The sequence below is a fragment of the Salmo trutta genome, chromosome 22, assembly GCF_901001165.1.
Source record: "Salmo trutta chromosome 22, fSalTru1.1, whole genome shotgun sequence".
Taxonomy (NCBI): Eukaryota; Metazoa; Chordata; class Actinopteri; order Salmoniformes; family Salmonidae; genus Salmo; species Salmo trutta.
Genome location: NC_042978.1, coordinates 22983260 through 23126111, shown reverse-complemented (window position 1 = coordinate 23126111; position 142852 = coordinate 22983260). Strand labels below are relative to the sequence as shown.

Sequence of the window (142852 nt, the reverse complement as noted above, 5' to 3'; positions counted from 1 at the left end):
CAAGCTCACAGAACGGGACCACTGAGTGCTGAAGTTCGTAGCGTATAAAAATTGTCTGTCCTCGGTTGCAACACTCACTACCGAGTTCCAAACTGCCTCTGAAAGCAACGTCAACACAAGAACTGTTCGCTGGAGCTTCATGAAATGGGTTTCCATGGCCGTGCAGCCGCACACAAGCCTAAGATCACCATGCGCAATGCCAAGCATCGGCTGGATTGGTGTAAAGCTCGCCACCATTGGCCTCTAGAGCAGTGGAAACGCGTTCTCTGAAGTGACGCCACCTGCCCAAATGCATAGTACCAACTATAAAAGTTTGGTGGAGGAGGAATAATGGTCTGGGTCTGATTTTCATGGTTCAGGCTAGGCCCCTTAGTTCCAGTGAAGGAAAATCTTAATGCTACAGCATACAATGATATTCTAGATGATTCTGTGCTTTCAACATTTTTGGGAAGGCACCTTTCCTGTTAAAGCATGACAATGCCCCCGTGCACAAAGCGAGGTCCATACAGAAATGTTTTGTTGAGATCGTGGGGAAGAACTTGACTGGCCTGCACAGAGCCCTGACCTCAACCCCATCAAACACCTTTGGGATGAATTGGCACGCCGACAGCGAGCCAGGCCTAATCGGCCATAATCAGTGTCCAACCTCACTAATGCGCTTGTGGCTGAATGGAAGCAAGTCCCCGCAGCAATGTTCCAACATCTAGTGGAAAGCTTTCACAGAAGAGTGGAGGCTGATATAGCAGCAAAGGGGGGACCAACTCCATAATAATGCCCATGATTTTGGAATGAGATATTCGACGAGCAGGGGTCCACATACTTTTGGTCATGTAGTGTATATTTATATATGATTTCATAGGGAATGGTGGGGAAGACTGGGGCACCAGGGATTCAAGGTCCAGTTGGGAAGAGTGTGAGTATTGTACTGTTCTTAGCTATACACACTAATTTACAACAGGCGATGATAAAATGATCATACTGACCAAGCATGGTGATATTATTTGTCAACAGGGGGATTCTAGTGGTAGAGGGATCACTGGTAAGCCAGGAAAGCCAGGAGTCAGGGTAAGCCCACGTTACCCCATAAACATTCTCTAACTCTTTTACTTAGCTATGTCTGACAAAGCAGTTGTGTTTGTCAGTGTATCAGCACAATTTCTTTTGTCAGTTTGTTTTACCATCCTTTACATAGGGTGCCAAAGGTAAAGAGGGTCCGAACGGCCTTCTGGGAAATCCTGGCCTGAAGGTACTGAAATGGACCTCCTAAAATACAAAACATTGAAAATTGTTTCCCATAAAGCAATAAAGGAGTTATAAACTGTTTAGTAATACTGTAGTGTGGACATAGCTTACTGATATGTTGATTTCTGAAGGGAAACAGAGGTCAAGAAGGTTCGAAGGGGAAACGCGGAAGTCCAGTAAGTGTCAAATTAGTTCTATTCTCAGAGCTTTGTAAAGTGTGTCTGACTGAATCTACATGGAGACTCATGGACATCTTCTCACATTGTTTTTCAGGGCGTGCAGGGATTGACAGGGATACAGGGATACAGAGGAGCTCCTGTAAGACTACACCACATTTTAGTCATTGTAACAGGGGACATTTTTTTTTATATACACGACCGTTCAAAAGTTTGGGTCACTTAGAAATATCCTTGTTTTTGAAAGAAAAACACATTTTTTGTCCATTAAAATAACATCAAATTGATCAGAAATACAGTGTCGACATTGTTAATGACTATTGTAGCTGGAAATGGCAGATTTCTTTATGGAATACCTACATAGGCGTACAGAGGCCCATTTTCAGCAACCATCACTCCTGTGTTCCAATGGCACATTGTGTTAGCTAATCCAAGTTTATCATTTTAAAAAGCTAATTGATCATTAGAAAACCGTTTTGCAATTATGTTAGCACAGCTGAAAACTGTTGTTCTGATTAAAGAAGCAATAAAACTGGCCTTCTTTAGACTAGTTGAGTATCTGGCGCATCAGCATTTGTGGGTTCAATTACAGGTTCAAATGGTCAGAAACAAAGAACTTTCTTCTGAAACTCATCAGTCTATACTTGTTCTGAGAAATGAAGGCTATTCCATGCGAGAAATTGCCAAGAAACTGAAGATCTTGTGCGCTGTGTACTACTCCCTTAACAGAACAGCGCAAACTGGCTCTAACCAGAATAGAAAGAGGAGTGGGAGGCCCCGGTGCACAACTGAGCAAGAGGACAAGTACATTAGAGTGTCTAGTTTGAGAAACAGATGCCTCACAAGTCCTCAACTGGCAGCTTCATTAAATAGTACCTGCAAAACACCAGTCTCAACGTCCACAGTGAAGAGGCGACTCCTGGATGCTGGCCTTCTAGGCAGATTTGAAAAGAAAAAGCCATATCTCAGACTGGCCAATAAAAAGAAAAGATTAAGATGGTCAAAGGAACACAGACACTGGAAAGAGGAAGATTGGAAAAAAGTGTTAAGGACAGACGAATCGAAGTTTGAGGTGTTCGGATCACAAAGAAGAACATTTGTAAGACGCAGAAAAAAATAAAATATGCTGGATGAGTGCTTGATGCCATCTGTCAAGCATGTTGGAGGCAATGTGATGGTCTGGGGGTGTTTTGTGGTGGTAAAGTGGGAGATTTGTAAAGGATAGAAGGAATCTTGAAGATGGAAGGCTATCACTCCATTTTGTAAAGCCATGCCATACCCTGTGGACGGCGCTTAATTGGAGCCAATTTCCTCCAACAACAGGACAATGACCCAAAGCACAGCTCCAAACTATGCAATAACTATTTAGGGAAGAAGCAGTCAGCTGGTGTTCTGTCTATAATGGAGTGGCCAGCACAGTCACTGGATCTCAACCCTATTGAGCTGTTGTGGGAGCAACTTGACCAACTTGCGGGAGGTGTTTCAGGAAGCATGGGGTGAAATCTCTTCAGATTACCTCAACAAATTGACAACTACAATGCCAAAGGTCTGCAAGGCTGTAATTGCTGCAAATTGAGGATTCTTTGATGAAAGCAAAGTTTGTGTCCTTCAATTATTATTTCAATTAAAAATCATTATTTATAACCTTGTCAACATGTTGACTATATTTCCTATTCATTTTGCAACTAATTTCATGTATGTTTTTATGAAAAACAAGGACATTTCAAAGTGACCCCAAACTTTTGAACGGTTGTGTATATACAGTTGAAGTCGGAAGTTTACATACACTTAGGTCGGAGTCATTAAAACTAATTTTTCAACCACTCCACAAATTTCTTCTTAACAAACTATAGTTTTGGCAAGTCGGGTAGGACATCTACTTTGTGCATGACACAAGTAGTTTTTCCAACAATTGTTTACAGACAGATTATTTAACTTATTAACGTACAACTGTATCACAATTCCAGTGGGTCAGAAATGTACATAAACTAAGTTGACTGTGCCTTTAAACAGCTTGGAAAATTCCAGAAAATGATGTCATGGCGTTAGAAGCTTCTGTTAGGCTAATTGACATAATTTGAGTCAATTGGAGGTGTACCTGTGGATGTATTTGAAGGCCTACCTTCAAACTCAGTGCCTCTTTGCTTGACATCATGGGAAAATCAAAAGAAATCAGCCAAGACCTCAGAAAGAAAACTGAAGATCTCCACAAGTCTGGTTCACTCAGCAAGGAAGAAGCCACTGCTCCAAAACCGCCATAAAAAAGCCAGACTACAGTTTGCAACTGCACATGGGGACAAAGATCGTACTTTTTGGAGAAATGTCCTCTGGTCTGATGAAACAAAAATGGAACTGTTTGGCCATAACGACCATCGTTATGTTTGGAGGAAAAATGGGGATGCCTGCAAGCCAAAGAACACCATCCCAACAGTGAAGCACGGGGGTGGCAGCATCATGTTGTGTGGGTGCTTTGCTGCAGGAGGGACTGGTGCACTTCACAAAATAGATGGCATCATGAGGCGGGAAATTAGGTGGATATATTGAAGCAACATCTCAAGACATCAGTCAGGAAGTTAAAGCTTGGTCACAAATGGGTCTTCCAAATGGGCAATGACCCCAAGCATACTTCCAAAGTTGTGGCAAAATGGCTTAAGGAAAACAAGGTCAAGGTATTAGAGTGGTCATCACAAAGCCCTGACCTCAATCCTATAGAAAATTTGTGGGCAGAACTTAAAAAGCATGTGCGAGCAAAGAGGCCAACAAACCTGACTCAGTTGCACCAGCTCTGTCAGGAGGTATGGGCCAACAATCCCCCAACTTATTGTGAGAAGCTCGTGGAAGGCTACCCAAAACGTTTGACCCAAGTTAAGCAATTTAAAGGCAATGCTACGAAATACTAATTGAGTGTATGTAAACTTCTGACCCATTGGGAATGTGATGAATGAAATTAAAGCTGAAATAAATCATTCTCTCTACTATTATTCTGACATTTCACATTATTAAAATAAAGTGGTGATCCTAACTGACCTAAGACAGGGAATTTTTACTAGGATTAAATGTCAGGAATTGTGAAAAACTGAGTTTAAATGTATTTGGCTGTGTATGTAAACTTCCGACTTCAACTGTACCAATAATCCTGAATATTTACACTTCCGGTCAAAAGTTTTAGAACACCTACTCTTTCAAGGGTTTTTCTTTATTTTTACTATTTTCTACATTGTATAATAATAGTGAAGACCTCAAAACTATGAAATAACACATATGGAATCATGTAGTAACCAAAAAAGTGTTAAACAAATCAAAATATGTTATATTTGATATTCTTCAAATAGCCACCCTTTGCCTTAATGACAGCTTTGCACACTCTTGGCATTCTCTCAACCAGCTTCATGAGGTAGTCACCTGGAATGCATTTCAGTGAACAGGTGTGCTTTCTTAAAAGTTTATTTGTGGAATTTCTTTCCTTCTTAATGCTTTTGAGCCAATCAGTTGTGTTGTGACAAGGTAGGGGGGCCCTATTTCGTAAAAGACCAAGTACATATTATAGCAAGAACACCTCAAATAAGTAAAGAGAAATGACAGTCCATCATTACTTTAAGACATGAAGGTCAGTCAATCCGGAGCATTTCAAGAACTTTGAAAGTTTCTCCGAGCAGTCGCAAAAACCATCAAGTGCTATGATGAAACTGCCTCTCATGAGGACCGCCACAGGAATGGAAGACCCAGAGTTGTCTCTGCTGCAGAGGATACATTCATTAGAGTTACCAGCCTCAGAAATTGCAGCCTAAATAAATGCTTCACAGAGTTCAAGTAACAGACACATCTTGACATCAACTGTTCAGAGACTGTGTTAATCAGGCCTTCTTGATCGAATTGCTGCAAAGAAACCACTACTTAAGGACACCAATAAGAAGAAAAGACTTGCTTGGGTCAAGAAACACAAGCAATGGAAATTTGTCCTTTGGTCTGGAGTCCAATTTGGACATTGTTGGTTCCAACCGCCGTGTCTTTGTGAGACACGGTGTGGGTGAACGGATGATCTCTGCATGTGTATTTCCCACCGTAAAGCATGGAGGAGGAGGTGTGATGTTGTGGCGGTGCTTTGCTGGTGACACTGTCTGTGATTTATTTAGAATTCAAGGCACACTTAACCAGCATGGCTACCACAGCATTGTACAGCGATACGCCATCCCATCTGTTTTGGGCTTAGTGGGACTATCATATGTTTTTCAACAGGATAATGATCCAACACACCTCCAGGCTGTGTAAGGGCTATTTTACCTAGAAGGAGAGTAATGGAGAGCCGCATCAAATGACCTGGCCTCCACAATCCCCTGACCTCAACAAAATTGAGATGGCATATGTGGGAACTCCTTCAAGACTGTTGGAAAAGCATTCCAGGTGAAGCTGGTTGAGAGATTGCCAAGAGTGTGCAAAGGTGTCATCAAGGCAAAGGGTGGCTACTTTGAAGAATCTCAAATATAAAATATATTTTGATTAGTTTAACACTTTTTTGCTTACTACATTGTTCCATGTGTTATTTCATAGTTTTGATGTCTTCACTATTATTTTACAATGTAGAAAATAGTAAAAATTAAGAAAAACCCTTGAATTAGTAGGTGTTCTAAACTTTTGACCGGTAGTTTACTACATCGTCTAAAGTCACCAAACACCCTGGTTTTAGCACTAGACTAGAGCATGTCATGTTAAGTACTTGATTTCGGATTTGATGTTCTTAAATGGTGTGTATTGATCTTATTTATACAGGGCATAGCAGGCAATATAGGACCATGGGGTGAGGTGGGCCACCAAGGGCCACCAGGGGACAAGGGTCCCCCAGGATCACTTGGGCCCCGTGGAGTTGTAGGTTACCCAGTAAGTTACTTTGATGATTTTATTGATTGCTGTATTCTCAACGATTGTGGGGCGATTTACATTTTCTTTCATTTTGATGTCTTCACATTGTGAATGTCCTTAAATTCTAGGGTAAAGATGGACCACAAGGAGGCATTGGGCCAGTGGCAGACAAAGGGGATAAGGTACAACTATACTCTATACTACTGTATATTCTGTCATTATCCATGTCAATGGAGCATCAACTGTATCCAGTGTCTTTTTATAATCCTCTGAAATATCCTGTGTTTGTGCAGGGGTCCAGAGGAGCTATCGGACAGAAGGGAGTTGCTGGTGTCGATGGTGAGGAGGTAGATTGATTATACTGTATTGATTATTTAGTCATTCTATTAATTCTAAATCTAGATTTGGTCATCCAAAATACAGGCATAACATTTTTGACTAAAGAGTCTGATGTAAATCCATTGATCCTCAATGGGTAAAGACAATGATTGCATAAGAAGGGACAAGTGTTGCTGTGCTTTAGGGCCCAACTGGATTGTGGGGGCCAATGGGGCCACCAGGACTGAAGGGGTTACCGGTGAGTATCACAGGATTTATTAATCATGGTTGACAATAACTGATATTCAACCGACAAAAGGATCAATATGAAATTTGAATATCTTAGGGTGAGAAGGGGAAGATGGGCGCTCAGGGGGAAAGAGGTGGAAAAGGGATCCAGGGAGACAGAGGCAACCAAGGTCAACAAGGACCAAAGGGCCCACTGGGGAAAGAAGTAGGTGTTGTGTTTTTTCTAGAAATGTGATTGTGATGGCTCAGAATCAGTCTCCTGTGAGTTGACAGTATATCTTTAAAAAGGAGCTAATGCTGGTGTCTTCTGATTCACAGGGATATTTAGGGCCATCAGGGGACAGAGGGAAAGAAGGAGCTTCAGGACTAAAGGTGAGTCACAAACCATCAAACAAGGGAATTTGTTTCAACCCCACATAAATCTATACATTTGATTGAAATGAGATGAGATTCCTGCCTTATTTCTGTGTCTCCTGATGATGTGGATGTGTCTTGACAGGGCCAGCCGGGCATCAGAGGCCCTACAGGTCTCGCTGGGCGCTACGGACCAGGGGGCAACACCGGAAGAGGCCGGGCCAAGGGAGAGAAGGGGCTCCCCGGAACCACAGTAAGTGTTGTTATGGTACCACCATTTGTAAATATACAGTACAGTATGAAGCTGAAATGTTGCTGAGAACGATGTTCAGGGTTGGGAATGAGTGTCTGACTGGTGTGCTCTCTCTGATGTTATAGGGGCCTCCTGGAAGGTTTGGGCCAACAGGCTTAGTTGGACCAAAAGGACCAACAGTAAGGATGGATTTCAAGGCACACTATTTAGAGTTAATTTAACCTGAGAATACATAATAGGACACTTAATGTCCTGTCATTGCAGGGTTTACCAGGAAAAAGAGGAGTCGATGGAAAAAGTGGACTTGGTGGACTTAAGGTGTAATGCACCATGTTGAGTAATTCACATTGTTTAACCAGTTTATATGGATTTGAGTTACCATGATGCAATTTTAATACAATTTGTGTTTGATCCCAGGGAGAGTATGGGGAGAGGGGAAAGACTGGGACTGGCGGTGTCAAAGGAGACGTGGTATGTTTTGCTCTGCAACTTTTAAATAAATAACAATTCTACTTTTTTCTCATCGTTTTAGCCTCCACATCTACTCTCCTTCTCCTTCCTATATGTTTTTCTCAGGGATTGCAAGGTCCAAGGGGGAAGAAAGGAGAGTCTGGAGTAGGAGGCAAAATGGTGGGATAATTCATTTTGATTTAATACAGAGTTTACTAGCTGCTGTTTGATTAAAGTTTTAATATGTTTTGTGGATGTTTGTACACAGGGGACATTGGGAAAGAGGGGGTTCACCGGGTCTCCAGGAGGTAAAGGCAGACCTGGGCCTGCTGGTGCCACTGGAGAGAAAGGTGGTAAAGGAATAGAAGGGCCAAAGGTGAGAGGTTGTGTCATGCAGTACACAATCCCTCTTGAAATATCACACTCTTCATATAAAGTGGTTTTGTCTGACCTGATTTTCTCATTTATCTTTGATGAAGGGATTGCATGGCAGCCCAGGAAAGAGGGGAGGCAGGGGAGTTAGAGGCAAACCAGTGAGTTTAATCAGTTCTTTCTTTTAATGCTTGCTCTACACTCTACCAAACCCTTTTGCCACAATCAGGGTTGGGTAGGTTACTTTCTAAATGTAATCCATTAAAGTTACTAGTTACCTGTAAAATTGTAATCAGTAATGGAGTTTGAATGACCCCAAACTCAGTAATGCAGTCTGATTACTTTCAGTTACTTTTGGATTACTTTCCCCTTTAAGGAATTAGAAGAAGACAAAAGGCACCCATCAAACACATTTGGTGTGCCATCATAGTAGTCTGACTTATTTTCAGACTTGCTCAGGTGGAACAAACTTAAACTTGCCCCTTTTTCAATGCTGAATTGAATGTCCTTGAGAAAACAGAAAGGTGTCATAATGTATTTTTTTACAAACATCCTTTGTGAATTTAACATGTAATCCAAGAAGTTATCATTTAGTTTTTAAAAAGTATCTAATCTGATTACATTATTTTATCTGGTAACGTAAATGATTACAGCTACAGTTTTTTGCAATCAGATTACATGCATCAGATTACATGCAGGGCCAGACAGATTACATGTAATCTGTTACTCCCCAACACTGCCCACAATGATTTCCCCCACAATGTACTGAAGCGAAGAGTCAATAGTTCAATTTGAACTTTTCTTCTGTGCCACATTTTCCTCCTCTTGCTTATAGGGAGAAGAAGGATCTTTGGGACCGGATGGACCAGTTGGAAGATCTGGAAAGCCAGCAAGTATCCCTATAGTGCATACTGACTCTGCCACCCATTCGCATCTGCATGATCATATCACAGAAAATACAACATAATGTGTTATGATGATGTTGATCCTATTGATGTGTTTGTTACATTGTCTTTTCGATCTCTTGTTTTGGTTGTTATCTCAGGGACTTGCTGGTTTGGATGGATTGCTGGGGGTTGAAGGAAATGAAGGAGATAATGTAAGCATTGTCTGGTTCCCAAGCATAACCTTAATAGATATATTTGTCAATCAGTAGCCCCAGGACATGTTGTCTAATAGATCTTCCTTCGATTCTATTTGTCTCCAGGGTGATATTGGTTACAGAGGAATCCCTGGGAGGCCTGGTCTACCAGGAAAGATGGTGGGTGAAATACAGACTTAAGCATAGTGTTTTTAAGGCTGTATAAGTACACAGTATGTTAGAGCTTGATGCATCCCTACTCTAATGATTAATGTCACAGGGTCAAAGTGGACAACCTGGATTGAGTGGTGGTCACGGAGCACCAGGGTCAAAGGTACGACCTGTGTTTGACTAATTGAGATATCCAACAGTGCATGTACATAGAAATACAACAAGAGCTATTTGGCCAAACATCTTTATTTTGCCATGGTTTACATTCAGAACCTTCCACCAATGTTTTGTCAAGGGTAATCTTGGATCAAAAGGAAAACGAGGACCTGCAGGGCCAATGGGGCCAAGGGTAAACCAATACATGTGAAACCTTTACGTTCATGGTTATAAATCCCTGTCTATATTCTCGAACGTTTTTTCTTATGCTTGATAACTAAGCACTCTGATATTGCTATTTTGCATAGGGTATTCCAGGGTTTGGAGGAGCAAAGGGGAAGTTTGGCCAGCATGGATCAAAGGTGCTGTATATGTCTCAACACTCAATATCACCTACAGTATGTTATAGAGTAAAACAACAGTATTCGTTTTCTGTGGTCACATCATCGCTCCTTTATATCTTTTATCTCTCAGGGTCAGGTTGGCGGCAGAGGCCTGCAGGGACATATTGGACCGCGAGGAATCAAAGTAGGTCATTTGGAATGTATTTGGAAATCAATGAACCGCACCTCATATTTAGAGAGCAGATGACTCTTCAGTCTGTTTTCTTTTAGGGGAATCCAGGACTGCCGGGGAATAAAGGGCGGCTAGGTCTAAAAGGCATACAGGTTAGCTGGTGGTATCTCTTTTCCATATTAATTGTTTTAAAGGAATCATATCCTGATACACGTTGCACAACAGTATCAGCACAAATGTATTATCAGTTTATGTCAATGTATTGGTAATTTATAGGGAGACATTGGTCCTCGTGGTCCACCTGGGAAAAAGGGCTTCCCTGGTCTACCTGTACGTATTTTGTCCATATTTCACAAACCTTCTTAGAGTCTATTCCAGTATAAGTTTGCTAAAATTATGACATTTTGAAGTCTTGTTTGGTAAATTGTGTTTGTTTTATTTTACAGGGTCTCTTTGGAAATAGGGTAAGTAACCATTTAGCATTCTAATGTCTATTGTTGGGTATATTTCCATGGTTTCCATCTAAATCCACCATGCTCTTCGCAGGGAATGAAGGGGATACAAGGAATGCCTGGAGTTAAGGGACTGAAAGGTGCGCGTGGACAACCAGTACGTATAATTAGTGTCTTATGATCCAAATTAGTAACAGTAACTTAATCATCCAGAATGCAGAGTACAGTACATAATGGATCCCATGTAAATGCAAGCCCCCATTTATGTCACAGGGAAAACCAGGTCCTCCTGGCCGTCCAAGAAACAGGCGACCTGGAGCCCTTGGTAAAAGAAGAGGATCCAAAAAAGTTGGTACCTGATTTATTGTAATCTATACCTCTTTATTATACTGTAAAATGGAGGAATCATACACCACAGTCCACACTAAATGTTTCCTCAAAACAATTGCATAACCTGCACTCCTGCACATAACTTGTTCTGGGATTCATCCGATGGCATTGAGGAGTTTATTACATCAGTCACCGGCTTCATTAATAAGTGCATCGACGACGTCATCCTCACAGTGATCGTATGTACATATCCCAACCATGGGATTACGGGCAACATCCGTTCTGAGCTAAAAGGCTAGAACTGCCGCTTTCAAGGAGCAGGACACTAATCTGGACGCTTACAAAAATATCCCGCTACACCCTCCGACGAACCATCAAACAGGCAAAGCGTCAATACAGGACTAAGATCGACTGTGTGATCACACTCTCCATAGCCAATATGAGTAGAAACTTTAAACAAGTTAACATTCACAAGGCCGCAGGGCCAGACAGATTACCAGTTCGCGTACTCAGAGCATGCACTGACCAGCTGGCACGTGTCTTCACTGACATTTTCAACCTCTCCCTAACCCAGTTTGTAATACTTACATGTTTCAAGCAGACCACCATTATCCCTGTGCCAAAGAACACCATGGTAACCTGCCTAAATGACTATCGCCCCGTAGCACTCACATCTGTAGTCATGAAATACTTTGAATGGGTCACATCAACACCATCATCCCAGACACTCCAATTTGCATATCGCCCAACAGATCCACAGATGATGCAATCTCTATTGCACTCCACACTGCCCTTTCCCACCTGGACAAAAGGAACACCTATATGAGAATGCTGTTCATTGACTACAGCTCGGAGTTCAACACCATAGTACCCTCCAAGCTCATCACTAAGCTAAGGACCGTGGGACTGAACATCTCCCTCTGCAAATGGATCCTGGACTTCCTGACGGGCCGGTAGGCAACAACACATCCGCCACGCTGACCATCAACACGTGTGCGTGCTTGCTTAGTCCCCTCCTGTACTCCCTGTTCACCAACGACTGCGTGGCCATGCACAACTCCAACACCATTATTAAGTTTGCCGACAACACGACGGTGGTAGGCATGATCACCGACGAACATCAACCTTTCCCTCAACGTCAGCAAGACAAAGGAGCTGATCGTGGACTACAGGAAATAGAGGGCAGAGCATGTCCCCATTCACATCGATGGGGCTTTAGTGGTCGAGAGAGCTTCAAGTTCCTCGGTGTCCACATCACTAAGGACCTATCATGGTCCACACACACCAACACAAAGGCTTAAAATATTTGGCATTGGCCCTCAGATCCTGAAAAAGTTCAACAGCTGCACCACTGAGAGCATCTTGTCTGGCTGCATCACCGCTTGGTTAGGCAACTGATTGGCATCCGATCACAAGGCGCTACAGAGGGTAGTGCGTACAGCCCAGTACATCACTGGGGCTGACCTCCCGGCCTCCAGGACCTCTATACCAGGCGGTGTCAGAAGAAGGCGCAAAAAATTGTCCAAGACTCCAGCCACCCAAGTCATAGACTGTTTTCTATGCAACTGCACGGCACCAATTCACCAAGTCTGGACCCTGAATAGCTTCTACCCCTAAACCCTAAGACTGCTAAATAGTTAATGAAATAGTTAACCAAATAGCTACCTGGTCTATCTGTATTTACCCTTTTTGCACTAACTTTTTTGTTTCATCACGTACGCTGCTGCTACTGTTTATTATCTGTCACTTTATTCCTAGTTATATGTACATATCTACATCAATGTACCCCTGCACATCGACTCGGTACTGGTACCCTGTGTATGTAGCCAAGTTATCTTTACTCATTATGTATTTATTATTACTTGTATTATTATGTATTTTACTTTTCTATTATTTCTCTTTTTTCTCTCTCTACATTGTTGGGAAGGGCCCATAAGTAATAATTTCACTGTTAGTCTACACCTGTTGTTTACGAAGCATGTGACAAATAAAATGTGATTTGATTTGATGATGTATCAATCTTTATTTATTAGTAAAACCTCCTAATGTGAGTCGGTTTTTGGATGGCCCTGTTTTCCCAGCAAACTCGGGCCATGACCAGGAGAATGCTTACCTTACTGCCTGACCAGAACCCAAGCAGCTCCATCAGCTGGCCTCAGGGCACCAAAGACAGCCCTGCAACCACCTGCCATGAGCTGGGGCTGATTCGCCCACACCTGCAGGATGGTGAGTAGAGCTCAGCAGGTAGCAGTTAGACTGAACACTGAGCTGATGTAGGCAACAGATCTAGTGAAGCCAACCTGCTCTCATCCTTTTTACAGCTAGAGTCATTTGTCCAGTAACGTGTTTTGTAAAACTAACAAAGTCAGATCTTTCCAGGACACTTCTACATGGACCCTAACCAGGGCTGCCCATTTGATGCCGTGCAAGTCTTCTGTAACTTCACTGCAGGAGGGATGACCTGTATACCTCCTGTCCAGTCACAGGTAAGTAGCTGGTCCTGACATCAGTCAGGATACTGGGGCAAGTGGTTGCACAGAATATCTGAGTATGAATGATTTATCTACAACTTTGCCTCTCTCCTGAGCAGAATATTAAGGAAGGCTTTCTAGTGAGCATCAATTATGGGTCACATCATTTCTCACTTACACGTATTGTTTTCATTTTGAAACGGCATGTTGTGGTTTATCTTTCTATAGATAATAGGAAAATGGGAACCAGAAAAAAACATGTCAATTAAGTCTATCCAGTGGTTTAGCCAGCTTGATGGTGGCTATAAGGTAAGACATACTGCATGTTACATTTAGAATTCATCTACAACTGCATTACTGTAACTGATCCAAATGATTTCTATCTCTCCTACTGTAGTCTGAGTATGCTGGTCTTGATGTGGTCCAGCTCCGATTTCTACGGTTACACAGCCATTCTGCCTCTCAGCACCTGTCCATCGCCTGCCCGTTTAACCACAATAGTAGAGAAATCAGGAAAAATGCATCAAACAGGGTTCTTCACTTTCTGGGAGACTCTGGTGGGGAGATTGGTTCAAGCTATATGACAGTATCGAGGAATGGTTGTGAAGTAAGACCCAAAGAACAATATAACCCTTTATACACACCTAGTACATTTGTTGTTTTATGTCAGCTACAGTACAACTCATTCTACACAACCATTGTAATTCACAGCCTGGCCACTTGATGTCAGTCAAGACCAATATAAAGCCTACAGGGCTACTGTGCAATGTGAGAACAATGTTGTGTACTGTAATGACAGCCAGGTATTTTCAGCTTGTTTTCCCATGTTTGTCACTCAGGTGGAGGTGGAGGTACAAGTGAGGGGAAGCACAGAGATCCACAGAGGGGACATGGAGCTGCTGCCCCTCAGGGATGTTAGTATGGAGGGAAGGGGAGACCACTGGGACACAGAACTCAGAGCTGTCCTGGGACCTTTGTGCTTTTTGTAGTCTCAGCTTATCCATAGAGAAGCAGCTGTTTCTCCCAGAAGCAGCAAGCTCTGACCAGTGTATGGGTCAAGAACATTTGGGTGGAATTCCTCTTCAGGACAAAAGAAAGAGATATCATCATGTTGTGTGATCGCTGTAGCATTTGTGTAATTGTGATAAAAACTAGAGCTATATAATAAAATATGTATTTTAGAGTTATTTGTTAATCTTGTTATCATATGTGTCTTTTATAAAGTAATATAAAGCTGTTGTGTTGTTTGTATCTCCCGCATTTCTATTTTTTTGAATGATTTATTTTTCTTAGTGATGTACTGTGTGTATATATGCTTCATATTAGATAAATGTGGATGTTTTATTTAATTGTTAAGCTTTTGTAAGTATGTCTTTGCTATTATCTGATGTCTTGTTTTTTATGCCTGTCGACTAATACCTGAAGTCTTGATGAACACCAATTTCTGGATGGTCTAAACTTCAAATTGTTATAAATTGAAACATTTGAAATGTCACTTCAGTTTACTTTACAATAACTTTAGCACACATTTATGGTTTATACCTCAAATGCAGTAAACAGTAGTACACCCAGTTGTCACAAATGGAATTAACCGAAATATGTGCAATTAATTATATAAATGGTTTTCGTAAGATGATGGAAAACTGTTGTAGTAGGCTGCTGTATTTATTACAGAACATCATTTGCAGGACAATAAACCCATGCTGCATAAAACTGTCCCTAACATTCATACATTGAGGACTTATCATGTGTAGGAATATGTTTTCTCTTGTGGTGGCACTTCCCCATTACTCATCCTCTCCTACCATGCCTTTAGATCAGAAGGTCCGGTCACACACATTTCCTAGGCTGCCATTTTTAAACTCATTTCCTGCAATTCTACACATTACGCCATGTCTCGTGTGTTCATATGATACCTGAGTGAGTCAACAAAATCAATGTGGTCCCCCTGGGGGTCAAGGACCCCATGGGCACAATCTGGCCATGACAACTACAAGGTTTAAATAGCTGATTAGCCTAATTTACCTAACATGGGCTAGTAGTTGATCAACTGGACATTTCTGACAGGTTATATACTGTAGTTTACAAAGACTGTTGTCAATGTTCTCTCTCACCATTCTCCATGGTCAACATAACTTTGGTGATATTTTGCCTAAAGCTATGGAGGACAGTATCAGTGTGTCTTCTGACTGAGGTTTCTTACATGCTTGGCACGGAAAATAAAATGTAATTTCCCAAATAGCTCGAAAACCATGTAGACTGATTTAATTCACCACGCTATAGCACATGATTACCATTATACCAGCGTGGTCTCACAGATTAAACGTAATATAGTAAACGTAAATCCAGGAAACTGACATTAGTATTATATGTTACATTTGGTATGGTTACATAAGACAGAAGCTTACTTAATAAGGCAAAAATGATATATAACGCAAATGCCTAGCATCCCAAAGGTTGCATGTTCGAATCTCGTCATGGACAACTTTAGCATTTTAGTATGCTGGGGATGACAGTGTCCTGCGCTGCCGCAGCACTTTACCTAAGATGCCAACCATTTCAGACCTGGATGGTATGGGTGGAGAGGGCAGTAATGGAGAAATCCACACTAATGGTGCCAGAATTAAGCTTGATTAACATGTGTCAGAGCTAAATGCAACACAGGTGGTTGAACAGTTGGAAAGTGTTTATGCTTATGAGTAAGAATGATCTATGTGGGGTGACATGATCAGGATATAGATGGTGCAAATCTTAGGTCATGGGTTGAGCTCTCAAATGTCATTGTTTTATTTCCATATAGTCAATGGTCAAACCTGTTTAAATTCTGAGTGAAGATAACCTGGATTAACCCCAAGTACAGTCATTCAGTCATGGGTGTGTTTGAATGGTTGTACAGTGGCACTTGCTTAAACCCCAGCAGCTGTTTCTCATTAGTCATGTCTTTATAGTGGTTACATTTGTTTCTCAAGACCAGTCTTCAATGACTCTCAAATGACTAAGCGCCTCATGGAACTTCCCTGACCTGTCCTGTTGCCCAGTTCATTACAAAGTTTTTACATTTCTTATAAAATTATTTTTCAACAGCATTCAAAGGTCAGTTGTTATCTGTAGAACTATATCCAGTCTAAAGGCTACATGGTAGCGTAACGCAAACGTCTAGCATCCCAAAGGTTGCATGTTCGAATCTCATCACGGACATCTTTAGCATTTTAGCTACTTAGCTACTTTGCAACTACTTAGCATGTTAGCTAACCCTTCCACCTAACCTAGCTAACATTAGCCACAACAAATTGGAATTTGTAACATATACATTGTAAAATTCGTAGCCTATTGTACTGATTGCAATTCATAACCTATCATACAAATTTGTAATTCATATATCATATGAAATGGATGACGGACATCCACAAATTAATACACACCATACGAAATTTAACATATCATACTAAATGGAGTGGCTCGGATTTACTTACAGAATAATGTGAAATGCTCTGAGACTAGGTTGCAGCCAGCATCCTGGTCTAGAGAGGGAAACTAATAGGCCTAGTGACTATAGATGATTGATTTGGGGCCGACCCTCTCGTCATTTAGAGGCGGGGTGGTGGCGTAGAAAAGGAAGCGAGACATCATCGCATCACGTTTTTTCAACATTGAAGAGGTGAGAATGTGATGAAAATTGAAAGTAACAGATTAACACGGGGGTTCTTACCATACATTTTCAAGACAAGGCTCAGTGACGGGTGAGTAGCATCAATATAGCTTGCTAGCCAATTCCTTATCTCGCTAACCAAAACAACCTTCAAACGCCGAACTTGACAGACAAGCTCTGCTAGTTAGCGCTTGACTGACGTTTTCTCGAGCGATGGAACCACAGAATTTGAACTCCCATAAGAACAAATATTTTTGTGACTTGATTAGCTCGATTGTAGCAAGTTTGTGACGTATGTCCAGGGCACTAGCTGCATAGCATAGCTTGTTGTTGAATACCTGGCACACTGATCACAGGCGCAAGCTAGCAATTTATCCATGATGGTTCGAACATTATTATATTATTGGCTCTGGACAAATCTCTGACTGCTGCCAGCTAGCAAGGCATGCTCAGCAAATCACAAACGTCCACTGACCCTCAACTAACTTTTTGACAGACCAGGTCTTTCAGTTCCAGCGAGGTCAGTTAGCAATCAAGCAAGTAAGCAAAGAGATCATGGCTTGTCTTCCACTGTTTTTAAGCCCATTGATAGATATACATGAATTCAAAATACATTCAATGGCCACTGATGTTTTCACAGTTTGGCATTATCATGTTTCATAAGACTAGGAAGTTGAATTGTGTTAACTATTGTGTGGAGCTCCATCTAGCTTGTGTGTGTGTGTGTGTGTGTGTGTGTGTGTGTGTGCATCCAACAGGTTGTTCTCTTACAGGATGGAGAGTGGGGATGACAGTGTCCTGCGCTGCCGCAGCGCTTTACCTAAGATGCCCACCATTTCAGACCTGGGTGGAGAGGGCAGCAATGGAGAAATCCACAGTAATGGTGTGAGAATTAAGCTTGATTAACATGTGTCCGAGCTAAATGCAACACAGGTGGTTGAACAGTTGGAAAGTTTTTATGCTTAAGAGTAAGAATGATCTATGTGACATTATCAGGGTATAGATGGTGCAATTCTTAGGTCATGGGTTGAGCTCTCAAATGTCATTGTTTTATTTCCATATAGTCAATGGTCAAACCTGTTTAAATTCTGAGTGAAGATAACCTGGATTAACCCCAAGTACAGTCATTCAGTCATGGGTGTGTTTGAATGGTTGTACAGTGGCACTTGCTTAAACCCCAGCAGCTGTTTCTCATTAGTCATGTCTTTATAGTGGTTACATTTGTTTCTCAATACCAGTCTTCAATGACTCTCAAATGACTAAGCGCCTCATGGAACTTCCCTGACCTGTCCTGTTGCCCAGTTCATTAAAGTTTTTACATTTCTTATCAAATTATTTTTCAACAACATTCAAAGGTTGGTTGTTATCTGTAGAACTATATCCGGTCTAAAGGCTACATGGTGCGTACTACTCATTTGGCCCTGTTTGAAGACGAAGATGGATTTAACCACGCCCCAGCTAGCTCTGTTCCTTGTCCTGAAGGTTCCCTGAGACTGTGCTTATTATTTCCTATGGGGAATAATGGCCAATTGTCCACCCGCTATATTGATTCAGGCATTTATGTAAATATTTAATATGGTATTGTTTACTCATAGTAGGCCTATATTAATCCTCCTCCTAGGTAACCTGGCAACTGTATTGGTCCTGAAATCATTTAGGATTCATATTCCTCACGGGCACTGGTAGACTTTAGAACTGAATGTATAGGATAGTCTGACCCACGATTTATTGCTTTGCGTAAATTACATTTTCTCCATCTATTTCAGGAAAAATGGAAGTGGAGCGACTCATCAGCAAGAAACTCCAACTGAAGAGGAAAGCAGAGGTGAGACTTAAAACAGAATGTGTTGTCAGCAGGTCAAATTTGTTCTGAGCCTGTGATTAGATCCTGAGTTCTGATGTCAAATCCTCCAAACAATGTTGTCACCATCCATTGTTTGAGTCCCAATGATTCAACAAACTCATCTTAGTTCTGTCACTGTTTGTGGATGTGCCTAATCATATAAAAAAAAAAGTGCTTCTGCACTGCCAAATCCCTACTGGACTGATTCAATATTTTCCTTAAGCCTATGTGAGCTGTAACATTATCATTTTAACCTGGCGAGCTGCCTTGACTGTTTGTTTTCAAATCCTGTCATTATTTGTGCATTAGAAAAAGAGCCAACGTGATGTAAAAGGCTATTCTAATCAGCATCTTTCCCACTTTCATGCCTGGAGAATGGAGAGATGCAGCAAGAGGCAGTTCTGCTTTTATGACATCCAAACCCTTGTCTGATTTGAGTCCATGGGTATTGCATACCAGTGAGGAAATGACTGAAATGCATTGTAGGGGTTAACCTTGGTGACCGAGTGCCCAAATGAAAGTTTCACAATGAATTGGGAAGTGCAGACTGAAGAGAGCCACTTGAAACATGTATGGTGTATTGGCTGAACAATGAAGTGTTATTCACATCTTATCGCATCATAATAGATGGGTGAAATGAACACGTCCTGTCTTTACTGTACAGAACACCCAAACACAGAGAGCGCCCTTATTTTCACCCAATGTAAGAGGAAGAGCGATTGAGCAAGAGGGTTATTTTTTCTTAAAGCGGTCTTTCAAGGGCTGTTTGTTTAGTATAAAGGTCAACTAACCTCTACCCTCATCAGCTGTTATTGCGCAAACAGATCAAATAGACAGAACAATCACCACAGTTTCTAGACGTGAGGTCATCGTTAAAACATTTTTTTTTTAAAGGGTCATCATTATCTCCAGCTACAAATGGTTACATTCTGACATAATGTTTGTCAATTTAATATTTGTCTTTATGATATGGATTCAAATAAAAATTCACCACCATCCTTATCATTTAACTGAACCATATGCATTGCTGATTGTGGATGTGTCTCTGGTCTGCAGCACTTGAAGTCTGACCTGATGAGGCAGTTTGACTCTCAGGTGTTGGAGTTCATGGACAGTCTGATAGAGGAATCGGCCAGCCTGGAGCCTGCTCCTGTCCCTGCTGTCTTCTCCCCTCCTCTGTCCGATAAAGAGAGGAGTAAGCTCAGGTATTGAGCACCTCACTGCCCCCTTTTGCCTTCCACCCTTCTCCTTTCTGACCTACTCTCTTACTATGTCAGAGGTCAACATCTATTTAACTAATATTTTGTCAATGTTTTTTATTCTATTAGGCATCTCCAAGGGTCATCCCAGGGCCAAGGCAAACAGTTTGTGGTCCGGAGGTCCTTGTTAGAGTAAGTGACGAGTAAAAAATAGACTGTGACTGCTCTTGACAAAAAGCTCCCTCATCGAACACTATATACATTGTGCTTAAACAATACAGCAACATTTCAGTTTATCATGGTCTATGTCTCTAATTTCACAGTGAGCTGTTTGAAGTGAACCACATCCGGACCATCTACCACATGTTCATTGCCCTGCTGATCCTCTTCATCCTCAGTACCCTGGTGGTTGACTTCATCGATGAAGGCAGGTAAGGTGTAACACTGATTCTTTACTGTTCTCTCTCTTTAAATATAAACTACCACTTGTGTATTGACTCTTCATTCCTCTCTCTTCCCCAGATTGGTGCTTGACTTTGACCTGCTGGTCTATGTATTTGGACAGTTCCCCCTAGTGGTGATTACCTGGATCTGCATGTTCCTTTCAGTGCTGGTGGTGCCCTACAGCCTGTTCCACACCTGGGCCTCTCACTACCATGAGTCCAGCCATGGGACCCTGTGGTCTCTTCTACTGGGCTCTCTCTTCCTGCTCTACCAGGGCCTGGGCCTAGGCTTCCTGCCTACCTTTGTGGTGGTGAAGAACAGCTTTCCCCCTGCATCCTGCTTCATCATCATCCTGGAACAGGTACTCCAAATGCAGGCCCGCCTGGGGCATGACATTTTCTTTGTTTTCTTGATGTTCAGTCTACTGATGGACACGTACTGTGATTGGTTGACAACATGTGCTGTCCCCCTGCAGGTGCGCCTGATGATGAAGGCACACTCCTATATCAGGGAGAATGTCCCCAAAGTTCTGGCTTTGGCAAAAGACAAATCCAGTAAGCAACTACGTTTTTTATGAATTATTTATATACACTATCTTACATTATGTTTTTGTCTGTAGATGTATTCAGTTCCCTCTTTTCTTTTTATTCTCCAGGCTCCTCCCCAGTCTCTCCACTCATCCCACAGCTGAGCCACTACATCTACTTCCTCTTTGCTCCCACCCTTATTTACAGAGATAAATATCCCAGGTAAGCAGAGTGGAATGACATAAGACCTAGTTTAAATTAACATACCTCTTGCATGTTACACTCAGCTGCTAGAGAGCTATTTACCTTTCTGTAAACATTCAAACTCTTGTTTCCCTCTGCAGGAATCCCATCATCAGGTGGAGTTATGTGGCCTCTAAGTTATTACAGGTATGATTTGAGAATCTAAATGACTGCCTGAGCATAGTTGAAGACCTTGACCAGGAGATCAGTTCAGTTATGTAGTTTCTCTCTCGTCTTTCAGGTTCTAGGATGTCTCTTCTATGCCTACTATGTGTTTGTGCGCCTCTGCATCCCACAGTTCCGCAGCATCAGCCAGCAACTGTTTGACCTGCGGGCCATGGTCCTGTGTGTGTTCAACTCTATCCTGCCTGGTAACTCCAGTCAACACATCCTCACTTGCAGCTTGGCTCATCGGAATCACAGTATTCCTCCTGCATGTTCACTATATTGTCTTCTGGGTCACTCCGTCTGGATGATTCTGTTAACTACCTACAACAATATTTGAATGAATGGAGGGAAATCATATGTCATCTGTGTGTCTCTCTCTCTAGGAGTTCTGGTTCTGTTCTTGGCCTTTTTTGCCTTCCTGCACTGCTGGCTCAATGCCTTTGCTGAGATGCTGCGGTTTGCTGACAGGATGTTTTACAAGGTACACAGGCAGATGCCTCTCCTCGTCCATATTACTCATTTAGTCAATCACTGACGAAATCTACAGTGCAGTAGTGCCACAGTGTTCACTACACTGCCTCAATCAGCTCTTTGCTGTGTTGTTTTTTTAAATGTATATTGATTTTGCTTCACAGGATTGGTGGAACTCCACATCCTTTGCCAATTACTACCGCACCTGGAATGTGGTGGTACACGACTGGCTGTATTACTATGTCTACTGTGACTTCCTGTGGGTGAGTGTTGTGTTATTGTTGCACTTGGCATTAATGTTAATCTCTCTGTTTTCACAATACTTATGAAGTATCCCTCCCATTGCTGTGTATCTTAAACAAGCAAGTCAGTTGAGCAGCTTTGATTTAATTTTGTCCACGCCCGTCTTAACCCTCTGGTCTGTCGTCTGTTTTCTTCCCCTACTCCACTCCCTGACAGATGTCGAAGAAGAGATTTCGGGCGGCAGGCATGTTATTGGTCTTCACTATGTCTGCAGTAGTGCATGAGTACATCTTGGCGATCTGCTTCGGCTTCTTCTACCCAGTTCTCTTCTGCCTCTTCATGTGCTTCGGAAGTAAGACCTTACCTTCATTACAATACAACAGACACAATATAAAAACTGAAGGTTTTTCTCCTTTTGTAGCATTTTTCTGACTCTCAATCCTAACTGCTCTCATCTCCTTTACTGTGCTGTTCATCTGTCAGTGATGTTTAACTTCATTCTTCATGACCGGAGAAAAGGCCCAATTTGGAACGTGATCATGTGGACTGCTCTGTTCCTCGGTCAGGGGGTCATCATCTGCCTCTACTCCCAGGAGTGGTATGCACAGCGCTACTGCCCCCTTCAGGAGGTATACACCACTGCACATCTAGGGAAAACATTCATTTTAGGCTGTTCAGATCAAGGAGAGTAAATCTTTTAAACTATTGAGATGCAACCTTAGATCCAACCAAGTCTTTACATGCCATGTTTTGTTTTTAGCCCTCTTTCCTAGAGCTGCTGAAGCCGCGTTCCTGGAGCTGTCACCTCCAGACCAACCCAGCAGTCGACTCTTGAGGGGCTGTAACTGACATCACATTGAACTACTGAACCGACAACACTCGCCAATCTATTGAATGTGTTTAGGAGAGCACAACCTCCTGTTTCCTTCAAGCCTTTTTACCTTTTGTTTTACTTAATTTTTTTTGTGTTACACTAGTAATTCAGACTGATATTGAGAGACTGCGTTATTCATTTGAAAGGGCATGGAGTGAGTGAGGCATATAATGGCCTCTGTCATCACAAAGATGCCTTATTTATCCTTTTAGTTTCATGACAAACCCATTGGAAATCAGGGTAACATAGAGCACATAAATGTGAACAGAATTATTTTATTTATACTTTTATTTTCAGCCTGGATACAATTACCATGTTTTCATTTGAAATGCACTTTCAATGCCAATATGGTAAATCGTAAAGTTGCTGCTTTTCCCAAAAGTTGACCTCTTAGCAAACATGCAGTTACATACATACATTTAGCAAATAATTTACTTAAAACATTGTTTTTTATTTTTGAAAGTTTTTTTTATGAACCCAGACATTTCAAATGTTCAGCCACTGTATTTTGTGTCGTCTAGTCTCCAAGGTGTTTTAAATCATGTTGATGGAGATCAGGGTTGGGCTCATTTCAAAGTTTTTGAAATTAACTCCATTCAACTCATGAGTTGAATTGGCTGCACCCCACAGGATGTAGAGTTTGTGTGACAAAGTAATTCAAGGAAATTTCACTCGTCATACAACATGAGTTTCATTGAATCTCATAGTTCCAGATACCAAATAATAACTTTTCTCTAGAAATAATGTTTATAACCTTGGTGCTTAAAATAGCCAATTATATTTCTGCCAACCCTTTCATTTGTTTGGCTTCTTTTTGAAGTTCTCAGGGTTAACTGCAGGGTTACACTAATGCATTATGGGAAATGTATTTTCCTTATTGAACAAAATGTAATCGATTTAATGAAATACAATAACTTTGAATATTCACATACAGGTTTTGTTTCCTTTGATCGTTCACTTTGTTCTGAAAATCAATTGTTAACAATTTTATATGCATGTATATAATGACATGTTTCATGTACAAGATGTATATTTGTATAGACTACACCTAATATAGAATAGAGGCTCTTGAATTTCTCTGAATTCATTTACATTTCCATTCAGTCAAGTTTGAATTGCAATTTTGTATGCTGTTTACTACAATTTAAATTCAATATTTTAATAGGAATTTGAGGCGTTCTCCATTTCAATTCTGAAGTGAGCCCAACCCTGATAGCGATGTTAGATTAATAAACAAAATGGAGATTAGTTTGCTCTGTGATTACTAGTAAGAAGGTTTTGTCAGATGTGAAGCCTTACACACAAGATTAATGTTAATTAAGAATATGTATTTATTCAAAAGCAATATTGAAAGTGATTCTATACCAACCAGAAATTCCACACCTGACCTTGAGTTGGTGGAAACTGCACTACTGTTGCAGGTGGCTGCTCCAATGTTGCCATTATCAGTTTGGCTGATGCATGTGTTGTTTATTTACTTGATTAGTGCCAATACCTAAATATACACTAGTGCATTATTTGCTTTTGTCAGAAATTACATCATTACACTAACTGTTGCCATTAATGCTGTAAATTAGGGATTCAATTTCAGCTTCAATCCATGAGTCTGGTAGACTTGTCATTTTGTGATTGTATCTATGGATTGTCTCTCTATGGAACAGTTTTTGTTTTTGACTCAAACCATGTATGGTGATGATTTAAACCACCAGATGGCGCTGTAATGTAAAAAATGTTGAATTCCCACTTGTTTTTTATGACAATCTATTTTACTCATAAGTAATTATTTAAGAAGGACCATTAACAAAACATTGTTATATAGAGAAATGTGTGTGTGTGTGTGTATATATATATATCCTATCAAGAGATTTTGTTGCAAGACTACTTCAGCCTGTATTGAAATTGGGAGACTGTTTACTATTTGTGATCGTATTTCAGTGGTTATTTCGAGCCCACTTTTGAGATTATGATGCTCTTTTGATCATTTAGAAAATGAGTGATACTTTTGTTCAGATATTTATATTTTTGAACAGAGATTGACATTCCTCTATTTTTCTTGATAAAGTTATGGAGTTATAGTGTTTAAAACATTTATTTGGTATTATACGAGATGTGTTGGATAATATTTACCTTTACAGTGCATTAGGTATATGTCAGATTGAAAATAAAGCTATAAATCTATATATATTTTTGGTCTTTTAACCAAACCCTGGGTTAGAATTGTGACTGCAGCATTTTTTACTTTAAAAAGAACAGTTAGGGTTTTTGATGTACTTTCCATATATAATATTGTACATTTCACAATGTCAAGACAATACAAAATTGAATGGATTTTGCTAAATGCTTTTTGTCATAAAGTTTATTGTTCATACTTATTTATCAAATGGCCACCCTTTTGTTTTTACACTGCTGCTACTCACTGTTAATTATCTATGCATAGTCACTTTACCCCTACCTACATATACAAATTGCCTCAACTAACCTGTACCGGTACCCCCTGTATATAGCCTCGCAATTGTTATTTTGTGTTACTTTTATTTTTTTACTTTATTTAGTCAATATTTTCTTAGCTTTATTTTCTTAAAACTGCATTGTTGGTTAAGGGCTTGTAAGTAAGCATTTCACGGTAAGGTCTACACCAGTTCTATTCGACGCATGTGACAAATACAATTTGATTTGATTTAATATAAAATGTAGTCAGTTCAAATCACAGTTGTGGGATCCAATCCATGAAATCACACCAGTATGTACAGTAGGAATAGGGGGGAGGACATACAGAGGCATGAAACAGCTGTCACGTCAGTGGTATGGATCCGAACTGTCACTGCCAAAAGAAAAAAGCCATAGTTGTCTTTTTAAGTGTTTTGTGGTAGAAATGAATTTCACACAAATAACATTTGTTCAATGTTATGACAGTATTTCAAGAGTGTATATTCTAACGTTGAACAATAGACATTTCGTTTTTCCAGAGGTCTTACCTCATAAATAAAAGTTGTGAACAATGCAATCATGATAGTAGTTGGTCTAGCGAATCTCGACAGAGGGTCTATGGTTGGTCCTCGAGCTGTCCGCCTAGTGGCTCGGAGGTCCTAGTAATGTTGGGGACAGGGATGGGAATGGAGTTTGGTGAAGGGTGAACCCCCCCCCCCTTTTGCGAAAAGCAAGCTCTATTCTGCGGTAAAGATGGCGGCGGCAGAGGGGGCGCGCAGTGGCTGGAGCACGGCGAAACGACCCTGAAAGGCTCCATATTTCATAGAAACTCGGACGTGGGGGACCGAACATTACTGTCTCGAGATCCCACGGACCGTTGGCAGAGAGTTGTTTTCAGTGATTTATCAGACTTTTGCTTTATTGTTTGAGGCAAGGTGGGTGGGTTTCACAACGATATTGCTATCGAGCTAACAGCTAACGTCAAGCTAGCTAGCTAGGAGACGGGTTGAGGAAGACTTCTGAACAGGCCGCTCCATAATTGGGGGATGTGAACTGGGAGTGTGCAGGGCTGGATAGCTTCGTCCCGAACATCTTTACACCGAACTGCGGGGATGGGACAACAGGTAGGCCGCGTTGGTGAGGGGGCTTCGACAGGGCTGCCACCGCCACAACAACAGCAGCAACACCCGGGGAAGGGGAACAGGGGAAACGCCGGGAGGAGACCCCGGGAAGTCAGTAACGTTAGCACTGGAACACCGACAGGCAGGGTTGCTGCCGTTAACGTGCCGGACCCAGCAATTAATATATTCACCCAGCATTCAGGTAGGAATAGTCACATGGTATTACACAATAGTTTATTTAATCAAGTGGTTTGTACAATAGTAGTCAAACTGTGATTTTTAATTGGCTAGCTAACCAGCCAATTTACTTCTACTTAATCAACTATATGTGCTCGTCAACGACGCGTTAGCGGAAATACAACCAATTGCCATCAGTGCCAGCTCTAGTTGTACGGTTAGCCAGCATATGTTTGCTAGTTTTCTTGGTTTCTAATATGTTCTCGTACATTATCAGACAATGAAGTTGAAGAGCACAAGTGTGAGGTGACAATGACAGCTTGACATGTCCCACAAGTAGCCTAATGGTTGTGTGCTTTTTTTTTTCATGCAGCTGTCTGGCATGGGCAGGTAACAGTGCAGTCAGTACTACTAACGAGGATTGGGGTTGTTATTCTGATCCCAAACAGAGTGATGAAGAAAGAGCCGTTTCAGGACTACACAGCTGCAAGCAGCAAAGGGACTGTTCACTTCTCCTGCCACTGAGAGATGCTTGTTAAACAATGATCTCTGCCACAAGGGGATGCAGTGGCAATTCCACTCCATTAACTCACTATGGCAGCCACAACAGTCTCACATTTCAGCCTGAAGTGGTTTTCACATGCTCGGTTACAACATACTCAGCAGAAAATTGCAGCTCAAAGTAATTTTTTGAATTATGTTTGTGTAACTGACCGTAATCCAACATATTCTTTGAGGATACTCTCATTTTCATAGACATTGTAAGGTACTGAAAGACTCACTGTGGTCAAATGATCTAGTGCCCCAGTGACACACTCAGTGGGCTCTGAGGGTCAAACTGGATAGATGCACATTCATTGTGCTGCTGCCTGTTATGTGTCATTGGCACTCAGGATTTGGTCAAGAGAAGGCAATCATTAAGGATCTCCCTGCAGGAAAACCATTATTGCATTTGGTCAGCCAAGTCCTGCTCTGAGCTAGAATTAATTGCTGTTGTGTATGTATGCTATTAGGTTCTGTAAGACCATTAGGGAAGCATTATGTTGAGGGGGATATTATTATTATTCTTTGCATGACAAAGCTATAATATCCATCCACGATTGTAACAACTATCCAGTCTACTGCTTCTATTGAGCTTCTGCTTGCCTAAGGGAAGGTCAGTCAAAGTCTTGTATGAAATCAGATATGATGGGAATTGCAAGATTGTACGGCTTATCCAATAGTTGTTTTTTCAGCGCTCTGCACTGGGGCAAAGAGAGACCTGTCACATCTCCACAATTAAACTCTTCAGCTGGAAACGCAAACCTGAAAAGTGCACACTGTTTTTTTTAAATGTCAAGTGTGTCCTTTTTATAGCTGGATGCATAGCCAAGTTGTTGGAAGGCTGTTAACCTTGTAAACCTTCCATTATATTTTGAAGTATGAAAGCATTTGTTTGTGCAACATTCTCCTTGACCTAGCAGAATCAGTTCTAATGTAAGTCTAGGCTATATGATGCAGTTGTTATTACCTGGCAGTGCCACTGTTCGGTAATATCAATGTGTTGTGACGTCATTGGGCCATGTGAGTAAATCAGCGGTGTGTCAACGTCGAACATGGTTTTGTCTGTTCATAGGATTTGAGCCCTGCACATCTGGCTGAGTTATGTGACCACACGCCAAGGCTGCTTTAACAAAGTTATTTTGCAACAAAGCACATTTCCTCCTTTCTTTGCTGAGCAAGATGATTTGAGGTCCTTCCTCCTTTTAGCCATTTGTGATTGCCACTGTTGAATAGTTTATCTTTTGTGTGGTTTGACAATGGTGAAAGGCCTAGGTGTACAGTGCAGTTTTTACCAAATGAAAATGCAATGACTTAGTAATCATGTTTTGATACTGTGGCTATTTTAGATGTATGTCTCAGTCTGTGTCCTTTTTGAGGTGTGTGTGTGGTATGTGTGTACTGGTGTCCATGTTTGTATGGGTTATGCCTGTGTACGTGTGTCTTATTGCCTGAAGGAAGTGATTCACGGTGGGGACAGACAAGTTTTCTAAATCAAAGGCCTCTGCATGTCACTGTCCCCAAGTTGACTCGGCAGATCCCTGTTGGGTCACGATGCCATTTTGGTATTTCTTTATTTATTCATTGTCTCCGGATCTTAGAATACGTTTCTTTGCAGCGTAATGAAAACTAAACCCTACGTGACTCAGTGGCATTTTAAAGCCGACGGGAACGGTATCTTTGATACGTAATATGTAGCCTCAGTGAAAGAATGCTCACATTCCCCCTAACCACATGAGTTTCGAGTGCTCATCCAGTTTAATTCTCTTCTGATCAAGTGAACTTAGAATTCTTCAATTGTTTAATGTCTTGTGTGGGACTATGGTCTTTCATTTTGCTATGCCTTGGGCTCTCTCTTGTTCGCAGAATTCACAGATGTGCTGATTTGGCTATCAAGCCCATAAACAGTTCAGCAGGTTGAGCGGTCAAGAGCAGGTTTCATATACTTGATTAGGAAATGGGACACTTGTATTTAACATCTCTGCTCTACATGTTCTCCCTACGCCTGCCTTCATAAAATGGAATTCATTCCAGGGCAGGCAGGACAGTGGATGGGTGATCTGCCCATTATCCCTGATAGATAAACTGATTTGCATTAGGGGTGAAATTGGATTAGACAAATCCACTTTTCTATATGTGCAAAGGCCCCAACAACCAAAATAAGCCACACAGTACTGACAGTTGACTTTATTAACAAATTTCAACTTGATGTGTTGAAGTAATCATATCCATTGGTGGCTTATCTGGGTGACTGGATCCTCTCCCCCACCTAGCAGGTCACCCCGAGCTGCATCCTTCAGCCACTAGAAGGACCTCGGTCTCGTAATTTTCAGCCCTATAAATGCTGGGCAGTTGTGTTCATTTGCATGTTTACCAGGGTATGTACTATGCTTATGCATCCCATGAAGCACATTGATTATTGTGGCGGACTATGTTCTGGTAATATAGTACACCCTGCACTATTGCTTCATGAATTATTCATTCTTCCTCTCGCTCCTCCCTATATGCCTGACTGGTGAAAACATGAGACTGGAGACTAAAGACAGCACTAAATCCCGGCTCATTTTCCCCTTCCCAGTGGAACTCATTCTACTCTCATTAAATTAACCAAAGGAAATGGTTGGAGTCGAGACGCACATGTTGCTGTTGCAGATGATGACAACTGTCCCACCTGAACTTACATACTCCCACATATATATCATATTGGGACTTTGTTTACCCTACAGAAGGTCACGTTGTTTACTGTCTATCTTGTAAACACCTAGATCAGTGGTTTTCAACTGGTTTTGCTTGGGGAACCAAATCGAACCAGGTTGTCTCGGTCGTGAGGCATATCGTGGAAAAAGAATCATCAAAATACAATCTGCAAAGCTATTTTTAATGCTATATTGATAGTAAATTTATCGGTTATGACAAGTTAATAACATTCCCACCTTTTTTTTCAGAGATTAAATGATTAGCAAATGTAAGTCGTGTGTTCAGACTGGAGTGTGTGTGTGTGTGTGTGTGTGTGTGTGTGTGTGTGTGTGTAAGTTTGTATAGAAAAAAAACATAAAAAAAAAACTCTGACATCCAGGACCCACTCAAACTACCGTGACCCAAATGTGGGTCTTGACTCACCAGTTGAGCATTGCTGACCTAAATCATATAGGTTCAGATACAGTATGTCATGCTGCTGTTGGTTTTCCAAGTGGGAGACTGGTCTATTGGACTGCTTAGTGAAGATGTCTGATTTGAAACGCAAAACCAGTTCAGTGTTGACTGGGTGCCAGCACTTGGCCTGGGTTGTGTCTGACTGCTCTATCAGTGCTTATCCAGAGATCCAAGCTCCTGGCTTGGACCCTACTCCCTCAGCAGGACTGAGTCTCTATCCACTATCACTCTCATCCCAGACTACTTGGTTCTCTCTGTGCCCAAAGCTCAGCTCAAATCCTTCATCTTCATTCCCTGTCTTCTCATCTGCCTCTCTGTGTCATCTTAGTGGAGTTGAAATTGAGCACTGCTTACACCCGGGATAATCCTCTCCGTCCTCCCTCTTCTTCCCCTCCGGTTTAATCACACACCAGAGTCGGCCTTAATCTGGCCCTTAATGTGGGGCTGCCAGGGCCGCCTCCATGTGTTGAGCAGTGGGGGTGAGACCAAGAAGCTCAGCCACAGAGAGGGCCAATTTCTCTTTCAATAGACTGGGATAATTTTCCCCATTTCAAAGAGAATGGAGCGAGTGGCTAACCTGGGTGCTATCGAAAGCCTTTGATACTGTGCCTTGTGCAGGGCTATTTGGGTGGCCAAGCCCTGCATATGGAGGCAATGGGAAAGTAATCTCGGCAAGCTCAGTGTATTATCACAGGAACATGAATAGACCCACTGAAGTCAGTGTAATCCTCTTCAGCCAGGCCTGAAAGTTCATAGTAATTTCAGCGGTTCGAATACACGAGTCGACAAGGTAAAAAAAAATAATATTTTTGTGCCCTTGAGCAAGGCATTTAACCCTAATTTGCTCCAGGGACGCCGTACTACTATGGCTGACCCTGTAAAACAACACATTTCACTGCACCTATCCAGTGTATGTGACAATAAAAAATATATATTCACTGCCATTCAAAAGTTTGGGGTCACTTAGAAATATCCTTGTTTTTGAAAGAAAAGCAAAGAAAGTTCAATTTAAAATGACATCAAATTGATCAGAAATACAGTGTAGACATTGTTCATGTAAATTACTATTGTAGCTGGAAACGGCAGATTTTTATGGAATATCTACATAGGCGTACAGAGGCCCATTATCAGCAGCCATCACTCCTGTCTTCCAATGGTACATTGCGTTAGCTAATCCAAGTTTATCATTTTAAAAGGCTAACTGATCATTAGAAAATTGCAAAAGGGTTATGTTAGCACAGCTGAAAACTGTTGTGCTGATTATAGAAGCAATGAAACTGTCCTTTAGACTAGTTGAGTATCTGGCGCATCAGCATTTGTGGGTTCGATTACAGGTTCAAATGGCCAGAAACAAAGAACTTTCTTCTAAAACTCATCAGTCTATTCTTGTTCTGAGAAATGAAGGCTATTCCATGTGTGAAATTGCCAAGAAACTGAAGATCTCGTACAACGCTGTGTACTACTCCCTTCACAGAACAGTGCAAACTGGCTCTAATCAGAATAAAAAGAGGAGTGGGAGGCCCCGGTGCACAACTGATCAAGAGGACAAGTTTATTTAAAAAAAAATATATTTAACCTTTATTTAACTAGGCAAGTCAGTTAAGAACAAATTCTTATTTACATGACGGCCTAGGAACAGTGGGTTAACTGCTTTGTTCAGGGGTAGAACGACAGCTTTTTACCTTGTCAGCTCAGGGATTCGATATGGCAACCTGGCCTTCTAGGCAGAGTTCCTCTGTCCAGTGTCTGTGTTGTTCTGCTCATCTTAATCTTTTCTTTTCATTGGCCAGTCTGAGATATGGCTTTTTCTTTGCAACTCTGCCTAAAAGGCCAGCATCCTGGAGTTGCCTCTTCACTGTTGACGTTGAGACTGGTGTTTTGTGGGAACTATTTAATGAAGCTGCCAGTTGAGGACTTGTGAGGTCTCTGTTTCTCAAACTAGACACTCTAATGTACTTGTCCTCTTGCTCAGTTGTGCACCAAGGCTTCCAACTCCTCTTTCTATTCTGATTAGAGCCAGTTTGCACTGTTCTGTGAAGGGAGTAGTACACAGCGTTGTACGAGATCTTCAGTTTCTTGGCAATTTCACACATGGAATAGCCTTCATTTCTCAGAACAAGAATAGACTAACGAGTTTCAGAAGAAAGTTCTTTTTTTCTGGCCATTTTGAGCCTATAATCGAACCCACAAATGCTGATGCGCCAGATACTCAACTAGTCTAAAGAAGGCCAGTTTTATTGCTTCTATAATCAGCACAGTTTACAGCTGTGCTAATATAATTGCAAAAGGGTTTTCCAATGATCAATTAGCCTTTTAAAATGATAAACTTGGATTAGGTAACACAACGTGCCATTGGAACACAGGAGTGATGGTTGCTGAAAATGGGCCACTGTATGCCTATGTAGATATTGTATTAAAAATCTGCCATTTCCAGCTACAATAGTCATTTACAACATTAACAATGTCTACACTGTATTTCTGATCAATTTGATGTTATTTTAATGGATCAAAAATGTGCTTTTCTTTAAAAAAAATAAGGACCTTTCTAAGTGACCCCAAACTTTTCAACGGAAGTGTGTGTATACATGTTTTTTTTAATCTAGCGTAGCCTAACTATGGAAAAATGTAACAAATGGCTAATGAAAGGCCAGCTGCTGCTGTATACTGCCTTACAATTTCCATAATATCATGGGGTCTATTGAAATGAGATGTTATATTTTCTGCCTTAGGACTTTTGCTCCGAGTCCCACTTGATCCTGTCAGGCTGATCCTATCATCTCATCTTGGCTGGACTGTGATGCAACGTATGTATACCATTTTGCTTCGTAACTGATGTAATCATCTCTAGGCTTACGTCTCTACACCACACAGAAGGCACTCGTGTCTCTCCACACAGTGCCATGGTGGAAACCTCACCACACTGTTGTTAACTGCCAACCTTATTAAAGGTGTTTTCACACACAGTTTTGAGCTATAGTTCGAATCAGAGTTAGGTTTTTTTCATTTGGTCCAGTTGGTTTCACATTGCCAAATGTCAAACGAACTAAAACTCCTCAACAAAACCAGGTGTCCATACAAGTCATTTGTTTATTGGACAAAAATGCTCATGTTAAATCATCTATGATTATTATTATTAGAGGTCGACCGATTATGATTTTTCACCGCCGATACCGATTATTGGAGGACCAAAAAAAGCCGCTACCGATTAATCGGCCGTTTATAAATTTTGTATTATTATTATTTTTTTATTTTTTTATTTGTAATAATGACAATTACAACAATACTGAATGAACACTTATTTTAACTTAATATAATACATCAATAAAATCAATTTAGCCTCAAATACATAATGAAACTAAATTTGGTTTAAATAATGCAAAAACTAAGTGTTAGAAGAAAGTAAAAGTGCAATATGTGCTATGTAAGAAAGCTAACGTTTAAGTTCCTTGCTCAGAACATGAGAACATATGAAAGCTGGTGGTTCCTTTTAACGTGAGTCTTCAATATTCCCAGGTAAGAAGTTTTAGGTTGTAGTTATTATAGGAATTATAGTACTATTTCTCTCTACCATTTCTATTTCATATACCTTTGACTATTGGATGTTCTTATAGGCACTTTAGTATTGCCAGTGTAACAGTATAGCTTCCGTCCCTCTCCTCGCCCCTACCTGGGCTCGAACCAGGAACACATCGACAACAGCCACCCTCGAAGCATCGTTACCCATCGCTCCACAAAAGCCGCGGCCCTTGCAGAGCAAGGGGAACAACTACTCCAAGTCTCAGAGCGAGTGACGTCACAGATTGAAACGCTATTAGCGCGCACCCCGCTAACTAGCTAGCCATTTCACATCGGTTACACCAGCCTAATCTCGGGAGTTGATAGGCTTGAAGTCATAAACAGCTCAATGCTTGAAGCATAGCGAAGAGCTGCTGGCAAACGCACGAAGGTGCTGTTTGAATGAATGCTTACGAGCCTGCTGCTGCCTACCATCGCTCAGTCAGACTGCTCTATCAAATCATAGACTTAATTATAACATAATAACACACAGAAATACGAGCCTTTGGTCATTAATATGGTCGAATCCGGAGACTATCATTTCGAAAACAAAACGTTTTTTCTTTCAGTGAAATACGTAACCGTTCTGTATTTTATCTAACGGGTGGCATCCCTAAGTCTAAATATTGCTGTTACATTGTACAACCTTCAATGTTATGTCATAATTATGTACAATTCTGGCAAATTAATTACGGTCTTTGTTAGGAATAAATGGACTTCACACAGTTCGCAACGAGCCAGGCGGCCCAAACTGCTGCATATACCCTGACTGCTTGCACGGAACGCAAGAGAAGTAACACAATTTCCCTAATTATAAGAGATTCATGTTAGCAGGTAATATTAACTAAATATGCAGGTTTAAAAATATATACTTGTGTATTGATTTTAAAGAAAGGCATTGATGTTTATGGTTAGGTTTGGTGCAACGACAGTGCTAAATCATCACCCGTTTGGCGAAGTTGGCTGTGATTCGATGAGAAATTAACAGACACCGCATCGATTATATGCAACGCAGGACACGCTAGATAAACTAGTAATATCATCAACCATGTGTAGTTAACTAATGATTATGTGAAGCTTGATTGATTTTTCTAAGTTTAATGCTAGCTAGCAACTTAACTTGGCTTCTGGCTGCCCTCGAGTAACAGGTAGTCAGCCTGCCATGCAGGCTCCTCGTGGAGTGCAATGTAAGGCAGGTGGTTAGAGTGTTGGACTAGTAACCGGAAAGTTGCAAAAACGAATCCCCAAGCTGACAAGGTAAAAATCTGTCATTCTGCGCCTGAACAAGGCAGTTAACCCACCGTTCATAGGCCGTCATTGAAAATAAGAATGTGTTCTTAACTGACTTGCCTAGTTAAATAAAGGTGTAAAAAAATAATTGGGGGCCAAATCGGTGTCCAAAAATACCGATTTCCGATTGTTTGGAAAACTTGAAATCGGCCCTAATTAATCGGCCATTACGATTAATCGGTCGACCTCTAATTATTATGAAGCGCTACTTGTGTGTCCCAATCGTCATATTACTTTTTCAACAACATGTGGGAGGAAACCGCGCAATAGCCGCTCTAACTGTGAAGTGAATAGCCTATATTCAGTAGCCTATAGCCCCCGTCTCCCCTTGTCTGCATCGGATGCGCTGATAAATGCGCTGCTATACGGTTAAATCCATATGAATTTTATCACTTTTTGACAGCACCCCTTTTGATTTGAATGAAACCTTCCATAAATATTTGCCCGTTGTAGAAGTGAACAGAAAGTTACTCTTTGGACCTGAATGCCAAGACATCTAAGAGAGAAAGTTGACCTATTTTGCGTACCCCACCATACCATGAAACATCTTCATCACTGGAAAATATAAATGGTTGAGATTTGAAATCATTTAAAAGCTTACAAACAAGGTTGTCAAACAATTTTATAATGTTTATAACAATTAGAATATTTGAACCTTATGTCAATTCTCTAAAAACACATGAACCTCAATGTTTTTCATATTTGCATATGTTGTAGCTTAGACCTTTCTTTACGTCCTGGGTTTTTTGTGTTGTGCCCACCATCGGTTGAGAAACAACATGCTCTTGAATACAGGGTGGGTGTCGTGTTTTGGCTGATAAATGTACTAAAATTGACATTTCAGCTTTCAAATGGTACCACAAAAAGAGGTACACACATCAGAGAATGTTGAGTTGAATGGGAATACCTGTTTTGAAATAACCATCAACCCTCCAAAAGAAACTTATTGAAATCATATAAATATATGTATTGCTTGTAACTGTTTCGGGTAATGCAAGTTCTTGTGCTGTTAGGGGAATAACCTATGTGTAAATGTAATCTGTTGCTGTATTTTTTTGTGTTATCCGTGATGGTTCTGTTTGTCTTGTGTAGTTTCTTAATTATTGTACCTAAACTCTGTGTAAACATGTATACGCAGGGCCCAGCTGTAAAAGAGACCTTGGTCTCAGTCTGTGTTCCTTGTTGGAAATAAAGGTATAATAATAGAATAGACATGACCATTAAGTTGATATTCGATGGTGGGTGGACCGGCGTCCATCTTTATGGCACTAATTATACTGAATAAAAATATAAACGCAACATGCAACTATTTCATTGATTTTACTGAGTTATAGTTCATATAAGGAAATCAGTCAATTTATATCAAATCATTAGGCCCAAATCTATGGATTTCACATGACTGGCAGGGGAGCCAGGCCCAGCCAATCCCAATGAATTTTTCCCCCAAAAAGGGTTTTATTACAGACCTAAATACTCTTCAGTTTCATCAGCTGTCCGGGTGGCTGGTCTCAGACAATCCCGCAGGTGAAGAAGCTGGATGTGGAGGTAGTGGGCTGGCGTGGTTACACATGGTCTGCGGTTGTGAGGCCGGTTGATCATAGTGCCAAATTCTCTGAAACGACGTTTGAGGCGGTTTATGGTAGAGAAATGAACATTACATTTTCTGGCAACAGCTCTAATGGACATTCCTGTAATCAGCATGCCAATTGCACGCTCCCTCAACTTGAGACATATGTGGTGTTGTGTGACACAACTTCATATTTTAGAGTGGCCTTTTATTGTCCCCAGCACAAGGTGCACCTGTGTAATGATCATGCTGTTTAATCAGCTTCTTGATATGCCACACCTGGCAGGTGGATGGATTATCTTGGCAAAGGAGGAATATCCACGATCAGGGATGTAAACGAATATTTGCGCACAATGTTAGACGCTTTTTGTGCATATGGAAAAATTCAGTCATCTTTTATTTCAGCTCATGAAACATAGAACCAACACTACATGTTGCGTTTTTATATTTTTGTTCAGTATAGAAATAATAATGTACATTTTCATGGCGTACCAGCTAAGTCACTGTGGTCTGAAGTTATAAGTCCATTCTATGAATTCTATTTCTATGATTGAAATGAAGCCCACTCTGTATTCAAGAGCATGTGTCTCAACCGATGGTCTAAGCTACAACAATGTGAAATAAATCAGTTTACACATCTTTTTATAATTGATGTTAAAGGTCAAGTGTCGTCATTTTGATAGAATATTTTTTAAGATACGTTTGGTCATGTAGTGTATGTGGACCATGTGCTCGTCGAACATCTCATTCCAAAATCATTGGCATTCGTATGGAGTTGGTGCCGCATTTGCTGCTATAACAGCCTCCACTCTTCTTGGAAGGCTTTCCACTAGATGTTGGAACATTGCTGTAGGTACCTGCTTCCATTCAGCTGCTAGCATTGGTGAGGTCGGGCACTGATGTTGGGCGATTAGGCCTGGCTCGCAGTCGGTGTGCCAATTCATCCCAAAGGTGTTCGATGGGGTTGAGGTCAGGGCTCTGTGCAGGCCAGTCAAGTTCGTCCACACCGATCTCGGCAAACCATTTCTGTATGGACCTCACTTTGTGTACGGGGGCATTGACACGCTGAAACAGGAAAGGGCCTTCCCTAAACTGTTGCCACAAAGTTGGAAGCACAGAATCATCTAGAATGTCGTTATAGGCTGTAGCGTTAAGATTTCCCTTCACTGGAACTAAGGGGCCTAGCCCAAACCATGAAAAACAACCCCAGACCATTTTTTCCCTCCTCCTCCAAACTTTACTGTTGGCACTATGCATTGGGGCAGGTAGCATTCTCCTGGCATCCGCCAAACCCAGATTCGTCTATCGAACTGCCAGATGGTGAAGCGTGATTCATCACTCCAGAGAATGCGTTTCCCCTGCTCCAGAGTCCAATGGCGGCGATCTTTACACCACTCCAGCCGATGCTTGGCATTGCGCATGGTGATCTTAGACTTGTGTGTGGCTGCTCAGCCATGGAAACCCATTTTATGAAGCTCCCGACGAACAGTTCTTGTGCTGACGTTGCTTCCAATGGCAGTTTGGAACTCAGTAGTGAGTGTTGCAACCAAGGATAGACGAATTTTATATGCTTCAGCACTCGGCGGTCCCGTTCTGTGAGCTTGTGTGGCCTACCACTTCGCGGCTGAGCCTTTGTTGCTCCTAGACGTTTCCACTTCACAATAACAGCACGGGGCAGCTCTAGCAGGGCAGAAATTTGACGAACTGACTTGTTGGAAAGGTGGCATCCTATGACGGTGCCATGTTGAAAGTCACTGAACTCTTCAATAAGGCCATTCTACTGCCAATTTTTGTCTATGGAGGTTGTATGGCTGTTTGCTTGATTTTATACACCTGTCAGAAACGGCTGTGGCAGAAATACCCGAATCAATTAATTTGAAGGGGTGTCCACATAATGTGTGTATGTAAACTCAGCAAAAAAAGAAACGTCCCTTTTTCAGGACCCTGTCTTTCAAAGATATTTTGTAAAAATCCAAATATAGATCTTCTTTGTTAAGGGTTTAAACAGTGTTTTCAATGTTTGTTCAATGAACCATAAACAATTAATGAACACGCACCTGTGGAACGGTCATTAAGACACTAACAGTTTACAGACGGTAGGCAATTAAGGTCACAGTTATGAAAACTTAGGACACTAAAGAGGCTTTTCTACTGACTCTGAAAAACAAAAGAAAGATGCCCAGCGTCCCTGCTCATCTGTGCAGCATGCCTAAGGCACGTTCACAAGGGAAGACATCCTCAGGAGGATGTCTTCACAGGGAAGACATCCTCCTCCCTCGTGGTACCCTTCCTGCAGGCTCATCCTGACATGACCCTCCCGCATGACAATGCCACCACGCACAGAATGAGCAGTATGGCTGATTTCCTGCAAGACAGGAATGTCTGTGTTATGCCAGGGCCAGCTAAGAGCCCGGATCTCAATCCCATTGAGCACGTCTTGGATCGGAGGGTGAGGGCTAGGGCCATTCCCCCCAGAAATGTCCGGGAACTTGCAGGTGTTCTGGTGGAAGAGTGGGGTAACATCTCACAGCAAGAACTGGCAAAACTGGTGCAGTCCCTGAGGTGGCGATGTACTGCAGTACTTAATGCAACTGGTGGCTATACCAGATACTGACTGTTATTTTTGATTTTTGACACACATCAGTTGAAGTCGGAAGTTTACATACACCTTAGCCGAATAAACTCAGATTTTCACAATTCGTGACATTTAATCCAAGTAAAAATTCCCTGTTTTCGGTCAGTTAGGATCACCACTTTATTTTACGAATGTGAAATGTCAGAATAATATTAGTGATTTATTTCATATTTTCTTTCATCACACTCCCAGTGGGTCAGAAGTTCACATACACTCAATTGGAATTTGGTAGCATTGCCTTTAAATTGTTCAACTTGGGTCAAACGTTTCAGGTAGCCTTCCACAAGCTTCCCACAATAAGTTGGGTGAATTTTGTCCCATTCCTCCTGACAGAGCTGGTGTAACTAAGTCAGGTGTGTAGGCCTCCTTGTTCGCACACGCTTTTTCAGTTCTACCCACAAATTGTCTATAGGATTGAGGTCAGGGCTTTGTGATGGCTACTTTGTTGTCCTTAAGCCATTTTGACACAGCTATGGAAGTTTGCTTGAGGTCATTGTCCATTTAGAAGACCCATTTGCGTCTAAGCTTTAACTTCCTGACTGATGTCTTGAGATGTTGCTTCAATATATCCACATCATTTTCCTTCCTCATGATGCAATCTATTTTGTGAAGTGCACCAGTCCCTCCCCCACAACATGATGCTGCCACCCCCGTGCTTCACAGGTGGGACGATGTTCTTCGGCTTGCAAGCCTCCCCCTTTTTCCTCCAGACATAACGATGGTCATTATAGCCAAACAGTTCTATTTTTGTTTCATCAGACCAGAGGATATTTCTCCAAAAAGTACGATCTTTGTCCCCATGTGCAGTTGCAATCCGTAGTCTGGCTTTTTTATGGCGGTTTTGGAGCAGTGGCTTCTTCCTTGCCGAGTGGCCTTTCAGGTTATGTTGATATAGGACTCATTTTACTGTGGCTATAGATACTTTTGTACCTGTTTCCTCCAGCATCTTCACAAGGGCCTTTGCTGTTTTTCTGGGATTGATATGCACTTTTCGCACTGAAGTACGTTAATCTCTAGGAGACCGACCGCGTCTCCTTTCTGAGCGGTATGACCGCTGCGTGGTCCCATGGTGTTTATACTTGTGTACTATTGTTTGTACAGATGAATGTGGTACATTCAGGAATTTGGAAATTGCTCCCAAGGATGAACCAGACTTGTGGAGGTCTACAATTTTCTTTCTGAGGTATTGGCTGATATCTTTTGATTTTCTCCGTGATGTTAAGCAAAGAGGCACTGAGTTTGAAGGTAGGCCTTCAAATGCATCCACAGGTACACCTCATGATGTCAATTAGCCTACCAGAAGCTTCTAAAGCCATGACACAATTTTGGGGAATTTTCCAAGCTGATAAAAGGCACAGTCAACTTAGTGTATGTAAACTTCTGTAAACCACTGGAATTGTGATACAGTAAAAAGTAAGTGAAATCATCTGTCTGTTAACAATTGTTGCGAAAATGACTGGTCATGCACAATGTAGATGTCCTAACCGACTTGCCAAAACTATAGTTTGTTAACAAGAAATTTGTGGAGTGGTTGAAAAATTGAGTTTTAATGACTCAAATCAAAGTTTATTTGTCACGTGTGACCAATACAACAGGTGTAGTAGACCTTACAGTGAAATGCTTACTTACAGGCTCTAACCAATAATGCAAAAAAATGTGTTAGGTGAACAATATGTAAGTAAAGAAATAAAATAACAGTAAAAAGACAGGCTATATACAGTAGCGAGGCTATAAAAGTAGCGAGGCTACATACAGACACCGGTTAGTCAGGCTGATTTGAGGTAGTATGTACATGAGTGTATAGTTAAACTGACGATGCATGTATGATAAACAGAGCGTAGCAGCAGCGTAAAAATAGGGGTGGGTTGGGTGGGGGGCACACAATGCAAATGGTCCGGGTAGCCATTTGATTACCTGTTCAGGAGTCTTATGGCTTGGGGGTTAAAACTGTTGTTGAGCCTTTTTGTCCTAGACTTGGCACTCCGGTACCGCTTGCCATGTGGTAGTAGAGAGAACAGTCTATGACTGGGGTGGCTGGGGTCTTTGACAATTTTTAGGGCCTTCCTCTGACACCGCCTGGTGTAGAGGTCCTGGATGGCAGGCAGCTTAGCCCCAGTGATGTACTGGGCCGTTCGCACTACCCTCTGTAGGGCCTTGCGGTCAGAGGCAGAGCAATTGCCGTACCAGGCAGTGATGCAACCAGTTAGGATGCTCTCGATGTTGCAGCTGTAGAACCTTTTGAGGATCTCAGGACCCATGCCAAATCTTTTTAGTTTCCTGAGGGGGAATAGGCTTTGTCGTGCCCTCTTCACGACTGTCTTGGTGTGTTTGGACCATTCTAGTTTGTTGTTGATGTGGACAACAAGGAACTTGAATCTCTCAACCTGCTCCACTACATTCCCGTCGATGAGAAGGGGGGCGTGCTCGGTCCTCCTTTTCCTGTAGTCCTCAATCATCATCTTTGTCTTGGTTACGTTGTGGGATAGGTGGTTATTCTGGCACCACCCAGCCAGGTCTCTGACCTCCTCCCTATAGGCTGTCTCGTCATTGTCGGTGATCAGGCCTACCACTGTTGTGTCATCTGCAAACTGAATGATGGTATTGGAGTCGTGCCTGGCCATGCAGTCGTGGGTGAACAGGGAGTACAGGAGGGGACTGTGCACGCACCCCTGTGGAGCTCCAGTGTTGAGGATCAGCATGGCAGATGTGTTGCTACCTACCCTCACCACCTGGGGGCAGCCCGTCATGAAGTCCAGGATCCAGTTGCAGAGGGAGGTGTTTAGTCCCAGGATCCTTAGCTTAGTGATGAGCTTTGCGGGTACTATGGTGTTGAACGCTGAGCTGTAGTCAATGAATAGCATTCTCACATAAGTGTTCCTTTTGTCCAGGTGGGAAAGGGCAGTGTGGAGTGCAATAGAGATTGCATCATCTGTGGATCTGTTTGGGCCATATGCAAATTGGAGTGGGTCTAGGGTTTCTGGGATAATGGTGTTGTGAGCCATTACCAACCTTTCAAGGCACTTCATGGCTACGGACGTGAGTGCTACGGGTCGGTAGTCATTTAGGCAGGTTTCCTTTGTGTTATTGGACAAAGGGACTATGGAGGTCTGCTTGAAACATGCTGGTATTACAGACTCAATCAGGGACATGTTGAAAATGTCAGTGAAGACACCTGCCAGTTGGTCAGCACATGCCCGGAGCACACTTCCTGGTAATCCGTCTGGCCCCGCAGCCTTGTGTATGTTGACCTGGTTAAAGGTCTTACTCACGTCGGCTACAAAGAGCGTGATCACACAGTCGTCCAGAACAGCTGATGCTCTCATGCATGCCTCAAGTGTTGCTTGCCTCGAAGTGAGCATAGAAGTGATTTAGCTCGTCTGGTAGGCTCGTGTCACTGGACCGCTCGCGGCTGTGCTTCCTTTTGTAGTCTGTAATATTTTTCATCCCTGCCACATAAGACGAGCGTCGGAGCCGGTGTAGTACTTTTCAATCTTAGCCCCGTATTGACGCTTTGCCTGTGTGATGGTTCGTTGTAGGGCATAGCAGGATTTCCAGTAAGCTTCATGGTTAGAGTCCCGCACCTTGAAAGCGGCAGCTCTACCCTTTAGCTCAGTGCGGATGTTGCCTGTAGTCCGTGGCTTCTGGTTGGGGTATGTACGTACAGTAACTGTGGTGACGACGTCCTCGATGCACTTATTGATTGTCGAGTGTAGGTCTTTCAGAGCATGCAGTTGCATGGTTTGTTAACTATCTGTCTGATAGAACTCAGTGCACTCAATTTGATGGGCTTAGGTCTGTTAAAATGTCTGTCTTTAATGGTGTGCCCCAAGGCTCTGTACTTGGTCCTCTCTTATTCACTATTTATATATGTAATGTAGACAAAAATGTCCAATGCACAACTTCATTTTTATGCTGATGATACTGTTATTTACTGTTGTGCTTCATCTCTTACAAAAGCTTTCCAGAACTTGCAAACTGCTTTTTATACTGTTCAACATACCTTGTGTCAATTGAAGCTTGTCCTCAATACTGACAAAACTAAACTACTGGTGTTTTCTAAAGCAAGAAATGGACCTCTGAACCTTTCACCTATTACTACCTGTCAGGGCAAGGAGATTGAGGTTGTAACCTCATATAAATATCTTGGAATTTTGATTGATGATGGCCTCTCTTTTAAAATGCATATTCAACAACTTACAAAAAAATTGAAGCTGAAATTAGGATTTTATTTTAGGAATAAGGCTTGTTTTTCTTTTGAAGCCAGAAGGAGGCTAGTATCAGCTACATTTATGCCTTTACTTGACTATGGGGATATTTTATATATGAATATTTCCGCTCAGTGTTTGAGATCAATTGACACCCTTTACCATGGCACATTGAGATTTATTTTAAATTGCAAAACCCTTACGCACCACTGCACTTTGTATACCAGGGTTGGCTGGCCTTCTCTAGTCACTCGTAGGCTCAGTCACTGGTATACTTTTATTTACAAAGCCATTTTGGGTTTACTACCTTTTTTATTTGGGCATTTTTATTGTTCAGAAATGTGGTGGGTACTCTCTTCGTTCGCGGGACTTTATCCTGCTAACTGTTCCAAATGTCCGAACTGAATTTGGTAAAAGGGCTTTTATGTACTCTGCACCATCGTCTTGGAACGCCTTACAAAATATTTTTAAACTGGAAGAACTTGTCCCGATTGGTATTTTTAAATCACTGATGAATGATCTTGAGACTGATTCCCTGACATGTCAATGTTTTTAATTTGTTGTTTTTGATTTTGTTATATTCTTGTGAATTCTATGATTTTTACTAGATTACTTGTAGTTTTTAATGTTGTTTGTCTGTAATTTTTGTAATGACTTGGCACTGCCTATCTTGGCCAGGACGCTCTTGAAAAAGAGATTTTAAATCTCAATGAGTCCTTCCTGGTTAAATAAAGGTTAAATAAAATAAAATAAAATTGATAAAGCCAGTGACTGATGTGGTGTACTCCTCAATGCCATCGGAAGAATCCCGGAACATGTTCCAGTCTGTGATAACAAAACAGTCCTGTAGTTTAGCATCTGCTTCATCTGACCACTTTTTTTATAGACTGAGTCACTGGTGCTTCCTGCTTTAATTTTTTTCTTGTAAGCAGGAATCGGGAGGATAGAGTTGTGGTCGGATTTATCAAACTAAGTGTATGTAAACTTCCGACTTCAGCTGTGTGTGTGTATTATCAAATAGCTTGACAACCCTGTTTTTGTGAGCTTTAAAATGATATCCAACTCCACCATTTATCTTTTCCAGTGACTAAGAAATGGATGTCTCATGGTATGCCAATTGGGTCAACGTTGAGCACTTTTATCTCCTGAATGTTTTGGCGTTCAGGTCCAAAAAGTCACTTTCTGACCACTTCTTCCATGGGCAAACATTTAAGTAAAGTTTTCTTTAAATCAAAGGGTATGCAGTTATTGAATTCAAATGGATTTACCCATATTGATGCTGCATTTAATAAAATGTTCTCTGTCAAACAACCAATAATACTGCGCGACTGGTTATTTTCCTGTGTTTGGTCCGGACTGCGTTCTCACCTGCAGCAAAACGCACCATGGTACGAATTGAATCTGACCGAGACCACCCTTTCTGAGTGAACCACGGTGCGTTTAGTCCTCTCCTGAGTGTGAATAGTGTTCACACCAGTCCAAACTAAGTGGGTAAACGCACCAGAGTTCAGAAAAACCGCTCAAAACCAATTCGGTGTGGAAACCCCCCTAAAACCAGAAAGCTCAGACTCATCTTATTAAATATTTACCACCGCTTGAACCTGTGTCATCACCTGGATCCTGGCTAGGTTGGGTTAGCTAGGGTTAGTCATCTTCTCTACAGGAATATGGTAGTTTCATATGAATCAATGCTCTTAGGTTTCTCCTGCATTCATACCCCACCACACAACCTCTTAGAGTACTTTACACATTCACTCTTGAAAGAGCCTGTGGCTAAGCATGTTATTGTGTTAGAAGGCAGGTGGGGACTCGGTACCATAAGGGAGAAGGTAGGAGCATCTCTGGCTTCAAACCTGTCGTTTGTTCTCTGAGATGAAGAGGAGGATGAAAAGTGAGCATCACTCATGGTGTTCTGTTCTGGAATTCCACCCAGGTCTTTGTTGTGTCAATGGGAGAGTGACTGGGAGGGTCTGCCTTGGGCCCTGGTGGGGGAAATACTGACTGGGACAGGTTCTCAGAAACAGTGATCCAGTAAACACTGTGTCTAGGATGGATTCTCAGGAACAGGGACTCTTCTCCTGCAGTGATGCTGCTGAGTGGTGATTAGTTAGTTACAGGAGCAATATCACCCCATCTGATTGGGGAAGACCCTCTCCTCTCTGTCTGCCTGTCTGAGCCTCTCTTGGGATCTGCTGGATCGTATCCTTATGGTGGATGATGCCAATCATACCTCCACCCTTCTGCTGCGTCACACAGCCCAGCACAACACAACGGTAGACTACTGCCAGACCAGGAAGAACAAGTACTTCAGGTAGTACAAACTGAGTGAACCAATGAGCTGCGCACATGTTACAAAATAGAGGTTCTCTTGAAGTCTTTGTGGTAAACAGAATGAGCAGGCACGTCTACGGAGGCATGCCAAATGCCATGACTTACAAGTGACTTAATTTTCCACTAATCACTTTTCATTGTTCCAGACAAACAATACTGTGTAACTTCGCATTTTGCAGGAGTTAATTGAGACAATAATAGTGTAGTGGTGTTTTGGTTTTGCTCACACAAGCATGAACGTGTATGGAATATATTTCAGCCTCACTATGTGCAACCTGAAGAGGAAGATTAAAGGCAGAATGTGAGGCATTGTGGATGGCCTTCCTCTAGTCCACTGCAGAGAGTTAAATAGACCACCACTTACTGTGTTGTGAGTGAGCCTGGAGGGACGCACTTACTCCACATTAACCAATTAAAGGGTCATGGTGGGCAGGCGATGGGCTAGAGCCCCACTATTAGGGTGACTAATTTACACTGTCCGGTCTGTAATTGCTGTATGCCTAGTGGAGCACAGGCTATAGATGAATGGTACATGGCGTTTCCACACACCCCGGTGTCTCATTATGTGCTCACTGACATTTATGGGAATAGGATGTAGATGAGTAGGGGGGGGGGGTCCTGCCTGTAAGGCTTATTACTAGCACAGCTAAGGCGCTGGCCTGACCTAAAGGGCTCTGGTGCTGTCCTCTTCCATTATGGTTTGTACAACCACCACCACTTCTAGAGCCCCTCAAATCTGTCTGGATCAAACTTCAGCTGTTCATTTTAACCCCCCTGATTAGAAAAAGTTGTGAATCAATTATGGTAGTTGTGAGTGTTTCCTAAATGTGTAGGCCTAATTAAATAGTTGGGTGATCTGTGTTTTTAAGGAAGGTTTCATGATTTTAGAATTGTCTCTCGTTTTTTGGGTTGTGTTTATTGTTCTAAATGTATATCGCAGCCCATGCTTTCCCCAGCAGTGCTGTTGAACAATGTAACTCAACTCTGGAAGAATATTATTAGCCCCTGCTGTGTTGAAATCAGATTGCATGGAAGACTTGTCAAGTTGATACTAATGCTCACTTTGCTTGGAGGTAATCAATTAAGGATGACAATCCACTTTTCCTAATCAAACCAACGCCCAGAGATCGACTCCCCGCTCTTGTGATTTGATGTGAATGGGGTCATTTATGTGTCCTCGTTAACAACAACAGATGGCTACTGCCAACTCTGTCTCTCCTCGGCCACTCAGCCTCTCCACTAGACTGCTGCATAGGGATCTCTGTCTGTAAAACTGCCCCCTACAGAGTGGAGTTGAAGTGGCACTGTCCTCTGCAGTCCATGTCTGTTCAGCTAAAGGCCTGTCTGTCTGTTATGACCCACTAGTCCTCCAGCTAAAGGCCTGTCTGTCTGTTATGACCCACTAGTCTTCCAGCTAAAGGCCTGTCTGTTATGACCCACCAGCCTTCCAGCTAAAGGCCTGTCTGTTATGACCCACTAGCCTTCCAGCTAAAGGCCTGTCTGTTATGACCCACTAGCCTTCCAGCTAAAGGCCTGTCTGTTATGACCCACTAGCCTTCCAGCTAAAGGCCTGTCTGTTATGACCCACTAGCCTTCCAGCTAAAGGCCCATCTGTCTGTGTTCATCCCTCATTAATTCTCTGGCTGTCTGGCCCGGCAGCGACAGGATTTGTCTTGTGTTGTGTGCCTCTCATCCGTGACATTGTCTCAGCTTATTGTTAACATTTCCTCCAGCTCTCTATCTGAAAGCTGTGATCATTCAGGAGGTATTTATAGCCATGATGTTGCTTTGTTTTGCACCGTGGCTAAAGATATTCCCATTCCAGCAGACAGTAGTGCATAATACTGCTTGTCGTTTAGATGGTTTCAGTGGTGCCTCCTTGTAATACTCATAACTAGCTAACTGTATTACACTGACTGAGGCCTGGTCATGTGTTGGGTTAAGCTATGTATTCTGACAGGGCACAGTGAAAGGATTCACATGTGGTCCTGCACAGGGATTGGGAGGGTGCAGAGGTGGCTGGTTCAGCTGCCACTTGCCTGGACAGACCCTACCAACAGCTGCAGGAGTGGTAGAGGGTGGGGTAGGGTGATCAGGTGGGTCGGTCTTTCTCAATATGCCCATTGAGCTGAAGCAGAACTGGAGGGGCACCACTGTCTCAGCTGTCTGGGGCTAGAACTGTGCCTGCTGCTCATACCCAAACACTGGTCAAGTCCCTGCTCCCAGTCCTCAGCCCTCTGCACCCGCACAAAGGCACGTGCACACGCACCCATACAGGCACACGACGTACCTCATGCATGACATACCAACTGGTGTGGGTCAATCTGAAGTTGTAAACAGCTTCACTGAGGTATAGTCAACCAGATTCAGCCGCGGGCGGAATTCTTCTTTTTTTTGCGGATGGTCAGGGGGCTTGAACATAATTACAAATAATTTGTATAATATTTGACTAAAACACAACCATTTCAAACCTTGCTTACATTTGTGTGTGATGACATGTATCTCTCTATTATGCGTGGAATACTTGGAACAGAGTTGGTATTTTTACTGTCTTATCTCCAACAAAATATATACAGTACCAGTCAAAAGTTTGCATACACCTACTCATTCCAGGGTTTTTCTTTATTTTTTACTATTTTCTACATTTGTAGGATAATAGTGAAGACGTCAAAACTATGAAATAACACACATGGAATCATGTAGTGACCAAAAAGGATTAAACAAATCAAAATATATTTTATATTTCAGATTCTTCATAGTAGCCACTCTTTACCTTGATGACCGCTTTGCACACACTTGGCATTCTCTCAACCAGCTTCATGAGGTAGTCAGTCACCTGGAATGCATTTCAATTTACAGGTGTGCCTTGTTAAAAAATAATTTGTGGAATTTCTTAATGCGTTTGAGCCAATCAGTTGTGTTGTGACAAGGTAGGGGGGTATACAAAAGATAGCCCTATTGGGTAAAAGACCAAGTCCATATTATGGCAAGAACAGCTCAAAGGGGAAATGGCAGTCCATCATTACTTTAAGACATGAAGGTCAGTCAATGCGGAAAATTAAGAACTTTGAAAGTTTATTCAAATGTAGTCGCAAAAACCATCAAGCGCTATGATGAAACTGGCTCTTATGAGGACCGCCACAGGAAAGGAAGACCCAGAGTTACCTCTGCTGCAGAGGGTAAGTTCATTAGTTACCAGCCTCAGAAACACGAACTGTTCAGAGGAGACTGCGTGAATCAGGCCTTCATGGTTGAATTGCTACAAAGAAACCAGTACTAAAAGACACCAATCAGAAGTCTTTCTAGTCCAAGAAACATGAACATTAGACCGGTGGAAATCTGTCCTTTTGGTCTTTGTGAGACGCAGAGTAGGTGAGCGGATCTCTGCATGTGCGGTTCCTACTGTGAATCATAGAGGAGGTGGTGCTTTGCTGGTGACACTGTCAGTGATTTATTTTGAATTCAAGGCAAAATGGCTACCACCAGCATGGCTACCACCGCATTCTGCAGCGATACGCCATCACATCTGGTTTGCGCTTAGTCCCACTACCATTTTTTTTTTTTTTTTTTTTTTTTCAACAGGACAATGACCCAACCCACTTCCAGGCTGTGTAAGTGCTATTTGACAAAGAAGGAGAGTTGTGTAGCGCTGCATCAGATTACCTGGTCTCCACAATCACCGAACCTCAACCTAATTGAGATGGTTGGAGTTCGATCGCAGAGTGAAGAAAAAGCAGCTAGCAAGTGCTCAGCATATGTGGAAACTCCTTCAAGACTGTTGGAAAACCATTTCAGGTGAAGCTGGTTGAGAGAATGCCAATTGTGTGCAAAGCTGTCAAGGTAAAGGGTGGCTACTTTGAATAATCTCATATATTTTGATTTGTTTAACACTTTTTTTTGGTCACTACATGATTCCATATGTTATTTCATAGTTTTAATGTCTTCACTATTATTCTACAATGTAGAAAATAGTAAAAATAAAGAAAAACCCTTGAATGAGTAGGTGTGTCCAAACTTTTGACTGGTACTGTATAATTATTACTTTTTTTTGCTCAGAACTTGGGGGGCCAAATTTTGGCCCGCGGGCCGCCAGCTGTGGAACCTTTTACATGGTTTTGCCAGACGGTGGTTGTTGCTTAGTTATTAATATTTCAGGGATCAGCTATATCTCTTTCAACATTGATCTTTGAATAAGAGTTTGGTCAATCAATCTTAATCGATTTAGAAAATGGACTGATTAAATTAATACATTGACATTTAGCCGTTTTCTGACGGTCTTCATGAGTTATAATTCTCCAGGTCTCAGTAAAAAATAGGCTTGAATAAAAATATTTGTAATAGTGTGATATGCTTGAGCAGTGTTCTTCTGACATTAGGAAATTCAGGGCCTGTAGAAGTTGTAGTGCCTCTTGTCCCCCCCACCCCCCTCAGCAGTCTGTTTAGCCTCTCCCCGGAGGCTATGAGTGTGTCTCAGCAAGTGGCATTGGGGCCCTCTCCCATAGGACCACAAGAACAGCCATCTGCTGTTGACCTCAAGACTGCCCCTACCCCACGCTCTGCTCTTCCTCAAGGGACCTCCACCACAACTCACCTCTTCCAGTGAGCTCAGATTTCCTATGTCTCACACACACAGCGAGCCCCTCTCTCCCTCCCACAGTGGGCTTTCGCCACGGAGAACCATGATCATTGATTTACTTTCCTGTACCGGCCTAGGAAATTTTTACTTCTGAATGCCACATCAAAAGCTAAGAGTGGAAGCCTCTGGGTTGAAAGCAAACCCAGCCAGCGGGAACCTATTAGTAGTGCTTCAGATGCCCTAATTCACCCAGTCCCTCTGTGGAGAAGTTTGAAGAGAGAGGGAAATCGTCAGACATCTGTACTGGGATTGTCCTGGCTGACTGGGTCAGGAGTCTGTACTGGGATTGTCCTGGCTGACTGGGTCAGGAATCTGTACTGGGATTGTCCTGGCTGACTGGGAACAAGTGGAAGATGTACTGGGAGCTGTGGCTGAGCCAGTTGACAGCGACAGACCTGCAGCATATGCTGGTGGGGAACAAAGGTGGGAGAGCATCAGCTCTAGACAGGGCAGGGTCACACCTGACCTCTAGGCCAGTTTAATGTCCTTAGGCGAAGTCCTGATAGATTTACTATACTGCTGCCATGTAGTGTACTGTGTAGTTTGCTTGCTGAATGGAGCAATGCGTACTTTAGTAGTTCTGTGTTTAGAATGGAGCAATGCCTACTTTCGTAGTGGTGTGTGTTTAGAATGGAGCAATGCCTACTTTAGTAGTGCTGTGTGTTTAGAATGGAGCAATGTGTACTTTAGTAGTTCTGTGTGTTTAGAATGGAGCAATGTGTACTTTAGTAGTGCTGTGTGTTTAGAATGGAGCAATGCCTACTTTAGTAGTGCTGTGTGTTTAGAATGGAGCAATGCCTACTTTAGTAGTGCTGTGTGTTTAGAATGGAGCAATGTGTACTTTAGTAGTTCTGTGTGTTTAGAATGGAGCAATGTGTACTTTAGTAGTGCTGTGTGTTTAGAATGGAGCAATGCGTACTTTAGTAGTTCTGTGTGTTTAGAATGGAGCAATGCCTACTTTAGTAGTGCTGTGTGTTTAGAATGGAGCAATGTGTACTTTAGTAGTGCTGTGTGTTTAGAATGGAGCAATGTGTACTTTAGTAGTTCTGTGTGTTTAGAATGGAGCAATGTGTACTTTAGTAGTTCTGTGTGTTTAGAATGGAGCAATGCGTACTTTAGTAGTTCTGTGTGTTTAGAATGGAGCAATGCCTACTTTAGTAGTGCTGTGTGTTTAGAATGGAGCAATGTGTACTTTAGTAGTTCTGTGTGTTTTAGAATGGAGGAATGTGTACTTTAATAGTTCTGTGTGTTTAGAATGGAGCAATGTGTACTTTAGTAGTTCTGTGTGTTTTAGAATGGAGCAATGTGTACTTTAGTAGTTCTGTGTGTTTTAGAATGGAGCAATGCGTACTTTAGTAGTTCTGTGTGTTTTAGAATGGAGCAATGCGTACTTTAGTAGTTCTGTGTGTTTTAGAATGGAGCAATGTGTACTTTAGTAGTTCTGTGTGTTTAGAATGGAGCAATGCCTACTTTAGTAGTTATGTGTGTTTAGAATGGAGCAATGCCTACTTTAGTAGTTCTGTGTGTTTAGAATGGAGCAATGTGTACTTTAGTAGTTCTGTGTGTTTAGAATGGAGCAATGTGTACTTTAGTAGTTCTGTGTGTTTTAGAATGGAGCAATGTGTACTTTAGTAGTTCTGTGTGTTTAGAATGGAGCAATGTGTACTTTAGTAGTTCTGTGTGTTTTAGAATGGAGCAATGCGTACTTAGTAGTTCTGTGTGTTTTAGAATGGAGCAATGCGTACTTTAGTAGTTCTGTGTATTTAGAATGGAGCAATGTGTACTTTAGTAGTTCTGTGTGTTTTAGAATGGAGCAATGTGTATTTTAGTAGTTCTGTGTGTTTTAGAATGGAGCAATGCGTACTTTAGTAGTTCTTTGTTTCCTGTTTTACTCCCTATTTCACACGTGACACTCATTAGGCTGGATTTGGAGATCTGGGCCATTTGATCAACTTTTTGGTTCAGATGCAGGACTTCATAGTTGAGGTTAAGCTTTAATTCAACTCAGTCTTACACAGTGTATATCTTAAAGGGTAAGTTCACCAAAATGCCATATTGGTTTCCTTACCCTGTATGCAGTCTATCGACAAAAAATGACCGCGATCCATTTTCTGGTTTAGTTTAACGTTTTAGCATTTGTGGAGCAAATCCCATTCAAGCCATGGGACCAATAATAATATATTTTTTTGCGCATCATGTTCAAATCATCTATCAGTGACTTTGTTGAGCTTCACAATACATTTTAGATACTTTTGGACGATTTGGACGTGTGAAAAATGCTAATATTTGTCCAATGACTTGAATGGGATTTGTGCCACAAATGCTAAAACTTTAACATGTGGAAACCGTGCCAGAGAAACCAGACCAAAGCATGGATTGCTGTCGTACCTTGTCCATAAACTGCTGTGAACTATCCCTTTAACTTCTCAGACTCTATTGTTTTTGGGCAATTCCACTGTAACAGAGTGACACTGAGACTTTAAAATGTATGTCAAACAAAAACCAATGATGGCAATGAACAGCGCAGATGCCAAGTTTGGTAACAGAATGACGGTTTGCTGTTTGTGCCGTCATTCTGTTACCAAACTTTGCATCTGCACTGTTCTTCAAGTAAATGTTTATGTAACATTTTAAATGGAAATTAAGTAGTCCTTGTGCACAGAGTTGTATGGTTTGTTTAACTTTGCAAATATTGTTTTTTGTTTAAAATGTCAAAGTAAAACATTGGAGTCTTATCATGGAATTGCCCTTTTGTCTGTCTGTGTAGAACATCATAGTTACTAGGGTTGACACCCACCATATCATGACACCCACCATATCAGATTGTTTCTGTAGTTAGAAAAAGGTAAGATTGTCATTCCTGAAACATTATTTTGTTCATTTGATTTGATCTCTGAGAAATTCAGCTAAATTGGCCATTTTATAGAATTCAGATAATATTCAATAAATATAGTACCCAACATCAGATTTGGACCAACCTGCTTCCTACCAATGAGTAAGACATGAGGAATCGCCCCCAAAAATGGCCAAAAGCCACCCACGGAAGAAATAGGTAGGAAGATGTTTGGTACTATATTTATTGAATATTATCTGAATCCTAGATATTAAAATGGCCAATTTGGGTGCCATCAATTAGCTTAATTTCTCAGATCAAATTATATTTTAACACAATGTTTCATGAATGTTAATTGTATCCGTTACTAACTACAGAAACAATTCCAGAACAATCTGGGTGTCAGAATCCTCTTCCTTGTGCTTTTTGAGTTGGAACGACCCAGGAAGTGTAATTAGGAAGGGATGATGCCTTTCAGAAATGATATTTACTGTAACATTAGCTACTGACCACCACAGACTGATGCTGATAGTGCCAGTCATTTACTGTACGGTAGATGTATCACTTAAACTTTGGTCATTCCTTAGTTGTATAGGGGCAATTCCACGGTAACGGAGTGAAAGTAGTCTTTGTGCATACAGTTGTATAGTTTGCAAAGTTAAACAATCATTGGTTTTAGTTTGACATACATTTTATGGCAACTCTCGACTTCTTCTTCAATGCCTCTTTCATCCTCTACCTGTCCTTCACTGTCTTTAATTCACTCGTCTCCATAACAGTGGGCAAGTCCCACTCAGCAGCTGCCCAGACATGCTTCAGAGGTTGTTGGCAGCTGTTAAGGAGTGATTGAGGCTCAAGCATGTTGTGTGGGCGTGGTGACCCACCGACAGAGCTCCTCCCCACAGCTACTACACTCTTTACTCTTTACATACAGGCAGGGAAGAAGAAAGTAGTGACTTCCTGTAGGACCTAGTCCTCAGATTAGTGTGTTTGGAAAGTGAAGCGAAAACATTTTGAGCGTGGACATGCAGAGTATGTATTTGAGGACCCTTCAACCCAGCAGCAGTTTTGAGGGAGAGTGGGTTAGGCTGACAGGCCGGCCCTACACGGGGGTGACGGATGTGGACGGGCCTAGACTCTCGGGTAGCTACAACTTAGCTCTTTATGTTTATGTTGGTAGACTCCAGCTGCCTATTAATTGGACAGCTATTGATATTAAGCTAGCACTGGTAAATGGTAGCCTATTTCACAGTTGATTAGTGCAGATTGTTAAAGAAACAGAAACTGATTTTTGGGTGAAATAAAGAATTTAGGCAAAACATAGGTGGGCCATTGGAAAGGGATGCATGTTTGGGGTCCCTAAAAGGTATGTACGTGTTTTGTTAGGCATACCTGGGTCACTGTTTACTCATGTGGTTTATGTATTTTGAAGGTGAGATTTCAACAGATATTTTTAGGCAGCTGGACTTTCACTGAACCATTCACCAACCACTTTCTTTCTCTATCGCTCCCTTTCCCTCCCTCCAGAGGCCCTCCACCGGCCCTTCGGCCTGGACTCGGCAGCGTTGACGGAGGCGGTGCGCTGGAGCTCCAAGGAGAACTTGCTGGGTGCTGCCGAGAGCGACCCTAACCTCTTTGTTGCACTTTATGACTTTGTTGCCAGTGGCGACAACACACTGAGCATTACAAAAGGTATGTATTCTGAAAGATTTTTATCAATAGCTGCCGTCCCAATAGATAACCTGGTTTCATTTCCTCACCCTGCATCATCACAAACCACTCCTTTTCTAAAGATGATTCGCTTCGAGGTATAGGCCCCTACCTTCTGCAAGGGAGGTCAGTTCTTCAGGAGATTTCCTCCAAAATACGGTACCATGGTACCATCCAGTAAACTATATGTTTGTTTATTTCAATCCTTGTTCTACTTTCCCTTTTTATTTAATCCGTGTCCCTGTTTTCCCCAGCAGCAGTTTGCTGATCAAAGAGCTGTCTCCTGGGTAATGTGCTTAAAATCATAATATTTTGGAGAGTCAGACTTTTAATTAACAGATATAAAAGCATTAGCTAAAGATGGAGAAATATCTTAATAAGCCGATGCCTGCCTTCACCAGTCGCCCCATGGCTGCTGCCTGAGATGGAGCTAATGTTTAGACTGTGAGTCACTGCATGCGCAAGGGAGAGGCAGGCAGGCTTGCCCTCCCACACCCTTGTTTGGCTCTAATGCACTTTTATTGTGGAATCCTTTTAACTGTAATAATAACAGGTGCATAAACCCAGCAGGGTTTATCCACCTGCTGGGTGATCACAGAGAGTGACTTAGCGGCCCTGCCGCCCTTAATCGCTGTCTCAGATCAGTGCCATGCCTCAGAGCAGTATTGTCCACCGTGGGCCGCCTGACATTGTGTTTCCACCCGGAGCCAGCTCTCTGGCTCCCCACGGTGTGTCGCAGAGGAAACTGTCTAGTGTGACTGGTTAGGACGGCCCAATGTTTTTCTGCCTCCCCGGCTGTCCAGTGTCAATAAAGCCTGTAGCTACAGCCCCCGTGGCACCGGAGGGTATTGAGTCTGCAGAGCAAGTAGGAGGGTGAGAGAGAAAAGAGAGGGTAAGTTGCAGAAAGCTTGGCGGCGCCCCCGGTCCCCTCTCCGGGCCATGTCTTGTCGCTGCCATAACAGCTCACTGTCATTATCCTCTCAATGGGAGCAGCTTTGAAGGGCTGCAGGGAGCTGCCGGGCAGCCAGGGTGTGTTTCAGCTCCACAGACACACAGCTCCTCTATAGTACTGCATTCTCTGTCTCTATTTAAGAGGCACTCCCTCCCGTCTCCACCGTTGACCTTATAGGACGCAAACAAAGTAGCAGACCAAGTCACTACATGCGTAGCCCAGCCCTACCTTTTGGGACTGTATTAAATGAAGCATCAATGGGGGCTATTTAAACCCTATGAAGAAACCAAAAGCTTCAAGGGGTGCTAATGTCCTAAAGTGGCTCTAAATGTTTAAAGATGATGTCCTTCTACCTGACTCTGTTTCCCTGTCCCTCTCTGCCCAGGTGAGAAGCTGAGGGTGCTAGGCTACAACCAGAATGGGGAGTGGAGCGAGGTGCGCTCCAAGAACGGCCAGGGCTGGGTGCCAAGCAACTACATCACGCCCGTCAACAGCCTGGAGAAGCACAGCTGGTACCACGGGCCCGTTTCGCGCAGCGCTGCAGAATACCTGCTAAGCAGCCTCATCAACGGCAGCTTCCTGGTCCGCGAGAGCGAGAGCAGCCCAGGACAGCTGTCGATCTCCCTGCGCTACGAGGGGCGTGTCTACCACTACCGCATCAACACCGCCTCAGATGGCAAGGTAGCTGGTGTCTGGGGCCTACAGATGGGCTGTCTTGTCTCTCTTCCTTTTCTTCACTTTTGTTGTGAAACTACTCTACCCCTGCTAATGTTCCTGCTCTGTCTCTGTTGGCCATCTCTTGTTTCTCCCCACGGTGCTGACCCCTGTGTGTCCCTGTCTGTCTTTCTGTCCCAAGGTTTACGTCACAGCAGAGAGCCGCTTCAGCACCCTGGCCGAACTGGTCCACCACCACTCCACCGTGGCCGACGGCCTGGTCACCACGCTCCACTACCCGGCACCCAAGTGCAACAAGCCCACCGTCTACGGTGTGTCACCCATCCACGACAAGTGGGAGATGGAGCGCACCGACATCACCATGAAGCACAAGCTGGGAGGGGGGCAGTACGGAGAGGTGTACGTGGGAGTCTGGAAGAAATACAACCTCACCGTCGCAGTCAAAACACTCAAGGTTGGTCTCTTCTATAAAGATTGGTGGTCGCATGTAAAAGCTCCATCTTTTGTGTGTCTATTTTGTGAAATCTTCTATGGGATCATGTAATTGGAATGGGATGTGGTATTTAGTGGTTGATGGTCACCGCCTGCTGGTGAAATGTGGTATTACATCAACATGAAACTCAATGGGGGCAACGACTACTGTTGGAGATATGTTTATTCACAGTTTAACTTGTTCTGCTCACCTTGGTATCCTGATATTAAGATATTGAATAAATCCAGTGAATATTGACCTTTCTGATTGTTTGTCTTCCAGGAGGACACTATGGAGGTGGAGGAATTCCTGAAAGAGGCAGCAGTCATGAAGGAGGTGAAACATCCCAACCTGGTGCAGCTGCTAGGTCAGTGCTGCTCACAGTACAGCTCCACTTACTAACAGCACATGGGATTTCTACCGGCTGTTTGTAGACTCGAGGGGTAGTTACGTCTAACCTCTGTTGGCTTGTCTCTGTCCAGGTGTGTGTACGTTGGAGCCTCCCTTCTACATCGTGACAGAGTACATGCCCCACGGCAACCTGCTGGACTACCTGAGGGAGTGTGACCGGGAGGAGGTGAATGCTGTGGTGCTGCTCTACATGGCCACGCAGATCTCCTCCGCCATGGAGTACCTGGAGAAGAAGAACTTCATCCACCGGGACCTGGCGGCCAGGAACTGTCTGGTGGGGGAGAACAGCGTGGTGAAGGTGGCTGACTTTGGGCTGAGCAGGCTGATGACGGGGGACACGTACACGGCCCACGCCGGAGCCAAGTTCCCCATCAAGTGGACCGCCCCCGAGAGCCTGGCCTACAACACCTTTTCTATCAAGTCTGATGTGTGGGGTGAGTCAGAACCAGGTTTTCAGTCATCACGTGTACTAAATCAGTAAACATTAGTGTGTGCGTGTTCCTCATCCTATGATGGTCTCTCGTCCTTCAGCTTTCGGTGTGCTGCTGTGGGAGATAGCGACGTACGGTATGTCTCCGTACCCAGGGATCGACCTGTCTCAGGTATACGATCTGCTGGAGAAGGGCTACCGCATGGAGCAGCCAGAGGGCTGTCCGCCCAAGGTCCACGAGCTGATGAGAGCCTGTGAGTATGGGCACCACACTCAGTACACACACAGTCCCTCGCACTATCATCCATTCACCTATGTCTTGCATAGAAGCTCTATAACATAAATTGTCATTGGAGTAAAAAATAACATGAACTTTGTTTTGGTGTGATATCAGGCTGGCAATGGAGCCCGTTGGACCGACCCTCGTTTGCAGAAACCCACCAGGCTTTTGAGACAATGTTCCACGATTCCAGCATCTCCGAAGGTACTTGTACGACACACAGTCACATTACTACCCTCATGGCTTAAACACGGTCGGATACACTTCCCTCTCTTGGAGGCATTTCGTTCTGCTGCCTGACTATTCAGTCAGTTTTGGCACTAAAGCGGATGCATTTGTGGACATTAGAGATAATGTCCATTAATGATGCGTAAACATCTCTGTAGGGCCTTTTCAGAGTGGTACAGCATGCCTGGTGCCTCAGGGAGAGACGGAGGATGATATTTGAGTGAGGATGAGGAAAGGGCAGGCTGAACTGAGGTGAGGGGAGTACAGGGAGAACAAAGGCCTTTCAGAGAACCATTATATACTCAGCATTGATTTATTCCAGTTAATGCAGTACTACTATTTCTAGCAAAGGATTCAATGTGTATAACGGTCTAATGTAAATGTCCACTTAATTAAGCCTTCCTTTCCTGTTGCTCCCTCTCTCTCTGTAGAGGTAGCAGAGGAGCTGTGTAAGACTGCCTCCTCTGGCCACGGCCCGTCACCACACTCCTTCAACCACGACATGCCCCTGCTGCCCTCCAAGTCGCGCACGCTCAAGAAGCATACGGAGAACAAGGAGAACATCGAGGGGGGTCTGGATTGCAGGCAGGAGACACACACAGCCAGCACCCACAGCCCCTCAGGTACCTGCCTTGCCCGCCGCCACGCCTGTAGACTGAGGACAAGGGCTGCTGTCACAGGAACACCTCACCCAATAGCCACCATAGGTGGTGGTGTCATTACACAATCACAACAGAGAAAGGGTTTGGATTAAAGGCATTCTCAATCCTCTCCATCTTCCTCCCTTACATGATTAGACAAGGCTGGGTAAATAGGTCTGTTTGTATGCGTCTGCGTTCATGTCTGCGTTCATGTCATCTTTTTTATTAACATGATGATTGAGGATGTTGAGTTCTGATCCTCCTGTCTATCTGTTGCATCTTCCCCACACAACTCTACAGAGCACTAAGAATGACTGCATATGTACCAATACCTCAATTAAAAGTACATCATATTTTGTGTGGTTTTTGCCATGTTGACTCATGTTTTATTGCATGTTTTCTTGTGTAAAAACCAAAGGCGATTTATGTTCCTGTCAACCCTTATACTCTCACTCATTTCTCACACCATTTAATCCCTTCCATGATACTTCTCCACTATGATTGATCACACTATAGCGAACGCAGCGTAACAACATAAGTCAGGGATGATGAAGCCAGAGTGGTGGTGGCTTCCTACCGTCCTGACTCCGGCTGGTGCCTTGCTCACTCTGGCACTCATCTATTACACACACAGAGCCGCTTCACATCCCTAGTACAAGGTGTCACCACAAAGTAATTGAAACAGGAATGGCTCTGGAGAGGGAGGATATGCCTGTAGTCAAAGCAAATTGTCAGCCAGCCTGTGAGATTCACTGCTTTTGGGCTATTCCAGATTGATGTTGAATAAATGGTGTAATGAGTGTTGATAAGAGACTGCAGCCCTGGTACCGGTTTAACTCTGTTCTCTGCAGGTCTGGTACCGGTTTAACTCTGTTCTCTGCAGGTCTGGTACCTGTTTAACTCTCTGTTCTCTGCAGGTCTGGTACCTGTTTAACTCTCTGTTCTCTGCAGGTCTGGTACCTGTTTAACTCTCTGTTCTCTGCAGGTCTGGTACCTGTTTAACTCTCTGTTCTCTGCAGGTCTGGTACCTGTTTAACTCTCTGTTCTCTGCAGGTCTGGTACCTGTTTAACTCTCTGTTCTCTGCAGGTCTGGTACCTGTTTAACTCTCTGTTCTCTGCAGGTCTGGTACCTGTTTAACTCTGTTCTCTGCAGGTCTGGTACCTGTTTAACTCTCTTTTCTCTGCAGGTCTGGTACCTGTTTAACTCTCTGTTCTCTGCAGGTCTGGTACCTGTTTAACTCTCTTTTCTCTGCAGGTCTGGTACCTGTTTAACTCTCTGTTCTCTGCAGGTCTGGTACCTGTTTAACTCTCTGTTCTCTGCAGGTCTGGTACCTGTTTAACTCTCTGTTCTCTGCAGGTCTGGTACCTGTTTAACTCTCTGTTCTCTGCAGGTCTGGTACCGGTTTAAACTCTCTGTTCTCTGCAGGTCTGGTACCGGTTTAACTCTCTGTTCTCTGCAGGTCTGGTACCTGTTTAACTCTCTGTTCTCTGCAGGTCTGGTACCTGTTTAACTCTCTGTTCTCTGCAGGTCTGGTACCTGTTTAACTCTCTGTTCTCTGCAGGTCTGGTACCTGTTTAACTCTCTGTTCTCTGCAGGTCTGGTACCTGTTTAACTCTCTGTTCTCTGCAGGTCTGGTACCTGTTTAACTCTCTGTTCTCTGCAGGTCTGGTACCTGTTTAACTCTCTGTTCTCTGCAGGTCTGGTACCTGTTTAACTCTCTGTTCTCTGCAGGTCTGGTACCTGTTTAACTCTCTGTTCTCTGCAGGTCTGGTACCTGTTTAACTCTCTGTTCTCTGCAGGTCTGGTACCTGTTTAACTCTCTGTTCTCTGCAGGTCTGGTACCTGTTTAACTCTCTGTTCTCTGCAGGTCTGGTACCTGTTTAACTCTCTGTTCTCTGCAGGTCTGGTACCTGTTTAACTCTCTGTTCTCTGCAGGTCTGGTACCTGTTTAACTCTCTGTTCTCTGCAGGTCTGGTACCTGTTTAACTCTCTGTTCTCTGCAGGTCTGGTACCTGTTTAACTCTCTGTTCTCTGCAGGTCTGGTACCTGTTTAACTCTCTGTTCTCTGCAGGTCTGGTACCTGTTTAACTCTCTGTTCTCTGCAGGTCTGGTACCTGTTTAACTCTCTGTTCTCTGCAGGTCTGGTACCTGTTTAACTCTCTGTTCTCTGCAGGTCTGGTACCTGTTTAACTCTCTGTTCTCTGCAGGTCTGGTACCTGTTTAACTCTCTGTTCTCTGCAGGTCTGGTACCTGTTTAACTCTCTTTTCTCTGCAGGTCTGGTACCTGTTTAACTCTCTTTTCTCTGCAGGTCTGGTACCTGTTTAACTCTCTTTTCTCTGCAGGTCTGGTACCTGTTTAACTCTCTGTTCTCTGCAGGTCTGGTACCTGTTTAACTCTCTGTTCTCTGCAGGTCTGGTACCTGTTTAACTCTCTGTTCTCTGCAGGTCTGGTACCTGTTTAACTCTCTGTTCTCTGCAGGTCTGGTACCTGTTTAACTCTCTGTTCTCTGCAGGTCTGGTACCTGTTTGACTCCCTGTCCTCTGTTCTCTGCAGGTCTGGCAGCCACTCTGCTGGCAGGGGATGGCCGGTCAGGGAGCTCTCCTGCTCTGCCTCGGAAACAGAGGGACAAATCCCCCAGCAGCCTCTTGGAGGACTCCCAGGAGACCACGTTCACACGGGACCGCAAGGCTGGCTTCTTCAGTTCTTTCATGAAGAAGAAGTCTTCCTCCAACTCTCCCTCCTCCCAGCTGCAGCAGAGCCTGCCTACACCGCCCAAGAGGAGCAGCTCGTTCAGGGAGATGGAGACCCAGCCTCACAAGAAGTATGAGCCCACGACTGGCTTCAGCGCACCTCCTCCCCCCCTTCCCCAGGCAGATGGCCTGGGCTTTTCACCGTCCCACGGAGAGGGGAACCACATCCAGTCACGCTGCTGTGGAGCCACTTTTGGACAAAAGGCCTCTGCCAACCACACCTCTGGGGCCCCGCCCTCACAGGTGGGCAGTAGTAGCAGCAGCAGCTGGGCAGGCCTGGCAGGCTTCTTCACCCCCCGCCTCATCAAAAAGACCTTAGGGCTACGGACTGGCAAGTCTACTGGGACCGAGGAGGGGAATGGGGGAACCAAGCCCTTCCCCAGGTCTAATTCCACCTCCTCCATGTCTGCAGGGCTGCCTGACCTGGAGAGGATGGCTCTGACTTTACCCAGGAACCGCAGTAAGCCTCCTCTAGAGCGCACTGCCTCCACCACCTCGCAGCCTGAGAACGGGGCAGCACACACCTCTGAGACCCTTCTCCGTAAGATGGATGAGGGCACAGCTCAGATCAGGGACCGGCCTAAAGCCAAGCTGCTTCCCCGAGTGGTGGGGGGGAGCTCTGGGGTGGTGAGAGCTCCTGGCGTTGGGAGTGAGGCAGATTCATATTGTCCCTCGGGGACCCTACGGGGTAGGGAGGTTCAGGAGGCAGGAGGACAGGACCGTCAGGGATGGTCGTCCCCCTCCAAAACAGTGGGATCGGGCCTGTCAGCGGCTCCACACAACCACAAGGTTCCAGTGCTGATCTCGCCCACACTCAAGCATGGCTCGGCCGATGTGCACCTGGTGGGGATGGACTCTCAGGGGAATCGCTTCAAACTACTATCAGAGCATCAGGCGGACCGGGACCGACCACGGCTGGTCAAGCCTAAATGTGCCCCACCTCCCCCTCCCACTCTGCGCCTCCTTGGACACTCCTACAGCGGGGATGGAGAGGAGCAGGTCGGGGTGGCTGTGGAGGTCAATGGTGATGGGGTGAAAAGGCCGGGAAGAGTAAGGGAAGTTGGAACAGGGAGACCGTCAGTGCCGCCACCACAAGTGCCTCCACCTCCTTCAGCCTCCTCTTCCTCTGCCAACAACACTACCCCTACTAAGATGGCTAACGGTGCCACCAGCACTGGCTCATCCACAGTCCCCTCTGGTGGCTCTAAGCTTCTGCGTCGGACTCGGCAGCAGGCAGAGAGGGTTCAACCGGAGAAGATCAGTAAGGAGGCTCTGCTGGAGTGTGCTGAGTGCCTGAGAGGTGCCCTCCACAGCAGCCCTGAGCCCTCCTCCAGCAGCCAGGTCCTAGACGCTGCTCATCAGCTGCTAGACTACTGCTCAGGCTACGTGGACTGCATCCCACAGATGCGGAACAAGTTTGCCTTCCGGGAGGCCGTGGGCAAATTAGAGCTCAGTTTGCAGGAGCTGCGGGCATCGTCCTCCTCTGGAAGCGGAGGAGCATTCAGTGGCCCAGGGGCTAGCCCTGCTCTGGACAACTTGCACACCTGCATCAAGGAAATTAGTGATGTGGTTCAGAGGTAGCCACCGGACCCTTTCAAACATTTCCTTTTGTATTCCCTTTGTTGGTTCTATTAACATTTTGGGGACAGAGAACAATCTCAGAAGTACCTCAGAAAATCACTACAAATTGTTTCTTGTTGTTTACAGTTGACTCTTTCTCAAAAATGCCAGTGGAAAACACTGTTCTATTCTTTGAACATAAACATGGTCGATACCAAACTAGAAAAGTAATTGTTTTGCCCCATATTTCAACTTTTCCTTTTAAGGCCTTTCTTTTAACTGGATGTGGAGTATATCAGCAATGTTTTCAGTCCTAGAGTTGATAAAGAACAAAGTCAGTTTGAGAATTTGTCATTTAGTAACTCAGCCAAGAAACAAAGTGGAGAATCATGAATTCATTCTCCTGGCAACAATGAAAGAGTCCCTGTGACAGGATGTCACTGTTCAAAACTATTGTCACCTGGGACATCGACGAGTGTTCCACTTAATCAGGTCTACTTTCTCTGTTATTTGGTTTGATTATTTCAGTAAAATTTCCATTCAATGTCACAACATTTGAATAGAAAATGTATGCATTTCAATATTGATGTCCAAATTCCCTTGCACATGACCTAGCTATATGTTTGGAGCCTATGAGAAGAGTGAAGAGAGTGCAGGGTAGCACATGAGCAGGTGGTTTGGGACAGTGTTTCTAAGTGTCCTTGGACAGTGCTGAATTCCCTGTGGCCCTTTCCCTCAGTGCCTATAGTTTCTTAAATTATTGAAAATCTACAAATACAGCTACTCCTTGACAAAATACTGATCTCATCACAAACTTCAGTATGTCTCTAGCACATCAGTGATTTATTTGTACATTATTTGGTTCTAACTTTGGAATGGCTTTATGTATGAACTTGAATTTTAAATTATTGTTTTTTTTATTAAAAGCAGACCTATTTTAAAAATGTTATGTAAATATTTGCTTAATTTCATATCCAGGAAAAAGTGAGGTCACATTTGCTTAGATAAGTGTTTGACTCTAAAAAGAAACCGTAGTAGGAAGTTTATCACAGGACTGAGGCCCACCCCTCCCTCCACAACCCCATCTGAACATCTGCAAAATGAATGTTATGTATTGTTATCTTCCTTTTTTGAGAAGATGCCATGTTTAATTGTTCTCTGGTCATCATTTCAATACCAACATCAGTCAATGCTTATGGTCAATTTACAAAACTGAATCTTAAAGCACGTTTTCTGTTTTGATATCCCTTAGTAGATGTCATCTCTACACAAACATTTCCATATCAGGTTGCTGGATGTAATTTCATCCTGTTTGTTCTATTGTGCACAAATAACAAGTCTCACCCGTGCCTGCAATCATTTTTCAATAATAATTTGGCTAATGAATCAAGCAATCAAAACTAAAAAAGCTTGCTTATAACAGAGTGCTCCTCAACTGTTTGAAAATTCCCCTACTCGAGATGTTGGAACCCTAAGTGTATCAAAAGGGATCATCGCGCTCTCCCAGAAGCTTGGCTGGTGTGTAAAACCCACAAATTCAGGCAAACAAAAGGTGTAATGGGTCCGCACTCAAAAAAGATGTCCCATAAAGCCTACTTCATTTTTCCGTTCCTTCACTCTTCCCTGCATCAGGCACAGCGCACAGACGCCTCGGCCCTGCAGCCCTCCTCAGTGTGCAAGACCCATTATAGCTTCTGTTTGTCGGAACCCTAAGTGTACACTGGATAAAGCCTGTGATGTAGTAGACATTGATTGCATTTCATCTTAGTATAAACTCTAGTCGTGCCCAATATATTTTCACATTTCATTCCATTGTGGTACACTACCTATCTCATCCAGCAGATGAGCTTCAGTGTGCCTCTGGTCATTCAAAGGGCCTCTTGACTAATAGCATGAAATAGTTTATTTTCACTGGGAGGTTCACTTATTATTATTATTATTATTATAATAATTAGTATTTTTTTGACACTGGATACAGCAATGTTTTTCCTATGGTTCTTGGTGCCTTTTGTGAAAGATATTTTATGTATAGTGCACTACTCAGTCAAGAAACGGATATACAGCAATGTGTAATTCCAAATATCTTGTGCTTTTGTTTTCAGATGACAGATTTTGCAATGAGATTGTGGCCAAGTATAAATATCACTACAACGTGCATTTCTATTACTAGGAGTAAACATTTTGTTTTTTAATTTAAAACTCACATTTAATAGTATATTACTGTGAAGTGCTCCCCATCAGTGTTAAACTTGATATAAATAAAATGTTGGAACAATTCTAAGGTCCTTTTTATCTTTTTGATTTGTCAAAATGTTGAAGATTTATCCAGAGAGCAAGTATTATTTTTATTAATAGCATACATGTCATTGACCTGTTGGATCAGAGACTGATAATGACTGATGCATTTACTACTCTTCAGGTCAGTATTGAAAGTACTTTACTGTAAATAGAATACAATTGGTGGGAGGAATATAATGATAGCCCAGGGGCAGTTAGGGGCTGGATCATTTTCTGGCATGTGACTCAAATCCTTCTCAATTTAGGGCACATCCTGAGCACTGGATCGCATCTGCGCCTGGAACTACGATCTAAAATTTCCTTTAGAAGAATAGATTGTTATGAAAAAAATCTGTGCAGCCCTCTGCTGAATTTTGAAATTCAGATGTGGCCCTCGGCCTCGGGATGATAAAATGATTGCCTACCCCTGCTCTATGATATAGGCTTATAAGAAGCTACCTGGGTGGTGGTCACCAGGGATGTAGTGCTGCTGTAGTGAGCTTATTTCAATTTGAGTATACACAGAGCTGTTTGTAATATTTCTGGATTCTAAATAAATTATTTAATTACTGAATTTTCATGAAAATGATAGAATGACAATTAAAATATAGCTACAAGCAGCAATTCCGGGGTTCAGCTGTGGGACCACTTTGCCACCACTAGGAAGAATTGCCCTAGGATGAGCTACTAATGTACTGTTTACCAGGGTTGCCAAATATCAGAACTCAAAATCAAAAACTGATAATGCGATATGCTTTTGATGTATTTTGGACAATTATTTTATGTTGACTACTTTCAAATCAAATGACCAAATCGCCATAAAATGGCCTCATGGATGGAATGTTATTCATAATTAATAAAGCCGCTATGACCTTTCATGAATACTTTTCCTGTCCAACAGCGCCACCATGCGGCGCAACTGAAACATACTTCATAGGTTAGCTAGACTCATCACTGAGCATGTGACAAATTTCATCAGTCTGAGTAAAACAGTTTTTGTGTGGAGGTCAGTGAGTGTTGAATTTAGTTAACAAAAAATGGAATTGCTTATTTGATAGAACAGAAATGTTGTAATTATGTTGTTACAACTGTACTGATTATAAGTAGGACACGTGACATCCTGGAAACTTTAAGAAAAAACACTTAATATCAGAGTTGTGCCTAGCCATCACTAGTTACCACATCCACAAAGTCATAAACTCTGCCTATTTCTATTTTTAACCTGACCTTAAACACACTGCTAACCCTAACCTTAAATTGAGACGAAAAAGCACATTTTGGTTTTAATTTTTACGAAGAGGCAATTTTGACTTTGTAGCTGCGGTAATTAGCGGAAACCATTATGCCGGTTGTTCACATGTCAATCTGCCCTCTCAGTGGCTAGAATGGTCCCACCTGATCTTGCCTCCCAACTGCCTTCCATTTAGATTTTAATTTATTTGTTGGAGCGGCCACGAGAGTATCTGGTCAATATAATGGAAAATCTGGTTTGGAATGCATATCAAGTTTTGTTACATTATGAATATCTGTGACTGATTTATATGAATTTGTGACAGACCACGCCCATGTGAATGCTTATTGGTCCATGTTAGTTTAGGTACTGAAAAATATTGCTTTGGGAGAACTTAATACAAAGATGCAACACAAGTTTTGTGCAGATGGGTCATTCTGTGCCAGAGAATTAGTGGTTTAAGTGTTTTTCACAAAATTTGAAATGATGGACCTTATGGGCCCTTGAGGCAAACGTGTTCCTTGTGAGGAGAGTGACCTATGTTCTGAATTGTATGACTAGGTCAAATGGGGTGAGGGGCGGGACCTTTCAGTTTGCATTTTCAATCGCTTGTTATAGCGCCACTATCTTGCCAATTGGCATTGCATGACAGGGTGTGGCCCTTGCCCCTTTACGCAAAGTTGCACCCTCCGAAGCCTTACCATCTCACGGGAATTTAAATGGGAATGTGCTATTGTGGAAGGAGAGGAATAATAACCAAGGGCAACAAATCCAATAGGGTTTCACCAGCGAGGTAAATGGTGGTTTCTTCCCTGTCCTCTCTGTGGCTGTGGCACGAATGATGAATAACTGTAGGCATGTGCAGAGGCCCGTTGGTCGGAGGCTTGACCACTTTGAGCGGACCAAATCCGACACGACATAAGAACTGCCACTGACAGAACTCCAGGGGTTGCTAAAATCGCTGTCCTCAAAATAGTCTGTTATGGACATGGGGCTCATGTACGACGCACTTGAACTCTCCCTACTGTGCAAGAGCTTATCTTACATAAACGTAGGCCACCTCTATTGCGTATGCAGACAATCTGATCCACCACATGAAACTTATCACACCTACGAGGTCTAGGATCCAAATTTACCGCGTCTGCCTTGATGTTAATAAAACTTCACGGACCCCTCTTGTGCAGTGGAGCCCAGAAGGATATGTGACCACTTGGCTACGGTGCTGTCCTATCAGCACCACGATTCGAAAGGTGCTCAAACCGCTTAAAATAACCCTCGGTCAACATTAAGATATGTTGCCTACTGTCCTACTTATCACTTATTATTATTACAAATATAAGACTATCACTTCTCACAATTGTTCTCGTTTAGTAAATTTAGACCAAAGCTGAATCAATGTCTTGCAAGATCACATAATGATGATTTTGTATTTTACATAACAGAACTGAATATGATAGCACATACTGTAGCACACAGCCTGGTCTCATAGACTGGACATAAATAGTAAATGTAATTCTGGGACACTCAAATTGGTATGATATGTTAAGTTTGGTATGGTTACATAAAACAGAAGGTTACTTCAGGCAAAAACTAACAGTGGTTGGTCAGGGTGGATGGGTGGGCGTTTTATGCGAACGTCTAGCAACCCAAAGGTTGCGTGTTTGAATCTCATCACTATAGCACTGTAGATAATTAGCTACTTTGCAACTACTTACTACGTTTTAGCTACTTTGCAAAAAAATAAAAATCCTCTCACTGTCAATTGCATTTATTTTCAGCAAACTTAACGTGTAAATATTTGTATGAACATAAGATTCAACAACTGAGACCTAAACTGAACAAGTTCCTAATATGTGACTAACAGAAATGGAATAATGTGTCCCTGAACAAAGGGGGGGTCAAAATCAAAAGTAACAGTCAGTATCTGGTGTGGCCACCAGCTGCATTAAGTACTGCAGTGCATCATCTCCTCATGGACTGCACCAGATTTGCCAGTTTTTGCTGTGAGATGTCACCCCACTCTTCCACCAAGGCACCTGCAAGTTCCCAGACATTTCTGGGGGGAACGGCCCTCACCCTCCGATCAAACAGGTCCCAGGCATGCTCAATGGGATTGAGATACGGGCTCATTGCTGGCCATGGCAGAACACTGACATTCATGTCTTGCAGGAAATCACGTACAGAACGAGCAGTATGGCTGGTGGCATTGTCATGCGGGATGGTCATGTCAGGATGAGCCTGCAGGAAGGGTACCACATGGAGGAGGAGGATGTCTTCCCTGTATTGCCTGCAATGACAACAAGCTCAGTTCGATGATGCTGTGACACACCGCCGCAGACCATGACAGACCCTCCACCTCCAAATCGATCCCGCTCCAGAGTACAGGCCTCATTGTAACGCTCATTCCTTCGACGATGAACGCGAATCCGACCATCACCCCTGGTGAGACAAAACCGCGACTCATCAGTGAAGAGCACTTTTTGCCAGTCCTGTCTGGTCCAGCGACGGTGGGTTTGTGCCCATAGGCGACGTTGTTGCCGGTGAGGACCTGCCTTACAACAGTCCTACAAGCCCTTAGTCCAACCTCTCTCAGCCTATAGCGGATAGTCTGAGCACTGATGGAGGGATTGTGCGTTCCTGGTGTAACTCGGGCAGTTGTTGTTGCCATCCTGTACCTGTCCCGCAGGTGTGATGTTCGGATGTACCGATCCTGTGCAGGTGTTGTTACATGTGGTCTGCCACTGCGAGGACGATCAGCTGTCCGTGCTGTCTCCCTGTAGCGCTGTCTTAAGCGTCTCACAGTACGGACATCGCCATTTATTGCCCTGGCCACATCTGCAGTCCTCATGCCTCCTTGCAGCATGCCTAAGGCACGTTCACGCAGATGAGCAGGGACCCTGGGCATCTTTCTTTTGGTGTTTTTCAGTCAGTAGAAAGGCCCCTTTACTGTCCTAAGTTTTCATAACTGTGACCTTAATTGCGTACCGTCTGTGAGCTGTTAGTGTCTTAATGACCGTTCCACAGGTGCATATTCATTAATTGTTTATTGTTCATTGAACAAGCATGGGAAACAGTGTTTAAACCCTTACAATGACGATCTGTGAAGTTATTTGGATTTTTACGAATTATCTTTGAAAGACAGGGTCCTAACAGGCTGAGTTTACTTAGCCTGTTAGCTAACCCTCCCCCTAACCTTAACCCTTCCCCTAACTCCTAACCCCTAGCCTAGCTAACGTTAGCCAGCTAGCTAATATTAGTTCTAGCTAACGTTAGCCACAACAAATTTAAATTTGTAACATATAATACATTTTAGCAAATTCGTAACATATAGTACGTTTTGCAAATTTGTAACATATTGTATGAATTGTAATTCGTAACATATCATACGAAATGGATGTTGGACATCCACAAATTAGGCGGCAAGTAGCCTAGTGGTCAGAGCGTTGGGCTAGTAACCAAAAGGTTGCTGGATCAAATCCCCGAGCTGACGAAATAAGAATCTGTCGTTCTGCCCCTGAACAAGTCAGTTAACCCACTGTTCCCTGGTAGGCCGTCATTGTAAATAAGAATTTGTTCATAACTAACTTGCCTAGTTAAATTTGATATGGCAGCATGCAAATACTAATCCACATAAATATTTGATAACTAATAAAGTGAGAGAAGTCTCTTACAAGATCCTTCACCGATGTTATCCTTGTAATAGTCTTATTTCTAAATATGTAATTAATGTGGAAAATGAATGCAGCTTTGTGAATTGGAAAATTAAACTATAGAACATTTATTTAGTGATTTGCATAGTAAAATATTTTGGACAGACATGAAAATATATATTGCATTGTGATTTTTTTCATTTTACTATGTAAAAAAAAAAGTTAAAAAAAATTGATTTAGAATATTATAGAACACGCCTGAAAGGTATAAATAGCACATTCTCAAATAACAAAATGTATCTTGTCTATAGTGTAATATACTTTTTTGTGTCTCTGGCTTTATTTATTATGATTATTATTTATTGTTATGTGTGATATTTGTATATGTTTTGTACAATGTTCGTGTGATGCAACAACAACAAAAAATGAAAATGGCAGAGTATATAAAAAGTAAAAAAAACTTTTGAGTCAATTTGATGCTCTCGGCTCTCCTAGTGTTGAACGGTTACATTTGAGGCCACCTAGCCTACCCTACTATCTCCTGGTCGTTGAGCCAGTGAGACGTTGCCAAGCCTATTGTGATTATTACTGTTATATCAGGGCATTGTGTTCTCGTCTCATAGTTTTATAGGCCTATGGTTTATTATGTGTAGGTCTATGTGAGTTGCATGTTAAATGCAAGAGTCATGGATTTACAAAACGATTACAGTAGGTAGAGGGTAGATTATGTTTTTATGTTAATATAATGAGGATTTGAGTGCCCAAATTTTGTCCCACCTACATTTTTGCTGGCCCTGCCGTCAATGGATTTCTGCCTATGCCATTGGGTTTCAGAAGACAGAAATGCAAAATTGTCCCACTTTTTATGAATTATGATTATATGAATTTAGATGGATATAAAGAGCATTGGGATGTACCTTTTCTAAGCAAAATTATAACTTCTGAAATGTTTGACAATCTTTCAGCTGTCAAAAGTCTTGCCATCCTGTGACGTTTGTGGTACGAGTCGTTTTTTTCCCATACAGACTCCTCCCCCAGAATCTTGGCCAAGTGTAAAGATGGCGTCGGTCATGGAGGGACCGCTTAGCAAATGGACTAACGTCATGAAAGGTTGGCAGTATCGCTGGTTTGTTTTGGATTACAATGCGGGTTTACTGTCATACTACACGGTGCGTATTTTCTTGTTCTTGATAATGAATAAGCCGATAACCTCGGTGACCGGTAGTATAAGTTACCAATGAATTGCTTATCAAAACCGAGTACTGGAGTGGGGACAGAGGCCTGTGTGCCAGGAGTTGGGTTTGGGAATCTCAGCTGGCAAAAAAGGGCGGCGACTTTCCGCGACAGATCCATTGTTGACCAATCATATGCATGCTGGAGGACCAACTAACAAATTAAATGCCAGTATTTTCTCTACTTCCTGGAATTCGTTAACAGTAACTACGATGTGCTGTGTTCTTTTCCTTGTTGCTAGCCTGCAGCATTTGTCATCATTGTATTTCTCATTTTCAGGTCCATGTTTTGCTGTCAGTTAGACTTAAACACTGTTGATTATTCGAGGCATTAAAAGCAACGTAGTAGGAGTAATTATAAGCATGTCAATAAAGGGTGGAGGCAAGGTTAGCTAACTAATCATGTGAAAGTGAACACTTAAAATAATACTATTTTTTATTCCCCTGGTTGCTTGCTTAACTTCATTGCCTGCGTAATAATAGGATTGTAGAATTCACCGTTATGGTCTACTGTCACGAGTCAGAGTTAGCAGACATTGCCTTACCATGCCATCCCTCTTGTTGATTTTTAGCTAAAAAGCTTTGTCGCAAAAGTCGAAGGCAGGTGTATCGTTAATTGCACCCGTCATAAAGCTACATAAGTTGCTACCGACATTTCGACAGCCCCCCACACTCAGTTGACAACCTAAGCCACTTGATTCTACCATTTAAACAGCCTGCCACTTTGGTGGGTAAACTGAGGGATGAGGCTGGAGATATGTAACGATTGACAGGGCATTGTATGAGTTAAATATCTATTATATTTTAAAGCCAAAGAAAGACAAACAAGCTACATAGTTTGTTTACAAACATTCAAATGACAACAAAATGTACAGTTGCACAAGCTACTAGTAACTGACCTGATAAGGCATTACAGCTAAGTCAAGAATCATTGGGCATATACTCAGTGTCCAGTTTATTAGGTATACCACCCCATTCACGAAAATGGTTTGCTCCTACAGACAGTGAGTCACGTGGCTTGTTATATAGGCATCAAGGTATTCAGCTACTGTTAGATTGAACTTTAGAATGGGCAAAACAAGTGACCTAAGCGACTTTGAGCGTGGTATTATCGTCTGTGCAAGGCACGCTGGATCCAGTATCTCTGAAAATGCCTGGCCTCCTGGCCTTTTTCACGCACAAGTCTCTTACAATTTACAGAGAATGGTGCGACAAACAACTCGTCAGTCCTTGTCACGGATGGGCTATTGCAGCAGATGACCACACCAGGTTCCACTCCTATCAGCTAAAAACAAGATGAAGCGGCTTAGGGGGGCTCGCGATTACCAGCACTAGACAATTGAGGAATGGAAAAACATCACCTGGTCTCATGAATCCCAGTTCCTCTTGCGTCATGCTCATGGTAGAGTCAGGAATTGGCGTCAGCAGCATGAGTCCATGGCCCCATCCTACCTGGTGTCAAAAGTGCAGGCTGGTGGCAGTGGTGTAATGGTGTGGGAAATGTTTTCCTGGCACAAGTCAGGGTCCCAAGATACCAATTGAGCAACGTTTCCATGCCCTGAAGAATTCAGGCTGTTCTGGAGGCAAAGGGTGGTCCAACCCAGTACAAGATGAGTGTGCCTAATAAACTGGCCACTGAGTGTATATGACCATGAACAGAAGGAACTTGATGAAAATATGCTCCACTGTGTCACATCAAAATGGTTCTATCTCACAAGTAATCATAAATATGCCCATTGTACTGTCATTCATGAAGATGGGAAGGTTTCACAAAGCAGATAGGCTGAACTCAATATCTCGATCCCAAATCCAACTATCTGCTGATGCTGAACAATGTGACCCTTCAGTGAATGAAAGTAATAGGGGCACTTTCGGTTACAGTGTATGTCATCTATAGCCTGAGTGCTATCATGTTAACTTCTTGTCACGCCAAACATTTGGCTTGACAATGACCAATGAAGTTGGCAAGAGCACAAACAGATTTGGGACCAGACTATGTCATATATATATATATATATATATATATACTTTAGCTATGCATTTGATACTTGCAGATGAGATGCAAGCCCAGGGCACTTACAATTCAGGTTTGCAGCTATTGTTATTAGAGAATCTTGGCTTGCTATATGTAGGAAGTTCCATGAACTTTCCACTGGTGAACTTGATAATGAATTAACTTAAACTTTGGGTGGAAATGTGTGTGTGAATGGAGTATGTGGAAATAATTTAAATGAAGAAAAAAAAAGTGTATTCTTGAAACCTAATTTGTTTTCTTCTCTTCATTTTCAGTCCAAGGACAAGATGATGCGTGGCTCTAGAAGAGGTTGTGTGCGGCTCAGGGTAAGGAACTGGCCTGTTGTTCATCGTCTGCTTGGAGGGAGAGTTTGCACCAGCTAATTGAGTAGCTATTTTTCCTAACTAGCCTAATTATTTTCTCTTCTTTGTCTATACAATACACCGGGGGTCCACATCCAGTACTGCAGGGTATCCACAAATATATATTTATAATAAATGCATTTTGTTTTACATACCTACAGTAGAAAAGAGGAGAATATCTTATTTCTAGTGATGTCAACTTTATTTCTCAACTCCAATTACACTCACTGGAGTATCTGACATTGGCACCTGCATCGCCGGGATGCCTTGGAAGGGCTCCCTGAGCAAGAAAAGGTTGAAGACCCCTGCAATACAAGGCTATTAAATATAATCACTTGCTATATGTTTGTGTAAAATATTGCCACTAGATGGCAGTATTTGATGTATTACTTCTAATTGGACTCGACAGTTACAAAATAGGATTTTAATGTTGTGTTTCCTAAAGGATCCTAGCAGGCCCATTGTGTCTTGCCCTTTTTTCCCCCTTCTGTCCTCAAGGAATTAAGCATACCTAATTTAGTAGGATATGGTTCTCAGATCTGTTTGACTTTGAGGCAAATCAGAGGTTTTACTTTTAACGCTTGACAAATAGTTTGATTAAAATGTCACGGGGGCAAACTTGTTTAGCATATATTGTTTATCAAGTATCACACTGTAGTTATCTTTGTTTACTTTTTTTGACCTGTAGTTATGGTAGGAATTTGTGAGGCATCTGATGCAAAACACAATGTCAGAACCTGTTTCTTTTTGCCTAGAGACAATGCTAACAAGACCTTCAAAGACATCACACACCACACATACAAATATCTACATACAGAGTAGCTTTGAGAAAATAACATTGGCTAGGTTCTCTTCGATTGTTATAGGTTTCATGTCAGCAACTAAATTTATAAGCTTCTTTTTCAGTCAGATGATAGATAATTCAATTACAGAGACATTTCTCATGTGTTTCTTCAGTTTTGTGTGCTGGTTTTAAAGGGATACGAGTATGTTATCTTCAGTACTATCATACTACCATGCTATACATTTGACTACTTCCAGTAGTTAGTATTTACGATTCCCCTCCTTAGCTTTAGACTAAGACAGTACTGTGAAGCCAACAGCCAGGGAATTGTCTTTTAATGAGTCATCACATAGTGGTTCAAATGTGATAATGGACGCCTACACCTCATCAGCAGTACATGGGAAGTCTTAAAGTAACTTTCCAGAGAAAATCTAAATTTAAAAGTTAATATTCTGTTAACACACACCCAAATAATGTTGTTGACTCATCCTATACATGTATTTGTGGCCAAAGCATAATTTGGAGAAAGAACCCTTCAAAAGCCCCACCTCAAACTGACCGTTTCAAAAAAGCTTGCTATTGCCTCATAGAGGATGATGTCATCCTTCTGAGGAGGATGAGCTGGCCAATCAGCTGTCTACTTGCATGAATATTTTGAATGACCGGTATACACCTATACCATTCCAACACAGAAAGCTGCTTTTTAACATAAGTAATACTTACACATTTTTGTAAGGAAAACTATTTCACTCATATTGTAATTAATTATAGGTCCTATTTAATAGAAATCTGGAAACACTGGACAGTTACTTTAATGCTGATTTGTGACTTATCAAACATGTTTTATTTAAATTGCAAATGCTTATCTTTTAATTTTATTTTTCTCAGGTTGGTTTTGACTGGCAGGCAGGTTTGAGATATACTGTTGCAAGGTGCCATGCTACAGCCATAGCTCTGCAATGTTTTTCTTTCCTCCCTTCCTTCCTTGCTGCTGGTCCCTAATATCTCTTCTCTACCCTTTCTTGCCTCTCTCACTCCACCCAGTCACCCCCTCCTCTTTTCCTCCTCCTCCTTGGTAGGTGTGTGATAGAGTGAACAAGAGAGAGGGATGGTGACGTCTCCTCTCTCACTGCCTCCTCTTCCTTTTTGGTTTTTCCAGGGAGCTGTAATAGGAATCGATGATGAAGACGACAGCACATTCACCATCACTGTGGACCAGAAGACTTTCCATTTTCAAGGTTAGTCTCTTGTTCTTTTCTTTCTCCTCTCCCTCACCTCCCACTTTGCTCGCTTCCCTGTCGTTTGTAGTGAATCCATCAATGATGCATTCTGCCGGCTGCTCACATGTGGGCTCTATTTGTAGCTTGTTCTCTCTTGCGCGCTCTCGCTCTTTCCAGCCTTTTTCTTCTTAGTTTTTAAAGGAGGATTATTTTGTCGGTGCGCTAACACAGGCAGACACACACGTCGAGCTCTAGGCATTTGAATGGCTAGTCGTCTAGAGGCTAAAGCAAGATTTATTCACAGCAAGATTCCTCTGTAATGGAAAGAAGCGAAGAAGGCTGTATTTAAAAAAAAAAAAAAAAAAGATTGCTTGCTTTTTCTACCGCCTATGGGAATAAAGAAATACTGCTGAGCTGCACTGCCGATCCACACCCTGAACACTTCAGAGACAGGTCTGGTCCCCTTCCCAGACCCCTCTTACCCCACCCCCTTCCTCCGGCCAGCAGCTGCACCGACCATCCACCCAGCGGACCACTCTCCTCCAGGTCTCTAACCTCCTTCACCCTGTCACCTCCATCGCTCCCCCCACACAGCCACCACAACCTCCACCAGCATTCTGTCCACGGTGGGCCCATTTCGTCCACCTCCATGCCCTCTCCTATTGCTATGTTCCGAAACTGTATGCTGTGGCTCTACAATAGGAAGGGTAAGGAGATGCATGATGTCTGCATGCTGGCCTCTTGTCAGGTCGAAGGGCATCGCTCGGTGAAGCAGTGGTTGTAACCTTTTCCTAGGCATTTGTGTTGTTTGTTTTAGTAGCTTACTGCTTGGTTTGATTTTAATGTTTCAAAAAAAATTATGTATAGTGTTTGTTTACCATGGAAGAAGTATCGTATGTTAAATGTGTCTTTAAAAATATATATTTTTAGGCTAAGTTTAAAGAAACAATATTATGAAAGATTGTTTCTAAGAGGTGCTTTGTGAGGTCACCAGTGTTTATTATGATTGTTGAGGTAGGCGAATTCTATGATATTATTATCGGTCTGATTCAATTTGAGATTCATTTCATATCAAGTTGGTCGAGTTAGAATTCTATGGTCATAACCATGTTTTCATTTTGTCATTTGGTCTACTTGCTCTGTTATGCGTATCCAGTCAATTTTATCGGAGTTCACCCTTTAAAAGATGCACTTCTGAAAAAGGATGCTCCTCCAGATGATTCTTCCAAGTTGGAAAGTAATTATAAGATTACGTGGAAAAGATGAGAAGGTCACAGCCATTTCGCAACCCATCTACCACCCAAGTCAAAAGGAATTGTTTTTAATCACCTACATCACAACAAGGGACATACCAATTTGCACTTGAAAAGGTTACAAAAGATGTATGGGCTACTCTCCCAGATGTTGCCTGCTGGAGATGCATTACTGTTGTATACATCCTTGTAAAGGATCCAGCTGATGTTACACACATTTATTCTGGTGTGGTGGTGCTGCGGCAGGCAAGCAGGGGGGCTGTGTCGTCGTCGGAGGAGGACTAGAGCAGAGCATGGGTGAGGTATGGGGTGGCCACAGATGAAGGCTGCGGAGAGAGTGAGAATTTGTATTTCTATTTAGAGGAGCATCCATAATTCATCTGGCTCTTTTCCTGGCGGAGCATCAGAGCTGCATGAGAGGCCGTCAACTCCCCCCCCCCCCCCCCCCCCCCCCCCCCCCCCCCACTTCCAAAGCAGACCTTGTGTGCTAAAGAGCTCTACGTGGCCCCATACAGACAAAGCTGCTTAGCCTGGGTAACTGCTGAATGCATTGGCCAAGCCCACGATGAGCAGGTCGCCTGTTGTAGAGAGGGTGTCTAGTGGTTCTAGTAATGTACGAAACCCAGTCTTTGGAGTATACAGTGGGTCCTCATTTAGTAGTTGCGTAATACCGTGGCGCGGGATGCTGCGGTATGCTACGGCGTGTTACAGTGCATGACATCATAGTATTTACTGTTAGCCGTTAATGCTCGTTCGAACCACCAGAAGGAATCTTTGAGGGCATCTTTATGAAGCTTGTTGGTGCTTGCTTCCTTTTCCAAATAATCCTACAGAGGTCCATGCAGGCCAGACATTTCGATTGCTATAACCTATCTGAAAGAGCGTATTCTAAGGTTTTTAAATATTCAAGTTTTTCCAAACAACACACACATTTTTCAAAATATAACGTTTTCCTAGAATAATCACATCTCCATGCATTCCTGGAATAACCCCCGCTCCATGCGTAGCCTACTAGCAACCATCAGCAAATACCTATTTGGAAAAAATATCCTTTCTATTTAATTCTGTTGTATTCAATCATATTTTATTGTAAAATATACACTGAGTGTACAAAACATTAGGAACCCCTGCTCTTTCCATGACAGACTGACCAGGTGAATCCAGGTGAAATCTATGATCCCTTATTGATGTCACTTGTTAAATCCACTTCAATCAGTGTAGATGAAGGGGAGGAGACAGGTTAAAGAAGGATTTTTAAGCCTTGAGATAATTGAGACATGGATTGTGTATGTGTACCATTCAGAGGGGGAATGGGCAAGACAAAAGATTTAAGTGCCTTTGAACAGGGTATGGTAGTAGGTGCCAGGTGCACCGGTTTGAGTGTGTCAAGAACTGCAACGCTGCTGGGATTTTCACGCTCAACAGATTCTTGTTTATCAACTACCACCCAAAGCATATCCATCCAGCGGTCGAAAACAAGTCTTTGATAGGGCTATGACGGTAATTGGATAACTGTGACATGGACGGTTTTGGGTCAAGACCATCATGAAAATAAAATAAGTCAAAACCATTTAATAAAAAATGCTAGTTAAAAAAGCGTATGTTTTAGCAACTTTATTTTAATATAGATATACCTTACCCATAGCCCAGAGGTAACTATTTGATTATATGGTATTGTTTTGCTAACTTAGTCCATCTATTAAACTATACATCGCCTCCTCTTTTCGACTATCTTTTGATGCGCTGCAATCAGCAAATCCGCTATATGCATGGATAGGAGAGATTCTTTGAAGGTCAATTCAGTTCACTGAAGATGGGTGGGGTAAAAAGTGGGGACTGGGGTTAACTAATATACCTATACTGTAGATCCTTTGGGTGGGGGTGGATGGGTATGCCTTTTTTCATTGTTACTGTAAATCGGAGGAGTGAGGTGATAAAGATTAGCTCTCGTAGCAAAACAAATGTAACAGCTAACGACGATGGAGAAAAAGATTACTTGGACCAGTCTGTTTGCAGAATATGTGCAAAAAACGTACCTATGAAGAATTCCAGAACCACAAATGGGACACCGATAAATGGCAAGAACTGGCAGACAGTCTAACTTATGTACAGTGGGGGGAAAAGTATTTGATCCCCTGCTGATTTTGTACGTTTGTCCACTGATAAAGAAAGGATCAGTCTATAATTTTAATGGTAGGTTTATTTGAACAGTGAGGGACAGAATAACAACAAAAATATCCAGAAAAACGCATGTCAAAAATGTTATAAATTGATTTGCATTTTAATGAGGGAAATAAGTATTTGACCCCCTCTCAATCAGAAAGATTTCTGGCTCTCAGGTGTCTTTTATACAGGTAACGAGCTGAGATTAGGAGCACACTCTTAAAGGGAGTACTCCTAATCTCAGTTTGTTACCTGTATAAAAGACACCTGTCCACAGAAGCAATCAATCAATCAGATTCCATACTCTCCACCATGGCCAAGACCAAAGAGCTCTCCAAGGATGTCAGGGACAAGATTGTAGACCTACGCAAGGCTGGAATGGGCTACAAGACCATCGCCAAGCAGCTTGGTGAGAAGGTGACAACATTTGGTGCGATTATTCGCAAATGGAGAAACACAAAAGAACTGTCAATATCCCTCGGCCTGGGGCTCCATGCAAGATCTCACCTCGTGGGGTTGCAATGATCATGAGAACGGTGAGGAATCAGCCCAGAACTACACGGGAGGATCTTGTCAATGATCTCAAGGCAGCTGGGACCATAGTCACCAAGAAAACAATTGGTAACACACTATGCCGTGAAGGACTGAAATCCTGCAGCGCCCGCAAGGTCCCCCTGCTCAAGAATACATATACATGCCCGTCTGAAGTTTGCCAATGAACATCTGAATGATTCAGAGGACAACTGGGTGAAAGTGTTGTGGTCAGATGAGACCAAAATTGAGCTCTTTGGCATCAACTCAACTCGCCGTGTTTGGAGGAGGAGGAATGCTGCCTATGACCCCAAGAACACCATCTCCACCGTCAAAAGTGGAGGTGGAAACATTATGCTTTGGGGGTGTTCTTCTGCTAAGGGGACAGGACAACTTCACCGCATCAAAGGGACGATGGAAGGGGCCATGTAACGTCAAATCTTGGGTGAGAACATTGAGAGAGAATAGCAAAAAAAATCCAGAAAAACCCATGTCAAAAATGTTATAAAATGATTTGCATTTTAATGAGGGAAATAAGTATTTCCCTCAGCCAGGGCATTGAAAATGGGTCGTGGATGGGTATTCCAGCATGACAATGACCCAAAACACACAGCCAAGGCAACAAAGGAGTGGCTCAAGAAGAAGCACATTAAGGTCCCAGAGTGGCTAGCCAGTCTCCAGACCTTAATCCCATAGAAAATCTGTGGAGGGAGCTGAAGGTTTGAGTTGCCAAACGTCAGCCTCGAAACCTAAATGACTTGGGGAAGATCTGCAAAGAGGAGTGGGACAAAATCCCTCCTGAGATGTGTGCAAACCTGGTGGCCAACTACAAGAAATGTCTGACCTCTGTGATTGCCAACAAGGGTTTTGCCGCCAAGTACTAAGTCATGTTTTGCAGAGGGGTCAAATACTTATTTCCCTCATTAAAATGCAAATCATTTTATAACATTTTTGACATGGGTTTTTCTGGATATTTTTGTTGTTATTCTGTCCCTCACTGTTCAAATAAGCCTACCATTAAAATTATAGACTGATCATTTCTTTGTAAGTGGGCAAACGTACAAAATCAGCAGGGGATCAAATACTTTCCCCCCCACTGTAGGAATGGTGCCCTTCAGAATGGTGAAGAACCCCACCTTCATAGAAATGCTCTGTAAATTTGACAGTTAACGGGGAGAAAGTACAGTATTTCTCTCAAATAGCGGTCCCTACCTCATTCAACAAGGTGGAGGTTCAGACAGCTAAAGGATGTCTTACCATTTTTATTATTTATAAAAAAAAATATTATATTTGCACTGGTCAAGTGTAAATATGACTGGACACTTAAATCCCACTGTTTGGAAACAACCTACATGGCGGAATCCCACACAGCCGACAACCTGGCTGAAGTCCTGCATTCGGGCTTGACTGGGCCCTTGACTAAAATAAACGGTCCTGTATCACCACAGACACCGGGGCCAACATTGTGGCAACTGAACTGGCCTTGGCAAAATTGCTTTGGCCACAATCTCCATTTTGCCGTCACCAACGGTGTGAACAGCGAGAGCACACGCACAGAGTTCGGGTTCTAAGCCTATGTAGAGCCCTAGTGAAGGCCCAGACAGAGCTGAACCTCAAATCACAGGCTCATTCTGGTGAGAAATTAAGTTTAATCAGCTATAATAACCATTTATATACAGCATATTCAATGTTAAAAGAATAAGCTATGCTATATGAAATTATTGTTCATGTATAATTATGTTATTCAGATGCCCTAGGAAATCAACAAACAAAATAGGCATATTTCCTTGAACCATTCAAGGGCGGTTTCGCGGACAGATTAAGCCGAATCCTAGACTAAATTGCACTTTTAAACTGGACTAAATGAGATTGCATTTCTCAGACATGGTTTAAAATAGTCTGACTTGCCCTAGTCTAGATTTAAAAGTCTATGTTCCAGAAGGATGATTTAGAGCTAGATCTAAATAAAGGCTTAAATTTAACCTGGACAGAGGCAGGTTTAACTTCAGATGAATGGATATGTGCCCCCAGGTTGTTCTGGGCAATGGAGAAAGATGGATTAACTAGTCTATTTCAATGATGATCAAAGAGCACCAAGGCCAGACAGAAGTTTGCTTATAGACAGGAGCAACCCACTGAATGATTTTGATTAAATCAATTTCCGTGACCGCTAACGTATGTACTAAGAAAATGCAGCTGACATTTGTTTGCTTGAACCAAGCCTTTCATCTGACTCTTTGGGGAAGGTCCATCCTTCCTTCCCTACAAGTTCTGATCACCGTGAGGTTTATGGCTTCTGTAACCTTCCATCGTGAAACAGGATATTTGTGTGGTGCAAGTGATCTGACTGTATGCAGAATAGTCCACAAAGACTGCAATGCTATATGTGAATTGAAAGACAATTACATGAAAAATGCACATGTAGCCTACATATCAATGCATACACAACTATCTAGGTCAAATAGGGGAGATGCGTTGTGCCGTGAGGTGTTGCTTTGTGATTTTTAAAATCAGGTTTGCTGTTTATTTGAGCAATATGAGATGGCAGTTCCATTCAATTAGGGCTCTATATAATTCTATTCGCTTTCTTGAATTTGTTCTGCATTTGGGAACTGTGAAAAGACCTCTGGTGGCATGTCTGGTGGGATAAGTGTGTGTGTCAGAGCTGTGTGTAAGTTGACTTTGCAAACAATTTGGGATTTTCAACACAATGTTTCTTATAAAAAGAAGTGGTGCAGTCAGTCTCTCCTCAACTCTTAGCCAAGAGAGACTGGCATGCATAGTATTTATATCAGCCTTCTGATTCCAATGAAAAGCAAAACGTGCCTCTCTGTTCTGGGCCAGCTGCAGCTTCACTAGGTATTTCCTTGCAACTGGACAATAATCAAGATTAGTCCAAACTAGAGCCTGCAGAACTTCATTTTTGGAGTGTGGTGTCAAAAAAGCAGAGCATCTCTTTGTTACGGACAGACCTCTCCCCATCTTTACAACCATTGAATCTATATGTTTTGACCATGATAGTTTACAATCTAAAGTAACGCCAAGTCATTTAGTCTTCTCAACTTGTTCAACAGCCACACCATTCATTACCAGATTCAGCTGAGGTCTAGAACTTAAGGAATGATATGTACCAAATACAATGCTCTTAGTTTTGAAAATGTTCAGGACCAGTTTATTACTGACCACCCATTCCAAAACAGACTGCAACTCTTTGTTAAGGTTTTCAGTAACTTCATTAGCTGTGGTTGCTGATGCGTATATGGTTGAATCATCAGCGTACATGGACACACATGCTTTGTTTAATGCCAGTGGCAGGTCATTGGTAAAAATAGAAAGAGTAGAGGGCCTAGAGAGCTGCCCTGCGGTACACCACACTTTACATGTTTGACATTAGAGAAGCATTCATTAAAGAAAAGTTCTATTAGATGGCTCTGAATCCACGATATGGCAGAGGTTGAAAAGCCATAACACAAGTTTTTTCAACAACAGGTTATGGTCAATAATATCAAAGGCTGCACTGAAATCTAACAATTCAGCTCCCACAATCTTCTTATTATCCATTTCTTTCAACCAATCATCAGTAATTTGTGTCAGTGCAGTGCATGTTGAGTTTCCTTCTCTATAACGTGCTGAAAGTCTGTGGTTAATTTGTTTACAGAGAAATAGCATTGTATATGGTTGAACACCCATTTTTTAAAAACAGTTTGCTAAGAGCTGGCAGCAAGCTTATATGTCTGCTGTTAGAACCAGTAAAGGCCGCTTTACCACTCTTGGGTAGCAGAATTACTTTGGCTTCCCTCCAGGTCTGAGGACAAAGATTTTTAATCTGAGCCTAGAGGAAAGTATGAAAGATAGGAGTGGCTATGGAATCAGCTACCATTCTCAGTAGCTTTCCATCTAAGTTGTCAATGCCAGGAGGTTTGTCATTTATTGATTGATAACAATCATTTTCCCACCTCCCACACTAACTTTACAAAATTCAAGCTTGCGATGCGTTTTTTTATGCATGACATTCCAACACATTGGTTCCCAAAGACCCATAAAATAATACACAACTCCTTGTACCTTGACACGAATGGGGTATGGTGGTCGACAACCTTACAGAGTTAGAATTCTTTCAGCAAAAAACAAATCACTGCATTTGCAGTGGACTAATGAGCTAAAACACTAGAGAATTGGAACCACATTGCCTGGTCTGATGTATCCCGGTTCCTGCTGTTTCACGCTGATGGGAGGACTAGGGTATGGGGAAAACAATACATCCATCAGGTGCATCCCTTCATGTCTGCAATGTATCCATCTGCAAATAGATCTTTTTCAATAGGATAACGCCACAATGCTAGGATTGTCCAGGAATGGTCCCACAAACTTGACAGTGAATTTGGCTTATTGCAGTGGCCTGCCCAGTCACCAGATCTCAATCCAATTGAGCATCTGTGGGATGAGATTGAATGAGATATTCACAGTAGAGATCCACTACAAGCCAACTTGACACAACTGTGGGAAACATTGGAGTTATTATGGGGCAGCACCACTGTGGAACGCTTTCGAGTCCATGCCCCGATGAATTGAGGCTGTTCTGAAGGCAAAAGGGGGTGCAATGCATATTTAGGGGTTCCTAATGTTTAGTACACTCAGTGTATGTGTGACTGGAAGTAGGACTGAGAAATATAAGCGTTTGATGTCCGCTAAATGAACATAGCATAAATCATTCTTAGTATTCTGTCCTGTCGATTTAAACATTTTTTTTTTTTTATGACCTTCCTAAACAAAATATGAATGGATTACTTTGTGTATATTAAATGGATTTATTAGACTGGTGCCCATTGGTACTCGTAAAGTCCCGACTGTTCTACTGTTATACGGTGCAACAGACTTTCATGGCGCATTGAGGATGAAATGCTCAGTTTGTCTTTTATGATATTTATCTAAAAGTAGGTCTACTGTTACTGTAATTTCACATCTAGGAAAAGTTAGGGACAGGTGGGTTGAAGGTTATTTTAATTCAGCCATTGAAATGAGGTAGAACTGTAGGCCTAAGAGCGTGTCCTGTTTAACGTACCTTATTGGCGTGAAGGCCTACTTCAATATACAGTGCATTTGGAAAGTATTCAGACCCCTTGACTTTTCCCAAATTTTGTTACGTTGCAGCCTTATTCTAAAATTGATTAATTCGTTTTTTCCCCTCACAATTCTACACACTACCCCATATTGACAAAGCAAAAACAGGTTTTTAGAAATGTTAGAAAATGTATCCAAATATATATATTCCTTTTGCATAAGTATTCAGACCCTTTACTCAATACTTTGTGTCGCTGCACAGCTATTTTCAGGTCTCTCCAGAGATGTTTGATTGGTTTCAAGTCTGGGCTCTGGCTGGGCCACTCAAGGACTTTCGGAGACTTGCCCCGAAGCAACACCTGCGTTGTCTTGGCTGTGTTCTTTGGATCGCTGTCCTGTAGGAACGTGAACCTTCGCCCCAGTCTGAGGTCTTGATTGCTCTGGAGCAGAATTTCATCAAGGATCTCTCTGTAGTTTGCTCCGTTCATCTTTCCCTCGATCCTGGCTAGTCTCCCAGTCCCTGCCACTGAGAAACATCCCCACAGCATGATGCGTCCACCACCATGCTTCACTGTAGGGATGGTGCCAGGTTTCCTCCAGACGTGACGCTTGGCATTCAGCCCAAAGAGTTCAATCAAAGAGAGAATCTTGTTTCGCATGGTCTGAAAGTCCTTTAGGTGCCTTTTGGCAAACTCCAAGCGGGCAGAGTCTCGGTGGTTCCAAACTTCTTCCATTTAAGAATGATGGAGGCTGCTGTGTTCTTGGGGACCTTCAGTGCTGCAGAAATTTTTTTGGTACCCTTCCCTAGATCTGTGCCTCGACACAATCCTGTCTCGGAGCTCCACGGACAATTCCTTTTGACCTCATGGCTTGGTTTTTGCTCTGACATGCACTGTCAACTGTGGGACCTTGTATAGACAGCTGTGTGCCTTTCCAAATTGTGTCCAATCAATTGAATTTACCACAGGTGGACTCCAATCAAGTTGGAGAAACATCTCAAGGATGATCAATGGAAACAGGATGCACCTGAGCTCAATTACGAGGCTCATAACAAATGGTCTGAATACTTATTTTCTATAATTTTGCTAAATATTCTAAAAACCTGTTTTCACTGTCATTTTGGGGTATTGTGTGTAGATGAGATTTTTTTATTTATTTAATCCATTTTAGAATAAGGCTGTAACGTAACAAAATGTGGGAAAAATTGAAGGGGTCTGAATACTTTCTGAATGATCTGAATTTGTTAATGTCATCACACAGCTTACAAGTCATTCATGCCTTTAAATACAATCAAGCAAACGAAATAACAAAGGGAGCCTTGAATAATTAAACAATAAATAAACTGCAACATGTCGGCTATAGCAGCAGCATTCACGAATGCATGCGATTGGTTTTAATCTTGGGCTGTACTAAAGACTTTTAAAACCTCTTGTTAGAACAGACTATATGGGATTGATTTATAATTTGTTTGTAGATTATTATTGTCTTTGTTTATACTCTTCCAAACAGTCAGAAAAGAGATTGTAATCTAACAGCGTGTTTGACAGGCACTGTAATAAGCACGCAGCTCACTATCCTCTTGATTTTGTTATTGTTATTATTACAATTATTCTTATTTTAATAATTATAAGTAATGTAATTATCATTAGTAGGCTTAGTAGACTAGTAGCCTTGTATAACCACCATTGAGTGGTTGGCCTAAGAGCATGCCTTTTTACAGTAGCATATGTATAGCCTACCTAAAACATCTGTTAATACATTTCAAGTCCCTTAAAAATAGAAATCAACTCGGCAAGAGTATTGTCCTGCTTCTTTTGTATTCCAATTAATTGATTGAATAGGTAATTCTGCCAAATAATTTACACCTGACTCATAGCTTTGTAGCGTATTTACAGTGCACTTTCAGTCTGGGAAGTGCATCCCAAGCTTTCTGTAGTTCATTTTATTTATCAACAATTACATTGAGCAAAGGGCACTCACATCGGCCATTCACGGTGAGTGCATAAGCCTTTCCTCCGCCCAACCCTGACCATCTCCTCCCTCACCCCCTTCAATGAGTCATTCTCCACCTGACTCCATTGCCACCGAATGCATCTTTCTGTTGTTGTTAACATTCCGGTCTCAAATAAATCATTACATATAATCATATATGTATTAACCATAAGATGTGCCTTGTCTTTCTGCGTGGTAAAAGGGTTAAGTACACGTGATTACAGTGTTAAAACAGAAAAAAATCCAAAGGTTAACAGTTCAGGCATTCATTTCAAGTGGTTAAGGTTTGGGGAAGGCTTAAAACAAAATAATAAAAAACGACGCGCTACGACCGTTAGGTATCAGCATTAGCATTGTGAAATGTGGCAGCGCAAATTGATAACGAAGTCTATTTCTAGTTATCAGTCTGCGCTCCTACTCTCACTCAGATGACTGACCGCAGCATTCACACTTAGCCAAGCTATTAGACTATCTTTTTGTAAATTAATAAACACTTGATTTTCGAAAAATTAGATACTTGTGCTGTACAGCCCGACATAAGAAATCTGAGTGAATTTACTGTTTTTGAAGTTATTGTTTTTAGCTTTATTTGTAGGCTAATTCAGGCTTTTGTTCATAGACCATAAACCTGTGCAGCTGGTAAAAGTTTGAGTTGGCCTTTGCTAAATAAATGTATAATTTCTGCAACCTATTTGATTTGGGGTATTTAAGTTTCAATGAAACAATTTTATTATCTAAACAATATTGATATAAATATCTTGTTATCAGCTATCGACTTTCATTAGGTTATTAGAAGGCTATTTCAATGCGATTTTGAGTTGTCAATGTGCAACATTGTGAAAATATATAAATATATTTAAAAAAATTTATCGTATTTTATTGGGAAATGGAACACGAGGCCCCTTATTTCTTCAATATAATAATTTATTCATTCATAAGGGTAGCCCTTTCCTGCAGTCAAATGACCTAGTGTCCTCATGGGTGGAATGTTATTCATATTTTTCAGAATTTCATAATCAACAGTTTATTCAACATTAAAATCCAGTGTTTCGATGTCAAACAGTTTTGTTATTTCAGTCTTCTGTGATGTATATAAAGTGTAATATTGGGATGCAAACTCAAAATGTAATACATTTCAACTCTAAATCTGAGATGGTACATTTTCTTTTTTTTTAAGCCCATAACAATGTGTGTGAGGTGCATACTTTTTTTTTTTTTTTCAAAGTAGATTTGTTTTAAGACTACCACGAAACACTCTGTGACCTTGATTTAGCCCACTGCAGTAAAAGGTTATTAAAACCGATAGGTCTTAGGGCTGCAGTACATTTTATTAGATTACCAGGTTCATTTTTCTAAAGATTTTACTGCCTACAGTATGTAGGCCTACAGTAGAGAGGGGCTAGCCGATTTTATAGCTTTAATATGCTTGTTCTCAACATTGATGAAAAATGAACTCTATAGGCTAATAGGTGTGTTGGAAAAATGACAAGCTCACAACACGCATCTGATTATTCATTAGGATTTATTTGATTTCATTTGTTGACATTCATTGTAACCATAAAGTCACAAATAATTGGAACAAACAACATGAGCATATTAACTTGGTCAAAAATGTTCTTTAGGAAAGATGATCAGAAACAATGTGTCGGTACTTATTTGTGGCTTTGGTTCAAAATGAGTCAAAATAGCCTAAATTAATAAATTAAATTGTCTAAATAAACTGGTACATTTAAAATATTGTCTGACATTCTGCTAATTTTCTGATCTATTAAACATTTGATCTCCATACAGTTTTCTGTTTCCAAAACTAGGATCTGTAACAGAGTGGACTCGGTTTTGGAGACTTTACCAATGTTTCTAAAATGTGCATTGTTTGAAAGGAGTGCAAGGGCGAATGGAGTTATTGCACCGCGTACTTCACAGAGTAGGTGTTCCCTAATAGAAATACGCAAATACATGCTAGAACGCGCCAGTAGGATCTCACTAGCTCATGCTTGGCCCTGCACACTTCCTTGCTTGTTCTGCCCACTATGATTTTAATTTGATCCCATTGGAAATGACAGGCTCTGGTCTATCTTGGGTTAGTTATACAAATCTTTACTAATAGGCTACAGTCCAGCTACAGCTACTTCTGACAAAGTTGGAAAAAATATATATTTTCACGGGTGTGAGATGTTGTGCACGCGGGACAGAAGAGAAAGTCTTACACTTCTAAATTCATTCATCCTCTTCATCCAGTTCATTCATTATTCAATCGTGGAGTTGTGCACAATTATCAGTTTCTATCACCTATTCATTGACGTTATTCATTCAGCAAGGAGAGAGACAAATAAGTGCCTAGGTACCAACTCTTTTTCATTGTGCCCAAAAGCGTAATGTGGTCCAACTCTCCCTTGTGGTGGTCTGGCGCAATGACACAGTAATGCAATGTGGTATAGTACGTTACAACTTACCTCAATGTCCCACGGCATAGTCTCAAAACTTACTTCAACCCCCTCTCTCTCTCCTCCAATCAAGATACTACTTTATTGTGTTTACCAAAAGCTGTTGTGCGTCACGCCATCTAGCTTCTCTTTGTATTTCAGAACATTTCATTCATTTAGCCAAATGATGGGAAGCAGAAGAAGAGGTGAACAATAAATAATTCACATCCTTTGGAAGTGTCCTGAAGAGTAGTTTGGATTAGTGTGTTTTTAGGAATGTGATAATGAATAAGCAGAGAGGAAATGGAGTCAAGTCATCTGCTGCTTGTTAGACACACTGCTAGAGCCTGTCTAAACACTGTCACCTTGCTGAAGGCTCTCGGGTTTTTCCACTGCCCATCTCTGTATCTCTCTGTGCCTGGCTATCAGTAATAAGACGTGCTCTAGAGAATGGCCTCTTTGTGCACTAATGGCCCAGGAGTTGCACTTTGCTTTCAGCCAGAGGAGCCACTCTACCTTCCTGGGGAGAAGGGAAGCATTAGGCCCTAATTGGGTTGTGAGAACGTGCCATGTCATGGCCTGTTTGGGCTCAGTGTTGAACACTCAGGCACTGCACAGGATCCTGACCTGCCTGGGCCTCAAACCACCACATTCATACCAAGAGTTCTGATTTTCCCAGTTCATATTATGTGAATGAGGGAAATTATAGCCATGAGGACTACCAAAACTGAAGTGTTTTTGCTGTACAGAACAATAGTTTTATTGGTCTCCAAGTTATATAAGTGTTCAATATATTATATTAGTGTTAATGATTTGCTGTTGCTATCACTTCATCAGCATTGTCTGTAGCTTATATCACACTCAAGACTGACCCCAGTAATGATGGTTGGTGTTATGACAGATGGTGTATCCTCATGAGACTGCATCCCCTTTAGTAAGGAGTGGCCATGTTTGGGATGCACTGTAAATAGCACACAGGGATGGCACATTGCTTGCTTGCAGGTCACAGATAGGTGTGGAACTGACCGAACAGTCCGTCCTCACTGTCACACAAAGAGCTTAAGGTAGAAGGGAGATGCATCAAGTGCATGCAACCAAGTTTTGTAAGTTGCTCTGGATAAGAGCGTCTGCTAAATGACTTAAATGTAAATGTAAATGGTAACTACTACTGTTTTCAGGTAGGATTTACGGTATTTGCCTGTAACAAAAAATTGGGCAATTTTTTATATAACCCCCTTAGAAACAGGCCCATTATTACCACATTCTTGCCTGCATACGCCTTTTATACCACTTGTGTGCATGTCGGCATGCTGGGGACCAGTGGTAGTAGTGGTGTGCAGATTTGGGTGGGCGTCTATTTTAATAAATCCATTAAATATACACCAAAAATAAATCTATTATTCATTTGTTTAGGCAGGTCTTAAGAAACAAACGAATAATAAAATGCATTTTCAAAAGGAAAAAATTATTGCATATTTTAAGTTAATGTCAAATGAAATCGATAACTCCTTATTTTGTTAATTAAACAGACAAGACAAACCTACCCGATTACAGTCAACACGCATATATTTTATAATGGAATATAACAGAATAAAATACATATTTCCCCCCACAACTTGTGTCACGGGAACGTGTTGAACCGCTGTCATATAAAAACATAATATTTTGAAACGGAGCCCAAGTCCATGCCTTTTTTTTATGCACGTTTCGCTCCACTTTCTTTGGGAGCAGGCGTAGGGTCTTACCTTAAGCATGATACCGATTTGAAAATAATAGCCATCATATTTTAAATGAATTTGTAACTTTTTTTTTTACTTTAACTTCTCTAGGGTAGGGGGCAGTATTTTGACGTCTGGATGAAAGGCGTGCCCAAATTAAACTGCCTGCTACTCAGGCTCAGAAGGTAGGATATGCATATTATTAGTATGGATTTGGATAGAAAACACTCTGAAGTTTCTAAAACTGTTTGAATTATGTCTGTGAGTATAACAGAACTCATATGGCAGGCAAAAACCTGAGAAAAATCTAACCAGGAAGTGTGGAAATCTGATGTGTGTAGTTTTTCCCTATACAGTGACTTAGGGTTCATTTTGCACTTCCTAAGGCTTCCACTAGATGTCAACAATCTTTAGAATGTTGTTTCATGCTTCTACTGTGAATATGGAGCGAACAACAGGGCCTGGAAGTTGATGAGTGAGAAAATGACATGAGCTCACTTACGTAAGAGTTAGCTGTGTTCCTTTTCTTTTCTGAAGACATTGGAATTGTCCGGTTGGAATATTACTGAAGATTTATGTTAAAAACGTCCTAAAGATTGATGCTATACATCGTTTGACATATTTCTACGAACGTAAATTTAACTTTTTTAAAAACTTTTCGTTGTGACATTTTGCGCGAGCTTCCTGCATTTGGAGTAGTGGACTGAACGCGCGAACAAAAAGGAGGTATTTGGACATAAATGATGGACTTTATCGAACAAAACAAACATTTATTGTGGACCTGGGATTCCTGTGAGTGCATTCCGATGAAGATCATCAAAGGTAAGTGAATATTTATAATATTATTTCTGAGTTTTGTTGACTCCACAAAATGGCGGGTTTGGTTTCGTGTCTGAACGCTGTACTCAGATTATTGCAAAATTTCCTTTCGCCGTAAAGCTTTTTTGAAATCTGACACAGCGGTTACACTTCTCCTTAATGCATCTATAATTCTTTAAATAACTGTTGAATATTTTATCAACGTTTATGATGAGTATTTCTGCAAATTGATGTGCTCATTCACCGGAAGTTTTGGGAGGCAAAACATTTTTGATCATTACACGCCGATGTAAAATGGGGTTTATGGATATAAATATGAACTTTTTCGTGCAAAACATACATGTATTGTGTAACATGAAGTCCTATGAGTGCCATCTGATGATCATCAAAGGTTAGTGATTCATTTTAGCTGTATTTCTGGTTTTTGTGACACCTCTCCTTGCTTGGAAAATGGCTGTGGGGTTTTTCTTGTCTAGGTGCTGTCCTAACATAATCTAATGTTATGCTTTCGCCGTAAAGCCTTTTTGAAATCAATGTGGTTGGATTAACGAGAAGTGTATCTTTAAAATGGGATATAATAGTTGTACGTTTGAGATTTTAATTGAGATTTTTGTTGTTTTGAATTTGCCGCCCTGCTATTTCACTGGCTGTTGAATAGTGTCCCACATACCCCAGAGAGGTTAACCCCTTTTTTCTCCCCAATTTCGCGGTATCCAATTGGTAGTTAATCTTGTCTCAGCGCTACCACTCCCGTACGGACTCGGGAGAGGCGACGGTCGAGAGCCGTGCGTCCTCTGAAACACAACCCAACCAAGCCGCACTGCTTCTTGATACAATGCCCTCTTAACCCGGAAGCCAGCCACAGCAATGTGTTGGAGGAAACACCGTGCACCTGGCGACCGTGTCAGCGTGCACTGCACACGGCTCGCCACAGGAGTCGCTAGTGCGCGATGGGACATGGATATCCCTGCCAGCCAAACGCTCCCCTAACCCGGACGACACTGGGCCAATTGTGTGCCGCCCCATGGATCTCCCGGTCACGGCCGACTGCGACGTCGTCTGGATTTGACCCCAGAAACTCTAGTGGCACAGCTAACAAGCCATCATATTTTCAAAAGCATGTGAGTCTTGTTCATATTTCACAACCTCTGTGGGCTTTTGAGCAAAATAATAGACCTTCACTTTAAGCTACATCGTTGCATACTAAATGTATCTGATCAGAAAGAGATCAGCAAACAAATAGATGAACGACAGTGCATTCAGAAAGTATTCAGACCCCTTGACTTTTTCCACGTTTTGTTACGTTACAGGCTTATTCTAAAATCAATCTTCAAACAATACTCCATAATGACAAAGCGAGTACATTTAAAAAAAAATTTTTTTTATGTTTGCCAATTTAGGGATGGTCAGGGAGGTGACCAAGAACCCAATGGTCACTCTGACAGAGCTCCAGAGTTCTTCTGTGGAGATGGGAGAACCTTCCAGAAGGGACATGCCATCTCTGCAGCCCTCCACCAATCAGGCCTTTTATGGTAGAGTGGCCAGACAGAAGCCACTCCTCAGTAAAATGCACATGACAGCCCGCTTGGAGTTTGCCAAAAGGCACCTAAAGACTCTCAGACCAGAATAATAATGAAGACAAACTATGAAATAATACATATGGAATCATGTAGTAATCAAAAAAAGTGTTCAACAAATCAATATATTTCAGATTATTCAAAGTAGCCTCCTTTTGCCTTGAAGACATCTTTCCACACAGTGACTGCTACTGTCATTTAGACAGGTTACCTTTGAGTTCTTGGGCACAGGGACTATGGCGGTTTGCTTGAAACATGTATACTGAAGAAAAATATAAAAGCAACATGCAACACTTTCAACTATTTTACTGATTTACATATAAGAAAATAAATCAATTGCGATAAATTCATTAAGCCTTAAATCTATGGATTTCACAGGGGCGCAGCCATGGATGGGCCCGGGAGGGCATAGGCCCCACCCACTGGGGAGCCAGGCCCAGCCAATAAGTTTTTACCCACAAAAGGGCTTTATTACAGACACAAATACTCCTCAGTTTCATCAGTTGTCCGGGTTGCTGGTCTCAGACAATCCCACAGGTGAAGAAGCCGGATGTGGAGGTCCTGGGCTGGTGTGGTTACAAGTGGTCTGCAATTGTGAGGCCAGTTGGACTTACTGCCATATTCTCTAAAACAACATTGGAGAGGTGGCTTATGGTAGAGAAATTAACAAATTCTTTGGCAACAGCTCTGGTGGACATTCCTGCAGTCAGCATGCCAATTGCACGCTCCCTCAACTTGAGACACCTGTGGCATTGTGCTGTGTAACAAAACTGCACATTTTAGAGTGGCCTTTTATTGTCCCCAGCACAAGGTGCACCTGTGTAATGATCATGCTTCTTGATATGCTGAACTTGTCAGGGAGGGGGATTCTCTTGGCAAAGGAGAAACACTCACTAACAGGGATGTAAGCACATTTGTGCACAGAATTTTAGAAAAATATGTGTTTTGTGTGTGTGGAAAATTTCTGGGACCTTTTTTATTTCAGCTCATGAAACGTGGGATCAACACTTTACATGTTGCGTTTTATATTTTTGTTCAGTATAGGTATTAGATTCGGTCAGGAGCAGGTTGAAAATGTCAGTGAAGCTGGTCATTGCATGCTTGGGAGTACTCATCCTGGTAATCCATCTGGCCTTGTGAATGTTAACCTGCTTAAAGGTCTTACTCACATCGGCTATGGAGAGCGTGATCACACAGTCGCCTGGAACAGCTGGTTTTCTCGTGTATGATTCAGTGTTGCTTGCCTCAACGCGACCCTGGAAGGTATTTAGTGCATCTGGTAGGCTCGCGTCACTGGGCAGCTCACGGCTGGTTTTCCCTTAATTCGTAGAATTCGATCTTGGTCCTGCATTGAAGCTTTGTCAGTTTGGTTTGTCGGAGAGGGCGGAACGGGATTTCTTATAAGCGTCCGGATTAGTGTCCCGTTCCTTGAAAGCAGCAGCTCTAGCCTTTAGCTCAGTGCGGATGTTGCCTATAATCCATGGCTTCTGTTTGGGGTATGTACAGTCGTGGCCACAAGTTTTGAGAATGACAAAAATATACATTTTCACAAAGTCTGCTGCCTCAGTTTGTATGATGGCAATTTGCATATACTCCAGAATGTTATGAAGAGTGGTCAGATGAATTGCAATTAATTGCAAAGTCCCTCTTTGCCATGCAAATGAAATGAATCCCCAAAAATAATTTCCACTGCATTTCAGCCCTGCCACAAAAGGACCAGCTGACATCATGTCAGTGATTCTCTTGTTAACACAGGTGTGAGTGTTGACTAGGACAAGGCTGGAGATCACTTTGACATGCTGATTGAGTTTGAATAACAGACTGGAAGCTTCAAAAGGAGGGTGGTGCTTGGAATCTTTGTTCTTCCTCTGTCAACCATGGTTACCTGCAAGGAAACACATGCCGTCATCATTGCTTTGAACAAAAAGGGCTTCACAGGCAAGGATATTGCTGCCAGTAAGATTGCACCTAAATCGACCATTTATTGGATCATCAAGAACTTCAAGGAGAGCGGTTCAGTTGTTGTGAAGAAGGCTTCAGGGCGCCCAAGAAAGTCCAGCAAGCGCCAGGACCGTCTCCTCAAGTTGATTCAGCTGCGGGATCGGGGCACCACCAGTTCAGAGCTTGCTCAGGAATGGCAGCAGGCAGGTGTGAGTGCATCTGCACGCACAGTGAGGCGAAGACTTTTGGAGGATGGCCTGGTGTCAAGAAGGGCAGCAAAGAAGCCACTCTCCAGTAAAAACATCAGGGACAGACTGATATTCTGCAAAAGTTATAGGGATTGGACTGCTGAGGACTGGGGTAAAGTAATTTTCTCTGAAACCCCTTTCCGATTGTTTGGGGCATCCGGGGAAAAAGCTTGTCCGGAGAAGACAAGGTGAGCGCTACCATCAGTCCTGTGTCATGCCAACAGTAAAGCATCCTGAGACCATTCATGTGTGGGGTTGCTTCTCAGCCAAGGGAGTGGGCTCACTCACAATTTTGCCTAAGAACACAGCCATGAATAAAGAATGGTACCAACACATCCTCAGAGAGCAACTTCTCCCAACCATCCAGGAACAGTTTGGTGATGAACAATGCCTTTTCCAGCATGATGGAGCACCTTGCCATAAGGCAAAAGTGATCACTAAGTGGCTCGAGGAACAAAACATCAATATTTTGGGTCCATGGCCCGGAAACTCCAGTCTTTGCTAACGAAACAGTCCTATAGCTTAGCATCCGCTTCATTGGACCACTGCTGTATTGAGCACGTCACTGGTACTTCATGTATGAGTTTTTGCTTGTAAGCACGAATCAGGAGGATAGAGTTAGGGTCAGATTTGCCAGATGGAGGGAGATGCGTCTGTATGTGTGAGGTGATCTGGAGTTTTTTTCACACCTAGTTGCAAAGGTGACATGTTGTTAAAAATGAGGTCAAACGAATTTCAGTTTCCCTGCAGTAAAGTCACCAGCCAGTAGAAGCGCCGCCTCTGGGTGAGCATCTTCTTGTTTACTTATGGCCCTATACAGCCCGTTGAGTGCAGTCTTAGTTCCAGCATTGGTTTGTTGTGGTAAATAGACAGCTACGAAATGTATAGATGGAAACGCTCTTGGTAAATAGTATGGTCTACAGCTTATCATCTGTCCGTCAGTGTGGAGGGCCTCTCTGGTCTTTTCAGTGTAAATGTCAGACGTTTTGTTTGCTCTGTGTCTTTGCTCTGAGAGGGTGCAGCCTGGCAACAGGCTGTGTCTCTCGTCAGGAGACCTCCCTTGATAGTCTTGCCCAGCGACGCACCAGAAGGGTTGCAAGAACCCCCTTAGTAGCTTCAAAGGCACAGCACAATGAGCACGTAGTTAACTTGTTGGGCCAGATGAGCGCAGATGAGGTGCTCTAGTCTTTCTTGTAGCTACAAGGTTACTACTAGGTGAAGCACTCTGTTGCTGTTGTAATAATTCCTATCTCGACTATGGCTCATCTGCTGTGTTTTGTGTGTTTTTCTTCTCAGCTCGAGATGCAGACGAACGGGAGAAGTGGATCCATGCCTTAGAGGGGACTATTCTCCGTCACACCCTCCAACTGCAGGTAAGTCACTCATCTTTTCAGACCAGCTTCACTCTAGTAGTACTGGGGGTACTAGTCCCAAGCCATTGAGTTCAGCTAAAGAGGAGAAAGATTTTGCTCAACCTTTTTTTTTAAATAAGCTTTCTCAAATGATGGGGATAACTCTTGCTGTTGTTGCATTGTAAAAAAAATCTAATAATTGAAGTGTCTGTGTTTTAACCTTCAAAGAGGGAACATAAGGGGAACTGTATTTCTTCAATTTGTTATTTTACCTAAGACCACAGGAAATAATAGAGGAACTGTTGAGAACATTGTGCAATAGCAGTTTATGTTTCACCTTTTGGAAGCATGTGTTGTCAAATTAACCTTTCATGCTATTTGTTGAGGTCTTTTGGATGCAGGAAATCGGGATATAGAATTAATATCATGCCTCTGTCAGCTTCATCTCAACTAGTAGCACGGGGACACTGCTAGCAGGCTAAAGCACTCTTGTCCTAATCAGTGAAAGGGTTAAGAAGTCATCTGAGAATAGAAGGAAATTAGTCTGGACACAGTAAGAGTGTCTCTGTGTGGTTAGGAGCACAGGGAGCACGGTTTGGTTAGACTGTTGGCTGATGATGGGCATCATGTTTATCTATTAAAGCCTGTTTGTAAGAGTGCTGTGTATTAGTTGCTCTCTAAACTGCTAATTTCCAGCTCTTATTTTGGTCTGAGCCCTTTGTGGCTCACAAAATATAGGCCTCCTTTCTCTAGCCAGCATTACTTCTACCCTCCAGTTGTTTATGTGCCTTCTGTTCTGCTTTCCTTCTGCTTTCCTTCTCTAACCCACTCCTCCCCTCTGCCACCCCTCCCTCTGCCTCACTCTCTCCGATCCCTGCCCGACACTGCTGACTGGCTGCCTGCTTGCAAACACTGTGTAAGCGTGGAGTCATAGCAGGGTCATGTGACCTAGACCAAATCAGAGTCCTGCTTACTCTTTCAGCCAGACATCTGCACCTCAGCTTTATCCAATCAGAGCAGCTGTTGTTGCTTGTCACATGGGCTTGTGCTGCTTTTTTTCTTCTTTTTTTTAAGAAAGTCTGTACTTCCTGTCAGAGAGAATAGGATCCTGGATTAACTTTGCCTGCGTATGCTGCTGCTCAGCTGATGTAGAACGTACTGTAGATGTACCAGACGATGCTGGTGGTGTTCCTGCTGGCAGTCTATAGAAGTGGAGAGCACTAGAACAGTCGTTTGTTTGCGTAAGGGAGGAGAGAGGAGCTGTAGGGTCAGCTTTGGCCTGTGCATTTTGACGAGGCATGTCCCTCAGAGCTCTGCGTCCTGTGAGTACCACACTGGGGGGAAATGGTTGGTTGGAGTGCGACAATGCAGTTCTTAACTGGGTCATGCTGTGTGGAAAGCCAAACGGGGAGGGGGTGCAGTGTCTGAGTGAAGGGTGGGCTAGATTGGTGAGCTTTGAGGTTTTTTATTTCCAATGTCTGGTGGTTAGTGGGGGTAGGTGTGGTACACTAGCATAGGGAGGGATTGTCTGGTTAGACAAAGAAAGCTCTTTTAGGAACAGAATGTGTGAACATGCCAAAGCTGCAGTTACTAGCCTACATGACCGTCCTCTGGGTTTATAAGCTGCTCTAGTCCAGCAGAAGGATCCCTTCCATCATGGTGATATGGGCTTGTGTTGACATAACAGAAATAGAGAGCAATAGGGACTCTCTCTCCCTCTTTGTTTGTAATGTTAACGGCTTTGTCCCTCTGCAATTATGAGGTCCGTGTCATATTGATAGCATTTTCCTTAACCTTTTGAACCTGAAATACAGCAGGGGCCCGCTCAACCGTTTTTGGTATGTAAGTGTATGGTAGGACTTTTCTATGTGAAAATTGGGATGGAATGATTTTGGTCACGGGGGTAAAGAAATTACTCTAAAAGTCTGACATAGAACTGCTGTTCTATTTCATGTGTCTTTGGATGCAGGTGTTCAAACAATACAGCTTCTCACAGGTGTCAAAATCAGTTCATGTTGTGATACCTTAGCCTCACACCAAGCCAGCACTATTACTGTAGTCAACATAACCATGTGCATGCATTTCCCCATAAGTAGGTTGACGTTGCTTTCAAATTCAGAATCTACAGTCGTGGCCAGGATTTTTTTTTGTATTCAGTTGATTTCCTTGCTACCCATTCACATCGCTCCGGCCAAACGCCTCACCCACTAACGTTTCTTCTCCACCTTGAGTCTGGATTTGAACTCCTCATCTTCTCGAATGTGAATGCATTCATATCGTTCGGATTGGTCCCAGAAATCAATGGCTTGGGCCAGAGCCTGAACACACGTGGGTAAAGCGGTGTTTCCGGAATAGTCATTGGCGTTGATACTCTGATTGGTGTGTGTTGTTTTGTACCAAGCCCTTCACTTTGACGTAAGCAGAAATGACTACGATGGTAGTCTCAGACTGAATGTATGTAGTGATAGGGCAGCAGAATTAAATTCAGTATGAGTCACCAGGCAAGGATTTTGTATTTATTAGGAATTCTCTTTTCTGCCTCTTCAAATTTTGTTGATAGAGGAAGAACAGGAGAGACACCGGAGCTGTCTGTTTCTTAGACACAAACATGAAGCTGTGTAGATGTCTGCTTGGCCACACACACACAAAAAACACCCACGAGAATCCCGATGCCCTCAATCCTGAGACTGTGAACACTTAAGGTTATATATATATATATATATATATATATATATTTAGCTCTTTTTCTCCCTCAATTTCATGGTATCCAATTGGTAGTTAGTCTTGTCCCATCGCTGCAACTCCCGTACGGACTCGGGAGAGGCGAAGGTTGAGAGCCGTTCGTCCTCCGAAACACAACCCAACCAAGCCGCACTGCTTATTGACACAATGCCCGCTTAACCCGGAAGCCAGCCACACCAATTTGTCGGAGGAAGCGCCGTACACCTGGCAACCGTGTCAGTGTGCATGCGCCCGGCCCGTAACAGGAGTCACTAGAGCGTGATGTGACAAGGACATCACTGCCGGCCAAACCCTCCCCTCTAACCCGGACGATGCTGGACCAATTATGCACTTCCCCATGGGTCTTCTGGTCCCGGCCGGCTGCGACAGAGCCTGGACTCGAACCAGGATCTCTAGTGGCACAGCCTTATACCACTGTGCCACTTGGGAGGCCCTCCACTTAAGGTTTTTAAAGAGGAGACAGATGTATTTTTCTGGTTACCCCCAAGCTCTAAAGAGCACTAATGCCAGACTCCTCTTCCCCACAGATTGAAAGGGGACTATTCTTTAGCTTAGCAAAGTACCTGTTTTTATTTTATTTGCTCAGGCACCTCTTTAGCCACCAACACTAGGCAACTTGCTTCTATATTGATAGCGAACCACCTTTGATCCTAAAGGAATTTTTGAAAAAAAGGCCCAGACTTTGGTCTCTATAAAGCTTGTTAGGTTTTTACAGTTTACACTTTAGACAACACTGGGGTTAATGTGTGTTAATGGCTTTTCTTCACATCCCTGTACGATACATTTCAGTTGAGAAACAGGCGTCGTCCAAAGGCGTCTGCCAAACCATAGGATACGCTAAGACCAGAGCAGTACTGAGAGAGGGGAGTATATGATTTACTAACTGTCCAGCAAAGTGGTTATGGATGTGTTTTAAGAGTTGTAATATTGTAAGGTCAGACTGCTTTGGTTAAGCATTAGTTTTCAGGTATTTTTGAGGAAGTTGTTGGGTATTTCATTTCTGTATTTCTGTTTAACCAAGCTAACTTCCAGGTAGTGAAGGGACTGTTCTTGATTTGTCATCAGCAGGCATGGTCAGGCAGGCTGGCAGGCAAAGCCTTTAAACAATGCTAGTTGAACAGTTCATATCACTGTACTTACTGTACAATGCTGGAAGCTTCTGCCAAACAGTTGCTGTTTTGTGCTGCTACATTCTGCTTTTTTAAAGCCCCACCAGGAGAATAAAAAAAAAAAATGTATCTGCTAACAAACTTTCAGAGTAGAGGCGCACTGGCCAAAATAGGTTACTGATGGAAGCAGAAAACTGTCATACTGTGCTGTAAAGTTAGAATGTTCTGCTCTTTTTTCATTTTCTATTTTAAGGAGGCAGAGACAGGATTTGTTCCAAGTGTCCAAGACTTCGATAAGAAACTTGCAGAGGCTGACGCATACCTCCAAATTCTAATTGATCAGTTAAAGGTGAGGCTTCTCCACATTTGAGTGACTAAGTATGACCGTGACTCTCATAATAACGGTGACCGACTCGTCACTGCATCATCGCTGAATGTGTTTTTATTCGGCTCCTGATTTGAGTGTATCCTCTTCAGCTTCTCATACATCTCCTCTCTTCCAGCTCTTTGATGAGAAAATCAAGGATTGCAAAGAAGATGAGTCGCGCCGAGTGAGTGATATCTGTTTCTTCTCTTGTCACCAGAACTGTGCCTGATTAATTATTGACTCAGAGATTTTCTGTCAGTTTTTTTAGTAGCTGTGATTCACTTCCTTATTGAGATCATGAGTTTAGTTTTAGGTCAGTTTGGAACATTTAAACTCTAGGTTGTTTAATATGGTGAAGACAATGACCTGTTATGTTGTGATGAACATAGGACACAACTATAGTTGGAGTGAAATCATTGTTCGTCTTGTCTAATGCCATGATTGTGAAAGAGTTTGAACAAAGCATGTTTCTGCGTTGGTTTCACAGGTTTCACTGTGCCGATCTTGCTCAGTCAATGACTCGCCTAACTTTGAGTCCCGAAGTCTAGTTAGGTGTTAAAATAAAGTCTGAAGTGAAACAGCCATTTTTGATCATGTTTTTCTCCTTTTAAGAAAATTGAAAATTTGAAGGAAACCACATGTGTAAGTGAAACCCCATTTTAAAAGTCCTTATTTTCAGAATCACCTGTCTGAATTTGAGTGCGGTGTTTCATTCTCTGTGCTGTTTCTCTTTTCAGAGTATGGTAGAGTCCATCAAGCACTGTATTGTATTGCTGCAGATTGCCAAGGTAAAATGGACTCATTCATTTGACTGTGGTGGGACTCTCATTGCATCACTGTCATGTCATTGTTGTGAGACCACATCACGGTACACTGCATGATATCGCCAAGCCAGTAGTTTTCCACTTAACTACTGCCTAGTTTATTGTGGGCCGTTTGCTACATTCCATTAGGTTTCATTTTGACGTTTTGGAGAGGTGATTCTCACATACACTCGATAATCTTAGAGCTCATAATGATGTTACCATTACAAATGCTCTGACTTTCTAAATAACTTGATGGCTGCTTGAAAGAGAAGCTCTTAACAAGCTCATATCGTCATTACATACAAACAGTTGAACATTCCTCAAGTAACGTTTTCTTCTCAAAATTTTAAGGATCAAAGTAACGAACAGCAACACGCATACGGACTGATAGTAAGTTCTGACGTTCTCTGTCCATTAGAAATATCGAAATCAACCAAACCTCTATCCTTCTTTTCCGATTAATTCACGCTAAACTATAGAAAAAAAAGACAAATCAGATATGTAAAAGTGCATGCCATTTGTTTAGAAAAATAGCTTAATCTCGTATATTGCTCTTCCTTTGCCACGCCCCTATCCCCTTTTTCAGCTGAAATCATGTTTTTTGTTGCTGATAATAGTGAGAAACTTTACTCTTCACTACACCTTTTAGGCACAACATCATTCTGCTTCTTTTATGACACGTTTGTAGGAGTGTGTGTGAGTGTGCTTATACCCTCCCCCAACTCTCCATCGATTTTTACTTACTGTGCATGCCTATTGAACCATCAAGGACTAATAGATGTCAACCAATCAAAGGCTGTTTACTGGCTTTACTCTCTTCCCATAGATGTTTGTAAGTCGGAATCCCATAGGATCAGCCCGCCAGGCCAGTCTTCTGACAGTAATCTCTCTGGCCATTAGCCTTACACATATAAGACCCTCTTCTAACCATGCCTTAAGCACTCTAGCTCTAACCCCTTCCCTCAGTCTGCAATAGAAGCATCCTTTGCTGTTGGTTTCATCTCTAGCTAGCGAGGCCACACTGGTTGCACCACTGTGGAGCAGCAACGTTTCTGTAATTGGCTATAATTAGGAGTGGCTGCCTTACTTTCCAGAAAGCACGTGGACAGGGGGAGGGGGGAGTGAATGGAAAATGAGAGAAATCTCCCAAATTTCACTCCGACTCCTGTTCTGAAGGGCAGAGAGAGGACTGAACTTCACTGCATGCCTTCATTTCCTTGATTTCTTTTTTTATATTTCCACTTTCCTGACTGTAAAGATCCTTAGTTGACGTAGTGTCTTCTGTCCGCTCAGAAGAGTAGTGTGAAATCTTCCATTCTGCATGGTGCCCAAACTTATTTTCAGACCACACTCTCCTTCATTCTCTGTCATACCTCCGTATGCTGCTCACACCGCACTGTTGTGTTCTGAGATTGTGTAGGACTTGATGATTTCTGACCTCTCCTCTTGTTCTGCCTTTTGCTGTTGAGTTACGGTATCACTGACCCATAAAGCTATGGCAGCAGTGCACTTTGTATAATGTGTGTACACATTTTTAAGATGAATTGATAAGGCTAGACCACAGTTAAATATACCTAGGATTAAAATCTGTGGGTTTTAAATCTCAAGAAAACTTTAATAAGACAAGTTATGCCATCACATTATGTAGCTCGCTGGAAAATAATTTTTGTCCTAAATTTAGCAGGGTGGAAAATATGTTTGATAATATTAGGTTTTACTATAAGTGTTGTGATATACAGTGTCCTCTAATTATTGGGACAGTCGTTGTTGTTGTTTTGGCTCTGTACTCCAGCACTCTGGATTTGAAATGATTCAATGACTGAAGTTAAAGTGCAGAATGTCAGCTTTAATTTGAGGGTATTTTCATCAATATCGTGTGAACCGTTTATACATAGTCCCCCCATTTTAGATGACCAAAGGTATGGGAACAAATTCACTTACAGTGCATTTGGAAAGTATTCAGACCCCTTCCCAGGGAGGTGACCAAGAACCCCGATGGTCACTCTGACAGAGCTCCAGAGTTCCTCTGTGGAGATGGATGAACCTTCCAGAAGGATCACTATCTCTGCAGCACTCCACCAATCAGGCCTTTATAGTAGAGTGACCAGCCTGAAGCCACTCCTCAGTAAAAGGCAAATGACAGCCCGCTTGGGAGTTTGGAAGCATGGTGGCAGCATCATGCTGTAGGGATGTTTTTCAGCGCCAGGGACTGGGAGACTAGTCAGGATCGAGGGAATGATGTAGAGTAAATTATAGCGCGATCCTTGAAAATCTGCTTCAGGACCTCAGACTCGGGCGAAGGTTCACCTTCCAACAGGACAATGACCCTAAGCACACAGCCACGACAACACAGGAGTGGTTTCGGGACAAGTCTCTGAATGTCCTTGAGTGGCCCAGCCAGAGCCCGGACTTGAACCCGATCAAACATCTCTGAAGAGACCTGAAAATAGCCTGGCAGCAACGCTTCCAATCCAACCTGACAGAGCTTGAGAGGATCTGCAGAGAAACTCCCCAAATACAGGTGTGCCAAGCTTGTAACGTAATACCGAAGAGAACTCGAGGCTGTAATTTCTGCCAAAGGTGCTTCAACAAAGTACTGAGTAAAGGGTCTGAATACTTATGTAAATGTTATATTTCTGTTTTGCTTTGTCATTATGGAGTATTGTGTTTAGATTGATGAGGGGAATAAAATCAATTTAATCAATTTTAGAGTAAGGCTGTAACGTAACAAAATGTGGAAAAAGACAAGGGGTCTGAATACTTTCCGAATGCATTGTAAATGTGTATTAAAGTAGTCAAAATGTTATTATTTTGTCCCATATTCCTAGCACGCAATGATTACATCAAGCTTGTGACTGCAAACTTGTTGGGTACATTTGCTATTTGTTTTGTTTGTGTTTCAGATTATTTTGTGCACAATAGAAAATAATGGTAAATGTATTGTGTCTGTTTTATTGTAAATAATAATTGAACGTTTCTAAATGCTTCTACATTAATGTGGATGCTACTATGATTATGTATAGTCCTGAATGAATGAGTGAGTAAATTAGACGCGCAAATATCATACCCCCCCAGAAATGTTAACCTCCCCTGTTATTGTAATGGTGAGAGGTTAGCATGTCTTGGGGATATGTTGGTGCGTTTCATTCAGGACTATCCGTAATCATGGTAGCATCCACATTAATCTAGAAGTGTTTAGGAACATGCTATTCTTATTTATTATAAAAGTGACTCCGAAATTACACAATACATTATTTACCATTCATTTCTATTGGGCAAAAAATAATCTAAAACACAACCAAAACAAACAGCAAATGCATCCAAGAAATGTGTAGAGCCACAAACTTGATGTAATCATTGCGTGCTAAGAATATGGGACCAAATAATAAACTTTTTACTTCTTTAATACACATATAAGTGAATTTGTCCCAATACTTTTGGTACCCTAAAATGGGGGGACTATGTACAAAAAGTGCTGTAATTTCAAAACGATTTACCCTATATGAATGAAAATACCCTCAAATTAAATCTGACAATTTGCACTTTAACCTCATAGTAATTGTATAATTACAAATCCAAAGAGCTGGAGTACAGAGCCAAAACAACACGTTTAACTATCCCAATAATTCCGGAAGGCACTGAATGTAGTTAGATATTTATTAGGTAGAACTACGTTTTCCAATATTTACCGGAAGCGGAGTGAAAGGTAATTGATCTTTCTAGTCATTGGCAGTGTGTATTTATTTTGTCATTGTAGTCTGCTCCGTATTGGTGTGTTAAGTGCTACTGCCGGTCTAGAGCAATGTGCGTTGCAGATGTGCCTAACTACCTATTATGTTTTAAGACTGGCACCATTTTGTCTTGCCCTGTACAGAGCACCATCAACCCAGTGGATGGGATATTTCAGCCTCAGGACACTTCTTTAGTCAACTTAGCCATGCCAACACAGACCACCCTCCCCACAGGTACAGTATACAGAGAGCCATACACACAATCTAATCTACAATCCTATCAGGAGGATTTGTCCCTCAGAATAAAAATATCCATTTGAGTCCACATACGGATATTGTATACAAAACTAACTATTTGATTTCATGGATATAGATTAGCATTGGATTTAATACTTTCAGATTTTTGTACCTTATAAATGTTTATTTCCTGAAACACACATCTATAGTGCCCCCTGGTGTGCTTGAATCCCTATTTTTCAGCATGTCTACTTCCCAATGTAGGGCAATCTAAATTAAGCTTTCTCTGAAATTGGACACAAATCCAATCCCAAGGTCGAGACCCGTGTCAGCAAAGTTCAACATTTTAACAGTCACAGTTTAATAGATACCTATGACTGCTATATTTTTTATTTTTTTTAATATTATTTAAGCTTGCTCCCTCACAGGTCTGTAATGACGTTGAGTCTGTTGCATCATAAAGCAGTGTTGTTCTCATGCCAGAGCCTTCTCCTTCTTCTTGTCTCCTTTATGTAGATGGCTCCAAAATGTGTAAAGGAGAACAGCGGCCATCCACTCTATCAGTGGGGCCTGTTGTCACGGTGATGGGCAGCCTGCAGACTCCGACCCCCAACAGCACAGGTCAGAGGTCATCACACACTAGTGGTCAGGTCACCCACACTTACAGTTCCTTCAGGAAGTATTCATGCCCCTTGACTTATTCCACATTTAGGTGTTACAGCCTGAATTCAAAATGTATTTCTTTTTTTTCCCGCATCCATCTACACACAATACCCCATAATGACAAAGTGAAAACATGTTTTTTATTTTTTTTCATTTACTGAAAATAAAATACAGATATCTCATTTACGTAAGTATTCACATTCCTGAGTCAATACATGTTAGAATCACCTTTGGCAGCGATTACAGCTGTGAGTCTCTAAGAGCTTTGCACACCTGGATTGTACAATATTTGCCCATTTTTATTCTTTTCAGAATTATTAACGCTCTGTCAAGTTGGTTGTTGGTCATTGCTAGACAGCCATTTTCAAGTCTTGCCATAGATTTTCAAGCAGATAAAAGTCAAAACTGAACATTCAGTCTTCTTGGTAAGCGTAGATATGGCTTTGTGTTTTAGGTTATTGTTCTGCTGAAAGGTGAATTCATATCCCAGTGTCTGATGGAAAGCAGACTGAACCAGGTTTTCCTTTGGGATTTTTCCTGTGCTCAGCTCCGTTCCATTTTTTTTAATCCTGAAAATCTCCCCAGTGCTTAATGATTAGATTACAAGCATACCCATAACATGATGCAGCCACTACTATGCTTGAAAATGTGGAGTGGTACTCAGTAATGTTTGGGGCAAAACCAATACATAACACTTTGTATTCAGGACAAAAAGGGAATTGCTTGGTCACATTTTTTACAGTAGTACTTTAGTGCCTTGTTGCAAACAGGATGCATGTTTTGTAATATATTTTTTATTATGTACAGGCTTCCTTCTTTTTACTATGTCAATTAGGTTAGTATTGTGGAGTAATTACAATGCTGTTGATCCATCCTCAGTTTTCTCCAATCACAGCCATTAAACTGTTTTAAAGTCACAATTGGCCTTGTGGTGAAATCCCTGAGCGGTTTCCTTCCTCTCAAAGGGATATTCAATGTCTGCCTTTTTTTCTTTCTACCCATCTCCCTGGTCTTTGGTTGAATCTGTGTTTGAAATTCTGTTGGACTGAAGGACCTTACAATTATCTGTATGTGTGGAGTACAGAGATGAGGTAGTCATTTAAAAAATCATGTTAAACACTAGTATTGCACACAGAGTGAGTCCTTGGAGCTTATTATGTGACTTGTAAAGCAAATGTTTACTCCTGTACTTATTTCCCCCCCCCCCCCCCCCCCCCTTAAAAGATTTAGATGCACTATTGTAGAGTGGTTGTTCCACTGGATATCATAAGGTGAATGCACCAATTTGTAAGTCGCTCTGGATAAGAGCGTCTGCTAAATGACTTAAATGTAAATGTAATTTAGACTTGCCATAACAAAGGGCTTGAATACTTATTGACATAAGACATTTCAGCTTTTCATTTTAAATTTTAAATTAATTTGTACAAATTTTGAAAAACATCTTTTCACTTTGACATTATGGGGTATTGTGTGTAGACAAGTGACCAAAAAAATCTAAATTTAATCAATTTTAAATTCAGGCTGTAACAGAACAATTGTTTAAAAAGTCAAGGGGTGTGAGTATTTTCTGAAGGCACTGTAGCTAGCAGTTGTACTCGGACAAACATTTCACTCTGTCACCTAGAACTTGCATTTTGGGCTTGAGTATCCACTCAGTGGGGATGTCACGTCATAATCACCACAGAAATAAGCAGTATTGACTTTTTTTTATTTACTCATTTGTATTTTTCGAAATGGGTTTTCATTAGGTATGTGTCCCTTGCTAGAAACCGCTGTTAGCAACAGGAAGTTTTGTTTTACTGCTAGAATGTCTGGGGTGTATGTGAAACAAGGAGAGCACCTTAGGTACTTTCTCCAAATGTCATTATTCCTCTGGCTTGGAGGGTCCTGCCTGTTTTCAACCCTGCTGATGCTGCTGAATAAATGCTGAGCTGTGCACTAAGGAAGAAACCTGGGAGCACACATTGCACTGCAGGGGAGATTATGCAAGGAATAAACTTCTCATGGTTCTCTAACAATATGGGAACAGTTAGAACAGAAAAATGATGTCCATATGATCACTGAGAGGAAAAAATCTGCATAGAGCCGCTGTGTATGATTTTAGTTCAAAGCAGTAAACAAAAATAGCTATTTTTGCTATACATGGTTTAGGCCCGTCTCAACTGGGACCTCCTGCTCACCCCCACCCTGTTTTCTCTCTCTCTCTGTCTGTGTTTCAGGGAGTGGCCCCTCGGCGCCCAGCAGCAGCGTTGCCTCCCCCAGTCACATGACCATCACCTCCCACTCGGTCCCTGACTTCTCTTACTCCAGCAGTGAAGACGAGTTCTATGATGCTGACGAGTTCTCCCAGAACAGCACGTCTCCCAAACACTTCCTAGAGTGAGTATTTACTCTCTTTATCCATCAACACAGCAGTTTACTGGAGTACTGGGGATTACAGAGACTAAGGACGGTGATGGAAATGGTCCACCTGACCACATCCTGGCACTCTCTTTATTTCATGATTTTAGTGATCCTTTGTTGTCGTTGTACATTTATTAGTTGTGCTTGTGTACAAATGGCAATTTCCGGAAACTGTTCTGATTCAACCCCATGTTAAATACTTGATGGGTATGGGTAGGGCTGTGGCGGTCATTCAATTTTGTCAGCCGGGTATTGTCATGCAAAAGACTGCCAGTCTCACGTTAAATGGCCTTTAATATATACACGTTTAGCAGCTCCAGTCCTCCATGCATACAAGCCACTGATGCGCGCCTTTGGAACATCCACATATAAAAATTCTAATAAATCAATTGAATATATACCATCACCATAAATCCATTTTATTTTAGGCAGGTCTAAAAACCTTAAGAAATGAAGAAAATGTATTTCAGAATAACAGCATATGAGTAGGCCGACTATGTTATCTGGCTATGCTCCATGCCATAAGCTGTAGGCTTGTTCATTTAGCAGACAAGATATGCTTAAGTCCCCTGCCATTATTTTATATTATATGATTTTATAGTAAAAAGAATATAATTGCACTTAGCTGAATAAAATAGCTATGTAGAGCGTAGAAGTTTGAGCTCTGTTCCTTCCCTCAGGCTGCACACACTGTTCTCATCAAGTGATCATATTTTCACACCTCAGACTATTCTCTTGTCTTTACTAATATGTAAAATTTGTTTTGATTTAGAATGGCCCATTATCCAACGGGCAGGAACGGGCACAGGCAAAAAGACATCCGCATGCACTCGAATAGGCGGTTAGTTTTTCAATCATGCAGGGTAGGCTACTCCAGTTACTTCACTGTACACATCAACCACTGTTTGAGGAGCATGCAGCCTCTTGCTGCACGACAGGTGATATTCCATCCAAACTCTGTATGCCATGGGCTCTCCAACCCTGTTCCTGCAGCTAGCCAGTGCTTGATTTGGGAAACCAAGTGAAATCTGTTCGGGAACATCGGAAGTAACATGTTTTCACAAACATATTTCATAAATAAAAAAAAGAATAAGCCCCATTACTACTCTATTAAAAATCGAATACAGATTCACTATAATTCTAGGCTTACTCTGTAAGCCGCCCTGCACAATCAATGAATCGACAGCATCGCCTAGGCCTGTATGTTTTCTCTCAGAATCATGGATAGAAAGTTTAGAGTGGAGCATAAGGTAACCAGTCCATCCAGTATGCATAACAATGCAGTCCACACTCAAAGGCCATTACTAAAATACTAAAATTTTTAATTTTGGAGTGTAGGATAGACCAATTATGTACCAAAGACATATTCAATCTTTATTTTTTTTTATGTTGCAGTGCGTAATATGCGGTAGGCTATTTATTGCATCACGGACAAAAATGTATTTTTATTTTTTCGGCCTTGAGATCACATATAGTGTTTTGAATGAATTATCACCTAAGAAAGCACTGTCTATTTTGTTGTTAGGCTTTGAAACAACATCCACAACGACCATGTTTTCCACTCAGTTTCAACCTGTTGTTGAAATTCTTCAAATTTTAAAAGCACATACTGTTTTGATGATAAGTGTTTTGATGTGATTTTCATTACCATTTGCATTGATGTCAGAGTGGTTAGAGGGACAATGGAGCGCTGAGTACCAGACCATTAGGACCTGATGGAGGGACAATAGAGCGCTGAGTACCAGACCATTAGGACCTGATGGAGGGACAATAGAGCGCTGAGTACCAGACCATTAGGACCTGATGGAGGGACAATAGAGCGCTGAGTACCAGGCCAGTAGGTCCTGATGGAGGGACAATAGAGCGCTGAGTACCAGACCATTAGGACCTGATGGAGGGACAATAGAGCGCTGAGTACCAGGCCAGTAGGTCCTGATGGAGGGACAATAGAGCGCTGAGTACCAGGCCAGTAGGACCTGATGGAGGGACAATAGAGCGCTGAGTACAAGGCCAGTAGGTCCTGATGGAGGGACAATAGAGCGCTGAGTACCAGGCCAGTAGGTCCTGATGGAGGGACAATAGAGCGCTGAGTACCAGACCATTAGGACCTGATGGAGGTACAATAGAGCGCTGAGTACCAGGCCAGTAGGTCCTGATGGAGGGACAATAGAGCGCTGAGTACCAGGCCAGTAGGACCTGATGGAGGGACAATAGAGCGCAGAGTGCCAGGCCAGTAGGACCTGATGGTCGTTAGCAAGTTGGGTACTACCAATGCAAGTCCGGAGTGCATAAGAGGAGATTACCGTAATTTAACGGTCACGTGTAATTTTACTGCGGTTATGACTCATGACTGCCAGTGTGGCGGTAGTACGGTCACCGCAACAACCCTAGTTATGGGAAAATGCAACTTGTCATAAGCTGATTGTGTTTTGCTTGAGGTGTGCTGGAGGTGTGTTTTAATCCTGTGCCTTTACGGCATATATTTCCTATTAGGTAATCAGTTATTTCTTTCTCTGCATCCCTCCACCTTCATCTCTCCCTCCATCCTTCTCTCTGGCAGTCCCTCTAGGCCTTCTGCTGCTTTGCCTCACAGCGATGATGGAACAGTGCTGAAACGACCAAACACTAACGAGTCCCTCGACTCCTCCATGTCTAACGGCACCACTGACGCAGGTGATACACACATGAACGCACACACAAACACACGCACATTGCCCTACTTATCCTCACACCTGTCTACCCCCAACAATAACCTACAGTGAGACCCAAAAGTATTGGGACAGTGACATATGTTATTTTAATGGTGAGAGGTTAGCGTATCTTGGGGGTATGATGTTTGTGCGTCTAACTTTCGCACTCATCATTATTCACAATTCATTCAGGACTATCTGGAATCATGGTAGCATCCACATTAATGTAAAAGTGTTTAGAAACATTCTATTCTTATTTACAATAAAATTGACTCAATACATTATTTACCATTCATTTCTATTGGGCACAAAATAACCTGAAACACAACCAAAACTAACAGCAAATGCATCCAACAGATTTGTAGAGTCACAAACTTGATGTAATCATTGCGTGCTAAGAATATGGGACCAAATACTAACTTGTGACTACTTCAATACAAATTTGTTCAAATACTTTTGGTCCCCTAAAATGGAGGGGCTATGTATAAAAAGTGCTGTAATTTCAAAACCGTTCACCCAGTATGGATGAAAATGTCTGCGCTTTAACATCATAGTCATTGTATCATTTCAAATCCAAAGAGCTGGAGTACAAAGCCAAAACAACAACACAATTGTCACTGTCCCAATACTTTTGGAGCTCAATGTATTTTTATGTAACATCACACATTCTGTTCCCTTTTTGACTGATGTTTTCTTTAGTAACCAAAAAGAGGATGTCAGGTTGTCCTGTATCGGTGGTGTAGGTGTTTTTAACTGTCTGCCGTCTGCTCTGGTCAGATCAATTTGACAGCCATGATGACGAGGCGGAGGATCATGGGGAGTCTGTGGAGGAGCACAAGAGTGTCATCATGCACCTGCTGTCCCAGGTGCGACTGGGCATGGACCTCACCAAGGTAGGAGCTCTGTCTGTCTGTCTGTCTGTCTGTCTGTCTGTCTGTCTGTCTGTCTGTCTGTCTGTCTGTCTCTTGCTAACTGTATCTTTCTCTTTCCCTCTTCTCTCCTCAGGTGGTCCTCCCCACATTTATCTTGGAGAGGAGGTCTTTGCTGGAGATGTATGCTGACTTCTTTGCACATCCGGATTTGTTTGTCAGGTACGTCACTTCAAATTCTCTCCAACAGTTTCCAAAAATAAGGAAAACATTTTGTTTCAGAATCCCATCCATGGCATTATGAACAGATCTTTGCTTAGTTGTGGTCATAACCTTTGATCCAGTGGTGTGACGGCTGATGTTCTCATCCCCAGTATCGCGGATCAACTGGAACCCAAAGAGCGCATGGTGCAGATGGTAAAATGGTACATGTCAGCCTTCCACGCAGGGAGGAAAAGCTCAGTGGCCAAGAAGCCTTACAACCCCATCCTGGGAGAGGTTTTCTTCTGCCACTGGGACCTGCCTTCAGAGAGTGAGGAGTCCACTGCAGTGGTGAGCATTGACAGAGCCCATTGTACCACAGTAAAGACTGATTATAGTTTTACTTAAAAATCAAATCATATGAATATAAATTGTCAATGTTAAGTTTTGTAATATTGAGGCAAGTTTTTATTTTACTTTCATCAATTATTTACTAATAAATCAATGCTAACCACCAACCCCTCAGGAGCCATCGTCAGAGGGTCCAGTGCCATGGTCTTCAGCCAACAGTGTGTCTTTTGTAGCAGAGCAGGTCTCTCATCACCCCCCCAGTGAGTCTCTCCACGCAGTCAACATTACGGACAGCTGACAGAAAACCAGAGCCATGAAGTTAACTGTACTGTTGCCTTTCCTTGTAGTTTCTGCATTCTACGCAGAGTGTCTGAGCAAAAAGATTCAGTTCAACGCCCACATTTGGACTAAGTCAAAGTTCTTAGGAATGTCAATTGGAGTCCACAATATTGGCCAGGGTAAGAAATCTCTTCAAGCACTTATGTTGTCCATAAATGTGTCCTCACACACTTACAAAAACCTTATGGTCTTCTGTGTTCTGAAATGTGTGCTTCCCTATCTCTCCTGTAGGCTGTGTGTCCTGTCTGGAACATGACGAGCACTACATACTCACCTTCCCCAATGGCTATGGCAGGTAGGCTCATGCTTTAAAAGTGAATAACACAAACACACTCACTCACACTGTTTCACGTTTGTTGTTCTGGAAATAAAAGCCCCAGTTCAATTAAAAACAAGTTAACTCCAGTACAGCGCACACGATTTACTGTATGTAAAGTGAGTGTGTATAAATGGGTAAAATATGTTATCAGTATTCCCTGACCTGACATGTAATGGGTGCTCCTTCTCTCTTCAGGTCGATCCTGACTGTCCCATGGGTGGAGTTGGGTGGAGAGTGTAACATCAACTGCTCCAAAACGGGCTACAGTGCCAGCATCGTGTTTCACACTAAGCCCTTCTACGGTGGCAAGAAGCACAGGATCACCGCTGAGATCTTGTAAGGGGATTTTCCTATTTTTAATCATGCATGTAGTGTTACATGCTGACCCCACCGCTCGCGTTACAAAATAAATGTACACATACATGTTCTTCAATCATTGCATTCAAGCTGCTCGCTCGCGTCAACGAGAGTCTGTGTAGCCAGGCACTAAAATAGAACCAGGTTCTATTTGTGATGCTTGACTCACTGCAAGTCCCGCCTCTCCCATCTCCTCATTGGTTTTTAGGAGCATATACCCACGTGGGTGATTGAACATGAACTGAGGTCCACACTCCAGCTAAATTGGTGGTGGTAATGCACCTTAAAGTTGGTTGCCAACTGCCATATAAAGTCCAAAGAAGAAGACTGAAGGATGAGAGATTACTAGAAACTAACTCGGTTTACCCTTTTATCTGTGGATTAATTGTCGGATTAGAGGACCTTGTGCATTTCTGGTAAAATAACAACATAATGTTTATATCCCAGAACTAGCTAAATTGCCATAAATGTTTAATGCTTTTCAACCTGTCCCCAAATGAATATAGTTGGTTCAGAGTTCGTTTTGATATTTCAACCTGCGTGTCTTGATCGCGTCTGGTGTGGATGGACAAAGTCAACATGCGGACGCAGGCGCGCGCACGGTCTAGTCAGCATGTTAGCCTGTTCTTGCTTTATTTACTGTGCTCACAGCAGTATATATAAATCAGTTTTTGTTGTGATGTGTTCTAAAGGTTTTGTATAATTTCAGCCAGTAGTTTTGAAAGTAGCACCCACAAGCCAAAACTGGTTCTCAAAATGTTGTATTATATATTACAAATGTGTTTGTTTGCAGTCCTCCCAATGACAAGAAGTCATTCTGCTCCATTGAAGGAGAGTGGAATGGAGTCATGCACGCTAAGTGGGCATCTGGGGTGAGTTGAGTTTAGAAATGTGATCTCTGCTCGTTGTCAATGTGGGATTTTCAGGAAAGGATTGTTCTTTTACATTTTATACCTGAACTCAAAACACTGAAGGTTGACCTCGTATATTAAAATCAAAATAGAAAGTGTTAATATTTTATTCGTAAAATAGAGTTGAAAGTGTCTCTTTTGAATCCAGGAAAACTCCTTGTTCATTGACACAAAGAAAATGGGCTGTATCAAGAAGAAGGTGAGGAAGTTGGAGGACCAGCTGGAGTATGAGTCCCGCAGGTGAGAAGCCTCTCTCTTCGTATTATCATGGCCACAGAACTACAGTAATAAGTAGCTGTTTTTTATTTGTTCTGTCCATTCCCCTTTCTGTGGATTTGGGGGTAGTAGCTCCTGTCATGGCATCCAGTTTAATGGGGCTATCAATCCAACCAGGCACAAAATAATCAGATTTTAACAATATATTTATTTTGTTTGGTCTGAAACCTCAAGTCACTTTTGTGTTTGACCCCCAGCCTGTGGAAGGATGTGACGGTCAGCCTGAAGTCGAGAGACATTGATGCAGCAACGGAAGCAAAGCACAGGCTGGAGGAGAAGCAGAGGGGGGAGGCCAGGGAGAGGAAGGAAAACGAAATGCAGTGGGAAACTAGGGTGAGTGTGCCTATTCTTATCACACATCTCCAGAGCCCTGACAGCAATATTAATGGCCACCAGTCCATATCAAGGTTAATAGTTCACGGTCATGATTGTACATTGTTTAATATGTCGATGGAAAGTATATGACTCATAGGGTGCCTCGCTTGCTTGTCAAAATATTTGTGAATTGCAGATGTAAATGTTAACCTGTACCTTTTGGATTTTTGAAAGAGGTATTGTAGTCCCCAATGATTAAGTCTCCATGTTTATTCCCTGCAGTTGTTCCATGAGGATGGAGAGTGCTGGGTCTACGATGAGCCTCTACTGAAAAGAACTGGATCACAGAGGCACTGAGGCCACAGATACAGATCTCGGAGTCTTAATAAGAACTCTTTTTCAAACCACTTCTTATCCAAGCCTTGGAATGACTGATGATTGAACATGTACACAGCTTTGCATTTTCAAAGTTAAAATGGAATGAAATTAAGAAGAAACATCTACGATGTAAAAAAGAAAACCCCTTGTTTTCGCCAACACCACCACCTCCACATCCCCTAAACGACTAAAAGAAGCATAATAACAAAACCTGTACCAATGCCCTTCGGCAACACAAACAAGCTCTCACAATCTGTCAGGAGAATCCCACGAGGGTCCCTGAGGGGGAGGGTGTTTTGATTGAACAATCCTTGAAAAACAGCGTTCTATATCTCAGGGAAACTGGTGACTGAGGAATGAAAGCTGTACCTCCGGGAGTTTGATGGCCTTATGGTGGAATCACAAGGGGGAGAACTTGGCTTGCCTACAACTAGCTACAGCTGTTTATATATATATAGATACATATGATGAATATATATTATTTTTTATTTCCTTTCTCTTTCCTTATGGCAATAGTAAATATTTGAGGAAATGAACTCTGTGGCAGCACATCAGGAATCATTCCATTTCCCCTGCTATATTTGTCCCCTCTCAAGTTCGTCGACATTGCCTTTCCCAGTGTACTAACTTACCATCTAGTGTATGTTTATCTGCTCAAGAGGACCAGAAGAAGAACCCAAGAAGTATGCATTTGGAAGATAGACAGAAGGTGGAGTCGAAGAGGAGGACTTGTTTCCATGTTGATTATTTTCCCTTTTGGCATTTATGAACAAATGTATGTTTTGTTTTTCAGATGATTGGGTAACATGTTAAGGAGCTTTAATGAGAGTAGGTTTTATTGAGTGCTGCTAGTGTCCAAATTTGGTTGAGGGTGCACAATGTGCTTTCCAATTGTTGTTCAATAGGAAAGCATATAATAGTCTCATGTCTGCTTTCAAAATAATGGTTAATTCCCAATTCAGTGCAACATCATTTTAACCTCAATAAGCAGATGTTTGGATAAGTACCTAAAATAAAATATAGATTTTTTTCACTTGAGCATATGAATCATTATGTATGTTTGTGGATATTCTTTAGGAACCCATTATGTGCAATATTGTCAGCTAAAGTCAGATATGTTCATTTACCCCTCAGAAGACGTTTTTATCAGTAAGCAAGGCCAGGTTATACAGTACATGAATTGACTTTTTGGTCAGCGAAAAGGAGTTGTGATCCAGTGACCGAAACCATGTGTAGCGATATAGAGCACATTCCTGCTGAATACACGCATGCAATGATTGCCTGCGGTGGAAAACTCAAATTCGGGTGGATTTTCATCCTATTCTCTCTAAAGTAGGTAAATACTGTATCTTCTAAAATAATAGAATTTACAGAGTTTACACACACAAAAGCCATTATTTTTTTCTTGTTATGTCTTAGTAAATTAATATTGAATTGAGGCCTTGCCATACATTTCCACAGCACTGTTTAGCTTCAAAGGAGCAATCAAAACAATGTATTTTTTATTTCCTTCAAATCATAACACTTGATTGTATCGCATTTTCATGTTCATTGATGCAAAATATTAAATCTCCCTGAGTTTACCTCTGTTTAGTGTTTGACACCCTTCATTAAAAAAGATTGTGGCATAAAGGCGCTCCATGGTCAATCTGACGTATTCATTGGCCATGCATCATTTACAATAGTGGTACGGCCTCTGCGGTTGTCAGGGCATTCAAACTTCTTGCGCTTCGGAGCAGCGCAGAGCTGTTGGGAAGAAAGTGAGTTTGTGTTTATACTGAACTATACAGAGCCCTCGATGCGGTATGGAGCTCAATTTGGCCTCTGCATGCCCCCAGAGGCCCCGCAATTGCGTCACACAATATATGGCGCCTCATTTTCAGATCAATAATAAATTGGCTCCAAATGCTGCACGGCCAATGCAGAGAACAGATTGACCATGTAGCGTCTTTAGTTTATCACATTCTCATTGGTTAATAGGTCGTACCCTGAGATTGTCCGAGCCAACCCAGAGAAACACAAAATCGTGTTTGGCCAAACATAGAAGACGATGCTGACTTCCCATAAATCAATGCGAATGCATGCCATATGCATTCAACCTCCACGGTTCCACTGGTTTCCTTCGCCTCTTGGGTCTTAAAGAAAGATAATAATCGTGGCTTGTATTGTATATGCCAACTTTTTGTATTCTGGGAAGCACATGCATGTTGCTCCTCTTGAATAGATATGGCTATTAAACGTGTCAATCTTGGGCAAGGATCTAGTTAGGCCTACTAGCTAGCGAATGCAAAACAACCGAACTTCACCACGTATCGTGGACAAGTATGTCTCCTTTATCAACCACACACAACTGGATTCTAATAGGCGCTGTTTAATTTAGAAAGTCGAGGTAACTAAAACGCAGGAAAGTAGACCGGAAAGCTAAGCCTCCCATGCTCAAATAAGTGTTGGTAGGGACATTGAGTTCAATTTAAGAAACGCCAACCATTCTTACCTTGTGAGCAAATGCTATTGCTTTGTATCAATGTTATTGCACTGCGATAGTTAACTCGTTGTCTCTCATAGGCTCCGTTTTCAGGAATATCCTCGTGGCTCACCTTCGGTACGAGTGCTAAATTAAATCACTGAAAACCATTTCGCTACTGAGGCTTTTTACTTTAAACTAGTCTGCATTTGTCAATACCAGCTTGCAGGATATTTTATTTTTTGTTTGCAGGTATTGAGGAGAAGTACGTCAAGTGGAATATGCAAAATTAGGTATGCACGATTATCAGGGTCGTAACATCCATGGTATTAGCATGGTTTGGTGTAAACCAAGATTGAGACCTGTCCCACTGATGACCCCATTTCCTGCTCTCGACCTGTCAGGATGACAAATCTTCAACCACCTATTGCATGTTCTGAGGCATAGCACGAGTATGACATATCTGTTAAGCACTTTTATTAAACTATATTTTCCCCTTTTACAGCTGCAGACGTTAATCTGTATTTTCCCCCTTAATCTCATAGCAATTGTCGCATGTACCCTAAATGAATAGGTTCATAAACATTGGTGATCTCTCAAAAATAAATGTTTTTATTGGCAGTGCAGTTTAATTTAGTTCAGCTCTTCTGGTCTCTGAGCCGAAATGTAATATGTCTTAACTGCAGATGGTTTACATGGTGGGAATGAAATTATCTGGACGTGTTATGGTAAATTACCTTGTGCACTCAACCAACGTGAGACTACTATCATCTGATACAATGATGACTGCATAGTTAAGCAGATAAACCATGATGAATATTTAGCGTTGTCTTTCGCTCCTATCTGATGTGTTGGGTTGATTAGGTCTTTGACCCCTCACTGCATAGGGAAGCATCTAACGTAGTCTTCCCTGTGGCTCAGTTGGTAGAGCATGGTGTTTGCAACGCCAGCATGGTGTGGGTTCGATTCCCACGGGGGCCAACTACAAAAAAAATGTATGAAATGAAATGTATGCATTCACTACTGTAAGTCACTCTGGATAAGAGTGTCTGCTAAATGGCTAAAATGTAAAAACATTTCATTTCCATTAGCTTCTGAAAGAAATACAAACACTGGACAAAGTTGAAATGGTTTGCCTAGGGTAACATTTTTGACACTGACTGCATTGTTCAGCTGATTCTGGGACAAAGTATCTTTTGCAGCTGTGCTGTATCCTTCAAACTGACTAGTCATTATTTGCTGTACTACCTTAACAGGTTCTTTACAGGACTCTGCAGGTGTCCTGATGACCACAAGGTATGACAGGATCCTAGTGGCTGAGTGATGTAAGCTACAAATATCCCATATGAACTGGCAGTAAAAGGCAGTACTCTCTGAAAGGATGACATTGAATCAGTTTTCTGATCTTGTTGAGGAGATGCTATTGTTACACTGATCTTAGATTGTGGCCCTTGTCCATCGCGTTCTTGGTCATTTTGACAATGCTTAATTTATTTGCAAAAGCAGTGGAAACAGGCATGATGGATTTCAATTTGAGGAGCTCTCCCTGTCAGGTTGATATACATGCCTTTTGTGTCATCCACAACAGGTTACAGTAACTCTTACAAATGTCTGAACTTAGTTATGTTGACTTGACCGTGACTGAGGAACCTGGAGATATTGTCATTACTGCCCTGTTTAATTTCACTCCTCTCTAGATGACTGGATGGTGAATTCACAAATTACTTTGTGTGGCTTTTTTAAATTGTATTTACTTATTTCACCTTTTATTTAACCAGGTAGGCCAGTTGAGAACAAGTTCTCATTTACAACTGCGACCTGGCCAAGATAAAGCAAAGCAGTGCAACACAAACAACACAGAGTTACACATGGAATAAACAAACATAGTCTATATACAGTGTGTGCAAATGAGGTAGGATAAGGGAGGTAAGGCAATAAATAGGCCATAGTGGCGAAGTAATTACAATATACCAATTAAACACTGGCGTGATAGATGTGCAGAAGATGAATGTGCAAGTAGAGATACTGGGGTGCAAAGGAGCAAGATAAATAAATACAGTATGGGGATGAGGTAGTTGGATGGGCTATGTACAGGTGCAGTGATCTGTGCGCTGCTCTGGTGCTTAAAGCTAGTGAGGGGGAGTCTCCAGCTTCAGTGATTTTTGCAATTCGTTCCAGTCATTGGCAGCAGAGAACTGGAAGGAAAGGCAGCCAAAGGAGGAATGAGCTGAGATAAGACGGGGCTTTACCTAGCAAAGACTTGTAGATGACCTGGAGCCAGTGGGTTTGGCGATGAATATGAAGCGAGGGCCAGCCAACGAGAGCATACAGGTCGCAGTGGTGGGTAGTATATGGGGCTTTGGTGACAAAATGGATGGCACTGTGATAGACTGCATCCAATTTGTTGAGTAGAGTGTTGGAGGCTATTTTGTAGATGACATCGCCGAAGTCGAGGTTCGGTAGGATGGTCAGGTTTACAAGGGTATGTTTGGCAGCATGAGTGAAGGATGCTTTGTTGCGAAATAGGAAGCCGATTCTTCTAGATTTAATTTTGGATTGGAGATGCTTCATGTGAGTCTGGAAGGAGAGTTTACAGTCTAGCCAGACACCTAGGTATCTGTAGTTGTCAATGTATTCTAAGTCATATTCTAAGATTTAATGACAAGGTAAGCATGCATGATGCAGTTACCCTTCATTTTCTTTATGAACCTGTAATGATGAGATTCTGCCAAATTATTTCTATGATTATACCTCTACTATTCCATTTATCTGAGGTTGTACACTTGAGTTTGTGGTTATCTACATTTCGTTTAGTAGTTTTCCCTTTTCTCAGAAATGGGAGGGCTATTGGAAGTTGCTGAAACACTACCATGGGAGACTGCAGTCTGGTTTCTCTCCAGATTGTTTGGATGCATGTCTTATTATGTGTGGCACGCACTAATTATAGTCACTGTTAGAATGTTTACCTGTGCTGGTATTTAAGACCTACTGGTTTGAGGTACCGCTCTTCCACTTTAGGTACCCAAACGAAGCCGGAAACAGGTGTTTTGATTTTTTAAAATCTTTTTTAATTTTTAATTTTACTCTCCATTGTTATCTTGTGGGGTTGTTCCTTTTTAATTATTTTCTCAGGCAAATCTAGTGGACATTTATTGCAGACTAGTGATTTCATCTTGTAAGATTGAAATGTTTAGTACAATTGTCATTCAAATGTGTTCAATTATGCCTGTCTGACATGTCAATGTTAGAAATTAATTGATGGCAAATCAAGATGTTATCCATTTGGGTGATCGGTGCATGTTTTCTTTGCATAGTTAACCATTTTTCTTTTGCCCGGTCAATTAACATTTCCTGAGCTGTGTCATTTTAAAGTGTGGAAACCTATTGGAATGACACTCGTTGCTTGTTTGAGGAATAACTCTCCTGGCTACTAACTGATAGAGCAAGCTAAATAGCAAGTATTGTAGGATGAGATTGGTACTTTTCATCTTTAGTCTAATAATGCCTCTGTACAATTCCAGTGGGGTTAGGATAAAGACATTTAATAGTTTTTTTGTAATTCAAAGTATGAGGGCTGACACTGAGCATGCCTGGATTATATAAACACTCAATGGGGGGTATTGTACCATCTGACCGTAGCATGCATGGCTTATATCTGTTTGATTCCAGGAATCACTAGCTTCCAGTCATAATGGTCAAGCCTACTTTTTTCTTTTTTAACCATGTGCCTAAACTTTTTAAAACAACTTTGTGTTTGTGGTAACTAGTGACTAATCGTGATTTGCAATGACTTAGGACCAATCGTGATTTGCTATGACTTAGGAGCAATTCCATAACATTTGTCAGGATTGGCTGCTTGCATCGTAGGTAGGTGGTATGGTGCGATGAAGTTATCAAAAGGTTGAACATACGGATGGTAATAAAATCCATATGTAAATGGTCATGATCATTAAAGCTATGCATTAAACGTTCAATTCTTAATCTCCCTTTAATGTTTTTTTTGTTATACTTGTCAAAGGTGGCATCTGCAAAGGGCATGAACTGAACCTAGGAAGTTGAAGTTAGCTGATCAAGCAACTCTAGCCCAGACCTTAGTTGCGTTACAGCTTTGGATTTCATATCCAAAAGTCTAGAGCTTGTTTTATTACTTTATACCAGTAGTTGGTGTCATATTGGCTTGGGCCTTCAGCAAATGACGTGTGTGCAAATAATTGCCTAGAACTTTATCTAGAATAACTGCCTGCACTGCAAAATAGTAAATATGATTTAGAATAGCGGAATAGGCCTATCTAAATATGCCATGCTGTTGTGCATTGACAATTCTAACAAAACTTGATGGGGCCAATTGAGAAGAGGGTATGACAACACCTTTTCCCCTTCAGGAGATTTGATGTGGGTCCCCAGAGCCTCGAAGTTCTACAGCTGCACCATTGAGAGCATCCTGACCGGTTGCATTACGGCCTGGTATGGCAGCTGCTTGGCATCTGACCGCAAGGCATTAGAGGGTAGTGCTTCCGGTCAATACATCACTGTGGCCAAGCTTCATGACATCCAGGACATACAGTTCAAGTGGGAAGTTTACATACACCTTATCCAAATACATTTAAACTCAGTTTTTCACAATTCCTGACAGTTAATCCTAGTAAATATTCCCTGTTTTATGTCAGTTAGGATCACCACTTTATTTTAAGAATGTGAAATGTCAGAATAATAGTGAGTGATTTATTTCCGCTTTTATTTCTTTCATCACATGCCCAGTGGGTCAGAAGTTTACATACACTCAATTAGTATTTGGTAGCATTGCCTTTAAATTGCTTAACCTGTTTGGGATAGGGGGCAGTATTTTCACGGCCGGATAAAAAACGTACCCGATTTAATCTGGTTACTACTCCGGCCCTACTCCTGCCTAGAATATGCATATAATTAGTAGATTTGGATAGAAAACACTCTAAAGTTTCTAAAACTGTTTGAATGGTGTCTGTGAGTATAACATAACTCATATGGCAGGCCAAAACCTGAGAAGATTCCATACAGGAAGTGCCCTGTCTGACAATTTGTTGTCCTTCTGTAGCATCTCTATCAAAAATACAGCATCTGTGCTGTAACGTGACATTTTCTAAGGCTTCCATTGGTTCTCAGAAGGCGCCAGAAAGTGGAATGGGGTGTCTGCAGTCTCTGGGCAAAGAACAGCAGGAGAATTTGTGAGTGGTCAGGCTGGGAACAGTGACACTGGAGATGCGCGTCCACGAGACTACTCCATTTTTTTCTTTCAGCCTTTGAATGAATACAACGTCGCCCGGTTGGAATATTATCGCTATTTTACGAGAAAAATAGCATAAAAATTGATTTTTAACAGCGTTTGACATGCTTCTAAGTACGGTAATGGAATATTTTGATTTTTTTTGTCACCAAATGCGCTCGCGCGTCACCCTTCGTATAGTGACCTGAACGCACAAACAAAACGGAGCTATTTGAATATAACTATGGATTATTTGGAACCAAAACAACATTTGTTGTTGAAGTAGAAGTCCTGGGAGTGCATTCTGACGAAGAACAGCAAAGGTAATCCAATTTTTTAATAGTAATTCTGAGTTTGGTGATCCCCAAACTTGGTGGGTGTCAAATTAGCTAGCCTGTGATGGCCGGGCTATGTACTCAGAATATTGCAAAATGTGCTTTCGCCGAAAAGCTATTTTAAAATCTGACACCGCGATTGCATAAAGGAGTTCTGTATCTATAATTCTTAAAATAATGTATGTTTTTTTGTGAACGTTTATCATGAGTAATTTAGTAAATTCACCGGAAGTTTGCAGTGGGTATGCTAGTTCTGAACATCACATGCTAATGTAAAAAGCTGTTTTTTAATATAAATATGAACTTGATTGAACAAAACATGCATGTATTGAATAACATAATTTCCTAGGAGTGTCATCTGATGAAGATCATCAAAGGTTAGTGCTGCATTTAGCTGTGGTTTTGGTTTTTGTGACATATATGCTTGCTTTGAAAATGGCTGTGTGATTATTTTTGGCAGGGTACTCTCCTGACATAATCTAATGTTTTGTTTTCGCTGTAAAGCCTTTTTGAAATCGGACAATGTGGTTAGATTAACGAGAGTCTTGTCTTTAAAATGGTGTAAAATAGTCATGTTTGAGAAATTGAAGTTATAGCATTTTTTAGGTATTTGTATTTCGCGCCACGCTCTACCATTGGATATTGGCGTCTGTCCCTAAAAAGTTAACTTCGGTCAAACGTTTCGGGAATCTTCCCACAATAAGTTGGGTGAATTTTGGCCCATTCCTCCTGACAGAGCTGGTGTAACTGAGTCAGGTGTGTAGGCCTCCTTGCTAGCACATGCTTTTTCAGTTCTGCCCACACATTTTCTATAGGACTGAGGTCAGGGCTTTGTGATGGCTACTCCAATACCTTGACTTTGTTGTCCTTAAGCCATTTTGCCACAACTTTGGAAGGTATGCTTGGGGTCATAGTCCATTTGGAAGACCCATTTACGACCAAGCTTTAACTTTCTGACTGGTGTCTTGAGATGTTGCTTCAATATATCCACATCATTTTCCTTCCTCACGATGCCATCTATTTTGTGAAGTGTATTTGTCCCCATCTTTGTCCCCATGTGCAGTTGCATACCGTAGTCTGGCTTTTTTTATGGCGGTTTTGGAGCAGTGGCTTCTTCCTTACTGAGCGGCCTTTCAGGTTATATCTATATAGGACTCGTTTTACTGTGGATATAGATACTTTTGTACCGGTTTCCTCCAGCATCTTCACAAGGTCCTTTGCTGCTGTTCTGGGATTGATTTGCACTTTTCGCACCGAAGTACGTTCATCTCTAGGAGACAGAACGTGTCTCCTTCCTGAGCGGTATGACAAATGTTTTTTGTTTTTAGGGGTGAGACTGAATCTAGGGTATTACGCAAGGTTAAATTGAGTTCCCCAGTTAGGTGGTTAACTGATTTTTTTTTACTCTGACGTCCTTGGGTAGGTGGTGGGAGTCTAGAAGGTCATCTAGGAATCTTTGGGTTGTCTGAGAATTTATAGTACGGCTTTTGATGATCCTTGGTTGGGGTCTGAGCAGATTATTTGTTGCGATTGCAAACGTAATAAAATGGTGGTCCGATAGTCCAGGATTATGAGGAAAAACATTAAGATCCAAAACATTTATTCCACGGGACATAACTAGTTCCAGGTGAATGACTGTGGCAGTGAATAGGTCCGGAGACATGTTGGACAAAACCCACTGAGTCGATGATTGCTCTGAAAGCCTTTTGGAGTGGGTCTGTGGACTTTTCCATGTGAATATTAAAGTGACCAAGAATTCGAATATTATCTGCCATGACTACAAGGTCCGATAGGAATTCAGGGAAGTCAGTGAGGAATGCTGTATATGGTCCAGGAGGCCTGTAAACAGTAACTATAAAAAGTGATTGAGTAGGCTGCATAGATTTCATGACTAGAAGCTCAAAAGATGAAAAAGCAGTAGTTTTTTTTTTTGTAAATTGAAATTTGCTATCGTGAATGGAGGAGGTCTTTATTCCAGTGAGATTGCTAAGCCGCACACCGCCATGTTTAGTTTTGCCCAACCTAGATCGAGGCACAGACACGGTCTCAATGGGGATAGTTGAGCTGACTACACTGACTGTGCTAGTGGCAGAATCCACGCATAACAAACCACTCATTGTTGAATTTGCGATTTCCAACTTGTGTAATGTTTATGGCCGATAAGCACCGATACGTTTTATCTATAATTTATCTTCATTATTTCTCTTCATATGACAAGGATTAAAAAGGATTTGCAAATAGATTGTCGACTTGATTCATGATGATGATTGCGAGCAATAATGTTGAAAGTATGATGTTGACAGTCCAATCAAAGCTACTGTAGATATAACGTGATTTGATGTAATTTATCTGTGGCCAATGACCTTGAGCCTTCTTGGATGGGCACTTCTATTGTAACTCTATGGCACCACCCAAGGGGCTTGAATATGTGACAAATATAACAGCAGAGGGTGCACCCCCCCTATCCACATCAACGGGACAGTAGTGGAGAAGGTGGAAAGTTTTAAGGTCCTTGGCATACACATCACGGACAAACTGAAATGGTCCACCCACACAGACAGCGTGGTGAAGAAGGCGCAGCAGCGCCTCTTCAACCTCAGGAGGCTGAAGAAATTTGGCTTGTCACCAAAAACACTCACAAACTTTTACAGATGCACAATCGAGAGCATCCTGTCGGGCTGTATCACCGCCTGGTACGGCAACTGCTCCGCCCACAACCGTAAGGCTCTACAGAGGGTAGTGAGGTCTGCCCAACGCATCACCGGGGGCAAACTACCTGCTCTCCAAGACACCTACACCACCCGATGTCACAGGAAGGCCAAAAAGGTCATCAAGGACAACAATCACCCGAGCCACAGCCTGTTCACCCCGCTATCATCCAGAAGGCGAGGTCAGTACAGGTGCATCAAAGCTGGGACCGAGAGACTGAAAAACAGCTTCTATCTCAAGGCCATCAGACTGTTAAACAGTCATCACCAACATTGAGTGGCTGCTGTCAACATACTGACTCAATCTCTAGCAACTTTAATAATTACAAATTGGATGTAATAAATGTATCACTAGTCACTTTAAACTATGCCACTTTATATAATGTTTACATACACTACTCATCTCAAATGTATATACTGTACTCTATACCATCTACTGCATCTTGCCTATGCCGTTCGGCCATCACTCATCCATATATATTTTTATGTACATATTCTTATTCATTCCTTTACACTTGTGTGTATAAGGTAGTTGTGAAATTCTTAGATTACTTGTTAGATATTACTGCATGGTCGGAACTAGAAGCACAAGCATTTCGTTACACATGGTTAGCAGATGTTAATGCAAGTGTATGTGACATAAAATTTTATTTGATTTTAAATATGAATGCCAAAATAACATGCAAAACAGGGAAGCCCCTCAAAATAAATATATATATATATATATTATTTATTTATTTTTGCTTAAAATGTGGGGCTCAAAACAGGCTCTGCCCCCACCTGCCCTGAATGACGGGTCGCCACTGCTGTTGTGTGTTATTTAATGGCAATATAATTGCATTTATTTGTATATACGCTCATGGGGCTACTGTAGTGATCATGTAACCTAATGAATCACACTTTTTCCAGTATTTAGGAACATGGACTGTAGGCCTAAAAATCGGCATTTTGACTGTATTAATGAATTCCAGTCTGTATGTAGGTTTGTTATAGCCATTTGCGTTGCACAACACCATCGCACAGAGGCTATATCCATATCAAATGAGACAAAATATTAAGTCTTGGCTATAACTTGTCCTGAGCGAAATAGCCATGGCCTGTTTTGCATGTTATTTTGGCATTAATATGTGTCACATATCAATTTGCAAACAATGTAAAAAAATAAATATATAATTGAGCTAATAAAGCCGCATACAAACATGGCCTCTTTTTTTGTTTTCTTGAGTAAGGGAGCTCCAAAATGCAGGTGTTTCAGCCTAGCTCAGTGCTTTGTGTGGTGGTGGGGCAAGCCAGCAGAAAATATGGAGTGTTGCTCTGTAATTGGCTCAGTGTTCTGTCACTCATGGAGACACTACGTCACCGCCAAGTCCAAGGGTAGAGCTCGAAAATTCAAGCCCCTTGGGTGCTGCCATAGAGTTACATTAGAAGTGCCCATCCAAGAAGGCTCAAGGTCATTGGCCACAGATAAAATTACGTCAAATCACGTTATATCTACAGTAGCTTTGATTGGACTGTCAACATCATACTTTCAAAATCTTAGCTTGCAGTCATCACCAGTACCCAAAATGATAGCTATTGTTATTTTACTGCTGCTCTTTAATTATTTTTATTTGTTATTCTTAAGTAATAAATAAATAAATTAAACTGCATTGTTGGTTAGGGCTTGTAAGGAAGCATTTCTCTGTAAGGTCTACTACTCCTGTTGTCTTCTATGCATGTGACAAATACAATTTTATTTGATCAATTGCAATGCCAGCAAGTTGAAGGCCTATTTTTTATTTTTTTTTCATTTTTTGGATAGGCTTAAATTAAAAATGTAAATAAAGTGATAGGCTAAAGACCATTGGAGAATTTAGATAATAGAATACACAAATGGATAAGACTGTTCTATTCTCTTTAATTTAGTTCCTATTGCAACTCAGACAAATTACTGAATGGATGACATTAACTGACTGAACTGTATGAAGGATTAATTAAATGTTTAAATATGTTGGAATGATGGCTAGTCGGCAAATAGGCCTGCATTATTTATGTTTATTTAACCTTTATTTAGCATTAAGGTATAATGACTATGGCTGCATGCCTCCAGGAGGACATCTTCTGAGGCTGAAGGGAGCTTTTCCAAAGGCCCATGGAGATCACAAGCTCTTAAAATTGGCAGCAGTGTTGCGATGGAGGGAATAGCCTATACAGAGACAACCTAAAACCACTGCAGCAGCGTTATTGTAAAGTGTGGGAATAAATTTATGCCAGATTTAGCCTACGTTTAACCTCTCCCTTGTTAATCTCAAAATCCATATGTTCATGACCTGATTCATATAAATCATGTCAAATTTATTTTTTATTCATATTAACCCCTCCTACAGAATATGCTTTGGCAAGATTTTGAGTGATGAAATAAATATCCAAATATTTTGAGTGGCAAAGACTCAAGTGGTCATACATAATTCATAGTTTCACTAAACAGCTATTATTATTCTGTTTTATTGTTCCTGCTGTAGAGATACACTTAGGGGACTGAAACTTCACTGTTGTAGGCATAATCAAATCAAATTTTATTGGTCACATACACATATTTAGCAGATGTTATTGCGGGTGTAGCGAAATGCTTGTGTTCCTAGCTCCAACAGTGCAGTAGTATCTCACAATTCACAACAATACCTAATTGTGAAGTAAATTTAACTAAGGAGCAATATAGAATGGATACTTTTAACTTGAAAACGTGCAGGATACCTCTTTCCGGTTTCCCTGACTTCCGTTTTTTCTACACTGTGTTATGTTTGTTCGCGTAGCAATCCTCACAGGCCGTGTGGTGTACAATTGTTTTTGTTGGTGAGATATAATCTCCAAAACTCTGAAAGGTATTATAGTACATCATAATTGCAACACTACAAGATTTGTTCAAGCCTAAAATGTTAGTCCGTAATCGTAACATGGTGTTTGTATTTTCACAGATTAAATGTAACGTTTACGTTCCATGTTTCACCCATTGCTTTTCTTACAATCCTAACAATTTAGATATGGATTTTCTAACGATATGTACATTCCATCTTTTGGCAGATATTTCGCTCCATAGTATGACAGGTTTGAATGGACAGAGGTTTGAAGAATGCCATCATTGACGACCACTCTCTTATAATCGCAAATTTACAGCGTCACTGATGTTCTTCTACCCACTATTGCCCATATTTTGGGCTGTTTCTGCAAAGGCAGATTTCTTTCAATTTGACAGTATTTCAAATGTATCTACGTATTATTTCAATTATATTTATTGTAATATATGGGAAGGGGAGTGTCAACCGAATCAAGATGATGCGACTCTGCAAGGTATGGTGTTTATTTTCTGCAAGTAAAAAAAAAAGTTTATTCTGTAGAAATATCAAAATTGAGACCGTAATTCCAACAGTCTTGGTGTAGTCATATCGATCATGTCGGATCTATCCTCACTAAAGAAACAGACGCACTGGAGCTTGTACTTGTCACTGACTGTCCATAAGAACAATTTGTAAGGCATAAATTCGTTTTTACACAGGACAAACCTATTTTTATTACAATGCAGAAACCGTAAGCAACGATGATTAGCTAGTTTATTCAAACATATAGAGGGAATGTCTTATTTAATTTATTATCCAGTGATGATATGTAAAAGTGTTATCATTTTCCTTGCAAACTTGCCTTGAGCAGAAATGGTGTTGTTTAAGTGATTGCAACAGCTATGTCTAACTCTGCATTACATGTTTACACTGTACATTTGTGTGGCAATTTTAGTACCTACTAGGGACCTATGGGCAGCATTCCCTCAAGACTATATCAGTTTGCTGTCACAGTGGTATTGCAGCCTGGGACAGTGCTGTGAATCAGGGGATTGTCGGATAACAAATAATATTACAGGTAAGATGAAGTCATATTGAGGCAATATTTATATTAATGTATGTTCCACCAGCTATGTCATTTTTGTGCAGTGCTCATTTTGATGTTCTGTTTCAGGTCTGGCTAGTGATCTACAGCTAAAGCTTCATGGGCAACACCTTGCCCAATCAGTGGTTCTGAAGGCTGTGCAGGGCTTCATCAGTAACCCTGAATCCAATAAGCCATTGACCCTCTCCTTCCATGGCTTCTCCGGCACGGGCAAGAACTTTGTGACCCGGATTGTAGCTGACAACTTGTACCGGGACGGGGTGAAGAGCGAGTGTGTGCGTCTGTTCATCGCCCCATTTCATTTCCCCCATGCCAGACTAGTGGACACGTACAAGGTGAGCCTAGCTGTTGGTACAGACATGACTCCTCTGCCAGGAACATGTGCAGAACAGAACTATGTTGTGAATATGGGTTAATAGATTATAGAATCATTCTTTTGAGACCCTGTTTTATTGCCATGCGTTGTCAACATTCATGGAGTAGGACTACCTAAATATTTAGTTTAAAAAGAAAATGTGAACTTTTACATATTCCAGGTCACCACCTAAATCAAAGTTATTGGAACTCACACCAGCTAGGCAACCTTCCAACCAATTATAAACTCAATGTTAAATTGCATAATACATACTATCACTATTTCAAAATGATAGTAAAGCAATTGATTCAATTACACAACTTGATCTCGACCAAAGCAGGAATTAAACAAATATACAATAGTATGTCCAAACTCAGCAAATTATTGAGTGCCATTTTTTTGTGGATAAAATCATGTAGAATAATACATGGAATGCATGTGCATATTTTAATCTCGTGAATATATTGCACACCTGTCTTAAATGAGAGCGAGTGAGAGGTGATATTGTTGTGCTCACCATAGCTCTCTCTTTCCAGGGCCAGCTCAGAGAAGCTATCCGGGACATGGTGCTGCGTTGCCCACAGACACTTTTCATCTTTGATGAGGCTGAGAAACTGCACCCCGGCCTTATAGATGCTATCAAGCCCTATATGGACCATTATGACAATGTGGATGGGGTCAGCTATAGGAGAGCTGTCTTCTTATTCCTCAGGTTAGCCATATATACCCTTTAAATTATTGCGAGGCCTCTTCCACTAACTCATGTAAGGAAACTCAACTGACCCTAATCAAGATATGTTGCAATAATTATTTGTAGTAATATTGGTGGGACCACCATCAACGATGTGGCCTTGGACTTCTGGCACTCAGGGCAAAACAGAGAGGACATTGGGATGGAGGACTTGGAACACCGGCTACGTGCTGAAGCTATGGATTCTCAAGGTACCAACAGTGGCTTTACAATCACTCACACTCATTCTCAGCTTTTAGATATAATGCAGTTGGAAAGTATTTAGACCCCTTTACTTTTTCCACATTTTGTTACGTTACAGCCTTATTCTAAAATTGATTAAATAGTTTTTTCCCCCTTGTCAATCTACACACAATACCCCATAAGGACAAATCAAAAACAGGTTTTTATACATTTTTACAAATTTATAAAATAAAAAAAGTTAACATCACATTTACGTAAGTATTCAGACCCTTTACTCAGTACTTTGTTGAATCACCTTTGGCAGCGATTAAAGCCTCTTGGGTATTAAGCTACAAGCTTGGCACCCCTGTATTTTGGGAGTTTCTCCCATTCTTCTCTGCAGATCCTCTCAAGCTCTGTCAGGTTGGATGGGGAGCATCGCTGCACAGCTATATTCAGGTCTCCAGAGATGTTTGATCGGGTTCAAGTCCGGGCTCTGACTGTGCTACTCAAGGACATTCAGAGACTTGTCCCGAAGCCACTCCTGCATTGTCTTGGCTGTGTGCTTAGGGTTGTTGTCCTGTTGGAAGGTGAACCTTCATCCCAGTCTAAGGTTCTGAGTGCTCTGGAGCAGGTTTTCAAGGATCGCCCTGTAATTTGCTCTGTTCATCTTTCCCTCCATCCTGACTATTCTCCCAGTCCCTGCCACTGAAAAACATCCCAGTCAAAACATTGCTTTGTCATTCTGGGGTATTGTGTGTAGATTGATGAGGGTAAACAATTATTTAATCCATTTTAGAATAAGGCTGTAACTTAACAATGTGGAAAAAGTCAAGGTGTCGGAACACTTTCCAAATGCACTGTAAATACGTTTTCACAGAGCAAGATTGAAGATGCCTTTCTCATGAACCCTACTACACTGTTAACACATAAATGAATAGTTTGCAAAATACAGAATACTACTTAGAAATGGGTTAAAACATTTTGAATTACTTAACATGTTTTGATGTAACTACCTTTCTCGAATTGTGGATTTACCAGTTTGTCTGCTTTCCAGGAGGCTTTGCACAGAGTGAACTGATGTCAGGTCACCTTATTGACTTCTTTGTGCCCTTCCTACCTCTGGAGTACCGTCATGTCAAGCTCTGTGCCCGTGATGCCTATGCAGCGCGGGGTCTGGAGCCAGACGAGGGAACGCTGGACGAAGTGGCGAAGGCCATGCTATATATACCCAAGGAGGAGAGGCTGTTCTCTGCCCAAGGCTGCAAATCCATACCACAGAGGATCAATTTCTTCCTACCCTAAACAGACCAATGCAACCCAGAAAACACATGAACATTGTTTTAGCAAAAAGGAAAAAGTATGTTCTGCCGACATATTGAACATTTCTGCAATGGCACATGTCGATCGAACATGTGGTATTCCCATTCCTCACCCTACACTGCCAAGAAAGGAAGCATAGAGCATCTGGCTATAGTAAGATTCATTCTGATAACGAAGAGATTTTAGAGTGCATTTTCAACTTCCTCATTAGGCAATTTTTATGCAATGATTTTACGTCAAGCTCAGGTCAACTCTAGTATTATTATTAGCATGTACAGTACCAGTCAAATGTTTGGACACACGTACTCATTCAAAGATTTTTCTTTATTTTTCCTACATTGTAGAATAATAGTGAAGACATCAAAACTATGAAATAACATAAGGAATCATGTAGTAACCACAAAAGTGTTAAACAAATCAAAATATATTTGATTCTTCAAAGTAGCCACCCTTTGCCTTGATGACAGCTTTGCACACTCTTGCAATTCTCTCAACCAGCTTCATGAGGTAGTCACCTGGAATGCATTTCAATTAACAGGTGTGCCTTGTTAAAAGTTAATTTGTGGAATTTCTTTCCTCCTTAATGTGATTGAGCCAATCAGTTGTGGTGTGACAAGGTAGGGGTGGTATTCAGAAGATGGCCTTATTTGGTAAAAAACCAAGTCCATATTATGGCAAGAACAGATCAAATAAGAAAAGAGGAACGACAGTCCATCATACTTTAAGACAAAAAGGTCAGTCAATCTGGAAAATGTCAAGAACTTTGAAAGTTTCTTCAAGTGCAGTTTCAAAAACAATTAGGCGCTTTGATGGAACTGGCTCTCATGCGGACTGCCACAGGAAAGGAAGACCCAGAGTTACCTCTGCTGAAGAGGATAAGTTCATTAGAGCTATCAAGATGGCGCCGACAGAGGGTCACCTCTTCTAGTCCTTAGGAAACTATGCAGTATTTTGTTTTTTCCTGTTTTATTTTTACAGTTAGCCCAGAAAATCTTAAGTCTTATTACATACAGCCGGAAAGAACTAGAGGATATCAGAGCGACGGCAACTTACCAACATTACATCCAGGAATATGACTTTCTCGAAGCGGATCCTTTGTTTGCACCGCAACCCAGGGCATTGGATCTCATTCCAGAGGCCGACCCAAAACAACGTCTCCGCAGAAGAGGTAGACGGAGCAGCCTCCTGGTCAGACTTCAGAGGCTTGCACACCACCCACCGCTTCCGATTATATTACTCCCCAATGTCCAGTCTCTAGATAACAAGTAAGACAAAATTAGGGCAATGGTTGCTTTCCAGAGAGACATCAGGGATTGTAACAGTCTGTTTCACGAAAACATGGCTCTCTCGGGATATGTTGTCGGAGTCAGTACAGCCACCGGGATTCTTTATGAGTCACGCCAACAGAAATAAACATCTCTCTTTGAAGAAGGGCAGGGGTGTATGCTTCACGACTCATAGTATAATCGTAACAACATACAGGAACTCAAGACCTTTTGTTCACCTAACCTAGAATTCCTCACAATCAAATGCCGACCATATTATCTCCCAAGAGAATTCTTGTCCGTTATTGTCACAGCCGTGTATATCCCCGCACAAGCCGATACCACGACGGCCCTCAAGGAACTTCACTGGACTCTATGCAAACTGGAAACCATATCCTGAGGCTGCATTTATTGTAGCTGGGGATTTTAACAAAGCAAATTTGAGAACAAGGTTACCTAAATTCTATTAGCATATTGATTGTAGCACTTGTGCTGTCAGTACTCCTGAATCACTGCTTCTCTAACTTCCGCGATGCATACAAGGTCCTCCTCCGCCCTCCCTTCGGCAAATCGAATACAAACAGTGTAGTTATTCCCTCTGCAAGGCAGTCAAACAGGCAAAATGTCAGTATAGAGACAAAGTGGAGTCGCAATTCAACGGCTCATACATGAGACGTGTGTGACAGGGTCTACAGACAATCACGGACTACAAAATGAAAACCAGCTACGTCACGGACACCTACGTCTTGCTTCCAGACAAACTAAACACTTTTGCCTGCTTTGAGTATAATACTAGTGCCACCAACGCGGTCCGCTACCAAGGAGTAAGACATTTAAACGTGTTAACCCTCGCAAGGCTGCCGGCCCAGACGGCATCCCTAGCCGTGTCCTCAGAGCATGGTGCAGACCAACTGGCTGGTGTGTTTACGGACATATTCAATCTCTCCCTATCCCCGTCTGCTGTCCCCACATGCTTCAAGATGGCCACAATTGTTCCTGTACCCAAGAAGGCAAAGGTAACACAACTAAATTACTATAGCCCCGCAGCACGTATTTCTGTCATCATGAAGTGCTTTGAGAGACTGGTCAAGGATCATATCACCTCCACCTTACCTGCCACCCAGGACCCACTTCAATTTGCTTACTGCCCCAATAGGTCCGTAGACGATGCAATTGCCATCACACTGCCCTATCCCATCTGGACGAGAGGAATACTTATGTAAGAATGCTGTTCATTGACTACAGCTCAGCATTCAACACCATAGTACCCTCCAAGCTCATCATTAAGCTTGAGGCCCTGGGTCTCAACCTCGCCCTGTGCAATTGGGTTCTGGACTTCCTGATGGGCCGCCCGCAGGTGGTGAAGGGAGGAAACAACATCTGCACTTCGCTGTTCCTCAACACTGGGGCCACAAGGGTGCGTGCTCAGCCCCCTCCTGTACTCCCTGTTCACCCATGACTGCGTGGCCATGCACGCTTCCAACTCAATCATCAAGTTTGCAGACGACAACAGTAGTGGGCTTGATTGCCAACAACAAAATTTGGTTTGTCACCAAAAACCCTCACAAACTTTTACAGATGCACAATTGAGAGCATCCTGTCGGGCTGTATCACCGCCTGGTACGGCAACTGCACCGCCCACAACTGCAGGGGTCTCCAGAGAGTGGTGCGGTCTGCCCAACGCATCACCAGGGGCAAACTACCTGCCCTCCAACTACAGCACCTGATGTCACAGGAAGGCCAAAAAGTTCATTGAGGACAACAACCACCCGGGCCACAGCCTGTTCACCCCGCTACCATCCAGAAGGTGAGGTCAGTACAGGTGCATCAAAGCTGGGATCTCAGGGCCATCAGACTGTTAAACAGCCATCACTAACACAGAGAGGCTGCTGCCTACGTACTGACTTGAAATCATTGGCCACATTAATAAATGGATCACTTGTCACTTTAATAATGGCACTTCAATAATGTTTACATATCTTGCATTACTCATCTCATATGTATATACTGTATTTTATACCATCTGCTGCATCTTGCCTATGCCGCTCGGTCATCGCGCAGATATGTATTTATTCTTATTCCATCCCTTTACTTAGATTTGTGTGTATTAGGTAGTTGTTGTGGAATTGTTAGATTACATATTACTGCACTGTCAGAAATAGATGCACAAGCATTTCGCAACACTCGCAATAACATCTGCTAACCATGTGTATGTGACCAATAACATTTTATTTTATTTACAGTTAACTGCACCTCAGATTGCAGCCCAAATAAATGCTTTACAGAGTTCAAGTAACAGACACATCTCAACATCAACTGTTCAAAGGAGACTGCGTGAATCAGGCCTTCATGGTCGAATTGCTGCAAAGAAACCACCTCTAAAGGACACCAATAAAAAAAGAGACTTGCTTAGGCCAAGAAACACGAGCAATGTACATTACACTGGTGGCAATCTGTCCTTTGGTCTGATGAGTCCAAATGTGTGTCTTTGTGAAATGCAGAGTAGGTGAACGAGTGATCTCCTCGTGTGTTTCCCACCGTGAAGCATGGAGGAGGAGGTGTGATGGTGTGGGGATGCTTTTATGGTGACATTGTCAGTCATTTATTTAGAATTCAAGGCACACTTAACCAGCATGGCTACCACAGAATTCTGCAGCGAAATGCCATCCCATCTGGTTTGCGCTTAGTGGGAATATAATTTGTTTTTCAACAGGACAATGACCCAACACACCTCCAGGCTGCGTAAGGGCTATTTGACCAAGAAGGAGAGTGATGGGGTGCTACATCAGATGACCTGGCCTCCACAATCACCCAACCTCAACCCAAATGAGATGGTTTGGGATAAGTTGGACCGCAGACTGAAGGAAAAGCAGCCAACAAGTGCTCAGCATATGTGGGAACTCCTTCAAGACTGTTGGAAAATCTTTCCAGGTGTAGCTGGTTGAGAGAATTCAAGAGTGCTACTTTGAAGAATCTCAAATATAAAATATATTTTGATTTGTTTAACACTTTTTTTGGTTACTACATGATTCCATATGTGTTATTTCATAGTTTTGTTGTCTTCACTATTATTCAACAATGTAGGAAATAGTAAAAATAAAAATAAAAACTGAATTAGTCGGTTTGTCCAAACTTTTGAATGGTACTGTATATCTTTTTGTTTTGTTGGCACTGATGATATATTACAACTATTTGCTTAAGCAGTAGCAGGCACGTTCAATGCATAGGAGGAAATACTGTATATTACAGCAAACTAGACTAAATATAATTCAATTAACTTTTGAAGGGCATTTTAATATGATTATTCTAGAATTGTATATAGATTACTTGTTTTACAGGTTGATTAAATATTCACAGGTTAACAGTGTGACATCACTTTGAATAATTTATAACCTACTGAATAACTACAATTCAGGTTTGAAGAAAGTAGTATTGATGTGCAATAGTACAGGCAACTACTTATTGTTGAAATGGTTACTGAACTACAGTGCATTCGGAAATTATTCGGACTCCTTGACTTTTTCCAAAATGTTTCATGTTAAAGCCTTATTCTAAAATGTGTTAAATTGCTTTTTTTCCTCATCAATCTTCACACAATACTCCATAATGAAAAAGGAATGTGTTGCACATCAAGGATCTCTCTGTACTAGAGGTCGACCATCTTTCCCTCGATCCTGACTAGTCTCCCAGTCTCTGCCACTGAAAAACATCCCCACAGCATAATTCTGCCGCTGTGCTTCACCGTAGGGATGGTGCCAGGTTTCCTCCAGACTTGGCATTCAGGCCAAAGAGTTCAGTCTTGGTTTCATCAGACCAGATTATCTTTTTTCTCATAGAGTCCTTTAGGTGCCTTTTGGCAAACTCCAAGCGGGCTGTCATGTGCCTGTTACTGAGGAATGGATTCCATCTGGCCACTCTACCATAAAGGCCTGATTGGTGGAGTGCTGCAGAGACGGTTGTCCTTCTGGAAGGTTCTCCTATCTCCACAGAAGAAATCTGGAGCTCTGTCAGCGTGACCATCGGGTTCTTGGTCCCCCTCCCTGACCAAGGCCCTTCTCCCCCGATTGCACAGTTGAATTTAAGAATGATGGAGGCCACTGTGTTCTTGGAGATTTCAGTGATGCATACATTTTTTTGGTACCCTTCCCTTCGACCTCTTGGCCAGTTTTTTTTTCTCTGACCTGCACTGTCAACTGTGAGACCTTATATAGACAGGTGTGTGCATTTACAAATCAGGTCCAATCAATTGAATTTACCACAGGTGGACTCCAATCGTGTTGTAGAAACATCTCGGGATGAGGTGAAGGTCGAGAGCCATGCATCCTCTGAAACACAACCCAGCCAAGCCGCACTGCTTCTTGACACAATGCCGACTTAAACCCGGCAGCCAGCCACAGTAATGTGTCGGAGGAAACACCGTGCACCTGATGACCGTGTCAGCGTGCATTGCGCCCAGCCCGCCACAGGAGTCGCAAGTTGTCAATGTGACAAGAACATTCCTGCCAGCCAAACCCTCCCCTAACCCGGACGACGCTGGGCCAATTGTGCACCGCCCCATGGGTCTCCCGGTCGCGGCCGGCAGCGACAAAGCCTGGACTCGAACCTGGATCTCTGTAATGGCTGTAATGTAACAATGTGGGAAAAGGGAAGGGATCTGAATACTTTTCAAATGCACTGTACATGGTCTGAGTATTCCACGAATATGAACTACATTTTTAAGACGTGAGTGTAACATTTGTGTCCCCTACACTTATTTTGATCTAGAATTTCATTTACTTGATTTAAGTTATATAATTAAAAACATTTATTTAACCTTTATTTAATTAGCAAGTACATACATATCAAGTTTTTATAAGTGTTCCATTGTCTGTACATTTACTGCCTGTTTTTCCGTCATTGTAAAAAGTGTTAGCATATTGACTGGACTGCACATCTTTGGTTTTGTAAGAAAATGTGAGGTTGCATTATGAATAGTGGTCCGGGAAAAAAAAGATGTATGAAATGTATGCATTCACTACTGTAAGTCGCTCTGGATAAGAGCGTCTGCTGAATGACTAAAATGTAAATGTAAAATGTAAATAGGATATGACTTATGATATTGTGCCGTCCTCCATCATTTCTGCTATTTAATGACACCTGTCCAAATCATTGTGTGTGTACATTTACATTTTAGTCATTTAGCAGACGCTCTTATTAAGAGCGACTTACAGTAGTGAATGCATACATTTCATTATTTAAAAAAAATTTTTTTTCCCCCTACTGGTCCCCCGTGGGAATCGAACCCACAACCCTGGCGTTGCAAACACCATGCTCTACCAATTGAGCCACATGTGTAAAAAAAAAGAATGGTTAGTTGTCTCGCTCAGACTAGGCAAACAAAGTGGCTGCAAAAGAAAGAGAAAGTGTGCTGTCCCAGATGGATTTTAAGTTACTTTAGACTAATAAAGCATCCTTCATTAATTTGAGTCAGTTTACTGTTAAATCTAAAACCTGCATTCATAATCAATTGTAGGCTGATTATTTCACCTCAGTTGATTCCCGGCAGCATGCTTCAGTTCTGCTGGCCCCTAGCCAAACTCTATGGAGGTAAAATAGTGACTTAATTATACAAGCATGTAAAATATGAGTTGCACCTGTATACTGAGTTTTGTAGTTGCAAAAAATATTTGCAAACATGGAACTTCTTTTGAGAATAAATACAACACAAGCTCATTACATGATGTGTGAATAAATACAACACTTCCAAACATGTAAGTTGATATGTGAATAAATTCAATAAGATTTGCAAGCATGCAACAACATTTCAGAATGAACGCAACTCATTTACTAAACTTGCAACTGGTGAATCAAAACTACATTTGTCGATGTTGAATCTGTGCGTTCAGAGTTTTGGCACTAATTTTGTGACTAACCTGTGCCAAATGTTTTGCAGTTGTAAAAAAAAAAAAAATGCAAGCAAGCAGCACATAAAAAAAACTATCTCTGGTGGACAGGGCTTTTTCTTCCGAACAATCAGGTGAGGTGTTGTCATTCTGGATTGTGTGTTCTCGTTTTACATTGTTCCGGTCTGGAAGCCTGCTTTCTACTGTGCTAAATATGGATCAAATTTGTTAAAATGACTAGATAGCTAGCTAAATAATATTCACACAATATATGTTATTAGATATCTGTTAATATCTGGTTATTTAAAGATATAAAGTTATTTATGCAGAAGTTGGATCTAGTGGATATATGGAGAGAGAAGTTTTCTGTTGAGAGATCCAATATCTGGTGTAACAAAACATGTACTAGATGTTTATGTATTGACAATTGGATGGTTTTAGAGCGCTTACAAAAGGATGTTTCTGTTCATATTCTTGACACACCTATAACAGACCATAGAGCTATTTGCGTACAAGCTAAAATATTTATCTGTAATGATAGTCAGTGCAAGGCTTTATAATGGAAACTTAATAGCTCCATATTAAAAGATGAAATAGTCAAATTTGATATCATAGGGTGCATTATGCATTTTTGGAATACAGTCCAGAGTGAAAGTCTCCAAAGGACAAACTGGGAAGTTCTAAAGTTTGAAATTGCTAAATATTTAAGAAAATATAGCAGTGATCTTGGAAAGATTTGCTCTTCCAGAGACCAAATAGTCTTTCAGTTACGGATAAAGCGGAGTTAATTAAGGAACAAAATAAACTGGGTGAAATTTACAAGGTTAAGGCAGAGGGTGCTTTCTTCAAGAAGGAAAGCACAACTCTGCTTATTTTTTCAGACTGGAGAAATTTCACTCTATAAGTAACTATTTTGAACAGTTAAAGGTGAATAATATGATCTAGGACAATTGCCAACTACTGTGCCAATTTTTACAGGAACTTAATGTACAGTATACACCTCTAGGTAGTGTGAGGAGTCTGCAGTTCTGTTCTTTGATTCTCTTGGAAATGTTATCTCTATTGATTCTTCTGATCAAGAATTATGTGATAATCCCATCTTTTTAGAGGAAATTATAGAGGCTATTGATCACTTTCAAATGAACAAATCCCCTGGGGTGATGGTAATACTACCATCAACATAATTCTGCAGAAGTTTTTCCAAAGAATTGGCCCACTTTCTATTGGAAGTGTACTCTGAAGTAAAGCCAATGAAGCACTCCCTCACACTCTAACGCAAGGTTTAATTACTCTAACTCCTAAACCTAAAAAATACTTGTTACTCATTGATAATGGGTGTCCAATTTGCCTTTTAAATAACGATTATAAGCTAATAGCGCTTGTCCTTGCTAAACGATTAAGGGCTGTTTTGGATGCCATTATAGAGGAGTCCCAGTCAGGGTTTATGAAAAATTCAATGGAGGTAAAATAGTGACTTAATTATACAAGCATGTAAAGTATAATTTTCACATGTAAAATATGAGTTTATGAAAAATAGACATCTAAAAAAATGTCAGACTGATATTAGATATCATAGATTACTCAAATGTGTTCTCTGATGAGTTTTATACTATTTTAGGATTTTTATAAAGCCTTTGATACAGTAGAACATTACATTTTATGCCCTTAAAAAATATGGCTTTGGAGATGTATTTTGTAAAACTATTAAAACTGTATACATATGGTAATATCTCTATCAAATTGAAAGCAGGTACCTTTCCAAGGTTTGAATTCATTCAGGGTATCAGACAAGGATGTCCAATTTCACCTGATCTCTTTCTATTAGCCACACAGTTTATTACTTCTCAT

The 142852-nt window shown here is 41.8% G+C and overlaps 5 protein-coding genes and 2 non-coding genes across 21 annotated transcripts in view; all 7 read left to right on the top strand.

Moving 5' to 3' along the window:
- Positions 1-15161, top strand: part of si:dkey-21p1.3 (collagen alpha-1(I) chain) — a 28523-nt gene extending 13362 nt beyond the window's left edge. For 4 of the 7 annotated variants that reach the window (XM_029707287.1, XM_029707285.1, XM_029707289.1 and 1 more), the window contains 35 exons: positions 860-913; positions 1012-1065; positions 1193-1246; positions 1374-1418; positions 1516-1560; positions 6186-6293; positions 6404-6457; positions 6569-6622; positions 6799-6852; positions 6940-7047; positions 7161-7214; positions 7342-7449; positions 7575-7628; positions 7714-7767; positions 7867-7920; positions 8026-8079; positions 8168-8275; positions 8379-8432; positions 9107-9160; positions 9317-9370; positions 9479-9532; positions 9633-9686; positions 9819-9872; positions 9988-10041; positions 10154-10207; positions 10294-10347; positions 10472-10525; positions 10642-10659; positions 10742-10804; positions 10921-10995; positions 13059-13203; positions 13357-13463; positions 13677-13757; positions 13846-14055; positions 14288-15161. In XM_029707287.1, the coding sequence (XP_029563147.1) occupies positions 860-913; positions 1012-1065; positions 1193-1246; positions 1374-1418; positions 1516-1560; positions 6186-6293; positions 6404-6457; positions 6569-6622; positions 6799-6852; positions 6940-7047; positions 7161-7214; positions 7342-7449; positions 7575-7628; positions 7714-7767; positions 7867-7920; positions 8026-8079; positions 8168-8275; positions 8379-8432; positions 9107-9160; positions 9317-9370; positions 9479-9532; positions 9633-9686; positions 9819-9872; positions 9988-10041; positions 10154-10207; positions 10294-10347; positions 10472-10525; positions 10642-10659; positions 10742-10804; positions 10921-10995; positions 13059-13203; positions 13357-13463; positions 13677-13757; positions 13846-14055; positions 14288-14437 (2505 nt within the window). In that variant the 3' untranslated portion in view covers positions 14438-15161. Of the gene's footprint in view, positions 1-859; positions 914-1011; positions 1066-1192; positions 1247-1373; positions 1419-1515; positions 1561-6185; positions 6294-6403; positions 6458-6568; positions 6623-6798; positions 6853-6939; positions 7048-7160; positions 7215-7341; positions 7450-7574; positions 7629-7713; positions 7768-7866; positions 7921-8025; positions 8080-8167; positions 8276-8378; positions 8433-9106; positions 9165-9316; positions 9371-9478; positions 9533-9632; positions 9687-9818; positions 9873-9987; positions 10042-10153; positions 10208-10293; positions 10348-10471; positions 10526-10641; positions 10660-10741; positions 10805-10920; positions 10996-13058; positions 13204-13356; positions 13464-13676; positions 13758-13845; positions 14056-14287 lie in introns of those variants that run through there. The other 3 variants (XM_029707286.1, XM_029707288.1, XR_003868665.1) reach the window with 3 other exon arrangements.
- Positions 15162-16982: 1821 nt separating this feature from the next.
- soat1 (sterol O-acyltransferase 1) lies at positions 16983-25447 on the top strand. Of its 2 annotated transcripts, none has more exons than XM_029707284.1 (16): positions 16983-17106; positions 17856-17980; positions 18864-18922; positions 19997-20145; positions 20269-20331; positions 20463-20570; positions 20662-20944; positions 21059-21137; positions 21239-21332; positions 21455-21500; positions 21595-21724; positions 21905-22002; positions 22157-22255; positions 22452-22587; positions 22719-22864; positions 22996-25447. In XM_029707284.1, exons 2-16 carry the CDS (start codon positions 17872-17874, stop codon positions 23068-23070), a joined length of 1674 nt encoding a protein of 557 aa, XP_029563144.1. In that variant the 5' UTR covers positions 16983-17106; positions 17856-17871; the 3' UTR covers positions 23071-25447. The 2 variants fall into 2 exon arrangements, with proteins under 2 accessions (XP_029563144.1, XP_029563143.1); XM_029707283.1 differs by having other exon boundaries at positions 17035-17188.
- Positions 25448-26289: 842 nt separating this feature from the next.
- Positions 26290-65965, top strand: LOC115158396 (tyrosine-protein kinase ABL2). 5 transcript variants are annotated; one of them, XM_029707277.1, is made up of 11 exons: positions 26290-26859; positions 33257-33331; positions 55107-55271; positions 56627-56922; positions 57098-57370; positions 57671-57755; positions 57871-58233; positions 58331-58483; positions 58624-58713; positions 59169-59360; positions 61934-65965. In XM_029707277.1, exons 1-11 carry the CDS (start codon positions 26649-26651, stop codon positions 63709-63711), a joined length of 3681 nt encoding a protein of 1226 aa, XP_029563137.1. In that variant the 5' UTR covers positions 26290-26648; the 3' UTR covers positions 63712-65965. The 5 variants fall into 5 exon arrangements, with proteins under 5 accessions (XP_029563137.1, XP_029563142.1, XP_029563138.1 ...); XM_029707282.1 differs by lacking the exon at positions 61934-65965 and adding an exon at positions 58896-58989 and having other exon boundaries at positions 59169-59281; XM_029707278.1 differs by lacking the exon at positions 33257-33331.
- A 5918-nt stretch (positions 65966-71883) lies between these two features.
- On the top strand, positions 71884-118237 carry osbpl9 (oxysterol binding protein-like 9). 4 transcript variants are annotated; one of them, XM_029707273.1, is made up of 24 exons: positions 71884-72017; positions 74370-74420; positions 76400-76478; positions 97483-97559; positions 101643-101738; positions 101893-101940; positions 102369-102398; positions 102494-102544; positions 102914-102952; positions 106437-106527; positions 107047-107151; positions 109413-109572; positions 112157-112269; positions 113064-113179; positions 113292-113377; positions 113530-113707; positions 113883-113967; positions 114055-114165; positions 114278-114341; positions 114561-114701; positions 115516-115594; positions 115782-115873; positions 116107-116242; positions 116507-118237. In XM_029707273.1, exons 1-24 carry the CDS (start codon positions 71907-71909, stop codon positions 116579-116581), a joined length of 2214 nt encoding a protein of 737 aa, XP_029563133.1. In that variant the 5' UTR covers positions 71884-71906; the 3' UTR covers positions 116582-118237. The 4 variants fall into 4 exon arrangements, with proteins under 4 accessions (XP_029563133.1, XP_029563134.1, XP_029563136.1 ...); XM_029707274.1 differs by lacking the exon at positions 102914-102952; XM_029707276.1 differs by lacking the exons at positions 71884-72017; positions 74370-74420; positions 76400-76478; positions 97483-97559 and adding an exon at positions 98617-98860.
- A 1600-nt stretch (positions 118238-119837) lies between these two features.
- Positions 119838-119921, top strand: LOC115159030 (small nucleolar RNA snR60/Z15/Z230/Z193/J17). Its single transcript, XR_003868825.1, has one exon. It is a non-coding gene; the product is annotated as a small nucleolar RNA snR60/Z15/Z230/Z193/J17 (small nucleolar RNA).
- A 1851-nt stretch (positions 119922-121772) lies between these two features.
- LOC115159029 (small nucleolar RNA SNORD47) lies at positions 121773-121843 on the top strand. Its single transcript, XR_003868824.1, has one exon. It is a non-coding gene; the product is annotated as a small nucleolar RNA SNORD47 (small nucleolar RNA).
- Positions 121844-130101: 8258 nt separating this feature from the next.
- LOC115158394 (torsin-1A) lies at positions 130102-133894 on the top strand. The gene is made up of 7 exons (XM_029707272.1): positions 130102-130209; positions 130409-130675; positions 131117-131239; positions 131336-131601; positions 132158-132333; positions 132439-132563; positions 133592-133894. The coding sequence occupies exons 2-7, from the start codon at positions 130510-130512 to the stop codon at positions 133837-133839; spliced, it is 1104 nt and encodes a 367-aa protein (XP_029563132.1). The 5' UTR covers positions 130102-130209; positions 130409-130509; the 3' UTR covers positions 133840-133894.
- The last annotated feature ends 8958 nt before the right edge of the window (positions 133895-142852 follow it).

Bases quoted from the DNA above. Each gene is read 5' to 3' on its own strand.
- soat1 (XM_029707283.1), top strand. From the start codon at position 17,118: ATGAAAATTGAAAGTAACAGATTAACACGGGGGTTCTTACCATACATT. The intron at 21,333-21,454 runs GTAAGCAGAGTG...TTCCCTCTGCAG, and splicing joins TACAGAGATAAATATCCCAG to GAATCCCATCATCAGGTGGA. The intron at 21,725-21,904 runs GTAACTCCAGTC...CTCTCTCTCTAG, and splicing joins GTTCAACTCTATCCTGCCTG to GAGTTCTGGTTCTGTTCTTG.
- LOC115158396 (XM_029707277.1), top strand. From the start codon at position 26,649: ATGGGACAACAGGTAGGCCGCGTTGGTGAGGGGGCTTCGACAGGGCTG. The intron at 33,332-55,106 runs GTATGTATACCA...CCCTCCCTCCAG, and splicing joins TGGCTGGACTGTGATGCAAC to AGGCCCTCCACCGGCCCTTC. The intron at 58,234-58,330 runs GTGAGTCAGAAC...CTCGTCCTTCAG, and splicing joins TATCAAGTCTGATGTGTGGG to CTTTCGGTGTGCTGCTGTGG.
- osbpl9 (XM_029707273.1), top strand. From the start codon at position 71,907: ATGGCGTCGGTCATGGAGGGACCGCTTAGCAAATGGACTAACGTCATG. The intron at 113,968-114,054 runs GTGAGTCTCTCC...CTTTCCTTGTAG, and splicing joins GGTCTCTCATCACCCCCCCA to TTTCTGCATTCTACGCAGAG. The intron at 115,595-115,781 runs GTGAGTTGAGTT...TTTTGAATCCAG, and splicing joins ACGCTAAGTGGGCATCTGGG to GAAAACTCCTTGTTCATTGA.
- LOC115158394 (XM_029707272.1), top strand. From the start codon at position 130,510: ATGTTCTTCTACCCACTATTGCCCATATTTTGGGCTGTTTCTGCAAAG. The intron at 131,240-131,335 runs GTAAGATGAAGT...GTTCTGTTTCAG, and splicing joins GATAACAAATAATATTACAG to GTCTGGCTAGTGATCTACAG. The intron at 132,334-132,438 runs GTTAGCCATATA...AATTATTTGTAG, and splicing joins GCTGTCTTCTTATTCCTCAG to TAATATTGGTGGGACCACCA.